At 25.2% G+C, this 144,179-nt stretch overlaps 27 non-coding genes across 27 annotated transcripts; 17 read left to right on the top strand and 10 right to left on the bottom strand.

The window, feature by feature from the left end:
- The first annotated feature begins 32,318 nt into the window (after positions 1 to 32,318).
- Trnag-ucc (transfer RNA glycine (anticodon UCC)) lies at positions 32,319 to 32,390 on the top strand. The gene has a single exon. It is a non-coding gene; the product is annotated as a tRNA-Gly (tRNA).
- A 2,222-nt stretch (positions 32,391 to 34,612) lies between these two features.
- Trnae-cuc (transfer RNA glutamic acid (anticodon CUC)) lies at positions 34,613 to 34,684 on the top strand. Its single transcript has one exon. It is a non-coding gene; the product is annotated as a tRNA-Glu (tRNA).
- A 2,031-nt stretch (positions 34,685 to 36,715) lies between these two features.
- Trnak-cuu (transfer RNA lysine (anticodon CUU)) lies at positions 36,716 to 36,788 on the bottom strand. Its single transcript has one exon. It is a non-coding gene; the product is annotated as a tRNA-Lys (tRNA).
- A 16,904-nt stretch (positions 36,789 to 53,692) lies between these two features.
- Positions 53,693 to 53,774, top strand: Trnas-cga (transfer RNA serine (anticodon CGA)). The gene has a single exon. It is a non-coding gene; the product is annotated as a tRNA-Ser (tRNA).
- A 3,997-nt stretch (positions 53,775 to 57,771) lies between these two features.
- Trnag-ucc (transfer RNA glycine (anticodon UCC)) lies at positions 57,772 to 57,843 on the top strand. The gene has a single exon. It is a non-coding gene; the product is annotated as a tRNA-Gly (tRNA).
- Positions 57,844 to 58,877: 1,034 nt separating this feature from the next.
- On the top strand, positions 58,878 to 58,949 carry Trnah-gug (transfer RNA histidin (anticodon GUG)). Its single transcript has one exon. It is a non-coding gene; the product is annotated as a tRNA-His (tRNA).
- Positions 58,950 to 59,889: 940 nt separating this feature from the next.
- Trnae-cuc (transfer RNA glutamic acid (anticodon CUC)) lies at positions 59,890 to 59,961 on the top strand. Its single transcript has one exon. It is a non-coding gene; the product is annotated as a tRNA-Glu (tRNA).
- A 3,730-nt stretch (positions 59,962 to 63,691) lies between these two features.
- Positions 63,692 to 63,765, top strand: Trnan-guu (transfer RNA asparagine (anticodon GUU)). Its single transcript has one exon. It is a non-coding gene; the product is annotated as a tRNA-Asn (tRNA).
- Positions 63,766 to 64,163: 398 nt separating this feature from the next.
- Trnae-cuc (transfer RNA glutamic acid (anticodon CUC)) lies at positions 64,164 to 64,235 on the bottom strand. The gene has a single exon. It is a non-coding gene; the product is annotated as a tRNA-Glu (tRNA).
- A 2,155-nt stretch (positions 64,236 to 66,390) lies between these two features.
- Trnal-uaa (transfer RNA leucine (anticodon UAA)) lies at positions 66,391 to 66,473 on the top strand. The gene has a single exon. It is a non-coding gene; the product is annotated as a tRNA-Leu (tRNA).
- Positions 66,474 to 83,287: 16,814 nt separating this feature from the next.
- Positions 83,288 to 83,359, top strand: Trnag-ucc (transfer RNA glycine (anticodon UCC)). Its single transcript has one exon. It is a non-coding gene; the product is annotated as a tRNA-Gly (tRNA).
- A 1,174-nt stretch (positions 83,360 to 84,533) lies between these two features.
- Trnam-cau (transfer RNA methionine (anticodon CAU)) lies at positions 84,534 to 84,605 on the top strand. Its single transcript has one exon. It is a non-coding gene; the product is annotated as a tRNA-Met (tRNA).
- A 1,020-nt stretch (positions 84,606 to 85,625) lies between these two features.
- Positions 85,626 to 85,697, top strand: Trnae-cuc (transfer RNA glutamic acid (anticodon CUC)). The gene has a single exon. It is a non-coding gene; the product is annotated as a tRNA-Glu (tRNA).
- A 3,487-nt stretch (positions 85,698 to 89,184) lies between these two features.
- Trnae-cuc (transfer RNA glutamic acid (anticodon CUC)) lies at positions 89,185 to 89,256 on the bottom strand. The gene has a single exon. It is a non-coding gene; the product is annotated as a tRNA-Glu (tRNA).
- Positions 89,257 to 91,521: 2,265 nt separating this feature from the next.
- On the bottom strand, positions 91,522 to 91,593 carry Trnag-ucc (transfer RNA glycine (anticodon UCC)). Its single transcript has one exon. It is a non-coding gene; the product is annotated as a tRNA-Gly (tRNA).
- Positions 91,594 to 95,130: 3,537 nt separating this feature from the next.
- Positions 95,131 to 95,203, top strand: Trnak-uuu (transfer RNA lysine (anticodon UUU)). Its single transcript has one exon. It is a non-coding gene; the product is annotated as a tRNA-Lys (tRNA).
- A 384-nt stretch (positions 95,204 to 95,587) lies between these two features.
- Positions 95,588 to 95,669, top strand: Trnas-cga (transfer RNA serine (anticodon CGA)). Its single transcript has one exon. It is a non-coding gene; the product is annotated as a tRNA-Ser (tRNA).
- A 6,040-nt stretch (positions 95,670 to 101,709) lies between these two features.
- On the bottom strand, positions 101,710 to 101,792 carry Trnal-uaa (transfer RNA leucine (anticodon UAA)). Its single transcript has one exon. It is a non-coding gene; the product is annotated as a tRNA-Leu (tRNA).
- An 8,362-nt stretch (positions 101,793 to 110,154) lies between these two features.
- Trnak-cuu (transfer RNA lysine (anticodon CUU)) lies at positions 110,155 to 110,227 on the top strand. Its single transcript has one exon. It is a non-coding gene; the product is annotated as a tRNA-Lys (tRNA).
- Positions 110,228 to 110,862: 635 nt separating this feature from the next.
- Trnar-ucu (transfer RNA arginine (anticodon UCU)) lies at positions 110,863 to 110,934 on the bottom strand. The gene has a single exon. It is a non-coding gene; the product is annotated as a tRNA-Arg (tRNA).
- Positions 110,935 to 114,263: 3,329 nt separating this feature from the next.
- Trnay-gua (transfer RNA tyrosine (anticodon GUA)) lies at positions 114,264 to 114,349 on the bottom strand. The gene is given in 2 exon segments: positions 114,264 to 114,299; positions 114,313 to 114,349. It is a non-coding gene; the product is annotated as a tRNA-Tyr (tRNA).
- A 2,458-nt stretch (positions 114,350 to 116,807) lies between these two features.
- Positions 116,808 to 116,880, top strand: Trnaf-gaa (transfer RNA phenylalanine (anticodon GAA)). The gene has a single exon. It is a non-coding gene; the product is annotated as a tRNA-Phe (tRNA).
- Positions 116,881 to 118,179: 1,299 nt separating this feature from the next.
- On the top strand, positions 118,180 to 118,251 carry Trnae-uuc (transfer RNA glutamic acid (anticodon UUC)). The gene has a single exon. It is a non-coding gene; the product is annotated as a tRNA-Glu (tRNA).
- Positions 118,252 to 119,580: 1,329 nt separating this feature from the next.
- Trnac-gca (transfer RNA cysteine (anticodon GCA)) lies at positions 119,581 to 119,652 on the bottom strand. The gene has a single exon. It is a non-coding gene; the product is annotated as a tRNA-Cys (tRNA).
- A 707-nt stretch (positions 119,653 to 120,359) lies between these two features.
- On the bottom strand, positions 120,360 to 120,431 carry Trnae-uuc (transfer RNA glutamic acid (anticodon UUC)). Its single transcript has one exon. It is a non-coding gene; the product is annotated as a tRNA-Glu (tRNA).
- Positions 120,432 to 121,440: 1,009 nt separating this feature from the next.
- On the bottom strand, positions 121,441 to 121,513 carry Trnaf-gaa (transfer RNA phenylalanine (anticodon GAA)). The gene has a single exon. It is a non-coding gene; the product is annotated as a tRNA-Phe (tRNA).
- Positions 121,514 to 127,196: 5,683 nt separating this feature from the next.
- Positions 127,197 to 127,282, top strand: Trnay-gua (transfer RNA tyrosine (anticodon GUA)). Its single transcript is given in 2 exon segments — positions 127,197 to 127,233; positions 127,247 to 127,282. It is a non-coding gene; the product is annotated as a tRNA-Tyr (tRNA).
- The last annotated feature ends 16,897 nt before the right edge of the window (positions 127,283 to 144,179 follow it).

The following is a 144,179-nucleotide window of genomic DNA, read 5'->3' as shown; positions in this document are numbered from 1 at the left end:
TCTTAAACAAAAGTATTAGGCTTTTTTTTCAACAAATTTTCGAAATTAATATACCGTATTCAATTATAATCTGTTAAAATAAATGTTTTAAAAATATGTTTAAAATTAGAAGGTTTTCTTCCAAACCGTTAGCAAATTTTATTTAATAAATTCCTGAATAAACTCCATTTTACAATATCAGTTGTTTTAAATTGTTTTTAATTTTCCTTAATTCAAAAGTTTCTATATATTTTATTAGATTTGGGAATAAAATAAAATCAAAATTCACAAAAGAAAAGGAATACACAACTGCAGACATTTATTCTATGCAGGCCATTTAAAATGAGAAGTTAGATGAAGAGAGCAAAGTAAATCAGAAAGGTTATTATAAAATGTAATAAAAAATCAATAATAAAAAAGTAAGATTTGTACTAGTTTTAATCTTTTAATTTCTTAGCTTTGGATGTGTATGTTTCTGATATGTAGTGTAATACAAATAGGATCAGTTTTTAATCCTTAAAGTTCTTAGACATAGACTAATTTATAATTAATAATTTTTGTTATGAATGTTAAACGATAAGCTTTTATCAAACTTTTTTAATGTTTTTTGACTAACCGTATTTTAGAAACTTTTTTGATATATTTGTTTTAGTATGTTTACTTTTTTTACAGACAGTTTCCGACCATCTGATCAAGTGACAAGTTTTGAATAAAAAAGATTAATTATTTTGTACATTTTATACTTATGACTATTTTTTTTAACATGAGTTGCACGTTTATTCTACCACAAATTCAAACAGTTTTAAAAAGTTTAAATTTATTAAATCAAATGTTTTACGGTATAAATCTAAATAAATCGCCGTAATATTTTATTAAATAAATAAACATGAGTAATGTTTTATCACATTCTAATACTAAATTAAGATTTTGATAAGTTTTTTTTTATCTATTTATGATAGTAAGTACGAAACAAAGCTTAAAATAGAATATTTTTTATAAAATGGAACTTAACTCAAGTCGTTTAAATTTTCTGATTATGTTTTATCCCTTTTAAATTTAATGAATTTATAAAATTTCTTAAGTTTTAAATAAATAAGTATCGACTACATTGTTACTTTAATTTTGTACTCATTATTTAGCGTTGTTTTTTATCACTAAATAAACTATATTTTATATGATTTTTTTAAATAAAACTATTGATTAAGTTTCTATAAAACTAAAATTTTACTTTTATTGAATTATTTTAACTACTTCTAAATTTAACAAAAGCATTTTAAGTCGTCTTAGACCCTAAATTGTACTGAAATAAGATTTTATTCTATAAAAAGTATACAAAAAAAGTTAATAAAAGGCGAAAGTTAACTCAGAAGATATAATGTATTGTATATTCAAATATATTAAGTTCATTTTATCAGACGCTTATGTAACTATGATTTAAACAGTTTTGTGATTTTAGTTGTTGTACTTTCAGCTTAAAACTTTATGTTAGTAAGTCTTAATATGTATATTGACTTAAAATTCTTATAACTTTTTTTGGATCACTTTTATTTGTAATTAAGTTAGCAACTTTTATCAGTTTATTTTTAAAATAAAACCAGTTAACATCTTCGTAAACTAAGCACTGACTACTGCTTAAATTTATGTAGTAAAGCTGCTAAGTATAAATTTAAGAAAGGTTTAAATAAAAAATAACATGGAAAAATGATTAAAATAGACTAATTAGTATAAGTCACAAATCTTTGCTAAAAATTATCATGATAATGTGCTACTTAAATCTAATAATAAACTTGATATTAAACAGATAGTTAAATGTATCTAAAGTAAAGTCAAAGTTTGTAACACCTGTCATTTACTTAAAATAAATATAGAGTAATTATTTGGTTAAGCAACTGAAAGTGCACTCAAAATTTTACTTAACATCAACCAATATTTATTTTTACTTTTAAGGCCATAACCTCTTCAACTAAGCCAAAAATACAGTTAATTGACAAATAATTAAAAACATAAAAGTATAATTTTTTATAAATTGAGCAAAACCAGTAGTGTTAATTTAAAGATAATTATTTGGTTAAGATTGTTATTTCTATCTGACTAAAAGTATCTCCTTGTTTAAAACTATCGCCTCGGAGTTTTCCGGAGTTTTTCCCATTATGTGTTGTAGTAAAAAGACACAATGTTGAAATTACTTTTCCAAATAAACCACAAAATGAGTTTATCAACATAAAAATTAAAACATAAATGATTGATGTTTGAAAAGTTTGACAAAGAAAACTAAGGTTGAATTTGAGATAATTTTAGATTTTGTCATTATTCAGTATAAAGTTATAAACTCCTATCTGAATAAAAGTGAAAGTATTTTTATTTTTCTGAACTTGTCACCATATCGTTTTCCCTTTCTCTTAGAGTAGATGTTTTTAAAGCATGTCTTTAAAACATTTAAAACTATAGAAGTTTTGTTTCATTGATGCATATAAACAAAATACAAATAGCATTTTAGTTATAAAGCTTAGTATTCTTAAACTTATTAACTTAAAACTCTTAAAACCCAGCAGATTGAAAAATAATAAACTTATCTTTCCATTCAAACAAGTTACCATGTAACGTGGTGTTTTACCTCTGAAAACATTAATTTCTATTTAAACCAAACTGTAAATAGCTCTAGAATTTTTTTATTACAACAAGGTAAGAAAAACTTGATTTTATTGATTAAGTAACTATACCGTTACTTTTGCTCAAAGTCCACGCTTTGAAAAACCTAAAATTAATTTTTTTAACTATTTAAAGTGAATATGAAAAAGAAATAAATAATCATATACTTCTAAAATTGAATTTTTATAAAATAAAAAAAAAGTTAATTTTAGACACAGAATTGTAATTATAGCAGTGATGATATTCTACATGCTCATTGGAACAATATCAGTGGTTGGAAATTTTATTGTGCTTTTTATTGTGTATTAATCTAAACAATTACGTCATACTCAGTATACTTATAATTTTTCTATTGCTAATTCTGATGTCATTTTGGGCTTTCCTGTATGTTCTTTTTTAAAAAGCACATCATTACGGTGTATTAACTTAAACCAAATTATTATGTTAGAAACTAAGTTTAACTAAGGAAACATTTTAACAAGTTTAGCATTTTGATAAGGGAATTTGGACATTCCGAAAGCGCTTAAGTTTTTAATAAAGTTTATAATGAAAAAATTTGTTTGTCTTGTAGTTAAATGGTACTTAATTATGTTAGAAACGTATGATTCGACTAAAATTCTCGAAATAACTAAAAACAACTCAACAACTTATAGCTATAAAATACAAAATAAAACATTTTTTGCAGAAAGTAGTTATGAAAGAAAGTTGTTTTGGAAGTTTCTGTTTTATGTTTAACCGTATGTAGCACCAATAACACTTTTTGTATCATTTATTCCCTAAGTTTTTGCATCGATTGTCAGGTATTTAGCTTTTGAAAATCAAAAACAATTATTTTTTTATTTGGCTACTTAGTACTTTTATTAATACTTTCATAGTTATTTCAGATAAAATAAACTATAATTAACCAACTAAGTTGTTTCAACCTTACAAAATTTATAAAAAAATACCATATACTTTAAACCAGAATATAGCTACAATATTGTTTACTTGCTTTTGTTTATTATGGCTTTTGACTTTTTTAACATTGTATAGCTTAAACAAAAGCTATGAAATATCATTCGCACTAAGTAGAAAGTTTAAAAGCAGGTTTTCTTTAGAAAAACAAATGTATTTAGTTCTTGTTTTTAAGGTTGTTGGATTAAATTTTAGTTTGGTTTCTACAGTTTACTTACACATTTGTTTATACTTGTACGACAATCGCTTTGAAAATGACTTTATGAAAAACAAATCTTTCTTGATATTTTTGCATTCTTGACAACCAATTCAGTTTGGAGTTTTATAATTTATAATATTTTAAACAAAAAGTTTTCGATGTGCTCTCATAAGCGTATTTTTTATATGTAAATAAATCGAAGACAGTAGTTAATGTATAAATGTGTGTTTGTGACTTAAAAAATAAAAAGTTTCCGTATAATAGAGACAAAAGTAATTTTATTTGGTTAAATTCGTTTAAAGTTTTTGTTTTGTTGTTATTAAATATTATTATTAGCATTGTATGAAACTTTAAATGCTTATTTCTTTTTATCGACTTTTTAATGTATTTATAAAGCTTTATATTTTTATTTTAGACTTTTGTTTAGTTTTTTATCGAAAATGTTTTTGATTTTTATCTTCTATTTCAAATTTAGTACTTCTGTGGCACTTTTTATGTAAAAAACATTTGACTTTTATTTGAGATAAATATTTTAATGTTTTTTTTGTAAACTACTTAATAGTATTTACCATTGAAGCATAACAACGTTGTGTTTGTAAAGTTTTTTTATATTTCTTGAGAAAATTATTTATCTAAAATGTATATGTCTACTTTTATTCGAATTAAACTACTGTAAATCGAGTGTCTGATGTTATACTAACTTTTTACATAAATTTTAAACGACACTCACAGTAAATAAAGATTTTTTTTTTAAGTTTTTAATAGTTGAAAAAATATAGAAGTATTTTTATACATCAATATTTGAAACTAAATTTAAGTTGACTATGTAAACATTAAATAATGGTATTACATCATTTATTCAGATAACTAATTATACTTAGTTATAATAACTAGCCATTAAGTATTTTAATATTGTAAAGATAAAAAAAACTGTAAACATCAACAAGACAATTGTTTTGGTAGTTTACAGTAGATTTTGTATATCCTGATTAGTTTTTTACACTAACCGCTCCTTTAAATAAATATTTTTCTGAGTCGTAATAATATAATTATCAATTAACAACTTCTTTTCTACTTTCAATTTCTTTTTTGGAATCCTAATTTTAGATTTTAAAAGGTCTTAATATAAGTTTTATATGGTCATGCTTACAATCTCTATAACTCTAAGTACAATCGTGTATTTGTTGTTACTTTCTTAAAAGTTATTATATTTTCTTTAAAGATGTTTTATATCGTAAGCACTTTACTTGTAAACATATTTTATATTAAAAGCACATGATTGTAGAAAACTAGCTACTGGAAGTTTCTTTTCTGTTTTTACTTTTAGCTTATCAATGAAAAGCAAGGTTTCGAAATGGGGCAATTTCGTCTCTTTTTGAGATTTTTCAGAATAACAGTTAAAATATGTTATATTCTTAGCCTAAGAGCATTTGAAATAAATATATTTATAAGGTTTGTAATGTTGAGAGGCGATAATGTTTTACTTTTCTGAAAAACAAGGAAAAAAGGAGTTAAGAATGTTGATAGCAGGAGTAGGTAAAGTCATCATCAGAATTCAGCTTATTTTTTAAGTACTAAAACATTTTTTATAAGTTTTATAAAATAGGTTAGAATAAAGTTTTATTTCAGCAGTTTAAAATACTTAAATTAAGGTTAAATTTCTAACGTTTATAAAAAAACACCTGTTTTAATAAAAAAAAATAAATTTTATTCAGCTACAACTCGATCTTAAGATTTCTTTTAAACTATAGTGCTTGATATTTGAAAAGTAAAAGATTATCTACAAATTTGCCTACGAAACACGGTTCCTGGGTTTTCTGGTACATTTTACATTTGTTTTAAAACTTTTTCATGTAAAAAAAATAATATGTAATAATTTTTACTTTATTAGTTTGTTGGTGAAAACTAAAAGTTATTTTGTACAAACCATATTAAAAATTGGAAAAATTCTTTTTTATAACTAATTTATATAAAAAATAGTTCTTTTTTTTATAACTAATAAAATATTTTTAAGTTTTTCTAGCAACACACTGGTGAATATAGTTTAAGCTTCATTTCAAATATCAGTGTAAACAAGAAACTATAAGTTAAGGCAAGAAAGTTATTTTATGACTTATGACTTCAACAAATGAATATATTGTTACTAATTAAAAGTAAAATATTATCAAATTTGTTTTTTTTTTCTTACAGATCCATAATTTATAAACAACTTGTTTAAAACAACTAAAACCTGTTACTATTATACGCTTTTTTAGGCTACATACAAACCATTCATTTAAGTTATAACTACCATTTCATTTAAATTAAACATTACTATATTTAATTACTTTACTTTGAATTTTTCAACTGTTTATTTTTTTAAATGGAACTTTTAACGAATAACTTATTTATAAGCTTTTAAAACTATAAGAATAGTTTCAGCAATGTTAAAGTGAACAATTTAACTATTCTTTAAAAGTTTAATCATAGATAAAATTTAAATTTAAAGTTTTACTAAAAGTGAAACGAGTTTATTACTTTTTACTAGAATAAAACAGTAGATTCTTTTAACTTTTACTACTTATCTTTTTTTTTGAACAATAGATCTAATATTTACGTTAATATTAAATAAATCTTATATATCTTGGTAGTTTAAACGATTAATAAAATGTTTATTAACTTTTTTCAATCTCATTATTTTTGCGTAAATTAAAAAATCAGTTTCAATTTATTAACATAGTCAATACTGAATTATTAGCCTACGTTAAAACATTCACAATATTAACTTTTAAACATAAGTGCTTTAAATAATTTTTTTTATTCAAAGATTAATATTTTATTTCTTGCAATTTATAAAACATTAATTTATTTTAATTTTATTACACAGTTAAAATTTTTAATAATAACTTAACTCATCGAAACTAATTAGCTCGTCAAACTTTATGTTTTATTATTAGTGAAATAGTTTTACATTAAAAATGTCATACTGAACTCATTAAATATACCTAATTTAATGGTTTAATTAAATATACCTTATGTTTCAACTTCTATTGTTGATCAAACATATTATTTTGATTAAATTTTAAGCTTTTCAACTTGAATTAAAGTTTTTACTGTTGCTGATACGGCTTCTGAAAGTTTTGCTTTTACCTTTAAAGCGTTAGGTTTAGCAGTAGCTTCATGTTCTTTATTAGTAACTGGATAAGTAGTATTCGAAGTTTTTAAATCTAAAGCATCTATTTTGTCTGTCTTATAACTTATACTTTTCAAAAATTATCTTTGCTGTATTAATTTTTACTTTTCATACTGTTTGAATTACTACTTTCTATTGAAAAACTTTTAAACTGTCTGTATTTCTATTTACTGTTGTAGTATTCAAATTGTTTGTATAACTGTTTGTTGTTGCGCTTTTCACAATTTTTATAGTACTTTTTTGTTTTGTAGTTTTTAAAGTGTTTGCATTTTTAAATGCTTTTGTCGTTCTCAAAATATTTGCATTACTATCCCTTGCTGTTATTTTTAAACTGATTGTATTGCTATTTGTTGTTGTAGTTTTAAACTATTTTCAGTACTGTTTGCTTTTGTTTTCATAACGTTTCTTGTAATGTCTGTTGCTCTTTGAGGTTAGACTATCTTAGGAAATTCAGTAGCATTTTGTTTAAACTTACTTGCAACTGAACTTTGATTTAGTTGTTATGTCATCAAAAGTAGCAGTATCAGAAGTTTTAAGTCATGTTTAGTATCTGTAATGTCATCATTACCTACATCTCTTTATGTTGCAGTTATTACATCACAAGTAGTACTTATACTCACTACAAGATATAGTAGTTATTAGGTCATCGAAAAGAGCAGTTTCAGAAGTGGTTATGTCATTAAAAAACAATAACTTTGGACGACTTGATAAAGTAGTTGTTACTTCACAGTACTAATAGTTACGTCATCACAATCAGTGTCAGAAATTTTTAGACGACTCGTAGGTTCAATTACTTCACCATCTTTAAAAACAGATGTTGTTACATCATCGGTTGTAATTACGTCATAAGGATTACTTGTTATGTCATCGTCGCAATCGTCACATTTGTCATCACTCAAAATGACGTCATCACCGCTAGCTGAACCTTCATCTCCATTTCGCACATTTGAAGTTGTGACGTCCTTGCTTATGCCATCTTGCAAAGTGAATTTTAAAGTCGTGATGTCAGCAGTTTTGTTTTCCAAGCAGTCAGCTTTACAGTCCCAATTAATTCCGCTTTGTCACGGCAACAAACACCTACACTCATAGTAAAAGTTAGACCATTTACAGTCGTGGTATTTAACATTGTCGTATACAAATAGGGTGAAAATTTTGTTTGTATCTTTAGAGCATTCTGTAAATTAATTAGTATGAAGCAATTATAATCTGTAAGTTATGGTATTATTAGGCTTTTTAAATTACTCAAAATTAAACTGTTTATAACTGTTTCATATGTTAATAAGCAATAATCTACATCAGGGGTCGGCAAACTGCGGCCCGCGGGCCAATTGCGGCCCTCGAAGGGTAAATCTGCGGCCCGCGAGCACGTTTTTTTTTTTTTAATGGAATGCGGCCCGCGAAAGAAATTTTTGTGGCCCGCGAGCATGTTAATGTGGCCCGCTGAGCAACAATATGTTTTAAGATAAATTTTTACTGGTAATTTGGTTTTGTTGTATTTTGTTTTAAGTTCATGTATAAGTTTTTTAAATATTAAAAAGACTTTACTGTATTAGCTTAAAAATGTGAAAAAAACAGATTAGCTTTCTAACAGGGTATTTTCTAATTTTCATAATAGCTTTCTTCTTACAACAGCAAGTAATTATTTGAAAAAAGAGTTTAAAGAGTGCTTAGATTTAGTAAGTCAGTTATATAATAGCTACTTAGTAAAAAAACCATATGCAAATGTTTTTCATTTTGCACAAAAGTAATGCACAGTAATTAAATTAAATAGCATTTATTTACAGTTTAGGTATTCATTTTAAATGTATTTTATACCTAAGTTTCTTTTATAGATGTATTATTACTACATATTAAATTGCAGTGTACACAAATACATTTAATATAACATAATAATAAGAAATAAGGTTTATTTGATTTTGGTTTTCACACGTTTCGATTTTTTAGTAGTTTTTTTCACTTAAAATTAATTCCAATGCACACAAGTGTACAACGATGCTCATATTTTAAACCACTTTTTATTTACTGCTTAAGTTAGATTAAATTTAGTTTATGCATAAATGTCTAACATTATTGTATCTAAATGTAATTTCTAAGTGTGTTCAGAAACATTAAAAATTATATATGACATAAATTTAAATAGTTTTTGTTACGTACACATTTTTTTTTTTCAAACAATGTTTTTAGGCAAATGAAATTAATTGTTATGCATTGCATACTAATATAAACAATTGCTGTTTTTTGAAACTACCAATTTAATACAAGCTAGATTCAAGGATGATAAATTTATTAAGTTTGTACATTGTGAATCAAATAAGTTCAAATTCGATTTTATAAATAACTAAACATTGCTACAAACTCAGACTATGACTATTTGAAGACTTTAAATCTCAGGCAAATTTAGTCTTTTTTTCAGTTATTTACTTGAATTGCTTTTTGTATACGAAAGTATCAGGCTAGTTTTTTGTCACTAAGGCTATCTTTTTTTCTTTAAAGAGTGGCAAATTAGATTTATGATGTATGTTTTGGTCAAAACACAATATTGGTTTGAATTATAATATATGTTAAATTCTAAATCTTGCAGCTGAAACAGTTTGAAATACTGTTTATACTACTGTATATAAGTGTGAGTAATCAGTGTTGCCAAAAAACTTGAGTCCCGGTAAAGCTTGGAATCTGAAAATTTATACTTAAATAATCTGAAAAAAGTTTGAATTTGAGAATTTTTGAAAAACCTGGATTTGAAAAACAACTTTGACATGTAAAGTTCTGAAATTTTGATTTGAAACAAAAATTTACCATATATATATTTTTAATAAAACCACATTTAAAGTAGCTTAAGAGCATCTTTTTAAAATTGTAATTATGTTTAAAAGATCTTTTTTACCTTTAGTTTAATTTTATACTGAAAACAGAAGAAAAAATTTGTACTTTCACAAATTTTATATTGGTGCATTTCACCTTTGCTTCTAAAATCTATTTACCTATTGATGTGCTTTGCATTGGAACTAAACCTAGAAATTCTTATAAAATTTCAAAGTTAGTAAAAACAACTCAAATAAAAACTCTTAAATAACAACATATGTTATATCAGTGCTCTAATCTTGACAGATTGATTAAAGTCCTAATTTGATTTATGCTACTTTATAATCTTCAGGCATTTCTTAAACACGACTTTTGTTTTCAGTAATGAAATAAACAAAAATCTTATACTACCGTCAACATAAAATCTTTAAGAAAATTAAAATTCTTAACGGTATCTTCTTTTTAGTAATTAGTTTTGTTACTTTTTAACTTGCCTTAACTTTTTCTTCAATCAGTATGTAGGTACTGTAGATAATCATGTGCCTTGTTGGAACTGACTCAAGCGATTTGCTTTTTTTTTCGTTTCTTACAATAACTCCAAAATAACGTTTTTCAATGCTTATAGCTCGTCTTATATTTCACATTTACTCTTTTCAAATGCAAGATTTTTATTGCAGATAAAGAACTGCTATAATTCTTAATAAAAATTTATTTATTCTTCGTCATTAAAGGCTTAATAAGCTTTTATACTTTTGTTGAAAGTGTTTGATAAACCGTAATTGTCCATTGAAACTGACTTATAATACTCTTTTTTGATTTATATTTAATTTACTTTTAGTAAACTTCTTTATTTCTTTATTTTGTGAACTTTATTTTAAACAGGGTTGCCAAACAAGCAGGCTAGTTTAAAAGTTTGAAGAATACAGACTAGGTTAAACCTGTTTAAGACATTTAATTAAGACTCAGGTGTGTGTGAAACTTTTATTTTAAACACTTTGAATTCTCAGAATAGTTTTTACAACCGTAATGTAGTTTACTAATTGTATTTTTCTTTCTTGTCTTCTTACATATTGTGTACTTTTTTATTATGATGATATTTCAATTAGGTATTTAAGCATGATTAACACTAAGTTTTATGCTTTTTCAACTTTTAATTAACTTGGCTGGTACAATTTAGACATTTTGCTGTTAAAGTGGCAACCATGTAAAATACTAATTAATTACTAATAAGGTATTTTATTAAAGTATTTGAGAGTTAATCATGTTAAAATTTGTTTTAGATTTTTACATAACAAATAGGTATTAGATTTATTTAGTTAATTAATTACTGAATTTTTTAAAGAGTTTAAACTAATTTAGACGCAAATTATTTTTTAAATAAATATTTTTAGAAACATGAAAAAAGGGTTAATAGTACAAACAAGGCATAATAGTGACCTCTAAAATATTTTTAAGCTCGAATTTTTATACAGAGTTAGTTTATAAGTAAAATTACAAAATATTAAGTTTAACCTATTAGTCTTTAAGAAAGTACATAATTTATTAAGACTTAAGTACATTAGTCAATGTAAATTTTATTCTATAAAGTATTTATAACTTAAATTGACATTCTCTGTATATCTAAAAGTAATTTGCAATATCAAAGTGAATAAAAGTAAAACTTTCTCTAGTAAGACTAAAAGCAAAAAATTATTCAAATGTCACTAAAACTAAAACTGCGGCCCGCGAAGACTTTAAAAACTTGAAATTTGGCCCGCGAGCACCAACTGACTGCCGACCCCTGATCTACATCTACAGTACAATCAAGTTGATAATTTGTATTTTTTTTTTAATTTGATAAAAGTTTATCTGAACACGAACTTATTTAAGTTACTTAGCATAACTAGGATTAAATTCTAAAAAGTAATTATTTTAGTTACTTTTTTTGAGATTTATAAAACTTGTATTAATATTTTATCAAATCTTCTTATTGTCATTTTTTAATTCTTGATCAAAATTTTATAAGTTGACGTACAAAAGTATAACCAGTTAATATTTAGGTAACTAAATTGTTTTATTAACATACTCTAATAAAGTAAAAGGATAAAGATAAATTAGTATGTAATGGCATCTAAAACTAACTTTTTACTCTTTGGCTCGTTGTTTCAATTGTATCAATGGTAAAACTTTTATGTGTAGTTTTCGGTTTCATGGTAGAAGAACTTATATTTGTCAGCATTTCAAACAAAATAAACTTTTTGGAGCTTTTATTTACATCATTATCGGAAGCAGTAATTGTAGTATCTATAAGGTTGTCTTTAACCGTATCACTTTCATCCACAGTATTAGTGTACAGTGTACCGTTTGTTACGTCAGACGTAACAGTCCAACAACTTTGTTAACAGTGCTGACGTGAATGCAAGCTATAGGAGTTTTCACGTAATCAGTACTAGCATTTGTTGATATGTCATCAAATTCAGTACTAGTGCTTACGTCATTAAAAGAAGTAGAACTCTTAACATCATCAACAGCTGCAGTTGTTCTTACACTTTTAGCTTTTTGAGTTCGAAATGAATCAAATGAACAAAATACATTACTTTGAATTCAAAAAAGCTAATAATTATACGGAAAAGAATATATGAAGCAGTTGTACTGTTATTTTTATTTTACAATTTGTAATTTACTATTTAAAAGTCCTTTAAATTGGCTCAGTGAAATTGATTTACTTAATCTAAATTTATTGTATACAAATATTTTTTTCTTTTATGTGTAGATTTTTATATAGTTATAAAACAAAACTAAAAAAGAATAATTATTTAAGTGAAAACCTTTAAAAAGTGTTAATTTGTGTAAACAAAAACAAGTATTTAATGTTTACATTACAACTGTAAAACCTTTACACTAAAAACACGAAAAAGCGTTAAAAACTTGTTTTAGTCTTTTTACTTAGATATGCTTTTTTTTTAACTTTAAGCTTTAACGAACGTGTATAAATTTTAAATTTTTTATGATTTAGCTTTTAAGTTTAAATTTGGTTTACAGTGCTCGATATAAAATATAAAAAAATTTGAATCTTAACATGGTTTAACTGTTAATAACTAAAAATTGAAACAGTGGTGAAATAGTTTATTTTAATTTCTTACATATATATATATATATATATATATATATATATATAGAACTAAAATACACAAAATAAACTTTTGCTTGGGATAGCTGTTTCTGCGTTTAATACGCGTCTTCAGCCAAGTTTTATTCAATGAAAAACAAACTTGTAAGTACAGCAATAAAATTATACAAAATTAGTTATTACGTAATAACAGAATAGATAGTTAATTTTTGACAAAATTATTAACAGAGTTTTTAGATAATAGTTAATTTTTGACAAAATTATTAACAGAGTTTTTAGATAAATATATTTAGATAAATATATTATATATATAAATATATATTTTAGATATATATATATATATATATATATTATATATATATATTTGACAGCTACTTATATATATATATGTAAGTACATATATAAGTAGCTGTCAAATTTGCACGAGCGTACAAAATTGCACGAGTGTACAAATTTGCAAGAAGATACTTTTGCACGGGGGCACAAAATTGCACGAAGATAAAATTGCACGAAAATACTTTTGCATGAAGGATCACTTTTGCACGAAGAACCTTTTGCACGAGCAGACAATTTTGCACGGAGACATTTTTGCACAGGTTATTTTTTTTAGCAATTTATTTTATTTATTTTTTACTATCATTGTTACCCCTTACCCTTGGTTGGTAGTTTTTTTTTCTTTTTGCTGTATTTTTGTACTCTCGTGCAAAAATGTAACTTGTGCAAAAGTGACCCTTAGTGCATAATCGTCTTCGTGCAATTTTGTTCCCTCGTACAAATTTGGCTACGTGCAAATTTGGATTCGTGCAATTATGCGTACTTGTGCAATTTTGTCTTCTTGCAATTTAGGCCCGTTCCCATATATATATATAAAGTTTTAAAAATTTATTTATGCCCAACAAATTTAAAAAAATCAAGGGCCCGTCCGGGATGTGAACCCGGGACCTCCCGCACCCTAAGCGGAAATCATACCCCTAGACCCTAGACCAGGGGTCGGCAAACTGCGGCCCGCGGGCCAATTGCGGCCCGCGAAGGGTAAATCTGCGGCCCGCGAGCACGTTATTTTTTTGAATGGAATGCGGCCCGCGAGAGAAAATTTTGTGGCCCGCGAGCATGTAATTGTGGCCCGCTGAGCAAAAATATATTTCAAGTTAATTTTTTTTCGGTAATTCGATTTAATATGATTAATTTGGTTTTAAGTCTCTGTATAACATTTAAAAATAATTAGAAGAAGATACTGCTTTAGTTAAGTAATTATCTGAAAAAAGAGTGTAAAGAGTGCTTGAATTTAATAAGTTAGTTAAATAATACCTATCTATTTAATAAACTAAATGCAAATGTTTTTCATTTTGTACAAAAGTAATGCACATTATTTTACTAAAGTGTCATTTCTTTATAGCTTAGATATTCTTTTTCAACATGTTTTAAAAAAAAGTTTCTATTATAGATTTATATTTGTAAATGTTATATTTTAGTGTAAAAGCATTTAAAATAACATAGTAATAAGAAATAAGGTTTGTTTAATTTTTGTTTTTACAAATTTTAATTATTTAGAAGTTTTCTTTGCACTTAAATTAATTTATATGCACAACAACTTAAAAAGATGCTCATATTTTAAACCACTTTTTATTTAATACTTTAGTTAATTTAAGTTTTTGCATAATTTTCTGACATTGTTGTTTCTACATGTAATATCTAAATTTGTACAGACACATTTAAAACAGTATATATGACATAAACTGAAAAACTTTTTTTAGTTATACATTTTCATTTTTCATACATTGTTTATGTCAAACTAAGTTAACTTTTATGCCTTGCATATCAATATACATGTTTGCTGTTTTTTGGAGCTACCTATTTAATATAAACTAGGTTTAGAGATGGTAAATTTATCAAGTTTGTACATTGTTAATCAAATTAGTTCAAATTTAAGCAAATAAACAACTAAAAATTGACACACACTCAGACTATCACTATTTGAAGACTTCAAATCTCAGGCAAATTAAGTCTTTTTATAATTTTTTTGCTAGAATTGTTTTTTGTATACAAAAATATCAGGAATGTTTTTGTTGACTCAGGTTGGCTTTTTTGCTTGAAAGAGTGGCAAATTAAACTTATGATGTAAGTTTTGCTCAATCCACAGTTTTAGTTTGAGTTATAATATATGTTAAATTTTAAGTCTTGCAGCTGATATAATTCAAAATATTATTTATATTATTGTGTACATTTAAGTGTGAACAATCAGTGTTGCCAAAAAAATTGAATTCCGGAAATGCTTTGAACTTGAAAATTTATGCTTAAATATTCAGGAAAAAAAATTGAATTTTTGAATTTTTGAAAAAACCTGGAATTTCAAACAACTTTTACATGTAAAGTAATGAAATTTCTATTTGACACAAAAAATTTAGCAAATAAAAATTTCTTTATTAAAAATATATTAAAGTAGCTTAACAGTGTTTTTTAATATTGATATCTTTTTTAAGACACTTTTTAAGCTTTAATTAAACTTTTTACTAAAAATAAAAGATGTAATTGTACTTCTAAAAACTTTGTATTTGTGCATTGCACCTTAACTTGTGAAATTTCACCGATTGGTGTGCTTCGTGTTGGAACTAAACCAAGAAATTCTACTAAAATGTCAAAGTTAGTAAAAACATCTCTAATAAAATTTCTCAGATAAGCAATAGTTTTTCTATCAGTGCTCTCATGTTAACATATTGATTAAAGTCCTAATTTGATTTATGCGACTTTATAACCTTAATGCAAATAAGGTTCTAAATATAACATTTTGATGTCGTTGAAGAAAAAAACAAAAGTTTTTCACTACTGCCAACATAAATTCTTTAAAAAAGTTTTCAATTATAAACGGTATCTCATTTTAAATAATAAATTTTGCTACTTTATAACTTGCTTTAACAATTTTTTCTGACAATTCTGTAGTTACTAAAGATAATCATGTGCTTTGTTTCAATTGACTTTGGTGATTTGTTTTTTATCGTTTTTCGCAATAAGTCCTAACTAACGTCTTTTTATTTTTGTAGCTCGTCTTATATTTTAGAATTAATATTTTTAAATGCAATATTCTTATTGCAGATAAAGAATTGCTTTAATGCTAAATAAAAATAAGTTTTTATATTTCGCTAATGACTCAATAAAGTTTTATACTTTTGTTAAAATTGTTTAAGAAACTTAATTGTCCATTCAAGCTGACTTTTACTTTTTTTGGCATGTAATTTATTTGCTTTTGTTATTTCTTTATGTTGTGAACTTTGTTTTAACTAGGTTGCTACACAAACAGGCTATTTTAAATGTTGGAAAACTCAGGTGTGTGTGAAAATTTTATTTCAAAAACTTTAAAGAAATCTTTTAATTCCCAGAATAGTTTTTATGACTGTAGTGTAGTTTACTAATTGTAGTTTTTTCTTGTTTTCTTACAGTTAGTGTACTTTTTTTGATGATGATATTTTTACTAGGTATTTAAGCTTGATTAAAACGATATATTAGCTTTTTTAAATTTTAATAAACTTAGACTGGTTTGATACAACTCAGACATTTTTGCTTTTTAACAAGGCAATCATGTAAAAGACTAGTTACTAATAAGATATTTTATTTAAGTATTCGAGAATTAATTATGTTAAAGAATTTGTTCTAGCTTTCTGGAATACACACAGGTATTAATCTTATTAAGTTAACTAAATTTTTAAATGAATGTAAACTATTTAACAGGCAAAAACTTTTTTTTGAAGTAAATACTCTTAAAAATATAAAAAAAGGGTTGATAATATAACAAATATATAAAATTAACCCATAAATTGTCTTTAAAGTTTGGTTTTTATAAAGAGTTAGGTTGTAAGTAAAATTACAAAAGTATTAAGTTTTACTTATTAAGTGCTTGTGAAGATACATAGTTTATTAACACTTAAGTATATTAGACATAGAAAATTTTATTCTAATAAATATTAATTTAAATAGACATTCTATGTAGAGCTAAAAGTCATTTAAAATGATAAGGTGAATAAAAGTAAAATTTTTTTCTAGTGTGACTAAAACTAAAAGTTTATTCAAATGTCACTAAAACTAAAACTGCGGCCCGCGAAGACTTTGTACACTTGAAATTTGGCCCGCGACCACCAACTGCCTGCCGACCCCTGCCCTAGACCAACGGGCCACTTGCTATTTAGCAAAGTTTTGCGTTTATAAACTTCACTTGCCTTGTGACGTAATAATTAGATTTTTCAATGCAACAATGATCAAAGCATTTTGCTATATAACGATTTTCAGCAACCCTACATAACTGTAAATGATAGATAAATACTCACTGCTTTAAGTATTGTAGAAAGTAGCTGATTAACACTTCTAACTTATAATTAAAACGCTATTGAAGGCTTTTAAAATTAAATACATCAGAAATTTTAAAAAAACCTGATATTTGACACATTAAATAATTATGGTTACTATATAAAGAAAAAAACAAACATTAACTTAAGTTAAATACAATTTTCTTTTAAACAAATTTTTGTTTTAATTTTGTCAAAAATGTCAGCTGAATTTTATTTTAGTAAATGTTTGAACTAAGTACTAAATGACTAAAAGTGTTTTCAATTTTTAATTTTTTTTTAATAGTAGCCTTGCAATACAACAAACATAACCAACACAGTCTGCAGAATAAAGTTAATAATTTTAACCACTTTTCTCAATTTTTTGTATTTAGTATACCAAGAAAACTATACAGAAAAAAAGGAGATATTTAGATTTTGTTTCATATGAAATACATAAAAATTGAAACTAATACTAATTTAAAGCAAAAAAGTACAAACTCAATCATAACTATGAACTGTCCTAGTCTTATATTAAATCTCTAATTAGCCTTGCAATAAATGTATGTGACAGTTATTGTTTTGATATGTCTTACAAACTTTTATGCACATTTAGTTTACAAACTATTTAATTATTTCAAAATTTACAAAAACAATACAAACTATTACTATTTCAACTCTATTTGCTGTTAAAAAACACAAAATAAAAGTATGTAAAAACAACTTGATTAAAAACATATCTTAACTTTAAAATATTATAGAAATGTCGGTGTCTTTTAATAAAGTACTTTCAATTGTAATTATTGTTAATTTTAGTAAAATGTGTAAATAGTTTTTAATGTGTAAACTACAAGATAACTTAAAAGATTAAATACAATTAATAATTAATACTTAAATAATCAATACTATACTTCAAAAATAAAATTAATTTAAACATTTGAAAAAGAAATTAATTAAAGCTAGTTTGCTTTAATTATTTTTCTAAACTTTAACTAAGTTTTTAAAACAAAAAAACAACTTTATAAATGGCTATGTACTAATTCTTTTTTTTTTGATGAATTAAAATAAAGCTTTGCTGTGCACTTCTAAAATACTAAAAGTTACCTTAAAAAAGTGTATATCAAATATTTCTTTTTAATTATATACATAGTTTATATAGAATTTAAGTAACCACTAGTAAGTAAATTGATATTACTTATTTAATTTATTCAAGTTTTTCTAATCTTAGGAAACTTTTTTAATCAAGTTGTTTTTACATACATGTTTTTTAACAGCAAATAGAGTTGAAATAGTTAAAGTTTGTATTGTTTTTGTAAATTTTGAAATGATAAAATAGTTTGTAAACTAAATGTGCATAAAAGTTTGTAAGTACATGTCCAAACAACAACTGTCAAATACATTTATTGCAAGGCTAATTAGAGATTTAATATAAGACTAAAACAGTTCATTATTATGATTGAGTTTGTACTTTTGGTTTTAGATTAGTTTTAGTTTCGGTTTTATTTATTTCAAAAGAATCTAAACTTCTCCTCTTTTCTGTACAGCTTTTAATTAAATACTACATACAACTTAATTGAATAAAAATTACTAATTTTATTCTGCAGACTGTGCTGTTTATGTTTGTTGTATTGCAAGGCTACTATTAAAATAAGTTTAAAATTGAAACTACTTTTAGTCATTTAGTACTAAGTTGAAACATTTACTAAAATCAAATTCAGCTGACATTTTTGACAAAATTAAAACAAAAATTTGTTTAAAGGAAAATTGTATTTAACTTAAGTTAATGTTTGTTTTTTTCTTTATATAGTAACCATAATTATCTAATGTGTCAAATATCAGGTTATTTGAAATTTCTGATGTATTTAATTTAAAAGCCTTCAATAGCGTTTTAATTATAAGTTAGAAGTGTTAATCAGTTACTTTCTACAATACTTAAAGCAGTGAGTATTTATCTATCATTTACAGTTATGTAGGGTTGCTGAAAATCGTTATATAGCAAAATGCTTTTATCATTGTTGCATTGAAAAATCTAATTATTACGTCACAAGGCAAGTGAAGTTTATATACGCAAAACTTTGCTCAGTAACAAATGGCCCGTTGGTCTAGGGCAGGGTTTCCCAAAGTGGGCGATATCGCCCCCCTGGGGGCGATTTTAGTATTTTGGGGGGCGATAATTAGTAAGGGGGCGAAAGGGTGGGCGATAACTAGTAAGGGGGCGAAAAGGGGGCGATTTTAAAATTTTGGGTTGTCATAAGATTTTTACTTTTTTTCTTGCTATTTTACTATTTTTAGCTTGCTATTAATTATTTGACCCTGAGGTAAAACTTAAACAAAAAAGTTTATTTTATTTATGAAAAAATAAGAAAAAACATCTAGTGCTTATGACTCCTACTTTCAAGTAAGTACTATATTTTCATTTATATATTTCCATATTTAACAATTACATATATCATAGTCAATTGGAATCCCTCTCACTATTTTATAACCTGACATATATGTTATTTGGGGTTATAAATGGTTTGTAAAAATCTATGTTATTTATTACTAACTATCACCTCATGATATTTCCAGTTGCTTTTTGAAAAGTCACTAAGTTAGACTAAGAAATAAAACTATACAGGGTTGCCAATTTACCTAGAAACCTGGAAAAACCTAGAATTTGACAATTTAAGCAAAAAAACCTGGAAAAAATCTGAAATTTTAACAATTTTAACATATTAAGTAGTAAAGTTTAGATTTGACACAAAAAAGCTATCATATAGATAAAAATATGGATCCCTTCCAGGCAAATACTTTTGAAGTAAAAGACTTACAGGAGACCTTCTCAGACTTACAAACTGACCTTAAACTTAAAGTAAATTCTTCTAAAGAACGATATGAAAGCTTTTGGACTCAACAAAAACTAAGGCAAAAGTATCCAATCATTTTAGAGGAATTTAGATTGTTGTTTATAGCTTTTCCTTCTGGCTATGTTGTTGAGAAAGCTTTCAGTTCAGTTATCAACATCTTGAGCAAAAGGTCTAATCTAGATATTTATAAAGGAGGTAACTTAAGGCTCTATTTTACTAATTAAGAATCAGATTAGAAAAACTTGCAATCAGTCATATTCCTCATCCTTCACATTGTATTAGATTTCAGTAGCAGACATTATTTTATGAAAGTTTTTTAATTTTATTTGATCTTTTGAAGTGTTTCTTATCTAACCTGTTTTGTATTTTATTTAAGTAGTCTTTTTATAATAACAACTTTATTAAGCTATTTATTTTACAACAGGTTTGCATAATGCCTAATAAATATTATTTACGGTAGACTTCCTCTTGAGTTCGCACTTTTTACCCAAAAAAAAGTGCAAATTTATATTTTCTTAAATTTAACTAAAGTAAAGTCTATTACTAACTAAATATTAATAAAACAAAAAATATATAATATTTAATAGCTTATATAGATCTATTTTTTTTATGAAAGTTTGTTTTTTGTTTTAGTGGATTTCATGTTTGTTCATAACATCATTGCATATAACATATTGAAACTTTTCAATTTTTAAAAAAAATATGGTAATAATTTTTTGAGTTTGCACTTTTTTATTTTTTACAAAGTGCGAACTTAAGCGGAAGTCTACTATATTTATTAAATGGTTTATGTTGTAAAGATTTTAATAATTTTTTTTTAACCTGGTTAATTTTGTAGTTGATATTCGTTCTTTTACATTACACTAAAAGTTTTTATAGCATAGTGATTAAAATATTTGTTTGAAAGACCTTTATTTGACAGGTAATTGTTATTACTAGTTTAATCTGTATACAACTTATATCACTATAAAACTATTATCTGATTGTAATATTTTGACAACCTTTGAAGTTTTTACTTCTAAAAAGATTTTTTTGGTTTCAAAAGAGTATAAATTTGAGGTCTCTATTTGAAATGACTTCTACTTTTTCATTTAAAAGTTTCTTAAGCACAATTTTATTTTCTAACTTTTTATTATTGTTCAAAAGTTTATTATAATATAAGGAGTTTTAAACTATTAATACAACTGTTTTTTGTTTTATCTTAATTCAATATATATTAGCAATTAGAATATACTTAGTTTATTTTAATACTTCAACACTAGCTTTTAGTTTTTCACTATTTTCCTCTGATAAATTATTGTAGGCTAATAGCTAGAAAAAAAAACTTTTTAAACAGAATTAAATAAGCCATCAAAAAGACTGCTACAGTTACAAAACATAATTTAAACCTAGTTAATTTTTTTTTTAAATTGATTACTTTCCGTTCACAGAATTAACTGTAAAACACTGGATTTTTTTTTTGAATTTAAATAAAGAAAAAAAATTGTTAGAATTAAGGTTTAGTTCCCTAAAGATTACTCTAAGTCAAATGCTATTTCATGGTATTCTACTACAAAACAAACAGTTTAAAAAGTTAAAAATTAAATTTTTAACTTTACAACTAACTTGCTTACAATATATCTTTTCATTGAAATTAGTAAATTTACTGAATTAACTGAAGCTGTTGATGAAACCACTTTTCATGTGAGATAATCAACCAGTCGGTTAAACTTCCTTTAACTAGATCAGAAATAAACTTTTAATATTTATTTCATTATGTGTAAAATAAACTCTTAATTCTTTTATAGTTTTTTAATCTCTGGTTTAGATACTTTAAAAAAGCCTATTTATAAAGTAATTTAAGTATTTTGTGCGGCTTAAATAAGTTACTTAGTATTAATTTCTAAATGTCCGAAATTTGTTATATGAGATATTATTAAAATGTCAGGTTTGAGTTAAGATTTCAGGTGGGTAACGTACGACTCAGATCCAATCGCAGATCCAGTCGAATTTCGACCCGCTAAGTAAATTGAAAACTACTTGTGCAAAATAAATAAAATTTAGTTTTTTGATATTTAGTATTTTGATATACGCTTTCATTTCGTTTTCAGTTCACAAAAGTATTTCCTAGATCACAATAATACTAAATCATTTTATTACAATTTTGCTCGAGTTTACTAGTTTTCATATTTGTAATTTTTCTAAATCATGCAGCGCGCAATTAAATTTTCTAATAAGTTGAAAATAGAAAATATTTTTTAGTAAATATGAATTGCTGACTACAAAAGTAGTCCACCACTGACCTAAGAGTTTCAATAGTTTCAAAACAGATCATATTTAAACAGGATTGATTACAGATTACTCAAGGCTTTTTAATAATTAAGTATTTTAATAAACTTTACTGGTCTTCTAAGAAAATAACTGTAAATTATTTTCTCAAGCCCTGTAAACTACTTTGAACACAAAAGTGCGTGCATAAGAAGTACAACACTAAATTACATTTCGAACACAACTTTTTTTAGCTCAAAAGTTTGTACTCAAAAAAAAAAAAACTACTTTGTAAAATCGTGGGGGGCGATTTTTTTTCTAGTTACTGAAAAGGGGGCGATTTAGTAAATGAGTTTGGGAAACCCTGGTCTAGGGGTATGATTTCCGCTTAGGGTGCGGGAAGTCTCGGGTACAAATCCCGGACGGGCCCTTGATTTTTTATATTTGTTTGACATAAAGAAATTTTCGAACCTTTATATATATAACAAAAATGAATTTTTAAAAGTAATTTACCATCGTTTTAAATTTTACTATTAATAGTCAAACCATGTTTAATTTTTTTTTCTTAATTTTATGTCGAGCAATGTAAACCAAATTTAAACTTTAAAACTAAATCATAAAAACTTTTAAATGTGTACACGTTCGTTAAAGCTTAAAGTTAAAAAAAGCATATCCAAGTAACAAGACTAAAACAAGTTTGTAACGCTTTTTCGTGTTTTTAGTTTAAAGGTTTTACAGTTGTCATGTAAACATTAAAAACTTGTTTTTATTTACACAAATTAGCATTTTTTAAAGGTTTTTACTTGAATATTTATTTTTGTTCTTGGTTTTGTTTTGAAACTATATAAAAATATATTTAGATAAAATAAATAATATATATACAATAAATTTAGATTAAGTAAATCATTTTCACTAAGCCAATTTAATGGACTTTTTAATAGTAAATTACAAATTGTAAAATAAAAATAACAGTACAACTGCTTCATATATTCTTTTCCGTATAATTATTAGCTTTTTGAATTCAAAGTAATGTATTTTGTTCATTTAATTCATTTCGAAATTCAAAAAGCTGAAAATTATACGCAAAAGCATATATGAAAAAGTTGTTTTGTTTTTTATTAATTTACAGTTTGTATCAAACTAATTGCTCCATTTACTTAAAAATTACATATGAGTACATAAGCATTCTAAACTTTAAAATTTAGACTTTTTTCGATCAATTTGTAGTTAATTTATTATACTCCATTTTAACTAATTTAAAAAGATTACAGTTTTATTATCAGCTGTTATTATAAACAATTTTAACAATCAACTTAAAAAAACAAAGTATATGTTACTGATTAATATGCAAATATACTATTAACATTCATAGCGTTTTTTTTTTACTTATGTATTGCTTATGCTTGCTTTAACCTGTTAATCTAATACTATAACTTTTATCCCATCCTTAATTAAATTTAAACTTGAACATAGAACTCAAAATTAAGCCTAAAGTCATGCCTTTCATCAAGTAAAAATATATATAACTCATGGTTTTAAAGTATTGTTTATGTGTTCAACTTTTTTGAATTTATTTTGAAATAACTACTTTTATTTTGAATACTTTAACTTCCTAGAAGTTAATTATGTTCCAAAAACAGATTTAAAACTATAAATTCTAAAAACAATTTTTTAGTTCTGCTTTATATTAAATCTAAACACACCGAAAGTTGTTTTTTACTTAAAAGAAAACAATTTAGAAGTCATTAGAAATGTTATTGATTTAAAAACAAAATTTTTCTTAAGTTTTTTGTTAGCTAAAACTTATTGATACGGTTCATTTTACATATGTGTCTATACAGACTATCTTAAAAAAAAACTTTTAAATCTTCAATATAGATTTTTTTTTTGGTTTTGAAAAATTATTCAACAATAAAACAGCCATACAGCAGTTGATTTAGGGTACATATAATTTCTTAGCAAGTAAACAGTTTTATCAAAAGTAAGTTAAGATTTGTCACCTAAGAGCTCTTTGATACGAAACTTTAAAACGAAGCTTTACAAGTAAATTACTTTTATTTGTAAAACTATAATTAGATTATATCCTACTCGGATATAATTGTAGATTATAAGTCTGTACAAAAAAAATTAAGTTTTTAAAAAATTATGTTAAATAATTAAAATTACGCAATTATAATAAAACTTAAAATTGATGTTGATAAAGAAAAAAAATTAGTGTTTAGTAAACATTTTAGTCATTAAATTAGCTTTAAACTTATACGATACCTTAAATAACAAATTTTAAAAGATCTTAAAACTTAAAAACCAGTATAGAGGTAATTGTTTTAGTCTTTTATAATTACAAATATTTTTTTTACCCTTTTAAGCACGGTATAACAAATATATAGTATAAACGTTTTATAATTTTGTTACATACAACAAACAAATATTATTTTTACTTTTTTTTTTTTATAACTAGTTCAAAGTATAAAATTGTTACATTAGTTTACTAAAAGTATATTTAAATAGGTTGCTAAAATGCTTTAAATATATTATCAAACGTTATTGTAACCTTTAAGTCTGTAATACTTGCTTTTAGTTTTATCTTCTATAAAACCCTTCGGTCAATTGAATGGTCATTTGTTGTCATTTATTAATGAGGAATACCTCTAGATTTTAGTACCCAAATAAGTAACTTACTTTTATAATTTTGTTTCCACAAGTTAAAAACTTATTTGCATAATTAGGTAAAAAAGTAGCTTCTTGGTTAATATTTGTAACCCTTTAGCTATGTATGAATTTTTATTTAAAGTAGGCCTTTAAGCTCAGAAACTAATATTTCGAACTCAACACAACTACTTTAAAATGATAACAAAAATTCCAGTTTTTAATTCGAATGTAATCAGTATATAATAAGTATCTGTGTATATGTGTAGTATTACTAATTATAAAATTGCAAATACAACTTAAAAATGATTTCCTTACAAAACAAAATTATCCTATCATATTCAGCCAAAACTATCAGAAAGTTATATAATTAAATAAACATAATCATATTTTATGCAATATAACTTGTCTAGTGATTAAACTTTTATTAAAGAATAATTTTTTTGAAAAAAAACAATAATATTGACTCTAAGTTATTAACCAATAAATATGATTATGTTTATTAAAACTATTTAAAACATAAAACTATTTAAATTTTAACTCGAGATTAAATAAGTATTTTAGATAAGATTTATGTAAAAACTTGAAAACATATTAATCTGTTTAAAATCGTAAACATTTATTTGGAAACTTGTTTTAAATAATAAGAGCAAGCATGTAGAAAAAGGATGATTTTGTAATTTGAACAGAACAAAAAAACTTTTTATAAGTTTTATAAAAGTAAAAGTCTTGTTATTGAGGTTGTTAACATACTTTAACTAATATATAAACTTAAGTTTTACCGAAGATTAATTGATTATATAAGCTTTGTACTGTTAGTAGTGTGTGAGAAATAGTAATTAATTGTTTATATACTTATATCATAAATTTTAAGTTTTATTGAAGTTTGATGATTTACTTAATAAAAGACAAACAACCACCATTGAAACAATAAAAATAAGTTTTATAGTCTTTTATATAAGTGTTGCATTTACTTTAAAGTACTGTTACTTATAACGATTAGCAGTGTCTAAAATCTACTGTTTTGCAGTATTGCTACTAGATTTAATACTTTAAGAAATGTCTTTCAAAAATAAACTTTTACCTATTTAAAAATATTGATAAAAACAATAAAGTTTTGAAATGTTTTTTGTAAACAAGAGTTTTAGCTTGAATAACTTTTATAACAAAGTTTTAGTTTATTTGCCGTTAATTTTTTTTTCAACTTTTTATATCTAAGTTGTTATTTTATACGTAAAACAAAGTATATAATCCTTAGCTATAAATCTATAGATCGTAGTTTTTGAAAAAAATAATAATTGTCTAAAAATTAAAAAAAGAAGCTTATTTAAAATAGCCTTTAGTTTTAGTATGGCAAACGTTATAAATAATTAAAACAAATAAAATGCATTACTTAGTGATAGCCTTACATCAATAAGCTTTTTAAGTTACTTTTACGATCAATATTTTAAAAACGGCTAAACTTTATTTTTTAAGGCGCTAATTTTAAAATCTTGCGCATCTGCTTGTATTTATGACGTTATAAAGTAGTTTGTTTAAAATAAAGTTGTAACAACAAAAACTATAAATTTCAATCCACAACTCTAATTCTAAAAACTAACAAATTAAATATTGTAAACAAAATGCTACAAACTGCATAGCCTATGTATGTTAAGTATGATATTATATAAGTATGATATAAATAGTATAAGTATGTATATTTAAAGTATTGAGATATTGTTTGTTTATGAAAAAAGTAGATGGTATGGTAAGTTTATTGTTACAAACTAAAAATAAAACGAAAAGGATCAAAAAAATTAATCTAAAGACCTAAAGTACAAAAATACCTCTTGGTCATCACTTGCTTAAACTATTATGAAATTTAAAGTATACAGTTAAAATTATAAATCTAAAGTAAAAATAAATCATAAGATTGATTACTTAAACTAAATACTTAAAATAAGTCTTCAAAGTATTTAATGAACTATAGTTTAAAAGATACCAGGTTTAGTTATAATAATAAAATCCTTAAACACATCTACATAACTATATTTTAAACTTCTAAGTCAAAACTTTTAAAATAAATTATACTTAAAAAATAGTACATTTAAAGCCATTTACAAACAATGTCTTTACAGTGTAAACAAACTTTATCATAAAGTACAAGCTGAAAAATTAATTAGTATAAGTAAGTTTATAAACGCTACATATTGTAATTTATACAAACCTTGTTAGTTCAGTGGTGGATCTTTCTCGGGCCACGCTGGAGGCCCGGGCTCGATTCTTGAATAATGCATTTTTGCTTGTTGTTTTTAAATTTAAGTAGAATATAAGCAATTTTTGTATAATTTATTTAAAACAAAGCTTTCAATTTACCAAAAAATATTTAATTAAAAGTTATTGATTGCTTAAAGTAACATTAAAACACAAGTCTGAGCTGTTTTATAAAAGTTTGATTTTAATTTTTATAGTGGGGTAATAATTTAGAATATTAGGCTATAAAAAATAAAATAACTTCCAAAAAGAATGGTTCTTTCGATTTTTACATTAATTTTCCGTTAGCAAAAATTTAAAAAAAAGTGTAATTTGTAATATTCTTGTTGCTACGCAAGAACAGAAATTGAAACTTGTAATATTCTTGCGTAGCAACAAGAATATTACAAGTTACAATTTCTGTTTTATACTTAAAAAATTTTTACACAATAGTTATGTTTCTAATTATTTTGTATAGTTTACAACATTTAATTAGTTGTTTAGCTTAAACTTTCATATTGATATCCTTAGTATCTTTAAACTATGATATATTGATTAGTGTGTTTACTAACTGCTACCTATAATACATGTAGTAAAAATGTAATACTTATTAAGCTTTAGTGCAGGGTTTCCCAAACTCATTTACTAAATCGCCCCCTTTTCAGTAATTTGAAAAAAAATCGCCCCCCCCCCCCTGATTTCACAAAGTAGTTTTTCTTTTGAGTACAAACTTTTCAGCCAAAAAAAGTTGTGTTCGAAATGTAATTTAGTCTGGTACTTCTTATGCACGCACTTTTGTGTTCAAAGTAGTTTACAGGGCTTGAGAAAATAATTTACAGTTATTTTCTTAGAAGCCCAGTAAAGTGTATTAAAATACTTAATTATTAAAAAGCCTTGTGTTATCTGTTATCAATCCTGTTTAAATATGAACTGTTTTGAAATTAATGAAACTTTTAGGTCAGTGGTGGACAATTTTTTTAGTCAGCAACTCATATTTACTTCTGTGAACAGAAAGTAATCAATTAAAAAAAAAACTTTTAACTAGGTTAAAATTTTGTTTTGTAACTGTAGCAGTCTTTTTGATGGCTTATTTAATTCTGTTTAAAAAGATTTTTTTTTTCTAGCTATTAGCCCATAATAATTTAACAGAGGAAAATAGTGAAAAACTAAAAGCTAGTGTTGAAGTATTAAAATAAACTAAGTATATTCTAGTTGCTAATATAATTAAATTAAGAAAAAACAAAAAACAGTTGTACTAATAGTCTAAAACTCCTTATACAATAATGATTTTTTTAACAATAATAAATCAAGTTAGAAAACAAAATTGAGTTTAAGAAACTTTTAAATGAAAGATTTGAAGTCATTTAAAATAGAGACTTCAAACTTATACTCTTTTAAAACCAAAAAATTCATTTTAGAATTTAAAACTTTAATGGTTATCAAAATTTTACAATCAGATAATAGTTATATAAGTTATATACGGATTAAACAAGTAATAACAAAAACCTGTCAAATAAAGGTCTTTCAAACAAATATTTTAATTTTATCACTATGCTATAAAAACTTTAATGTAAAACGACGAATATGAACTACAAAATTAACCAGGTCAAAAAAAAACTAAAAATAACTTTAAAACATAAACCATTTAATAAACATAGTAGACTTCCGCTTAAGTTCGCACTTTGAAAAAAATTAAAAAGAACAATTTAAATTAAAAATTTATTACCATATTTTTTTTTACAAAATGACAAATTTCAATATGTTATATGCAATAATGTTATGAATTAACATGAAATCCACTAAAACATAAAACAAATTTTCATTAAAATAAAACAGATCTATATAAGCTAACAAATACTATATACATTTTGTTTTATTAATATTTGGTTAGTAATAGACTTTACTTTAGTTATATATAAGAAAATATAAATTTGCCCTTTTTATTTGGGTAAAAAGTGCGAACTAAAGAGGAAGTCCACCGTAATTAATATTCATTAGGCATTATGCAAACCTGTTGTAGAATAAATAGCTTAATAAAGTTGTTATTATAAAAAGACTACTTAAATACAATACAAACCAGGTTAAATAAGAAGTTTTCAAAAGATCAAATCAAATTAAAAAACTTTCATAAAATAATGTCTGCTACTGAAGTCTAATATAATGTGAAGGATGAGGTTCATGACTGCTTGCAAGTTTTTCTAATCTGATTCTTAATCAGTAAAATAAAGCCTTAAGTCACCTCCTTTATAAATATCTAGATTAGATCTTTTGCTCAAGATGTTGATAACTGAACTGAAAGCTTTCTCAACAACATAGCTAGAAGGAAAAGCTATAAACAACAATCTAAATACCTCTTAAATGATTGGATACTTTTGCCTTAGTTTTTGTTGAGTCCAAAAGCTTTCATATCGTTCTTTAGAAGAATTTACTTTAAGTTTAAGGTCAGTTTGTAAGTCTGAGAAGGTCTCCTGTATGTCGTTTATTTCAAAATTATCTGCCTCGAAGGAATCCATATATTTATCTATATGATAGCTTTTTTGTGTCAAATCTAAATTTTACTACTTAATATGTTAAAATCGTTAAAAATTCCAGGTTTTTTTTTGCCGAACTTGTCAAGTTCCAGGTTTTTCCAGGTTTCTGGGTAAATTGGCAACCCTGTATAGTTTTATTTCTTAGTCTAACTTGGTGAATTTTCAAAAAACAACTGGAAATATCATGAGGTGATAGTTTATAAAAAATAACATAGATTTTTACAAACCGTTTATGATCCCAAATAACATATATATCAGGTTATAAAATAGTGAGAGGGATTTCAATCATCTATGATATATGTAATTGTTAAACAAGGAAAAAATATATGAATGAAAATATAGTATTTACTTGAAAGTAGGAGTCATAACCACTTCATTTTTTTCTATTTTTTACATAAATAAAATAAACTTTTTTGTTTAAGTTTTACCTAAGGGTCAAATAATCAATAGCAAGCTAAAATTAGTAAAATAGCAAGAAAAAAAGTAAAAATCTCATGACAGCCCAAAATTTTAAAATCGCCCCCTTTTCGCCCCCTTACTAGTTATCGCCCACCCTTTCGCCCCCTTACTAATTATCGCTCCCCCAAATTACTAAAATCGCCCCCAGGGAGGTGATATCGCCCACTTTGGGAAACCCTGCTTTAGTGCAAAGTAAGACTTGAATTACCATTTTATGTTTATATATTCAAAATACAGTAATCGATAACGTGCTGATCTTTAAATTTAGAGGTTCCGGGTTCGAATCCTGGCAGAGATGCATCTTTTAAGTGATAATTATTTTTGTTAGTTGTAACTTATACCTATATGTTTTACTTTTGACGAAAAACATCATTATATACGTAAAATTGATTTTAAAGAATAGTTAATTCAAGTTATACATTATAAATATATAAATTACTTATTATTAGCTTTAAAATCTACTAGCTTTACAGTAGTAAACGGATTATCAAACTACAAAGCAATGTAATTAAGTATTTAATAATACGTTTAACGATGCAGTTGCTAAAGTGTTAATATAATTTTTAAAACTTAACAGCATCAAATTGTTTGAGTAATATACATATAACTTTAAATCATCAAGTAATAAATTTTAAATTACATAAACGTGCTTTACTAGTTACGTCATAAGGCTTACTTATATGTTTATATATGCAAAGTAACGTCTGATAACATAGTTCTACATGGTCTAGTGGTTAGGATTCCTGGCTTTCACCCATGCGGCCCGGGTTCGATTTCTGGTGAAGCAACCTTTTTTTTAAATAGAAAATATTGGGTTTTAAACGGTATTGCATATTTCGTTTTTAAACTAAAAAATATATGAACACATTTATATAGTTGTTCGTACCTTAAATACATGAAATTAAATACAATAACAAATTAAAAAGCTGGGGTAAACCTTAAATTTAAACAGTTTCAAACTATTTTTTTTTAAATTTTATACAAGTTTATTCGAGCAGGGAAAATTCAAGCAGGAATAACTCGAACAGGGGCAACTCGAGCAGCAACAAATCGAGAGGGAACAAATCGAGCAGTAAAAACTCGAGCAGGGGCAAGCTCGTTTTTAAGTTACTTGCGTGTTTTTTTTTTTGTTTTTTATATTACTAGTTAGACAAGTCCTAAAATCAAGTTGGTAAATTAAATAATTAAGTTAGTAAATTTATGAATAGGTAAATACATAAACTTACAGGGACATAAATAAAAATAAAAGTAGCTACAGTTGTTAAGAAACGGTTATAATATACAAAGGTATGAGATATGTGTTTTTTTTTTGAATTAAAAAATTACTTAGTTAAACTAGCATATTCAACGTTTTTTTCTGAAAAATTTGCTATTTTTTGTATTACCTTTATAGTTTTAATATAAATGTTTCAAACTAGGGGATTTTTTAACTTGACAATGTCAATCTGCAGCACCACCTAACCAAAAGACCACGCGACGCCACTGGAACATAGCATACTAAGTAAATTTCATCAAATTAATTGCATTATTAATTATAACTAATTTAATTTAACTGAAAAAAAATCAAAAAAAGATTGTTAAACTTTTGTAAGACAGTTTTACAGTTTTGAAGTAATAAACATAAGTTTAATGTATGCGATATATATTGTCAACATAATTATGTCAACTATAGATTAAACAGGATTTGAAACTTTAATAACAAAGTTAGCTATAAACTGTGTTTTAACAATTACAAATAAACTGAAACTAATTTCAAATCGATAGTTTTTATAAACTTTAGCAAATTTAAAAGACCTGATACCAAGCTTAAATTTGTAAATTGTATTTTAAAATTAAAAAAAGTTAGATATTGAAATTTATTAAACTAAGTTAAAAGTACGCTTATTGTGTTAAAGTTTAATTTATAAAAATTTCTATACAAAAAACATTTCAGCAGTTTAAGTTTTTATCTTATGTTGCTGGTTTACATTTCAGTATGTAGTAACCTTAACTGCTTAAAAAAAACTCTTATAGTTGTTATGAAAATTAGGTAAATAAAAAGGCAACAAATTAGCTAAATTTTAAAAAACTGTTTAAATAGACCAATTCAAAAGATAAATACAAAACAATACTTTTGCATGTTCAGTTTACTAATAGTTACGCTTGCGTTTATAACCTTTTTATTCAACAATTTACAAGCGTCGATGGTGTAACGGTTAGCATTGGTGCCTTCCAAGCACTAGTTCCGGGTTCGACTCCCGGTCGACGCACTTTTGCTTTTGTTTTTAATGGACTATTTCAAATGATAACTACTTTATCTTTTTCTAATTAGTGAATACAACTTCGAAAAATTTCAAACATAAAACTTCAGTATTATTATTTTACTCCATTTTATAAAGATCTTGTTTTAGGCCTAAAAATTTTTCAATATAGTTTCTTATGGTTTAGATTTAGATAGTTTTAACTTAGTAATCAAAACATTTCTAACATCGAAAAGATATTTCAAAATATACAAACTAGAGATAAGCTTTAGTGGTTAATGTTTAAAGTTGTAACTTAGTTACTAAAGTTATAGATAGTTGCAATTTATTTTAGTAATCAAGTAAATTAACTGACAAAACGCTAATGTTGTTTTCAAAACTTATCAGAAAAAAGTTAATTTCTTTTACTGAAATTACAAGTTTAAATGTGTATTAGGCTAATACAGTAAGGTAAAGCTAAAAGTTTAAACTCAATTATGGTATAACAGTTGTAATTATCTTTTTTTTAAGCACATAATTATAAGGTTTTTAACCCTTAATAGCACTTTGCAATCAGTACTTATTATAACATATACATGAAAACATTTATTTGTATGAATTAAAACTAACAAAAAGTTTACAACACTTGAATTAGTTCAGTTGCTTAGCAAAGTTAAAAGCTTATTTATCATTTAGTAACAACATTAATTTTTATGATGTTTACTGCTGTTTAAAATTAGAAAAACCTCTCAGTTTCATAAAAAAAAGTTAAAGTTTTATTTAAGATTAATTTTTTTTTTGTATAACGTAAGGTAAAATATATTTTGGCTGTTTTCAAAGAGTAAAAAACAAAAATAAAAATAAAATAATATATAGATGTATGATATTAGATAGTTAAAAATCAACAAGTTTTAGTTTAGGAAACTAATAAATATTGAAACTAAAATAGCTTTTGGTCATAACATGTTGCAATTTAAGTTATTTTGAATTTTACCATAATAACAAAAAATTTAAGCTCAAACAGTTTTACAACATAAGTTAAAATAGCAAGGCAAATAAGTAAATTTTAAGTAGGTTTAATTGCATCAACAAAAGTATATAAGTAAGCATTAAGCTTAGAGCAAATTTTCAAGTATATATACGCTATATGCAGCAGTTACAAGCAGCAGAGTGGCGCAGCGGAAGCGTGCTGGGCCCATTACCCAGAGGTCGATGGATCGAAACCATCCTCTGCTACCTTCCCGCTGTAATCGTATAGTGGTTAGTACTTCACGTTGTGGCCGTGACAACCTAAGTTCGAATCCTGGTTACAGCATTTTTTGTTACTGCAATATAAAATTTTATTATTATTAGTTTATACGAATATATATATAATAAATTTGGTCAACATAAGAAAAAATAATAATAATAATATTTATTTACATAGTTATGAGACTTATTCAAAAAATTTCAATTTATCATAGTTTTATAAGTAATAAAAAGCTCTTGTCTTATAAAATAGTTTTAAATTAAAACTCTGCTTCACTTTATGTCCTTATATTATATTTGCTTAAACATATTTTGTTATAGAAAATGTTTTTGTATCTTTAAAACGCTTGTTCATAAATAACATACATAAGTTAGCTTAAAATAATAACAAAGAGCATAAAGGTTTACCACATACATGATTTAGTAGTTTTGATTACTAATATATGCACTAAAGTTTAAATGTAATCAACAGTAATATGTTATATTTTTTCGAATTGTATAAGGGTAGATCATGTTTTAGTTTAAATAGTTTTCTAGTTGAAGAGAGTGATTTTTTAAAGTAGATTAGTAATATATGTTTTACTCTAGCTAAATAAAATAAAACGTTACTATGCAAACAAACATTATTTGAAAAGCAAGTTTAAATGTTTCAGAAAAATTAAGTAATACACATAGTTTAAGACAATTCAAAACACAAACACAGTATTTCAATTATTGAGCATAATAGAGTAATAATGAAATAAAAACTTTTACACATTAAATATTTATTAGACAGTGAAAGTAATTAGAACTTCAAAAACTTTATCTTGATGTATTTGAGAAAAGTTTAATTATATTAAACAAAAGTTCTTTAGAAGCCATTTAAATAGAAATAATCTTTGCTAAAATGTTTTAATTAAAGCTTACTTTTTTCAGTTCAAAGTATCGTATAAAACAATTTACTTAAAACACTCTGCATGCAAAAAACATAGGTTTATAATGGTAAAAAAATGTTCATAGACACCTCCCAGGTGGTCTAGTGGTTAGTATTCGTGGCTCTCACCCACGCGGCCCGGGTTTGATTCCTGGTCTGGGAACATTTTTTAAAATGTTGAAATAGCCCAAGTTTAAAATTAATTTCTTTTATATTTTCTACCTTAGAATGAAAACTTGTAAACTTAATTATAAAAGTTGCGGATGCTTTCGTTAACATATTTCATTAAGAACTTTAATATAGCGGTTCATTAATTACTACGTGACTAATTGGACTTATGTGAACGCAAAAAATATATACTTAAACTGTTTTGAGCAGTATAGAATTTCAAAAAAGAAGACAGTAATACTTAAACAAATTAGACAATTTAAAATAGTGACTTATGTTTTACTATTTTAAGCACAAAGTTTAAGAAAATTAAAAAAAAACAGCTTTAGTGCTAGGTATTAATAAAACAAAAAGTCTTATTATCAAAAGTAAAGGAAAACACTCTTCATTAAAAGTTAATAACAAAAGTCGTCCTCGGGTGGGCTCGAACCACCAACCTTCCGAATTAACAGTCGAACGCGCTAACCGATTGCGCCACGAAGACTTGTTTGAATTACACTTATACTGTTTATATATTAAAGTTTTCTCGCTTAACATGCGCGTTAATTAATTGCAATTATGTACTCAGTTGCTGAATTTAAAACAAATCTGAATGCTTTAGTATGAAGGTTTTCGAGCATTTTTTGATTATTTCAGTAAACTAACCATTTTTTTTTAAATTAGTAATTTAAAAAAAAACTCTTTTTCAGTAAATAAAATAAGTATTTATTTTTTACAACTACAGTAAAATTACATAACTCTACTTGATATGAAATTAGATTTGAAAATTGTTTTTTAGACTCTCCTAAATGTTTAATCTAAATAAAAACTACTTTGAAATTTTTATATCAATATGTCAATTGCTATAAAACACGAGCTTAAACATTTTTTGAATACTGCAGTAATATTTCATATATTTACTGTTATTTATTATTTTTTTTAACCGTATAGCTTTAATTTATTTTTGCTTGTTTTTTAATAAGTTGGAATAAGTTGATAATAGAGTCTAAATTCTTAAGCATACTTTTAAAAAAGAGAAAAATTTCAAATTTTTTTTTTTTTTTTTCTCGTTTTTAAATCATATAAAAGCCTAAAATATTTGCTTGAACTATTGATGAATTTTAAAATTAAAATCATTTCAGATATAAAATCTACTTTTTGACGTAAAGTTTAAAATAAATTTAATATGTATATAATGTTAGATACATGTGTGTATATAAATTGTTTTTTTTCATATATTCTATTTTTTGAAAAATATTTAATGTTGTGAAGTTTAATATTCTTATTTTAGATAGAGATTTTCGTTTTAGAATTTAAACTTTGACACTAAAATTTTTTAATTTGTAGATTATTATAACTTTGATTAAGTTGGGTATGCAATCGATGACCGAGAGGTTTTTTTGCGTACCCAGGTGCTTGAACCAAAAAAATTTTCGCAATTTTTCGTTTTTTTTCAATAAACCAATAATTAAGACCATCTGGAAAATATTTTACATTTGCATGAACAACATTAAGAAAAAATTTAAAAGTATAACCATAAATACTTGACTACTGATGTAAATATACAATTTTTAATTGTACTTTATTTTGAAATTATAAAGTTTGAATCAAGTAGTAAGCAAGTAATTCAGTAATTATTTTCATGACTAGATACAAAATATTGAAAAAAAAATGAGTAGCTAGTTATTTGTTGGAATGTACTAATACTCTTGTTTTTAATTTTTACATAACTGTATTTTTTTCATGGTTTAGTAGTCAAGTCAAAAATCAAAAGTCAAGCTCACCTACTTAATTATGTACTACCATTTAAAGTTAACTAGTAGTTATATTTACTAAAAAATATCGTTAAAAAACAGGTCAAAAAATGTACCTATTTTCTTTTTAATATACATTCATAAATATTGTTCTGTTGACCCTGCTTAAACAATATGTTGTTTTATATTCTGTTTGATATTAAAAAAAATAAATAAAAAACACAAAATCAGCTGTAATAAAACAATGTTATTATCAAAAGATAGTTCATTCACCAAAAAACAAAAAGAAACCACGCCCAACGTGGGGCTCGAACCCACGACCGTTGGATTAAGAGTCCAACGCTCTACCGACTGAGCTAGCCGGGCGCTTGCAGTAAAGTCTTGTTACAGCTACATATTTGACAAATTTTAATTCAAACTCTCATTGATTTCTTTTATTGTGTATTACCAGTTAACAATTGTTATCAATTTATTTATAAATAATGCTTTTAAAGTTACGTTAAAGTAATATATTTTTTTAATTTATGTAAGTAGTTTTTAGATAGTTTCCTAAAAACAAAATTCATTTTTATTAACACATACTGGTCTACTAATAAAAATATATTTTATAGATACATTATTATGCATAAGTAACGGTATTAAATTTTAGTCATGAAGTAAAGTATATGAATTGTTTTTCTTTTTTATATACTTTTATATTGATAAGTTTTATTGGTAGTGTCATATTCTTTATAATTTTATTTTCCTAATATATTTATAAACATAACCAACTTATTTCTTGAAGCTTTGTATATAGCTAACAAGTACGTGAACGGGTCAAATATGCACGAAGACACTTTTGCAAGATTTTAATTAATTTTAATACTAAGATTTTAATTTTACTCCAATAAAACTTTTATAGTCAAAAAGAAGTTGCTTGTTTATTTAGAACTTCACATTTTTTTAACAATTTTTATTTTTATAAATTTTTTTGTAACGTTCAATTCATATGATATATAGTGAAATTATAAAAACTGTAATATTTTATAACTAGAGTGAATAACACAAAAAATAAATTAATATTTTATGATTAAGAAAAATTAAAGCAGCTAAAATTGTTTACTAAATAAATAGTTTAATGACGATTAAAAATAACAATTAATCATAATAATTAATTCATTTTGATAAAAAAATATATGGCCAGTACGGGGATCGAAACGCGTTATTAGCACACGCTCTAACCAACTGAGTTAACCGGCCACTCATGTAGACTATATTTTGTACGTATATAAAACATTGTGGTTTATAGTGATGTTGTTTTTAGTGACTTCCAAGAATGTATAATTCAAATTGTTTACTACACCAACTTATCTTTGGTTCATGTTTTATATAGTACTGATATGTTCTATGTACAACATACGATTTTTGAGTTTCTTACTTTTTTAAGAAAAGTAAAATAATACTTGTAAAATTCAATTTATATTTATACCTTAGAACTTAAGGCTCTGTTGATGTAATTATAAAATTTGAACGTTCGCTCAAAATATAACTCAGCGTAAGCCAAATATTTTTAACTAAAACAGAAAAAAAAAATCTTTCTTTTCAAATCTTAAGCTTATTTGTTTTAACCTGTTTGTTTAAATTTAAATTTGTTTAAATTAATGATTGTAATATTAACATTATGTTAACAGTTAAATTTTTCAGATGCTATATGGTTACTTATTCAAACATAGTATAAGTATCGAAAACTAGTTGTCAACTTCGGAAAATCAGTATATCGCAGGGGCGTCGCGTGGGGTGGCACACTGGAGCTGCAGTCCCACCTATTCAAAAAAAAAAGAAGAAAAAAGAAAATTTTCCTTAACTTCAGTTTCCCTGCTTTTTTTCGTAGAACTGAATGATAAATTTGTTAGTTTTTAAAATTTTACATTCAATTTTCAAAAATTCGTTAAATGGCTGGCGCTGCAAGCTAAAACTGTGGGTGCTGCATTTTAAACATATATCCAATATCCTATACAAAAAGTTGTTGAAAAGCTTATTTTTAGAGCTGCATTCAATGCAGCGCTATGTGAATTTAACTGAATATAAAGAATATAGTGAATATGAATATACTGTTAATTAGTTTTTGAACATTATACATTGAAAAAACTACTAAAGTAAACAACTTGAATACAGTGAAAGTAAATTTTAGTTTTTGAGGTAAAAGTTGCAACATCAAAACCCAGTGGTCAACACATATACAAAAAAACTATATAAGCCAAGTTTTTAAAGGATATTATTTAAAAAAATTCAAAACTCAATAAATTTGTGTGTGATTTATTGATAATTCTTTTAAAATGGTCATTAATTTTTTTTTATATATCATATTTTTTTATTCCAGATTACCTTAAAGCAAAAGAAAACAAAGACTACCTATCTTATTTACATAAAATAATAAATTTCTTTTAAATATAACTAACTTTGTTTTTTGATAATTTTTAGTATTAAAATGAGCAATATGTAGCTAACAAGTTACATGCAAGTTTTAAATGCCTTATATTGATAATGAAATTTCTGTGAAAAATAAAAATTTTCAAGTTGAGATCTACAACCTAAAGTTTTCTCAACTTAATGTAAAAATATTTAGAACAAGATTATGATGAAAGATATTAAAAAAAAAAAAAATTTAATCTAAAAAATACTCAAAAATTAAAAACTCTATTCTTAAAAAATTTAAAAAAATCTTAATTATTTTGCTAAAAAACTATGTTAAGAATTGCTGAAAATAAAGGAAAAGGTAAGATATAGTGAAATAGTTTTTTTTTCTATCAAATTCCTTACATAAAGAACCTGTTGTTGCCCTAGTTTTGTTGTAAGCATTTATTTGATTCTGATCAAAATAACAAAAATATTTCTTAAAGATCTCTGATACCACTCCATGATTTCTGTATGGTTTGACATGAAATTTAAATTGATATTAAAGCATTAATAAAATAAGTTAATACAGCTTGAGCTTACTTTGTAGACTTTTAAGTAAACTATAAATTGTTTAGAATTGCTCTTTGAATTGAATTTTGACATACAGTTAATTAAAGTTGGAGAGCACTAAAATTTTATAAAGAGAGGGAAGTACAAACTGAAATAACAAAAGACAAACTAATTGTTTATCTCCAATTTAATTTTTTAGGCAAATACATTAAAGTTTTTAGATAAACTTACTTACACAACAAAAGACAATTCTCATACTTAAACTTATATCAACGTGTATTAAAACTAACAAGTTTCATCTGTTTATTTTAAATGAAAAAGTTGTTTAACATAAAGGACATAGGGGGTCTATCATATTTTTATAACAAAAAATAGCATTAGAAATTGTATTAAAGCGTTACTTATATATTACAAGATACTTTTCACATTGAAAAAAAAATATTAGCCTTGAAATATCACTACCGTGTGAAAATTTTCACAAATAGTTCAGCACAAGCATAATTAATTTTTTAGGTTATTTTAAAAAATAACAACATGCAAACTACAAATTATAGTGAATGGACTATCAGCTTAAACGCCTTGATATAAATGCTTTGTCTGAGGTTTAAAAGCTCAAGTTAAAAAACAGCAGACCAACACCAGATATTTCAATACCCAAGAGTGTACATCAAGAGGATTGAAGTTTATTATATGACTAAGCTAAAAGTTTGAACTATATGAAAAAATGTAATTATATTTTATATATGTGTTTGTTACTTTAAAAAGAAAATATATTACGAGGAAAAAGTTATTATGTTTACAAAGATTATTGCAGTTTTAACTAAAATATTAGCTTAATAACTTAAAGTCTTTAGAGCTAAGGTATATTTGAAACATTGTTTCATCCTATTATATTTTTTAGCTGAGATTAATTAAGATTATTTTGTTTTGTGTTTTTGATAAATATTTATTGTTATAAGTATTAAAGTTTATATGTTACTTTCAAACTTTTAATTTTTATAGATTGCAAATAGTGAACTACTAAAAAAAAAATATTTTATTTTTAATTCTCTGTACTGAATGCTACTTTTGACTAAACTTTATATTTTATTTTTTGCAAATACATTGTATGTTTTTAGTTAGTATTCCATTAATTAAATGCTAATGCTTGTAGGTTATTTTACAACTTGTATTTATTTAATTTGCAAACAAAGTCCTTTTAAACAAATTTTGCTTTATTTGTTTATTATCTATATTGAAAGCTAATTCAGACTAAATTTTGCTTTTGATTTTTTTATAAGAGATATCAAAATTATATATGTTTCAAAACGTATGTAGAATTTTATTTAACTTTTTAATGTGTAAAACTATTTTAAGAATAAAGTCAATTTTTTTTTACTGCTGTAATATTTATAACTTTTTCAAGACCTTTGTGTTGTATTGTAAAAGTTTTAAAAGAAAATTCCTTCTCTGTGATTTTTTTTTTAATTATAATGTTATTTTTACTAATGAAAAATAAGTAAGTAACTCAAAAGAAACAAAGTTACTGTTTAAAGCAATTTGTTTTTAATTGCTTTAAAAGTTACTTTACTTTTTGAGTTAACTTTATAATCTACAAAAAAGTTATTGATGAAATTTTTCGATCCTTAATTTTAATATTTTAAACATGTTTTCTATTTTTTGTTTGTAAAAGCATTGATGCTTAAATACGTAGTTTTAAAATCTTTTTTATAGTTGTATTGTAAGAAGTTATATAAACATAAAAAATTAATAATTTTTTAATCTGTAAAAAAAAACTTATTTTGCTCTTATAATTAAGTTATGTTTATACATACAAACTTTTTATCAATGTATATGTAAATTTATGTACTGTATTATGATAACAATTTTTAGCAACATAGTAATCTATTTCCTTCATTAAGTACTTTTAAACAAATTTCTCGTATATTTGAAACTAAGTATAAAATATATATTTTTAAGTGTACCATGTTTTTTTATATTCATATAAAGAAGTATTTAAGCTAATATTTTAAAGACTTTTAGCTTAAAAATTTCCCTATTTCTCTGTAACTCCTTGAGTTTTTTTTTAGTGTTTCATATTAGGGGATTTTTTAAAGTTCTCAAACTCAATCTGCAGCACCCCCTAACAAAAATACCACGCGACGCCACTATATCGCCAGGTTAGTTTATGTCAAGGTTAGTAAAATGTAAGCTACTTAATAATAATATAATTTTAAAACATAAATAAAAAATATACTTACAATTAGCATGCTTATAAGATTCGTGAACAACAAGAAAAAAAACTCTTGTAACTAAAACACTAGGTTAATTACTGCTTTTAGTGTTTAAAATGCAATTATTGTATTGTGACGTAATTATAACTTAGGCATATAAAATCTTATAGCTCTATTAATATGAAGTTTTTAAATTAGTTACTTTTGTTGGTTTAAAAATTTGCTTGTATAAGTTAAAATAGTGGGGAAAGGGTCAAAATTATACGAAGACAAAATTGCACGATGGCACAAAACTGCTCGAAGATACTTTTGCAAGAACACACTTTTGCACCAAGGGTCAATTTTGGACGTAGGGTCATTTTTGCACGAGAGTAAAATAAAACAAAAGAAAACTATAAGATAAATTGATATAATAACAAAAAGGATAGAAAAATAATTTAAATAAAAAAAAAAAAAAATTAACCCGTACAAAAATTTCTTCGTGCAAAAGTAACCCTTCGTTCAAAAGTGTCTTAAGCCAAGTTTATTACGTGCAATTTTATCATCACGTGCAAAAGTGTCTTCGTGCAATTTTCTACGCTCGTTTAAACTTGAAAGCTACACTACATAGAAAATAGTGATGTATTTATCAAATTTTCTTAAGTTTAAAAATAAAGCATTTTAAAATAAAAACATGAACGTATTAACTCTTTCTTTTTATTTAATCAAGTTCCCCCATAAGCGTTCGCTATTTCCATCTTCTCATCAGTACAAGTCATCAGATTCTCTGCGGATTCCTTATTTCTCCGATGTGATGTAAAATTTTCCAGTTAATGATGTAATCAGTATTTTTGTTTTTAAACCGGTAGGACTTTTTATGGGTAGTTTTAAATATTGGGTACTTTTAATTGCAGCATATTTGCAAAAAAAGTACCCAATATTTTGATGACGTCATTAACTTTACTTTGGGTAGTTTTGAAGCTTAAACTTTGTAAACAAAGCAAAATTGCTGTCCAGGCCTATGACAAATTCACATTGTTGATTTTTTTAAATATGAAAATGCATAAATATGAATAAAAACAATGAAATAGTACAAATTATTTCCCTTTGTTATTAAAGTTATAGAAATATAATTTCTAACTCTGATATTTTTTGTGTAAGTTACAATTTCAAACTAAAAACAAATAAAGCTATTATTTTTTTAATTTTTCCTTTATAGTTTATTATTAATGATTTTAAGTCATTAAAAATTGAAACAAGTTATACATAAGTTTTGTAGTTCAATAAAACCTAGCTTTTTTTTAGTCTGAAATAAAGCTAAAGTGATGGTCATCAAACCTAGATGTTTATTGGAATCTTGGAATGTTGTATAAAATCCTAGAATAACTTAAAATTCTGATCTTTTTTTTTTATAGAAAAATAAATAAGACTTATAATTAAAAAAGTATGTTAAATTTGGAAAAAATTGAACAAAATTTCAATAAAAAACTTAGTGTAGTTACAGGAAGGGTGTAGATCAGCTTTATTACAACTTGATGCTATTTTACAGATTTTTAAGTAAACCACAAGTAGCCTTATACAGATTTTTAATACTAAAACAAATTTTTAAGATAAAAAACTATATTAGTGAGTACAATAGGTTTTTGTTGTCATCTTTTATTTTGTTTTCTTTCTTTTTATAAATATTCAAAGATATATTTCCTTAAGATTTGACAGGGTTGCCAAAACACCTTGAATCCAGGAACTTGACAGTTAAAACAAAAACTGGAAACACCTTGAGTCTGTGGAATTAAAAAAAAAGGAAAAATATGGTATTTCAAACAAAATCTCCAAAAAATATATGATTTTTAAACTATTTCTGCATGTAAAATAATAAAGTTTTAATTAGATATAATAAGTCTATCATGTATATGAGTTTTTATTTCTATCAATAAATTTATTTAACTATAAACACATTTTAAGTATTTTTACAATATCATTTTAGTGTTTTTATACTATTTAAGATAGTTATTTACCTTAAATTTATTAGTTTATGCTATAAATAGATCAATATACTTGTTGCCTTAAAAACATAAGAAGAAACTCTAAAAACATGAAGAAAGTTTAAAAAAATCTGTTTATGGTATTGATCTCAAAAACGTAGGAGTAGAAAGATTTTTAGTAGTAGTTAACCCCTATCATAAGCAACCTATTGTATTCTCCAACTTAAACAGGCTATTTCTCACAAAACTATTTTAATAAAAAAATTCTGTAAAAAGTAACTCAAAGCTTAGTTAAAATTCAACAAAGTAAGATCAAGTTATAAAAAAAAGACTAACCCCACCCTCCCCAAGCCCTAAGTATTTTTTTTTTATTAAACTAAATTTAATGTTTTACTAACAGATATATTTGTAGTGTTAAGTTACTAAAATGGCAAAAGAAGCATTTAATTTCATTCGAAAGTGGAAACACTTAGGTGAAAAAGAGTTTACAGAGATTTTTTTAAAAGAACTTTTTAAGTTTGGTTTAGGGCCACTTGACCCATATCGAGAAAATGTACACTTTGAACCACCTCAAAAGGTTGATGATGTTGCAGTCAAACTACAATTAGGGTTACCCACAGACTGCATACCAATCCAAAACTCAGGGGCTGGGGATTGTTTGTTTAAAGCTATTTCCCAGTCCCTGTATGGTATTGAAGACCACCATAAAGAAATTAGGTTAAAAGTATTTATTTGGATGGTTAAAAATAAAGATGCAGTTGTACAAATAAGAGAAAAGTACAAACACTTTACATTTGACTCTGTATTTTCTTTAACAATGCAAGTGGGAACACCACAAACGTGGATGGGAGTTGCCCACATTGCATGCAGTGCAATGGCACTTAATATACATATAAATACATTCTACCCATATGTAAATGGTCTAGAAAATACTATAGCCAAATTGCTTAACACAATTTTTAATTGTAAAGTTTATGGAAATGAAGTAAGTATAATAATTCAATGGTCTTCCATAACTTTTGATACTAGTAAATATTGGTAGCCAAACCATTTTGTTAGTTTGGTAAGTAAAGTTAAGCAAAACAGTAAATTTAAAATAAGTAAAAGAAGAATTATAATTGTTGACAGCGATGATAAAGACAGTGATGATTTTTCAAATGCTAGTGTTAATGTTGATTCAAGTTTAAGTGAGAATTTGTTTAAAACAGTTAAAAACAATAAACAAAATGAGCCTCAAAAAACTTATTCCAGTGATAGTTCAGATGATTTTGTAGATAATTTTAATGCTAAAAATACAAAAAATAAATTAACGATGGTTTAAAAATCTACCAGTTTATTGCACGTTTTCTTCAAATTAATTTCGGACAACCGTCCTTCATCAGTGAAAATTTAAAACTAGTAGAACTAAACACATTCATGCAACAAAAAAATAAATAAAAGTTAAAATATATATTATGACGTAGTAGTTCAAAACTGTGTATAAAACTAAAATTTTAAAAGCTAGGCGATTTTTACATTGTAATAGTATTTTTGTAAGTAAAAGTAAATCCAAATGAAATGAATATAAAAACAAACACTTTACCAATATAAACTTTAAACTAAATTAAAACTATCTTAGTAAGGAACTGTTTGATGTTAGTTATTGTTAATAAATAGTTACTGCTATCGGCGAAATACAAATAAGAATAAAAACTTTTCCCAAACAATACTTAAAGTAATTATAAAAACTTTTATTAATAACAAGCTGTATCTTACAAACTTTTTATCTTAAAAGAAATAGTTTAATCCCTGAATAAAAATAACTATTTTGAAACGAAACTTAAATCTAAATAAGATAATAATACAAAAATTATATAAAGAATTAAATTAACTTGTTTCAGCAGCAAATTATTTTTTCTAATATATTGTTTTTTAAGGTAAACATTTTATCAAATAAACAAACGGTTAAAAACTATTGTGAAACAAAAAAATATTCTTTGTGAAACTATCTTATTAAAAACCGATTACTGTAAAATTATTGATTTTATAAGTTTTCTATTATCTATAAAAAGGCAGTATTGTTTTGTTTATGTTTATACTTGCTTGTAATAAATTAACCCATTTACTCTCTAAATAATCTAAGTTCGTATGGTTGCTTGTTGAGTCTGTAAAAGTGATTGAATATGCTTCTTCAAAGGTTTTGTTCGATGTTGGATGCTTGTTGGCGTAGTGAAGTTTGAGTGCAGCTCGATCATTTGTCTCGCTGGTGGTCATGTTCTTCCAGTTATGTCTGTGAGAGCACCATCTTTGGGAAAAAGACGTAATTGTCTGTCCCACATAGTGCTCACCACAGATATTGCATTTTGCCGCATAAATCCCAAAATTTTTGCAATTCAAATTCTTTTTTAATTCAATTGTTTTACCACTTTTTGATTTTATTAAGTTAGTTTTTTTCACCATTCCGCCTACTCCCCCTCGGTTGCACAATAAGCATTTTCCACAAGGGTGAGATCCACCAATTGCTACACTATTTTCATAGGCTTGGATCTTATAGTTTGTTAATAGTGCCGCAATTGTTTGTGGACGTTTATATGCCACTAAAACATTCGGGTTTAGTTCTCTTTCTTTCTTAGTGAGTTTTAATAGTTTTGGAAAGTTTGTCGTCCAAACACTTATATTATCGTTAATTTCTCTTGCCTTCTTCATTGGAGGTCCAAACCGATCTTTCCATTCTACTGTGATATTAATCATATCCTCAACTAAAGCCTTACAGAAGCAAGATTTTAAACATTTATCTTTTAAAGACTTTATTGCTTCTAAGTAATCATTGTCACGTTCGCACAATCTTCTTAGTCTTATTGACTCACCGAATATAATTGATTTGTAAATGGAGCGTGGATGGTGTGATTTTCCATTTACAAATACACGATTTTTTGCTGTTGGTTTTATGTAGTTTTTTACATAAAACCCGCTTATTTCTGTCTTGTCAATGACATGATTAATATCCAAAAACATATCAAAAAATCGCCTAGCTTTTAAAATTTTAGTTTTATACACAGTTTTGAACTACTACGTCATAATATATATTTTAACTTTTATTTATTTTTTTGTTGCATGAATGTGTTTAGTTCTACTAGTTTTAAATTTTCACTGATGAAGGACGGTTGTCCGAAATTAATTTGAAGAAAACGTGCAATAAACTGGTAGATTTTTAAACCATCGTTAATTTATTTTTTGTATTTACTGATGCAGGGGAAAAAATCACCAATAAAAACAATTGACTTGTGTCCTGGACCGATTTGCGAATTATTTATAAATCTTTAATGCTAAAAATAAAAAAGGTGGTAATTTTTATAACACAAAACCTACTAAAAGAAAAAAACAAAAAAAATCTTGTTATGTTCAACAACCTTATTTAAAAAATAATACAGATAACAAAGATATTGTCAATAATATAGATGGTATATATGTCAAACCTTATACTGAAATTAAAAGGCATAAGGATATTTTCAAGGTTTTAGAAAAGTGTGACAAAGTTCTAGATGCTGTACCAAAGATTATAAAAAGTAATGTGCAATTTGTATTAAATATGGACAACTATTACTTTCCAGATAGTAAAAAAGCGTTCAGATTTTATGATGATTGTGGAGAATGGGACTACAAAAGCAAAAATTATAAGGTATCTTTTTATCAGAAGTCAGGTTTTACTAAAGTTTCTGCAACATGTTCTGTTGAGTCACTAATGAAACTCAAAGAGTGCAACTTGATAAAAATTATTTGGTATAAAATAAAACATTCTTTAGATAAAAATTTTATCAGGGTAGTCACTTTTGTTATTTCTAAAGAATTTAAAAGAGCTCTTTTTCAATACAAAGGTACCCAACCATTGTTTTGTAAAAAAATTAGAGTTGATCCAATGTCCATCAAAAAAGTAAAGGTTGATATTAATCTGAAAAGTAAAAAAATTAAGAATACAATTGATGATCCAAATTTAAGTACTAAGTCAATAAAAAATGTGAAGTAAAGAATTAACAACAAGCATAAGGACTTTAAAGAAAAAAATATAGCAAATGATCTAGAGAATTGCTTAAAGAAAGTAGGTGATGGATTCATTCAGTCTATCAAAATTTTTAATGATCCTATACTTACAAATGTCCATAAAAACTTACCTTCATTTATTCTTTTCACAGAGGATCAGTTTGTTGACATGGTCACATGTTCTGCTCAACTAGGTTCAGTTCTAAGTGTAGACAGAACTTTTAATCTGGGAACTTATTTCTTGACAGCTATTACTTCAAAAACAAAAAAGTAACTTTCAGAAATAATAGTTCTAATCCAGTATTTTTAGGTCCTTGTTTCTTACACAAAAAAGCCAGAGAAGAAGATTATAACTTTTTCTTCTCTTTTATAAAGTCGAAAATTTTAAATAATTTTCCTACATTCAATTTTTCAACCCTATCTTTCGTCTCAGATGGTGAACAAGCACTTATAAATTCAATATACAAAAGTTTTCCTGACAGCACAAAGTTTAGGTGTCATGTACATATTAATAAAAACATAATTTATAACTTGAGAAAATTTAATATGGACTATTCACAGAAAACAGACATGAAAAGAAAGTTTAATAACTTAATTAATTCTAAAGATATATTCTGTTTTGCAGAAACTAAAGGAGAAATGTTGAATTTTGTGATGGATAAAAAAACAGAAAGTTGTGTAAAAAAGCTCATTGAAGAAATTTTTATGTATGTAAGTCAACCTATGTGGGAAAAAAAATTATTAAATCCGTTGACAACAAATCAATCAGAATCAATTAATCATGTAATAAAGAATTATGTGAATTGGACAAAGACAAACATTGCAGAACTAATAGATAATTTAAAATCAATTGTAAAATTCCAGTATAATAACTTAAAGTATTCAATATCTGATCAAGGAGACTATAAGCTTCAAAACTTTTTTTCATATCATCAATTTCTATCATTCAGTGAAGCAGCCAAAAACAACCACTATAAAGATCTTATAAAAAATTCATTTAGATATTCAGTTTCCGATAGTGGTCACACCAAAATACCTAAACATTTACAAAGCACTGCTAAAAAACCTGGTAGTAGAAAAAGAGTTAGAGCAACTCGAACATTTTCAAAACCATAAACAAATATTTGCTATAATTTTCTCTTTAAAGCCACTATGCTTGATCTTAGTTTTGTACTTTGTTTAGTTGACTTACTCTTTGAATTTAGGTCATCAATATTTTTTTATTTTTGACATAAATTCAATTTTCAATTATTTTGATTTATATTAGATCAAACCTAATTTTCTTACAATACATTGGTTTTGTACATTTGTACTGAAACAGAGATCTTTTGATTCTTTAGATAAAGCAATATTGACCACCCTGATAAAGTTTTTATCTAAAGAATAAATGTTTTTATTAGTATGTATGTGACACCTAAGCTTTGGGTAGTAATAAAATTTGTAAGTTCTTGTTCACCATCTGTGACAAAGCATAGGGTTGAAAAATTGAAGGTAGGAAAAGTATTTAAAATTTTTGATTTTATATAAGAGAAAAGAAAGTTATGATCTTCTTCTCTGGCTTGTTTGTGTATAAAACAAGGACCTAAAAATACTGGATAAGAACTATTATTTCTGAAAGTTACTTTTTTGTTTTTGAAAGTAATAGCTGTCAAGAAATATGTACCCAGATTAAAAGTTCTGTCTACACTTAAAACTGAACCTAGTTGAGCATAACCTGTGACCACGTCAATAAACTGATCCTCTGTGAAAAGAATCAATGAAGGTAAGTTTTTATGGACGTTAGTAAGTATAGGATTATTAAAAATTTTAGTAGATTGAATGAATCACCTATTTTCTTCAAACTATTCTCTAGATCGTTTGCAATATTTTTATCCTTATGCTTGGTGTTAATTCTATACTTCACATTTTTAATTGACTTGGTATTTAAATTTGGATCATCAATTTTACTCTGATTTTTTTTTACTTTTAAGAGTATTAACTTTTACTTTTATGGTGGATTATGGATCAACTCTAATTTTCTTACAAAACATTGGTTGGGTACCTTTGTACTGAAACAGAAATCTTTTAAATTCTTTAGATAAAACAACATTGACCACCCTGATAAAGTTTTTATCTAAAGAATGTTTTATTGTATACCAAACTATTTTAATCGAATCATATTCTTTGAGTTGTTTAAATAGGTTTTTTAGTAACTCAACAGAACATGTTTTTGAAAAATAATCTTTTTTTCCAAATACAGCTTTTTGATAAAAAGTTACCTTATACAACAAAATAACAAAATAATTTGGCTGCCAATATTTGTTAGTATAAAAAGTTTTGAAGAACATTGAATTGTTATACTTACTTTGTTTCCAAGAGCTTTACAATTAAAAACTGTGTTTAGAAATTTGGCTGTAATTTCTTCTAGACCATTTACATGTGGATAGAATGTATTAATATATATATCAATTGTCAAATTTAGTGTCAACTGCGTGCATTCTGGTCTACTCCCATCCACATTTGTGGTGCTCACACTTACATTGTTTTAGAAAGTACTGAGTCTATTGTAAAGTATATGTATCTCTTATTTGTAAAACTGCATCTTTGTTCTTGACAATCCAAGCAAATACTTTTAGACAATTCACTTAGTTTAAGATTGGAATACTATCTATGGGTGATCCCAATTGTAATTTGACTGCAACTCTATCAACCTCATATGTGTCAAAGTGTACACTTTGTCAAGTGTTAAGTGGCCCTAAACAAACTTTGGAACTTCACTTAGATAAAATTCTTTGAACTCTTTTTCACATACTTTTATTGTGATTGAACTAAAGTACTAATTTTGCCTCTACAAATTATTAGTGCACAAGTAGTTACCTAGGACTAATGATACTTCATTTTTTTATTATACTAAAAATTGTATGTTTTAGTATTTCTTTTTAGTTTCTTTTTTTTTAGATTTAACTTTGTTTTTGTTAAGTGCTGTTTTAGTTCAATTGTAAAAATAAATTTTTATCTGAGTTAGTCTGTTTTAATTTTTGACCATGTAATTAAAAGTAAATCATGGTTACATACTTAACTGTTTATTTTATAAAATCAGAATTGTTGTTTTCAATGATCTATAACAGTCAGTAAAGATTAAAGTTAGATTTTTAAGTGTTTATTTTCTGTTTAAATATCAAGTAGTATTAATATTGATAACTAAAAATTGCTTTTTTAAACAGAATTACCTAGGACTAATGACATTTCATTTTTTTTTTGTTATACTAAAGAGTGTATGTTTCAGTATTTCGTTTTAGTTTCTTTATTTGATAGATTTAACTTTGTTTTTGTTAAGTGCTGTTTTAGTTCAGTTGTAAAAAGAAATTTTTATCTGAGTTAGTCTATTTTAATTGTTGACCATATAATTAAAAGTAAATCATGGTTACATACTCAACTGCTTGTTTTATAAAATCAGATTTGTGTTTTTTTATGATCTATAACTGTCAGTAAACATTTAAACTAGATTTTTTTGTGTTAATTTTCTGTAGTATTAATATTAATAACCGAAAATTGCTTATTTTAAACAATATTACCTAGGACTAATGATATTTCATTTTTTGTTATACTAAAGATTGTATGTTTTAGATTTATATACCTGTTTTTAATTTTTCAACACATTTAGTTTTAGTATTAAAGATAGATGTTTTGTTTTCTGCTTTTAAAAAACAATTTTTTCAAAATATGTTTGGATTATTTTGAATACTTAAGATAAGTAAATTTTTTATTGTGCTCTATAATAAAATATGAATCTTATACATTTGGGTAAATATAACGTTTTTTTTTAAGTTGTTGTGTGTGTGAAAAAATTAATATAGTTTAAAATAATAAATTTTTAACAAATGCGAAAATGTTTCATTTCTTTATTTATTAATTAAAATTACAGATGATACTTATTTTTGTATACAACTAAAGTTAACTTTGAATTCGATTTAAAGTTTATAGTATAATAAAATGTTATAGTTATAATTGAATAATTTTACAGTTTTAACTTAAGCTTTAACTAGAAATAAGAGCAAGCAATAAATTTTGTTAAAAATAAATTTTAGAACCCTTATGGCTTGTTTAAAGAATTATTTAAATAATTATGATAAACAGCTTACAATAAATTAAAACTTTACTAGGTTTTTGTTTCTAAACAAAATTAGAGTAGTCTCTTTAGATTTAATTAAAACTAAATTGGTTATTTATGCCTTATTTTAGTTTATCTATACACATCACATTACCGGCTTTAATCATTATATTAACTGGTCAAGTATGTTTTTTACGAAATCATAACATAGAAGAAGTCTTATTGTATCATTTTAAATAAGTTTCAAATGTATAATTTCAAAATTACTAGTAATTACAGTTTAATTAGTGTTCTTCTGTAGTTATAACTTAGTAAATAAGTTTAAAATTACACATGACTCAAAGAAAATTACACATAAATTAAAAACAACCCACTTTATAATTGTCATTACATTTCATTTAAACTTAGTAAATAATTGAAATAGTTTTTTTATTTTATATCTATAGACGTGGATGAATTTGTTTACAATTAAAAATTACATAGAAAGCGTATTTTTTATAAACAGAGACGCTTGTTCTTGTGTTTACAAAAACAAAGCTCCAAAAACTAGCAGTACGGCTTTTAATGAAGCCATTTATATAGAATTTTTAAATGTAAAATTGTTCAATTTACTTTTCAGCGCGACGTATTTTTACAACTTTTTTGTATAATTTTAAAATCAAAACTACCCAAAATATGCTATGACGTCATGAAAATATTGGAGCTTTTTTTTGCAAAATTGCTGCAATTATACTCATGAAAAGTACCCAATATTGCTCGAAAAAAAACTACCCATAAAAAGTCCTACCCTTTTTAAACTTTCAAATATATTTCGACAGTTCACCGCTTTCCTTGTGTACTTTAAAATTTCTAATATGGCTATACCACCTTGTTTTAAATGGCCCCCAGTGCTTCCTAGTTATTGCTGTATTTCTTTTTTTTTAGTGGTAACCGTAGCTTTATAAATTAAGTTTTTAGTGAGGCATTTGTTTTTGAGTGGGCATAAGTTTTTGTTTCTGCAATTGCAAAGTGATTTTTCTGTGCTAGTGCTTTCAGTTTTTTCTATATTATTTGAAGCCTTTTTAAAACGTTCTTGAATTAACATTTTTATATTACTCATGCAACAATACGACAACTTTCAATTAGAATTAAAAACTAACTTTAAAGTTAATTGAATTAAAAAATATTAACCCGTGCCTTCTAGCAGTATGTCTGTTATGTTTGTATTTAAATAATTGTTTGAAGCTTAGTTTAGCAGAACTTAGTTTTGAAACAATTTTTATAACTTTTGATTTTTTTGAACTCAGTGTAAGCCAAGTTTATGAGCACTAAAAGCTTAATTAAATTTTTTAAAGTTTAAACACTTTATCAACTGAATACTTACAAAAAAAACTACTATTATTAAAAGGTAATAGTAGTAGTACTACTACAATCCTTAATCTAAAGATTACTAACAATGTTGTATTACCAGTAATTTATAACAGCCTGAATACTAAAAGAAAAATTTGAAAAGTTTTTTCTATTTTGCAACATAAGTTGCAATAAATACGTCACAAAATTTGATTTATTACGTCACAATGTAAAACAGTTTTATTTATAAACACAACAATTTCATTACCGACGTGAGCCTGGTTAGCTCAGTCGGTAGAGCGTTGGAGTTTTAATCCAACGGTCAGGGGTTCAAGTCCCCTGTCAGGCTCCTTTTTGACTAAGTTTTTAGGAAATGATCCAATTTTATCATCATGTTTGCCTAAGCATTGTTTTTTTTTTTAAATAAATCATTTTTCTTCTACTTACGAAGTATATATTTTGTTGAACATATTTACGAGTGAGTTTATATTGATATAATTTTATTGGAACTTATTGTAGGATATAAGAATTAAATAACAAAACTAAAACATAACCAAATAACATTTAAATAACAAATTTTTTAAAAGTTTAGTATTTTGTAACTATAAACTATATATACTTAAAAAAATTTATATACTTAGTTTATCAATATGATTTGTTTTGTATTGAAAACTACTTAACTATATAAGCTAAAAAAGTATGTCTTAATGACGAGCTGCGATGGCCGAGTGGTTAAGGCGTTGGACTCGAAATCCAATGGGCATTGCCCGCGCAGATTTAAATCCTGCTCGCAGCGTATTATTTTATACTGGAACTGCTGTAGTATATAATTTATGTAAATATAAAAGTGGCTTTTTTAATTGATAAAAGGTGTATAGATTTTTTTCGTTTTACTTTTAGTATTTTAAAGTGGGATGACTTTTCACTTAGCTTAAATACAAACTTGCGTCTAAAATCATTTCAAAATTTTTTAGATATAGTTTTTAAATTCACGACGACCTACATAAATTTTTTTCTACAAAACTTGACTTTTCCTTTTAAATAGTTTCTTTATAAAAACTGCCGGTTTAAACAAATAAACTACTTGATGTTTATCAAAACAATCGGCTTTATAGTTATTTAATGTTTTAAAGTTATACGAAAACTACGTAACCAAAGTGTTGTTTATTCAAAGGTTTAATAAATTCTTACAGTATTCTAATAAAAACTAAATTTTAAGTTTTGGAATATTCTAATATCTTTAATTTTATATCTAATAAAAAAAATAACAATTTAAAAAAATTAAAAAGCTAAAAAAATTATAAATTTTTACAGTTGTTGTGGTCTAAAAGTTCTAAAATTTTAGAGAATAAAAAAATAGTTTTTTTATTTTTCCAAACTTTTATTGATAAATAGTGAATCAACCGGAAGTTGTTATGGAGTGACTAGAAAGCACTGATGCTCACCGTTACACCATCGACGCTTGTGAAAGTAAGTTACAACTCGAGCATATAAAATTAATTTTATGCATTATATCGGTATGTATTTCACTACAAAATTTTTAATATAAAGAAATACTTAAAGAAAAAACGCAATAAACACTTTTTAAAGTTTGCGATAATAAAACGTAATTTCTTAAACTTTTTCGTGTGTGTTGTGGTTAATTAAAATAATTAATATCAGTGACATTTTAAATACTTACAGTACTACGTTTTTACAATATAATACGTAAATAAAATTTATTGAAATTTAATACAAATAATTGATATTCATTTGAAAAATTGTTCTTTAAGCTTTGGTTTACCACTGGCTGTCAATAGATTTTATTCAAAAAACTTTAAACATAATTTTTAGTCGAGTATAATACTTTATTGATCATAAGTAAAGTACAAAATTCAAAATAATTCATTACAGTTAGCATATATTAGACAGGTATTAATGTTTTATACTACATTTAGCTCAATTTTGTTGTAATAATTTATCTTATTTGTTTTCATTAGTTGAAAACAAACGTTTTATTTCTTTCTTAGTTTTATGTTTTGTTTTTCTGAAAGGATTAAAAAAAAATTTTTCATGTTTCTTTTTTTTTGTAAGTTTTCAGTTGATAAAGTGTTTAAACTTTGAAATATTTAATTAAGCTTTCAGTGCTCATGAATTTGGCTTATACTGAGTTCAAACAAATTAAAAATTTGAAAAAATGATTCAATACTAAATTCTGCAAAACTATGTTTCAAACAATTATTTTTTATAGGAACATAACAGACATACTGCAAGTAAGCACGCGTTAATATTTTTTAGTTCAATTACTTTTCAAGTTAGTTTTTATCGGCTCTACATGTTGTCGTATTGTTGCATGAGTAATTTAAAAATTTTAAATTTTAATATGAAAATTTTACATCACATTGGAGAAATAAGGAATCCGTAGAGAATCTGATGACTTGTACTGATGAGAAGATTGAAATAGCGAACGCTTATGGGGGAGCTTGATCAAATAAAAAGAAAGAGTTAATACGTTTATGTTTTCATTTTAAAAAGCTTTATTTCTAACCTTAAGAAAATTTGATAAATACTTCACTATTTTCTATTTAGTGTAGCTTTCAAGTTTGCACGAAAGTACAAAATTGCACGAGGGTACAAAATTGCACGAAGATACTTTTGCACGAAGACACTTTTGCACGAGAGGATAAAATTTCACGTAATAAATTTGCACAAAGACACTTTTGAACGAAGGGTAACTTTTGCACGAAGAAATTTTTGCACTTAATACTTATTAAGCATTAATGCAAAGTAAGACTTGAATTACCATTTTAAATTATGTATTAAAAATACAGTAATCGTTAACGCGCTGATCTTTGAATCCAGAGGTTCCGGGTTCGAATCCTGGCAGAGATGCATGTTTTAAGTAATAATAATTCTTATTAGTTGTAACTTATATTTATATGTTCTACTTTAGATAAAAAACATCATTATTTACGTAAAAATGATTAAAAAAAAAATTAATTCAAATTAAGCATTATAAATATATAAATTATTTATCATTAGCTTTAAAATCTACTAGCTTTACAGTAGTAAACGGGTTATCAAAATACAAAGCAATATAGTTGTATTTGATAATATGTTTAACGGTGTAGCTGCTAAAGTGTTAAAATAATTTTAAAAACTTAACAGCATCAAATAGTTTAAAATATATATATATATAGCACTAAATCTTCAAGTAATAAATTTTAAATGACATAAACGTGCTTTAATAGTTACGTCATAACGCTTACTTATGAGTTTCTATATGAAAAGTAACGTTTGACAAAATAGTCCTACATGGTCTAATGGTTAGGATTCCTGGCTTTAACTCAGGCGGCCCGGGTTCGATTTCCGGTGAAGCAACCTTTTGTTTGAAAAGAAAATTAGAAATTGTTTTTTAAACAGTATTGTATATTTCGTTTTTAAACTAAAAAAATATATGAACACATATATATATAGTTGTTTGTACCTTAAATACATAAAATTAAATACTATAACAAATTAAAAATCCTGATTAAACGTTAAATTTAAACAAACTTCAATCTAAAAAAATTCTATACAAGTTTATGCGAGCAGGAGCAACTCGTGCAGGAACAATTCGAGCATGGACAACTAGAGAAGGAATAAACTCGAGCAGGAGCAACTCGAGCAGGAATAACTCGAACAGGGGCAACTCGAGCAGGAACAAATCGAGCAGGGAAAACTCGAGCAGGGGCAACGTCGTTTTTAAGTTACTTGCATTTTTTTTTGTTTTTTATCACTAGTTAGACAAGTCCTAAATTCAAGTTAGTAAATTAAATAATAAAGTTAGTTAATTTATGATTGTGCAAATACATAAACTTACATGAACATAAATAAAAATAAAAGTAGCTACAGTTGTAAAGAACAGTTATGATATACAAAAGTATGCGATATGTGGTTTTTTTTTTTATTTAATTACATTATTATTATTTAAACAAGCATATTCAACTTTTTTTCTGAAAAATTTGCTACTTTTACATATTGTATTTGTAATTTTAATCTAAATGTTTCAAATTACGGGTTTTTTTAATTTGACAATTTCAATCTGCAGCACCACCTAACCAAAAGACCACGCGACGCCACTAGAACATAGCATACTAAAGTAAATTTCATCAAATTAATTGCAATGTTAATTATAATTTAAATAATTTAACTAAAAAAAAATCAAAGAAGATTGTTAAACTTTTGTAACCAAGTGTTCTACAGTTTTGAAGTAATAAATATGAGTTTAACTTATGTGGTATTTAAAATAATTATGTCAACTATAGATAAAACAGGATTTAAAACTTTAATAACAAAGTTAGCTATAAACTGTGTTTTAACAATTACAAATAAACTGAAACTAACTTCAAATCGATAGTTTTTATAAACTTTAGCAAATTTAAAAGACCTGATACCAAGCTTAAATTTGTAAACTGTATTTTAAAATTAAAAAAAGTTAGGTTTTGAAATTTATTAAACTAAGTTAAAAGTACGCTTATTGTGTTAAAGTTTAATTTATAAAAATTTCTATACAAAAAAAATTTCAGCAGTTTATGTTTTTATCTTATGTAGCTGGTTTACATTTCAGTATGTAGTAACCTTAACTGCTTAAAAAAAACTCTTATAGTTGTTATGAAAATTAGGTAAATAAAAAGGCAACAAATTAGCTAGGTTTTAAAACACTGTTTAAATAGACCAATTCAAAAGATAAATACAAAACAATACTTTTGCATGTTCAGTTTACTAATAGTTACGCTTGCGTTTATAAACTTTTTATTCAACGAATTCTATAAGCGTCGATGGTGTAACGGTTAGCATTGGTGCCTTCCAAGCACTAGTTCCGGGTTCGACTCCCGGTCGACGCACTTTTGCTTTTGTTTTTAATGGACTATTTCAAATGATAACTACTTTATCTTTTTTTAATTAGTGAATACAACTTCGAAAAATTTCAAACATAAAACTTTAGTATTATTATTTTACTCCATTTTATAAAGATCTTGTTTTAGGCCTAAAACTTTTTCAATATAGTTTCTTATGGTTTAGATTTAGATAGTTTTAACTTATTAATCAAAAAATTTCTAACATCGAAAAGATATTTCAAAATATACAAACTAGAAATAAGCTTTAGTGGTTAATGTTTAAAGTTGTAACTTAGTTACTAAAGTTATAGATAGTTGCAATTTATTTTAGTAATCAAGTAAATTAACTGACAAAACGCTAATGTTGTTTTCAAAACTTATCAGAAAAAAGTTAATTTATTTTACTGAAATTACAAGTTTAAATGTGTATTAGGCTAATACAGTAAGGTAAAGCTAAAAGTTTAAACTCAATTATGGTATAACAGTTGTAATTATCCTTTTTTTAAGCACATAGTTATAAGGTTTTTAACCCTTAATAGCACTTTGCAATCAGTACTTATAATAACATATACACGAAAACATTTATTTGTATGAATTAAAACTAACAAAAAGTTTACAGCACTTGAATTAGTTCAGTTGCTTAGCAAAGTTAAAAGCTTATTTATCATTTAGTAACAACATTAATTTTTATGATGTTTACTGCTGTTTAAAATTAGAAAAACCTCTCAGTTTCATTAAAAAAAGTTAAAGTTTTATTTAAGATTAATTCTTTTTGTATAACGTAAGCTAAAATATATTTTGGCTGTTTTCAAAGAGTAAAAAACAAAAATAAAAATAAAATAATATATAGATGTATGATATTAGATAGTTAAAAATCAACAAGTTTTAGTTTAGGAAACTGATAAATATTGAAACTAAAATAGCTTTTGGTCATAACATGTTGCAATTTAAGTTATTTTAAATTTTACCATAAAAATAATAAATATAAAGCTTAAAAAGCCAGAGGTCGATGGATCGAAACCATCCTCTGCTACCTTCTTGCTGTAATCGTATAGTGGTTAGTACTTCACGTTGTGGCCGTGACAACCCAGGTTCGAATCCTGGTTACAGCACTTGTTTATTACTGCAATATAAAAATTTATTATTATTAGTTTTCACGAATATATATATGATAAATTTGGTCAACATAAGAAAAATTTATAATAATAATATTTATTTACATACTTATGAGACTTAGTCAAAAGATTTCAATTTATTATAGTTTTATAAGCAATAAAAAGCTCTTATCTTAAAAAATAGTTTTAGATTAAAACTCTGCTTCACTTTAACTCCTTATATAATATTTGCTTTAACATATTTTGTTATAGAAAATTTTTTTGTTTCTTTAAAACGCTTGTTCATAAATAACATACATAAGTTAGCTTAAAATAATAACAAAGAGCATAAAGGTTTACCACATACATGATTTAGTAGTTTTGATTACTAATATATGCACTAAAGTTTAAATGTAATCAACAGTAATATGTTATATTTTTTCGAATTGTATAAAGGTAGATCATGTTTTAGTTTAAATAGTTTTCTAGTTGAAGAGAGTGAATTCTAAAAGTAGATTAGTAGTATATGTTTTACTCTAGCTAAATAAAATAAAACGTTACTATGCAAACAAACATTATTTGAAAAGCAAGTTTAAATGTTTCAGAAAAATTAAGTAATACACAAAGTTTAAGACAATTCAAAACACAAATACAGTATTTCAATTATTGAGCATAATAGAGTAATAATGAAATAAAAACTTTTACACATTAAATATGTATTAGACAGTGAAAGTGGTTAGAACTTCAAAAACTTTATCTTGATGTATTTGAGAAAAGTTTAACTATATTAAACAAAATATCTTTAGAAGCCATTCATATAAAAATAATCTTTGCTAAAATGTTTTAATTAAAGCTTACTTTTTTCAGTTTAAAGTATCGTATAAAACAATTTACTTAAAACACTCTGCATGCAAAAAAACATAGGTTTATAATGGTAAAAAGTTGTTTGTAGACGTCCTCCCAGGTGGTCTAGTGGTTAGGATTCGTGGCTCTCACCCACGCGGCCCGGGTTCGATTCCCGGTCTGGGAAAATTTTTTAATATGTTGAAATAGCCTAAGTTTAAAATTAATTTCTTTAATATTTTCTACCTTATAATGAAAACTTGTAAACTTAATTAAAAAAGTTGCGGATGCTTTCGTTAACATATTTCATTAAGAACTTTAATATAGCGGTTCATTAATTACTACGTGACTAATTGGACTTATGTGAACGCAAAAAATATATACTTAAACTGTTTTGAGCAGTATAGAATTTTGAAAAAGAAGACAGTAATACTTAAACAAATTAGACAATTTAAAATAGTGACTTATGTTTTACTATTTTAAGCACAAAGTTTAAGAAAATTAATAAAAAAAACAGCTTTAGTGCTAAGTATTAATAAAACAAAAAGTCTTATTATCAAAAGTAAAGGAAACACTCTTCATTAAAAGTTAATAACAAAAGTCGTCCTCGGGTGGGCTGGAACCACCAACCTTTCGATTAACAGTCGAACGCGCTAACCGATTGCGCCACGAAGACTTGTTTGATTTACACTTATACAGTTTACATATTAAAGTTTTCTCGCTTAACATGTGCGTTATTTAATTACAATTATGTACTCAGTTGCTGAATTTAAAACAAATCTCAATGCTTTAGTATGAGGTTTTCGAGCATTTTTTTATTAACTCAGTAAACTAACCGTTTTTTTTTAAATTAGTAATTAAAAAAAAAATTCTTTTTCAATAAATAAAATAAGTATTTTTTTTTACAACTACAGTAAAATTACATAACTCTACTTGATATGAAATTTGATTTGAAAATTGTTTTTTAGACTATCTTAAATGTTTAATCTAAATAAAAACTACTTTGAAATTTTAATATCAATATGTCAATTGCTATAAAACACGAGCTTAAACATTTTTTGAATACTGCAGTAATATTTCATATATTTACTGTTATTTATTATTTTTTTTAACCGTATAGCTTTAATTTTGTGTACCCCTAAATTAGTTTTGTGTACCCTAAAAGTTTCGTGCACTCCAAAATAAATTTAGTGTACACCTTGAAGAACACTGTCTTAGACTATCATAAATTTTTTATCTAAATACCAATTACTTTGAAACTTTAATATCAATATGTCAATTACTATAAAAGATGAGCTTGTTCAGTTGTGTATAGAGTAATGTCTTTCAAATATATTTATGCAAATTGATATTTTATTCGCGACCGGTTTCGGTGGCAAGAGATTGCGACCTTTTAAAGCAAAAAATAAAATATTAAACTGCATATAACAATGTTAGTTATTTATACTGTTATTTAAAAACTTATTCATGCGTGAATAATATAAACATAACAAAATCTAAAATGTTGCATATTCGAAAATTCAAGTATGTCAGAGTATATTTAGGTAAAATTAGTACTAGTTTTTTTTTAAACGAATTGAATTAATATTAATATAATGAGTCAAAAAAAAAAAACTTAGTTCAAAGCTTTTTTTTTTTAATAATTATACCTTGAAATTTATCTAAATGAAATTAAGAATTGTCTAAAATTGTGATTTTAAGTCAATAGTCAACAAAACATTAATAAAACTCAAAGTCACTGAAGATTTCAAAATCTAATTTGTATTAAGTTAACATAACAGTAAAAATTTAAACGGATTTAAGAACTATCTAAAAAAAGTCTAAAAGTTTATCTTAGTTGCATTAAGAACTATCTAAAAAAACTTTTTTTTTGATTTAAGCCAATTGTCAACAAAAAATCAATAAAAAAATCAAGAAAAATAACCTATTTTGTACTATAATTATACTTTGGTTTAAGTTTTGTCTGCTTTCCAGTTTATTATTAAAAATTTATTTCTGTGTCTGCATGAGTTCATTAATTCCGTTCTTTTGTTGATGCAACTTGTACCATATTTTAGTATTAATAAAGCTTCTTTTTAGCACAATCTGCATGTCATAATTCCTAGTTTAGATTTTTTTTTTCCTTTGTAATATTTTCCAACTTATTTTGTATTTCTTGTTTTCACTTTTTATTTGATGGGTTAATTTTGAGAGTTCAGTTGCTTGTTTTTACTGGAGGTAGTTTTTGTCATTTAGATTGCTTATTATTGTTTTGTGTAGATATACGTTTTTTTAGTTGATTAGCACTTAGTCCAATGTATACTTTTGTTAAATTATCTGTTTCTATTGTTGCCTGGTAATTTACATTTTCTGCCCTACATTCTCTCCTTCTAGCGGGCAAGTTTCTTTCTTTCTGCAATTGCATGATTCATCTTTGTTTACTTTATTGTTGTTTATTGCTTTTTTGTTGTGGGTTTTTATTATTGTTTCAATGTTTGACATGCAGCTGTAGCTTAATTTTATATTGTTTTTGTTTAAATATTTTTTTAATTTACTATTAAATGAAAATTTAAATTAATCATTGAAGCACTTTATCTACGTTATAATGTGAATAATAAAAAAATAATTCAGATTATTTGTTAGTTGCGATCAAATAGGTCAAGAAAATTTCAATTAACAGCCTTATAAATAAATTGCTGAAACCTAAATTACTACGTAAATTGTTGCTACAAAACTTAAAAATTTGTCTGCAAGATGAGAAAAATAAATCATTTACATTGTCACGTAATAAAACTGTACGGTTTAAAAATACTAAAAAGTAGTTTTACTTGCAGCCGCCATAGCTCAGTGGCAGAGTGCTGGTCTTATAAACCAGCAGTCGACAGTTCAATCTTCTCTGGCGGAATGTTTAGTGCCTTGTATTTAACTATTATCATTTACTCATAATGTTTTTCAAACTTGCATTTTGTTTGTAAAGTTTTTTTTTTCTTCATTGATTTTATTTTTAAGTATTTATGGTTATACTTTTAAATTTTTTCTTAATGTTGTTCATGCAAGTGTAAAATATTTTCCAGATGGTCTTGATTATTGGTTTATTGAACAAAAACGAAAAATTGCTCAAATTTTTTTGGTTCAAGGACCTGGGTACGCAAAAAAACCTCTCGGTCATCGATTGCATACCCAACTTAATCAAAGTTATAATAATCTACAAATTAAAAAATTTTAGTGTCAAAATTTAAATTCTAAAACGAAAATCTTTATCTAAAATAAGAATATAAAACTTCACAACATTAAATATTTTTCAAAAAATAGAATATATCAAAAAAACAATTTATATACACACACGTATCTAACATTAAATACATATTAAATTTATTTTGAACTTTACGTCAAAAAGTAGATTTTATATCTGAAATGATTTTAATTTTAAAGTTCATCAATAGTTCAAGCAACTATTTTAGGCTTTTATATGATTTAAAAAAGAGTTATAAGCTATACGGTTAAAAAAAATAATAAATAACAATAAATATATGAAATATTACTGCAGTATTCAAAAAATGTTTAAGCTCGTGTTTTATAGCAATTGACATATTGATATTAAAATTTCAAAGTAGTTTTTATTTAGATTAAACATTTAAGATAGCCGAAAAAACAATTTTCAAATCTAATTTCATATCAAGTAGAGTTATGTAATTTTACTGTAGTTGTAAAAAATAAATACTTATTTTATTTATTGAAAAAGAAATTATTTTTAAATTACTAATTTAAAAAAAAATGGTTAGTTTACTGAGTTGATAAAAAAGTGCTCGAAAACCTTCATACTAAAGCATTCAGATTTGTTTTAAATTCAGCAACTGAGTACATAATTGTAATTAAATAACGCACATGTTAAGCGAGAAAACTTTAATATATGAACTGTATAAGTGTAAATCATACAAGTCTTCGTGGCGCAATCGGTTAGCGCGTTCGACTGTTAATCGTAAGGTTGGTGGTTCGAGCCCACCCGAGGACGACTTTTGTTATTAACTTTAAATGAAGAGTGTTTTCCTTTACTTTTGATAATAAGACTTTTTGTTTTATTAATGCTTAGCACTAAAGTTGTTTTTTTTAATTTTCTTAAACTTTGTGCTTAAAATAGTAATACATAAGTCACTATTTTAAATTGTCTAATTTGTTTAAGTATTACTGTCTTCTTTTTTGAAATTCTATACTGCTCAAAATAGTTTAAGTATATATTTTTTGCGTTCACATAAGTCCAATTAGTCACGTAGTAATTAATGAACCGCTATATTAAAGTTCTTAATGAAATATGTTAACGAAAGCATCCGCAACTTTTATAATTAAGTTTAGAAGTTTTCAAATTTTAAAAGTTAATTTTAAACTTAGGCTATTTCAACATAATAAAAAATGTTCCCAGACCGGGAATCGAACCCGGGCCGCGTGGGTGAGAGCCACGAATCCTAACCACTAGACCACCTGGGAGGACTTCTACAAACAACTTTTTACCATTATAAACCTATGTTTTTTTGCATGCAGAGTGTTTTAAGTAAATTGTTTTATACGATACTTTGAACTGAAAAAAGTAAGCTTTAATTAAAACATTTTAGCAAAGATTATTTTTTTTTAAATGGCTTCTAAAGAACTTTTGTTCAATATAGTTAAACTTTTCTCAAATACATCAAGATAAAGTTTTTGAAGTTCCAACCACTTTCACTGTCTAATACATATTTAATGTGTAAAAGTTTTTATTTCATTATTACTCTATTATGCTCAATAATTGAAATACTGTATTTGTGTTTTCAGTTGTCTTAAACTTTGTGTATTACTTAATTTTTCTGAAACATTTAAACTTGCTTTTCAAATAATGTTTGTTTGCATAGTAACGTTTTATTTTATTTAGCTAGAGTAAAACATATACTATTAATCTACTTTAAAAAATCACTCTCTTCAACTAGAAAACTATTTAAACTTAAACATGATCTACCTTTATACAATTCGAAAAAATATAACATATTACTGTTGATTACATTTAAACTTTAGTGCATATATTAGTAATCAAAACTACTAAATCATGTATGTGGTAAACCTTTATGCTCTTTGTTATTATTTTAAGCTAACTTATGTATGTTATTTATGAACAAGCGTTTTAAAGATACAAAAATTTTTTCTATAACAAAATATGTTAAAGCAAATTTTATATAAGGAGTTAAAGTGAAGCAGAGTTTTAATCTAAAACTCTGATTTTAAATCTGTACATTTTTTTCAATTTAACTATATACTATCAATTTTTTGTCGATTGTTGCATAGTTTGTAATTTCAATACGTTTTTTGCAGCAAAACAGTTTGAAAATCTGTTTTACGATAAAACTGAGTAGCTTTATATTTTTTAATAAATCTTAAAACTTTAAAATTAAAAGTTTTTTGAATTGTTTCTTGTCATAAATCAATTTTAACCAAGTATTTAATAATTACAAAAATTTACTCACTGGATGTTATGTTTCTATCAATTAACTATAATTTTTTTTGTTTATAATTGAGTTCTAAAGTTAAGCTTACAAATATTTAAGTAAATAAAATGAAAAAAGTGTAGTTTTTTTTATACAGTTTGTCGACGTTTGTATATATAATATAATGCTAATTATAACTTACACAGTCGTACGTTTTTGTATTTAGGTTGCAAATAGTTTTTTTTTTTTTACTTTAGCTGAAAGTAACAAAATAATTTAAACTATTTACTAGAAATTAAAGTACTGGACAGGAAAAGATGTTATCAAACTATTAGTAATAATTTGTACTAAAAATTTACTTTAATAAAAACAAAAAGGTGTCTAGTTTGGGCTATCTTCAATATATCTTAAAGTTCTAACTAATTTTTTTAAATGTGCTACTTATAAGTATAAACAAATTAAAGATTGATAAGTTATTTACTTAAACTTGAGAACACTTCTATAAACATGATTATAAGTAAGATAAATATTTTAAGTTTTTTAAGTTTAAGTTGGTTACATAAGACACTTAAAATGTAAAAAGGTTACTTTTTAAGTTAAAGAGTATTGCTAAGTTTCCAATTTTAGCGTATAGTAATCAAACGTTAATTTTAACATTGGACGTCAATCGTTTAAAATCACTTTTAAACGTAAACTCTATTTTTAATGTAAAGTATACTTTGAACAGTAAACTAGTTTTGTGTTATTTTATCACCAATCACATATAAACTAAAACTTACTTGCAACTTTATTTTGTTATACAAATTGCTATGATCACATATAAATTAAAATTTATTTTTAACATTGTACATACGTTCAAATGGTTTTATTTAATTGTAAGAAAAACTTTTTATTGGCTCTCCAAATATTTTTTTTTTAAGTTGATGTGACTTTTGTTTTATTTTTAATTGCAAAGAAAATAATTTAGTTTTTCGAATATTGAAAAACTAAGCATTCATGTTTTAATTAAAGTTTTGAAACAGTAAACAAATTAGTCAGTGATTAATATTTACTTATTAAAAATTCATTATAATGCTAGTACAGTTTACCAAAAAAATTGCTAGTTTCATCAATTTAAATCTACTTGTTATAATTCAAAAAAGCTACGTATAATGTAGTATATAATTTAAATACTCAGTTTATATTCGATTACTGGGTTGGCCGAGTGGTTAAGGCGTTGGACTTAAGTTCCAATGGACGATTGTCCGCGTGGGTTCGAACCCCACATCCAGTATTTTTTACGTGTAGTATTATTATTTTTCTTTTTATAACTGTAAGTTTTGAACTAAAAAAGATTTGGCTTAAAAGCCTTATAAATTTTATTTATTTAACTTAAGTGTTTACAATTTACTTTATAAGTTCATAGTTTTAGAAGCTTGTAGTTTTTATGTTTAGTTGAGAAAGTTTTTAAGTTTTTATCCTATTTTACGCATCATAACGTGTTTTATGCTATTAACTTACTATAAAGACGTTTCTAAAAGTAAACTAAAAAAGTTTAAGCTCGTTTTCTTTTGACTGTTACCTTAAGTTATAGTAATGATTTTAATTAACATTTTTAAAATTAAAACACCATATTTAGAGGGTTGAATACGTATGAAAGTTTAAAAAAAAAAACTTTTTTAATCATAGATAATTTTTATAGTATATTTAGTTTATAATGCATGGAATAACTTGATTGATTTTACAAAAAACTAAGCGTAGTAATACATAATTAAACTAAATGTAGTTTAAACAATAGATAAGTTTCAAAAATAAATAGAGTATAAATAAATATATTTTTCTAATTGAATCTACGGTTTTCTACATTTGTTGATAAATAGTTTTATTACATCTTGCTCTAGTTATTTGTTATTTAACCTACATTGGGCCCACAGGCTACAAAGTTTTACTTATATGAACGCGATAGTTGGATACCACATAACCGACTGCGTGGCCTAATGGATAAGGCGTCTGACTCCTAATCAGAAGATTACGGGTTCGTGTCCCGGCGTGGACTTCTTATCACAACTGCATTCGTTCTTATCATCAGAGGTAATTCGTTGGCTTGGAAATAACCTAATTGTAAAATTCAACCGAATAAATTGTTTCCTTATATTTTTTTTTGAAAAATAACTTCAACTCAAAATTTAAATTTAGTAATGTTTCACCTGTTTGAACTAAATCAAACGAGATCATCACTCGAAAAAAACTGTAATTTTTTTTCAATATAAACAAGTAAGAAGACATTAGGCTAAACTTTATTTAAAACTTGCGTTTATGTGTAAGAAAACAAAAACAAAATAAAACTTATAGCTTAAAGCTATCAACTTCGGAAAATTATTATATCGCCAGGTTAGTTTATGTTAAGGTTAGAAAAATGTAAGCTACTTAATAATAATATAATTTTAAAACATAAACAAAAAATATACTTACAATTAGCATGCTTATAAGATTCGTGAACAACAAGAAAAAACAACTCTTGTAACTAAAACACTAGGTTAATTACTGCTTTTAGTGTTTAAAATTCAATTATTGTATTGTGACGTAATTATAACTTAGGCATATAAAATCTTATAGCTCTATTAATTAGAAATTTTGAAATTAGTTACTTTTGTTGGTTTTAATATTTGCTTGTACTAGTTGAAATAGTGGGGAACAGGTCAAAATTACACGAAGACAAAATTGCACGAGGGCACAAAACTGCACGAAGATACTTTTGCACCAAGGGTCAGTTTTGGACGTAGGGTCATTTTTGCACGAGAGTAAAATAAAGCAAAAGAAAACTATAAGATAAATTAACATAATACCAAAAAAAAAATTTTATGCATAAAGTAATACTTATTTTATATATATAAGTATATAATTTAAAATATATATTATATTATAAACTATAAATATAATATATTATAAATTATATATTTGTAAGTATATAAGTACTTATACATAAATGTGTTGTAATAGCAAAAATTAAAATAAAAAAACAACTAATAAAAGTTGTTATAAAAATAAAAAACTAATAAATCAAAAAACATTAAGTAAAATAAAATAATAAAAAATTAAAAAAAGTCATTTTAATACAAAAAAAAAAAATTCAACCCGTGCAAAAATTTCTTCTTGCAAAAGTGACCCTTCGTTCAAAAGTGTCTTTTTGCAAGTTTATTACGTGCAATTTTATCCTCTCGTGCAAAAGTTTCTTCGTGCAAAAGTATCTTCGTGCAATTTTGTGCCCTCATGCAATTTTGTACGCTCGTGCAAACTTTGATGCTACACTAAATAGAAAATAGTGATGTATTTATCAAATTTTCTTAAGGTTAGAAATAAAGCATTTTAAATCAAAACATGAACGTATTAACTCGTTCCCTTTATTTATAGAAGTTCTCCCGTCAGCATTCGCTATATTCATCTTCTCATCATTACTCATGCAACAATACGACAACTTGCAATTATAAATAAAAACTAACTTTAAAGGTGATTGAATTAAAAAATATTAACGCGTTCTTACTCGCAGTATGTCTGTGATGTTCCTATTAAAAATAATTGTTTGAAGCATAGTTTATCAGAACTTAGTCTTGAAACATATTTTAAAATTTTTGATTTGTTTGAACTCAGTATAAGCCAAGTTTATCAGCACTGTAAGCTTAATTAAATATTTCAAAGTTTAAACACTTTATCAACTGAAAAATTATAAAAAAAAAAAACATGAAAAAACATTTTTAAATCCTTTTAACAAAACAAAACATAAAATTAAAAAAAAAAAAGTTTGTTCTCACGTAATGAAAACAAATAAGATAAATTATTACAACAAAATTGAGCGAAATATAGTATAAAACATTAATACCTGACTAATAAATGCTAGTTGTAATGAAATACTTTTATGATCAATAAAGTATTATACTCGACTAAGGTTTATGTTTAAAGTTTTTTGAATAAAATTTATTGACAGCCAGTGGTAAACCAAAACTTAAAGAACAATTTTTCAAATGAATATCAATTATTTCTATAAAATTTTAATAAACTTTATTCTGTTGTTTTTGTAAAAACGTAGTACTGTAAGTATATAAAATGTTACTGATTTTAATTGTTTTAAATAACCACAAAACAAACGTATATTAAGAAAAAGTTGAAGAAATTACGTTTTATAGTTGCAAAGTTTGAAAAGTGTTTATTACGTTTCTTTCTTTAAGTATTTGTTGATATTAAATCATTGTTAATAAATTACATACCGATATAATCCATGAAATTAATTTTATATGCTCGAGTTGTAAATTACTTTCACAAGCGTCGATGGTGTAACGGTTAGCATCAGTGCTTTCTAGTCACTCCATAACAACTTCCGGTTGATTCACCATTTATTAATAAAACTTTGGAAAAATACAAAAACTATTTTCTATTCTCTAAAATTTTAGAACATTTAGACTACAACAACTGATAGTGATAGAGGACCTGAAGGCTCATTATATAAACTAAGTATTACCATAAAAAGCCAACCTTGCTAATACATTCTAAATAGGACCTCTTTGTGATATTTACCTAAGTACTGTTCAATAAGTTTTACAATTTATTACACATTACAATATAAACAAATTAAACACACACTACAAAGAATACATAACATAATAGTCGATTAAATAATACTCAGCTTAAATAAGAGTTAACAGGTGGCTTTGGCTCACCATTCTACCAAAAGCAACGTTTATTCAAAGTTATCATATTTAAGCATTGAGAAATTGGGAACCGTTCAGTTCCAACCCGCGCATAATTCCCACCCGATCAATTCCAACCCAAATCAAATCCCTTCCGATCATTTCCCACCCGCACAACTCCCACCTGAATCAAATCCCACCCGATCAAATCCAACTTGAATCAAATCCCACCCGAATCAAATCCAACCCGATCATTTCCCACCCGATCATTTCCCACCAGAATCAAATCCCATCCGATCAAATCCAACCCAAATCTAATCCCACCCGAAACAAATCCCACACGATCATTTCCCACCCGCACAATTCCCACCCGAATCAAATCCCACTCGAATCAAATCCCACCCAATCAAATCCCACCCAAATCAAATCCCACCGGATCAATTCCTACCCAAATCAATTCCCACCCGATCATTTCCCAAACGAATCAATTCCCACCCGAATCAATTCCCATCCACATATTTCCTACCCGGTCAATTCCCACTATATTATTAAACCCGATTATATTTATTCTTGTACGAATTAAAAATTTTAATACGTTTGGAACTCACATTAAAATTTTATTTTTTGTATTTTTAAAAATCGTTTGAAATATGAAAATAGTAAGGTAAAAACGATTTTTTTATTTAAGCTAAAATTTTTACTGTTGCTTATTTTATCATGTTTTTAGTTTAATGTCATTTTTGTTTGTTGATAACTACGATAATTAAATAATTACGACTTGCGAGCAACAAAAAGTTGGTCTGTTACTTGTAAAATGCTATCATTGTTACTAAAGTTTAATCTAGATCAGGTTTGAATAATAATTAAGTTTTTAGTATCGGTACCATTTTCTATCATGCTAACTAATTTATGTCCAATTAGTTTTTTTTTTTGTACGAGTTGAAACAATTGACATTGACACTTAATTATATTTTAGTTTTTGTAACTACTTAAAACAACAAAATAATATAGTACTGTACAACATAGTTTTTTTCAATAAGAACTTTGAAATTTTAAAATTATTTTAATGCTTATTATATTAAACTCTAGACCTAAACTACTTTTGTTCGTTTATGACTAGATTTTTTTAAGTAATTACGGCCGGCAAGGAAAATTGGCCTATCTTTTGTAAATTTATCTTCATTAAGAATGTAGTATGATAATTAACCAAAGATTTATAATTACAAATTTTATTAACCAATTTCAGAAATAAAAGAGTTTAATTACGAACAAAAACGAATGCTGACACAGATACTACAATATTTAAGTTATTGGCTTAAATGCCTTATATATAAATTGATTCAACTAAATCAATCCCACTAAAGAACTTAGAACTTTTTTTTAACGTTGAGTTCTACATTTTTAAAATAACTAAAATATCAACATTATTGAAAATGGAGAGATGAAAAATTGAATATATAATAATAACCAGACAAATTATCAATAAACTTTGTAAACAAAAGAATTTCTGAACGAACAAAAACTTATACAGATACTAATAAGTTGAAGTTGTGGGCTTAAATGCCTCTTATAAAAATGGATACTTGATCATGGCATTAATAATCAAATATTTTTTTTACAAAGTTTTACATTTTTAATACAACTGAAATTCAACCTTAAAAAAAAAGAAAAATTTTTGGGTTAGATTTGATCGGGTGGGAATTAATCGGGTTGGATTTGATTCGGGTGGGATTTGATCGGGTTGGATTTGATCGGGTGGGAAATGGTCGGGTGGGATTTGATTCGGGTGGGAAATGATTGGGTGGGATTTGATTTGGGTGGTAATTGATCCGGGTGGAAATTGATCGGGTGGGAATTGATCGGGTGTGATTTGATTCTGGTGGGAATTGATCGGGTTGGAATTGATTCGAGTGTGATTTGATTCGGGCGGGATTTGATCGGGTTGGAGTCGTGTGGGTGGGAATTGAACGCGTGTTGGAAATGTTAGTATACCGAGAAATTAATCTTTTTTTTTGCAATCTCTTCTCTTATACAATTAAGAAAGCAGTGAAGCATGCATTACTGCTACACTCCCTTAACCTGTTTTTTTTTAAAGTTAAAATATGTTTATTAGATTTTAAAATTAAAACATAATTTATGAAATTTAGTTCATATTAGGTTCTTTCCCCTCTTAAAAAAACTAAAAAAATCATTTCACTGGTTAAGTTATTTTTATATTGCTATTTAAAACAATAAAATCTTTATAGAAAGTATCAAAAGACTTGAAAAAATACTAATATATACATAACATAAGTGCACATGCAAAGTTATAAGTGAATTATATATTAAAACTTTTTACAACAACTAAAACACTTAATATGTTTGTGTTAGTTCAAATTTTTATAAAGTCAGTCTACTGAAGTACACTTCTTTTCCTATCATCTTGTCGAAAAACTAACGTCTAATGTCCATACAACTTTTGTGTTTGGTACAAATAGGAAGGTAGTTGTCGCCGACTGAATGAGTCCGAACATCCGCTAAGTCAGACGATGACCTTTAGTAAAAGTTGAAGTTGGTGATGAATCAATTCATCTAATTACATCGAACTTGATGATCTTCATCAAACTTACGGCTGTGACGTCATAATAGGCTGACATGAACTAGATTGTTCGTTGTAGTTGTCCATTGATATTTTAAGATGTATTTAGTTTTATATTTTTAAAATAAATGTTATATTTAGTCACTGAAGATTAAAAGACATTTTAAATGCTTTAACTTTTAAAACTTTTTAATAATTAAAACAAGTGTTTTACTAATAATATTAAGAAAGAAACTTTGTTTTCGTAAAGTAACTTTTAATAAGTGTAATGTTTCGGAAACAATTAAATTGTAATAATATTATCACAAAACTATTAAGTTTTTAAATAAACCCCAAATGAAAGAAATAATTTAAATTCGTAAACAAATAGAGGAAGGAGATGTTTTGAAATATGTTTAAAATAATCAATTACTCCTTTTCGCTACACAATTTAAAAACAAATGGCTTGAAAAAGCTTTAAGGAAATAACAATCAGACTTCGTAAATAAATAACAATTTTGTTTTTAAAACAATTGTTAAAATTAACTATGAGAGTTACTCCTATAAACATTTTTAAAGTATTTATCAAATATCTGCATCGATAAAAATTATTTTAATTTCTAAGATAATATTTTAAAATCATCTTAAAATAGCCAAAACGAAATTAAGTGTTACTTTTAAGTGAATGAAAATAACGTCATAAGAAATGTGCAAAACTTAACTACCTTTACACAAGTACATTAAGTTTCAGTGAAAAATCAGCTGTAAATGTTTATTTGCTAAAACATACATTTGTTTAAAGACTACTTAAGTAGCTTTTTTTTAACAAAATAAACTTTTTATTTCAATCTTCACAATAACACACTGACGTTTAGTAGCTAGTTTTAAAAACTTTAACAGTTACGAGTTATTTTAATGTAAAAACAAATTGAACAGTTTTTCAACAAATATTTTTCTACTTTCCTGATTAAAATGCTTTTTTTTCGAAGCAATAAAAAGTCCTTAAATGATTTGCTAGTACATTAGCTGCTTCCTTAGACTATTCATTTATTCTTAACCTCTAGTATAGAGTATTTGCTAAAAATTTTAAGAAATATCACTTTCTTTTCGACTAAACTTAGTTTTTTAAATCGAAAGTTTGCGGTATCATTACACATAGCAACTTATTCGCAACATAAATTTAAAGAATTACTTGCTCATAACTTATAAGAAAGTATTTTGCTGTCTGCAGTTGTTTAAAATAATCTTTTTCATAAGATAGATTTTCATTTTGTTACACAAAGGCAAATATAACAATGGCTACAGATTCAGTATATCCACGATATAAACATTTGTAGCTTACTTTGAGCAAAATGCGAAACATTAGTTAGAAGCTTTTTGTAGATGTTGAGAATAAAAGTCAACAAGAATCCTATTCATCGGGCTCATTTTTTGCTGCTAAATGTTTTCGTGGTTTAAAAAGTTCCTCCCTATACTTTTATAAAAAAACAATTGCAATGTGCATTTATTGCGCTCGGTTGACGACTTTTTCGTGTGTTGGCGTCTTAGATAGACTGCATTTTTTGTTTAAAATTGTGCACTTTGGCACTTGAAAAAAATATAAAGAAGGTAAATCAGGGTTTCCCAAAGTGGGCGATATCGCCCCCCTGGGGGCGATTTTAGTAAGTCGGGGGGCGATAATTAGTAAGGGGGCGAAAGGGTGGGCGATAACTAGTAAGGGGGCGAAAAGGGGGCGATTTTAAAATTTTGGGCAATTAAAAATTTTTACTTTTTATCTTGCTTTTTTACTAGTTTTAGCTAGCTTACAAATATTTGACCCTGAGGTAAAACTTAAACAAAAAAGTTTATTTTGTTTATGCAAAATATAGAAAAAAAACCAATTGCTTATGATTCCTACTTTCAAGTAAATTACATATTTTCATTCATATATTTTTTTACTTAAAAATTACATAAATCATAGACGATCAGAATCCATCTCGACATTTTATAACCTGACATATATGTTATTTGTGATCATAAATGGTTTATAAAAATCTATGGTGTCTATTATTAAGTATCACCTCATGATATTTCCAATTGTTTTTTGAAAATTTACTAAGTTAGACTAAGAAATAAAACTATACAGGGTTGCCAATTTACCTAGAAACCTGGAAAAACCTGGAGTTTGACAATTTAGGCAAAAAAACCTGGAAAAATCTGGAATGTTTAACAATTTTGAATTATTAAAAAGTAAAATTTCGATTTGTCACAATAAAGCTATCAAATAGATAAAAATATGAATCCCTTTGAGGCAGATCTTTTTGAAGTAAACGACTTACAGGAAACGTTCTCAGACTTACAAACTGACCTTGAACTTAAAGTAAATTTTTCCAAAGAACGATCTGAAAGCTTTTAGACTCAACAAAAACTAAGACAAAAGCTTCCAATAATTTAAGAGAAATTTAGATTTTTCTTTATAGCTTTTCCTTCTAGCTATGGTATTAAAAAAACTTTCAGTTCAGTTATTAACATTTTGAGCAAAAGATCTAATCTAGATATTTGTAAAGGAGGTGACTTAAAGCTTTATTTTACTGATTTAGAATCAGATTAGAAAAACTTGCAAGAATTCATGAACTTCATCCTTCGCATTATATTTGAATTCAGTAGCAGACATTATTTTATGAAAGTTTTTTTATTTATTTGATCTTTTAAAATACTTCTTGTTTAACCTGGTTTGTATTGTATTTAAGTAGTCATTTTATATTAAAAATTCTTTTAAGTTATTTATTCTATAACAGGTTTGCATAATGCCTAATAAATATTAATTACGGTAGACTTTCTCTTGAGTTCGCACTTTTTACCTAAAAAAAGTGCAAATTTATATTTTCTTAAGTTTAAAATAAAAAAAGTCTATTACTAACTAAGTATCAATAAAACAAAAAAAAATATTTTATAGCTCAAATAGATCTATTTTTTAAAGGAATGTTTGTTTTATGTTTTAGTGGACTTCATGTTTATTCATAACATTATTGCATATAACATATTGAAATTTGTCATTTTGTAAAAATAAATGATAATGCATTTTTGAGTTTAAACTTTTTGATTTTTTTCAAAGTGCGAACTTAAGCGGAAGTCTACTGAAACTATTAGATGGTTTATGTTTTAAAAATGTTAATAGTTTTTTTTTGACCTGGTTAATTTTGTAGTTTATATTTGTCGTTTTACATTATACTAAAAGTTTTTAAAGCATAGTGGTTAAAATATTTGTTTGAAAAATATTTATTTAATCTTGTTTAATCTGTTTATTCAATGAATAAAAAAATCTTGATAACCATTAAAATTTTTATGTCAAAAAAGATTTTTTTGGTTTTAAAAGAGTATAGATTTAAGGTCTTTATTTGAGATGACTTAAAATATTTCATCAAAAAGATTTTTAAACTCATTTTTATTTTCTAACTTGATTTATTATTGTTAAGAAATTTATATATTGAGGATTTTCAAACTATTAATACAACTGTTTTTTATTTCATCTTAATTCAAAGTATCTTAGCAATTAGAATGTGTTGTTTATTTTAATATTTCAACACTAGCTTTTAGTTTTTACTATTTTTCTCTGATAAGTTATTATAGGCTAATAGCTAGAAAAAAAATAAACACAATTAAATAAGCCATCAAAAAGACTGCTACAGTTACAAAATAAAATTTTAACCTAATTAACAGTTTTTTTTTTAAATTGATTACTATCTGTTCACAGAATTAACTGTAAAACATTTGATTTTTTTTGAGTTTAAATTAAGATAAAAAATTTTGTTAGAATTAAGGTTTAGTTTCCTTAAGGTTATTCCAAGTCAAATACTATTTCATGGTATTCTACTACGCAACATATATTTTAAAATGTTTAAAATTAAAATTTTAACTTTACAGCTAACTTACTTATAATATATCTTCGCATTGAAATTTATAATTTTACTGCATTAACTGAAGCTGTTGATGAAACTACTTTTCATGTGAGATAATCAATCAGTCGGTCAAACTTCCTCAAACTAGATCAGAAATTATGTTTTAATATTTATTTCATTATGTGTAAAATAAACTGTTCATTCTTTTATAGTTTTTTAATCTCTGGTATAGTAATTTTAGAATATGCCTATTTATAAAAAAAAATTAAGTATTTTGTGCGGCTTAAATAAGTTACTTAGTATTAACTACTAAATGTCCAAAATTCGTTATATGAGAGATTATTACAATGCCAGGTTTAAGTAAAGATTTTAGATGGGTAACGTACGGTTCGGATTCAGTCAAATTTCGACCCGCTAATTAACTTGAAAACTACTTTCTGAAAAATAAATAAAATTAGTTTTTTGATACTTAATATTTTGAAATACGCTTTCAACTTGGGTATCAGTTCACAATAGTATTTCTTAGATCACAATAATACTAAACATTTTATTACAATTTCCCTCCAGTTTTTTTATTTTCTTATAAGTTATTTTTTTTAATTATGCAGCCCGCAATCTTATTTTTTAACGAGTTGAAACTAGAAAAGACTTTTTAGTAAATATGAATTGCTGACTACAAAAGTTGTCCACTACTAACCTAAAAGTTTTATTAGTTTTGAAACAATTCATATTTAAAAAGGGTTGATTACAAGTTACTAAAGGATTTTTAATAATTAAGTATTTTTATATACTTTACTGGGCTTATAAGAAAATAACTGTAGACGATTTTCTAAAGCCGTGTAAACTACTCTAAACATAGCCCAAAAGTGCGTGCATAAGAAGTACCGGACTGAATTAGATTTCAAACACAACTTTTTTGGCTTAAAATTTTGTGCTCAAGAGAAAAACTACTTTGTAAAATCGTGGGGGCGTTTTTTTTTTCAAATTTCTGAAAAGGGGGCGATTTAGTAAATAAGTTTGGGAAACCCTGAGGTAAATGATAATAACCACGAAAACAAGAAAAAATTAAGTATTTCTTAATCTTGAATAAACAACACTTTGGTTACGCAGTTTTTGTATACCTTTAACACATTAAATAATTTTAAAGCCGATTTTTTTAATAAACACTAAGTAGTTTTTACAAAGAAGATATTTAAAAGAAAAAGTCAAATTTTGTAGAAATAATTTTTTGTAGGTCGTCGTGACTTTTAAAACTTTATTTAAAAGATTTCTGAATTTTTTTTAGACTGAAGTTTGTACATAAGTTAAGTGAAAAGTCATCCCACTTTAAAATACTAAAATGAAAAATGAAAAAAATCTCTACATCTTCTATTAATTAAAAAGGTGACTTCTGTATTTATATAAATTATAAACTACAGCAATTCCAGAACAAAATAATTCGCTGCGAGCAGGATTTAAATCTGCGCGGGCAATGTCCATTAGATTTCGAGTCCAACGCCTTAAACATTCGGCCATCGCAGCTCCCGTTGGAAATATACTTTTCTAGTTTATATAGATAAGTAGTTGTCAATACAAAACAAATCATATTAAGAAACTAAGTAAATAAGTTTTTTTAAGTATATATAGTTTATAGTTACAAAAGACTAAACTTTTCAAAAATTTGCTATTTAAATGTTATTTAGTTATGTTATAGTTTTGTTATTTAGTTCTTATATCCAACAAAAACTACTAATAAATTTATATCAATACTAATTTACTCGTAATTATATTCAACAAAGTATATTCTTCGTAAGTAGATGAAAAATGATTAATTAAAAAAATAAACAATGCATAGGCAAACATAACTATTTTTTTTAAATTGAGATGATAAAATTAAATCATTTTCTAAAAAATAGTTCATAAAGGAGCCTGACAGGGGACTTGAACCCCTGACCGTTGGATTAAAAGTCCAAGCTCTACCGACAGAGCTAGCCAGGCTCACGTCGACATGGAAATTATAGCGTTTATAATTAAAATCGTTATACATTGTGACGTAGTAATTCAAACTTTGTGACGTAGTTATTGAAACTAATGTTGCAAAATACAAAATACATTTCAAATTTTTTATTTAGTATTTAGGCTGTAACAAATCAATGGTAATACAAAATTGTTAGTAATCTTTGAATTAGGAATTGTAGTAATACTACTGCTATTACTTTTTATTAATAGTACTATTACTAATTATCTTTATATTTTAATTTATATAAGTTAAGTTTAGTTCTGGTAGAATTTACTTATTATAAATTATTTAAAAATTGTACAATAGGTTATTTATCTGTTCAAGTGTGAAACTATTTCTGCTGTTCAAAAAAGAAAAATAACACTTTTAGCAGAAAATACTTTCCAGTTTTATTTAAATGTTTAATTCAAAGAAATCATTAAGTAAGTTCAAATAAAAATATTTCACACGGAAATCAATAATATAGTGAAAAAAAAAAAAACATTATTTTAAGTACCAAAACAAAATAAAGTTTCATTGCGAAATTATGTTCTACCGAGACTTGAACTCGGATCACAGAATTCAGAGTTCTGATAACTAACCATTACACCATAGGATCGCACGTTAATATTATATTTTTTGTGAATCTATAGCTACAAATACTATCAAATTTTTAGATAAAACACGACTTGTTTAAGTTTGTTTTACACTTAATTAAAGGGAATAAAAAATATAGCTTTAACTACAATTATACACGAATTTATAAAATAAGGCATGTAAAACTATTGATTTAAGGATTTGGGATTACTTTTTTAATTATACTTACAGGTTAGTTTAAAAAGTTTAGTTTTTAAAAAAAAAAAAACATCTTCGGAGGCTCACTTCGACACAGCGACAAAATAACACGGTGGTTAATAAGGGAGAGAACGATTTGTTGTGAAACTTCAATCTTCATTGGTATGGACAACGATCTTATTTTTCTAGGAAATTTTTCGGTTTTCTGTCTTCTAACCGGTTTTGTAGAAATAGCAACAATCACATTGATTAACTTTAAAAACAAAGACCGTAGGTTTTTTTTGATTGTGACTTCATAAAATAAAGTGAAACACGTAATGTTTATACGGGTAGGTCTTTTTATGGGTAGTATTTTATGGGCACTATTTTATGTGTAGAATTGCTGCAATTAATTCTGCCCATATTTTGATGTGATGTAATTAAAATTATGTGTAGTATTTAGTTAGATGTTGCTGCAATTAAGTTGGTGTAATTAAATGAAAAATAAAATACTGTCCAGGCCTTATATAGATATTATGAATAGTTTTTGTAGTTTCAAATTTATAAACAAACAAATAAAAAATAACTTAGATACACATAAACCAATAGTTTTATTTATTTGTACATTTATTTAAATTATATTTTGTAAACTAACAGAAGTATAGGCTATACTTATTAAAAGATTATGGATATTTTTTTCATTTAAGATTTAATAAAAAAAAACATTGAATACAGTTAAACCAATTGTTTGATTTAAAAGTGTGTTTATGTAATGTAATGGCTTGGCAAATTATATATTTTTTAAAGTTTTTTTTATTTAAGATTTTATAAACAAAATTGAAATTGAACACACATAAACCAGTTGTTTGATTTATAGTCTTATATATGTAATTTACATTTAGTAAACTTATAGAAGTAGTGGTTTGGTCTTATGTGTACTATCTTATGGGCACTGTTTTATGTGTAGAATTGCTTCAATCAATTATGCCCATAATTTTATATGATTTCATTTAAATTATGGGTAGTATTTAGATGTTGCTGAAATTAAGTAAAAATAAGATACTGTCTACTTTTAAATCAAACAATTGGTTTAAGTGTATACAAGTTTTTTTTGTCTTTTTTAAATATTACATAATAAAACTATCCATAATTTTTTAATAAGTCCAGCCACTACTTCTGTTAGTTTACAAAATACAATTTAAATAAATGTACAAATAAATCAAATAACTGGTTTAAGTGTGTTCAAGTTTTTTTTTTCTTTTTTTAATATTACATAAAGAACTATCCATAATCTTTTAATAAGTCTAGCCACTACTTCTGTTAGTTTACAAAATATAATTTAAATAAATGTACAAATAAATCAAACTATTGGTTTATGTGTATTCAAGTTTTTTTAATTGTTTGTTTATAAATTTAAAACTACAAAAACTATCCATAATATTTATATACGGCCTAAACAGTATTATATTTTTACTTAATCGCAGCAACATCTAAATACTACCCATAGTTTAAATGAAATCATATAAAATTATGGGCATAACTGATTGAAGCAATTCTACACATAAAACAGTGCCCATAAAATAGTACACATAAGACCAAACCACTACTTCTATAAGTTTACTAAATGTAAATTACATATATAAAACTATAAGTCAAACAATAGGTTTATGTGTGTTCAATTTTAATTTTTTTATTTTGTTCATAAAATCTTAAATAAAAAAAAATTCAAAATAATTATAATATGCCAAGCCATTACTTCTGTTAATATAAAAAATATAAATTACATAAATATACTTTTAAATCAAACAATTGGTTTAACTTTATTCAAGTTTTTTTTTTTAATAAATCTTAAATGAAAAAAATATCCATAATCTTTTAATAATTCTAGCCTATACTTCTGTTAATTTACAAAACATAATTTAAATAAATATATAAATAAATCAAAAAGTTGGTTAAAGTGTATTCAAGTTTTTTTTTCCTTTTTTAGATATTACATAAAAAACTATCCGTAATCTTTTAATAAGTCTAGCCACTACCTCTGTTAGTTTACAAAATATAATTCAAATAAATGTACAAATAAATCAAACTATTGGTTTATAAGTATTCAAGTTATTTTTTATTTGTTTATAAATTTGAAACTGCAAAAACTATCCATAATATTTATATAAGGCCTGGACAGTATTTTATTTTTCATTTAATTGCAGCAACATGTAAATACTACTTAATTTGTATGACATCACATCAATTTATGGGCAGAATTGATTGCAGCAATTCTACACATAAAATAGTGCCCATAAAATACTACCCATAAAAAGTCCTACCGTGTTTATACCTTCTATTGTCCATCGTCGTACTTATAAACAACATACTCATTTTTAAGCAGTAGCAAGGTGTTAGATGTGCTTAATAAACGAAAAATAGTTGTTTGTATCAAACAACGTTCACAAAAATGCAAAAGCAGCAACTTTTTTAACAAAATACGACTGCCAAAATTAAAGGGAATTTATTTTTGATTTCTTTCGAATGGAAAAACTTAAATACAGTTTAGTACTAGAACTTGAAACGAGTAATAAAAATTAGAAAATGACTTGCCATTTTACGACTAGAAAGATACAAACTCATATAAACATGTTTTTTAAACTTCAGCAATATTCTGATTTAAAAAATACAATCTACATTTTGGATCAATAATTCAGCACATCAATTCAATAAACTAGTAGATGTAAATACAGAGGAAAGTTTGTTTTATAAACTAAAACTCAGACGTTAGCGAAAACAACTTTTCTGCTGTTGTAATTCTAAATTCTAATGCGGTTTTTATTTTACGTTTTTATGCTTAAAAAAATTAATACTTGCGCTCTTTTGGCGACTTAATAGGTTGCAATTTTGAACTAAAATACTGCATTCCCTGACGACCTACGTTAGTAGCAACATCTTCAAAAAATTATTATGCACTTGACTTAAAATATCGAAATTTTGTGCCTCTATGCGACTTATGTTAGTTGCAACATATATTGTGCACTTACAAGTATAAACATAATGCTCTTTCGCAAATAAAATTGTGCACCTAAGCACCAAAAATGCATAGATAAAAGTATAAGTACAAATAACCGCAAATAAATTAGTTTTGTAGCAAAACATTCCCTACATCAAGCATCTCTTTAAATAAAACTCAATAAACCACTAATACACACTTGTAATACAATTGTAGACTTGCTTAAACAAAATACAATGTTTCTCACTTTTATATAAGTAAAACTTCGCAAAATAAAACATTATTGCAATTGACATTGTCAAGATTTTAAACTCGTTAAAAAGTTGATTAGTAATTATTTAAATTATTTTCTCGCTCCGTATTTTAACGGATTAGGCGTCTGATTCCTATTAGAATATTCCTAAAGCTCAGGCAACTCGTGGTCTCTAATTTCTCAATACAGATATTGGAGACCACGGGTTGCCCATGATAATTAGGTAAATAGAGCATCGCTTTCACCAATTACTTCCAATTGCCCCATACTTTCAAAATGTTGTCTATTTTATATCAAAATATTTTTTTTTTCATCAGAAAGAAATTAACTCTTAATTAATAAACAATATTGTTTTAAGATTTTAGAAATTTTTTTTTAGAAATCCTAGAAAATGTATTTATTTTTACAAAAAACTCCGTTTTTATTCGCAAGATTAAAAATAGAAAATTAAATATTTTTTTCATAACAGAGTTAAGACAAAACCAAGTTTTTTAAAACTTTGTAATAAAACTCAAGAATATAAAGTAAAAGAAAAGGTTAACTAGCAAATTAAAATCTGCTTTTACTGTATTATTTTGAAATTTACTTACTGATTTTGTATTAAATATAAATGCTAAAGCTTAAATTTGTAAATTGTATTTTAAAATTAAAAAAAGTTAGTTTTGAAATTTATTAAACTAAGTTAAAAGTACGCTTATTGTGTTAAAGTTTAATTTATAAAAATTTCTATATAAAAAACATTTCAGCTGTTTAAGTTTTTATCTTAAGTAGCTGGTTTACATTTCAGTATGTAGTAACCTTAACTGCTTAAAAAAAATCTTATAGTTGTTATGAAAATTAGGTAAATAAAAAGGCAACAAATTAGCTAAGTTTTAAAACACTGTTTAAATAGACCAATTCAAAAGATAAATACAAAACAATACTTTTGCATGTTCAGTTTACTAATAGTTACGCTTGCGTTTATAACCTTTTTATTCAACGATTTTTACAAGCGTCGATGGTGTAGCGGTTAGCATTGGTGCCTTCCAAGCACTAGTTCCGGGTTCGACTCCCGGTCGACGCACTTTTACTTTTGTTTTTAATGGACTATTTCAAATGATAACTACTTTATCTTTTTTTAATTAGTGAATACAACTTCGAAAAATTTCAAACATAAAACTTTAGTATTATTATTTTACTCCATTTTATAAAGATCTTGTTTTAGGCCTAAAACTTTTTCAATACAGTTTCTTATGGTTTAGATTTAGATAGTTTTAACTTATTAATCAAAAAATTTCTAACATTGAAAAGATATTTTAAATTATACAAACTAGAAATAAGCTTTAGTGGTTAATGTTTAAAGTTGTAACTTAGTTACTAAAGTTATAGATAGTTGCAATTTATTTAGTAATCAAGTAAATTAACTGACAAAATGCTAATGTTGTTTTCAAAACTTAGAAAAAAGTTAATTTAGTTTACTGAAATTACAAGTTTAAATGTGTATTAGGCTAATACAGTAAGATAAAGCTAAAAGTTTAAACTCAATTATAATATAAAAGTTGTAATTATCCTTTTTTTAAGCACATAATTATAAGTTTTTAAACCCTTAATAGTACTTTGCAATCAGTACTTATTATAACATATACATGAAAACATTTATTTGTATGAATTAAAACTAACAAAAAGTTTACAACACTTGAATTAGTTCAGTTGATTAGCAAAGTTAAAAGCTTATTTATCATTTAGTAAGAACATTAATTTTTATGATGTTTACTGCTGTTTAAAATTAGAAAAACCTCTCAGTTTCATTAAAAAAAGTTAAAGTTTTATTTAAGATTAATTTTTTTTTTGTATAACGTAAGCTTAAATATATTTCGGCTGTTTTCAAAGAGTAAAAAACAAGAATAAAAATAAAATAATATATAGATGTATGATATTAGATAGTTAAAAATCAACTTCAGTTTAGGAAACTGATAAATATATAAAACTAAAATAGCTTTTGGTCATAACATGTTGCAATTTAAGTTATTTTGAATTTTACCATAAAAATAATAAATATAAAGCTTAAAAAGCTTTATAACAAACAAAAAATTTAAGCTCAAACAGTTTTACAACATAAGTTTAAATTAAAGTTTAAATAGCAAGGCAAATGAGTAAATTTTAAGTAAGTTTAATTGCATCAACAAAAGTATATAAGTAAGCATTGAGCTTAGAGCAAATCTTCAAGTATAGATACGCTATATGCAGCAGCTACAAACAGCAGAGTGGCGCAGCGGAAGCGTGCTGGGCCCATAACCCAGAGGTCGATGGATCGAAACCATCCTCTGCTACCTTCTCGCTGTAATCGTATAGTGGTTAGTACTTCACGCTGTGGCCTTGACAACCCAGGTTCGAATCCTGGATACAGCATTTTTTGTTACTGCATTATAAAATTTTATTATTATTAGTTTATACGAATATATATATATAATAAATTTGGTCAACATAAGAAAAAATTATAATAATAATATTTATTTACATAGTTATGAGACTTACTCAAAAGATTTCAATTTATTATAGTTTTATAAGTAATAAAAAGCTCTTGTCTTAAAAAATAGTTTTAGATTAAAACTCTGCTTCACTTTAAGTCCTTATATTATATTTGCTTTAACATATTTTGTTATAGAAAATATTTTTGTATCTTTAAAACGCTTGTTCATAAATAACATACATAAGTTAGCTTAAAATAATAACAAAGAGCATAAAGGTTTACCACATACATGATTTAGTAGTTTTGATTACTAATATATGCACTAAAGTTTAAATGTAATCAACAGTAATATGTTATATTTTTTCGAATTGTATAAAGGTAGATCATGTTTTAGTTTAAATAGTTTTCTAGTTGAAGAGAGTGATTTTTTAAAGTAGATTAGTAATATATGTTTTACTCTAGCTAAATAAAATAAAACGTTACTATGCAAACAAACATTATTTGAAAAGCAAGTTTAAATGTTTCAGAAAAATTAAGTAATACACATAGTTTAAGACAATTCAAAACACAAACACAGTATTTCAATTATTGAGCATAATAGAGTAATAATGAAATAAAAACTTTTACACATTAAATATTTATTAGACAGTGAAAGTAATTAGAACTTCAAAAACTTTATCTTGATGTATTTGAGAAAAGTTTAATTATATTAAACAAAAGTTCTTTAGAAGCCATTTAAATAGAAATAATCTTTGCTAAAATGTTTTAATTAAAGCTTACTTTTTTCAGTTCAAAGTATCGTATAAAACAATTCACTTAAAACACTCTGCATGCAAAAAAACATAGGATTATAAACGTGAAAAGTTGTTTGTAGACTTCCTCTCAGGTGGTCTAGTGGTTAGGATTCGTGGCTCTCACCCACGCGGCCCGGGTTCGATTCCCGGTCTGGGAACATTTTTTAATATGTTGAAATAGCCTAAGTTTAAAATTAATTTCTTTAATATTTTCTACCTTATAATGAAAACTGTGAACTTAATTATAAAAGTTGCGGATGCTTTCGTTAACATATTTCATTAAGAACTTTAATATAGCGGTTCATTAATTACTACGTGACTAATTGGACTTATGTGAACGCAAAAAATACATACTTAAACTGTTTTGAGCAGTATAGAATTTTAAAAAAGAAGACAGTAATACTTAAACAAATTAGACAATTTAAAATAGTGACTTATGTTTTACTATTTTAAGCACAAAGTTTAAGAAAATTAAAAAAAACAGCTTTAATGCTAAGTATTAATAAAACAAAAAGTCTTATTATCAAAAGTAAAGGAAAACACACTTTATTAAAAGTTAATAACAAAAGTCGTCCTCGGGTGGGCTCGAACCACCAACCTTTCGATTAACAGTCGAACGCTCTAACCGATTGCGCCACGAAGACTTGTTTGATATACACTTATACTGTTTATAAATTAAAGTTTTCTCGCTTAACATGTGCGTTATTTAATTACAATTATGTACTCAGTTGCTGAATTTAAAACAAATCTGAATGCTTTAATATGAAGTTTTCGAGCATATTTTGAATAATTCAGTAAACTAACCATTTTGTTAAAATTAGTAATTTTGAAAAAAAAAAATTTTTAATATATAAAATAAGTATTTATTTTTTATAACTACAGTAAAATTACATAACTCTACTTGATATGAAATTAGATTTGAAAATTGTTTTATCTTACTACTTATCTACTACTTATCTTACTTAAGACTATCTTAAATGTTTAATCTAAATAAAAACTACTTTGAAATTTTAATATCAATATGTCAATTACTATAAAACACGAGCTTAAACATTTTGAATACTGCAGTATTATTTTATATATACACTGCTATTTATTAATTTTTTTAACGTTATAGCTTTAATTGATTTTTGCTTGTTTTATAATAAATTGAAATAAGTTGATAATAGAGTCTAAATTTTTAAGCATACTTTTAAAAAAGAGAAAAATTTCAAATTTATTAATTTTTTTTTCTCATTTTTTAATCATATAAAAGCTTAAAATATTTGCTTGAACTATTGATGAATTTTAAAATTAAAATCATTTCGGATATAAAATCTACCTTTTGACGTAAAGTTCAAAATAAATTTAATATGTCTATAATGTTAGATACATGTGTGTATATAAATTGTTTTTTTTGATATATATTTTTTTTTGAAAAATATTTAATTTTGTGAAGTTTAATATTCTTATTTTAGATAGAGAAATTCGTTTTAGAATTTAAATTTTGACACTAAAGTTTTTAAATTTGTAGATTATTATAACTTTGATTAAGTTGGGTATGCGACTCGATTACCGAGAGGTTTTTTTGCGTATCCAGGTCCTTGAACCAAAAAAATTTGAGCAATTTTTCGTTTTTGTTCAATAAACCAATAATTAAGACCATCTGGAAAATATTTTACACTTGCATGAACAACATTAAGAAAAAATTTAAAAGTATAACCATAAATACTTAAAAATAAAATCAATGAAGAAACAAAAAACTTTACAAACAAAATGCAAGTTTGAAAAACATTATGAGTAAATGATAATAGTTAAATACAAAGCACTAAACATTCCGCCAGAGAGGATAAGACCAGCACTCTGCCACTGAGCTATGGTGGCTGCAAATAGAACTACTTTTTATTATTTTTAACCGTACAGTTTTAAAGTCAAGCTAATCAAAGTCTGTGTACACCAAAATGCAAAAAATAAAATCGGTGAACCCCAAGACATGATTTTAATAAATGCTACTAGTGGTGTCACTACGTAAAAACTTTTACCAATGCATTTTTCCTTTAAAGTGTTAACTCAGCTTATATTTACATGCAAACCTTTTAACAACTAAAACGCTAATTTATCATTTAATCCTGTTTTTAATGAACCTTTCTATTTGGTTTACCTTGTTTGCACAATGATATTTTATTTATATGGTTATATCTTACATACTTATTAATTGAACACATCTCTGCAATTATTTAATAAATACCAGTACAGTACTCTTAAAATGTTTTATTTAATACTTTTATGACGCTTAAACTAAATAAATATTATAATAAAACCTGGATTTTTTTTTGTAGTCTAAAAATTTTGTGTATCCCTAAATTAGTTTTGTGTACCCTAAAAGTTTCGTGCACCCCAAAATAAATTTAGTGTACACCTTGACGACCACTGTTTTAGACTATCATAAATGTTTTATTTAAGTACCAATTACTTTGAAATTTTAATATCAATATGTCAATTACTATAAAACATGAGCTTGTTCACTTGTGTTTATAGTAATGTCTTTCAAATAGATTTATGCAAATTGTATATTTTAATCGCGACCGGTTTCGGTGGCAAAAGATTGCGACCTTTTCAAGCAAAAAAAATAAAAAATAAAATGCATATAACAATGTTAGTTATTTATACTGTTATTTAAAAACTTATTCATGCGTGAAGAATATAAACATAACAAAATCTAAAATGTTGCATATTTGAAAATTCAAGTATGTCAGAGTATATTTAGGTAAAATTAGTACTAGTTTTTCTTTAAACGAATTGAATTAATATTAATATAATGAGTCAAAGAAAAAAACTTAGTTCAGAGTTTTTTTAATTTTTTTATTTATTTAATATTTATACCTTGAAATTTATCTAAATGAAATTAAGAATTGTCTAAAATTGTGATTTTAAGTCAATAGTCAACAAAATATTAATAAAACTCAAAGTCTCTGAAGATTTCAAAATCTAATTTGTGTTAAGTTAACATAACAGTAAAAATTTAAACGGATTTAAGAACTATCTAAAAAAAGTCTAAAATTTTATCTTAGTTGAATTAAGAACTATCTAAAAAAACATTTTTTTTAATTTAAGCCAATTGTCAACAAAAATCAATAAAAAAATCAAGAAAAATAACCTATTTAGTACTATAATTATACTTTGGTTTAAGTTTTGTCTGCTTTCCAGTTTATTATTAAAAATTTGTTTCTGTGTCTGCATGAGTTCATTAATTCCGTTCTTTTGTTGATGCAATTTGTACCATATTTTAGTATTAATAAAGCTTCTTTTTAGCACAATCTGCATGTCATAATTCCTAGTTTAGATTTTTTTAATTTTCTTAAACTTTGTGCTTAAAATAGTAAAACATAAGTCACTATTTTAAATTGTCTAATTTGTTTAAGTATTACTGTCTTCTTTTTTAAAATTCTATACTGCTCAAAACAGTTTAAGTATGTATTTTTTGCGTTCACATAAGTCCAATTAGTCACGTAGTAATTAATGAACCGCTATATTAAAGTTCTTAATGAAATATGTTAACGAAAGCATCCGCAACTTTTATAATTAAGTTCACAGTTTTCATTATAAGGTAGAAAATATTAAAGAAATTAATTTTAAACTTAGGCTATTTCAACATATTAAAAAATGTTCCCAGACCGGGAATCGAACCCGGGCCGCGTGGGTGAGAGCCACGAATCCTAACCACTAGACCACCTGAGAGGAAGTCTACAAACAACTTTTCACGTTTATAATCCTATGTTTTTTTGCATGCAGAGTGTTTTAAGTGAATTGTTTTATACGATACTTTGAACTGAAAAAAGTAAGCTTTAATTAAAACATTTTAGCAAAGATTATTTCTATTTAAATGGCTTCTAAAGAACTTTTGTTTAATATAATTAAACTTTTCTCAAATACATCAAGATAAAGTTTTTGAAGTTCTAATTACTTTCACTGTCTAATAAATATTTAATGTGTAAAAGTTTTTATTTCATTATTACTCTATTATGCTCAATAATTGAAATACTGTGTTTGTGTTTTGAATTGTCTTAAACTATGTGTATTACTTAATTTTTCTGAAACATTTAAACTTGCTTTTCAAATAATGTTTGTTTGCATAGTAACGTTTTATTTTATTTAGCTAGAGTAAAACATATATTACTAATCTACTTTAAAAAATCACTCTCTTCAACTAGAAAACTATTTAAACTAAAACATGATCTACCTTTATACAATTCGAAAAAATATAACATATTACTGTTGATTACATTTAAACTTTAGTGCATATATTAGTAATCAAAACTACTAAATCATGTATGTGGTAAACCTTTATGCTCTTTGTTATTATTTTAAGCTAACTTATGTATGTTATTTATGAACAAGCGTTTTAAAGATACAAAAATATTTTCTATAACAAAATATGTTAAAGCAAATATAATATAAGGACTTAAAGTGAAGCAGAGTTTTAATCTAAAACTATTTTTTAAGACAAGAGCTTTTTATTACTTATAAAACTATAATAAATTGAAATCTTTTGAGTAAGTCTCATAACTATGTAAATAAATATTATTATTATAATTTTTTCTTATGTTGACCAAATTTATTATATATATATATTCGTATAAACTAATAATAATAAAATTTTATAATGCAGTAACAAAAAATGCTGTATCCAGGATTCGAACCTGGGTTGTCAAGGCCACAGCGTGAAGTACTAACCACTATACGATTACAGCGAGAAGGTAGCAGAGGATGGTTTCGATCCATCGACCTCTGGGTTATGGGCCCAGCACGCTTCCGCTGCGCCACTCTGCTGTTTGTAGCTGCTGCATATAGCGTATCTATACTTGAAGATTTGCTCTAAGCTCAATGCTTACTTATATACTTTTGTTGATGCAATTAAACTTACTTAAAATTTACTCATTTGCCTTGCTATTTAAACTTTAATTTAAACTTATGTTGTAAAACTGTTTGAGCTTAAATTTTTTGTTTGTTATAAAGCTTTTTAAGCTTTATATTTATTATTTTTATGGTAAAATTCAAAATAACTTAAATTGCAACATGTTATGACCAAAAGCTATTTTAGTTTTATATATTTATCAGTTTCCTAAACTGAAGTTGATTTTTAACTATCTAATAACATACATCTATATATTATTTTATTTTTATTCTTGTTTTTTACTCTTTGAAAACAGCCGAAATATATTTAAGCTTACGTTATACAAAAAAAAACTAATCTTAAATAAAACTTTAACTTTTTTTAATGAAACTGAGAGGTTTTTCTAATTTTAAACAGCAGTAAACATCATAAAAATTAATGTTCTTACTAAATGATAAATAAGCTTTTAACTTTGCTAATCAACTGAACTAATTCAAGTGTTGTAAACTTTTTGTTAGTTTTAATTCATACAAATAAATGTTTTCATGTATATGTTATAATAAGTACTGATTGCAAAGTACTATTAAGGGTTAAAAAACTTATAATTATGTGCTTAAAAAAAGGATAATTACAACTTTTATATTATAATTGAGTTTAAACTTTTAGCTTTATCTTACTGTATTAGCCTAATACACATTTAAACTTGTAATTTCAGTAAACTAAATTAACTTTTTTCTAAGTTTTGAAAACAACATTAGCATTTTGTCAGTTAATTTACTTGATTACTAAATAAATTGCAACTATCTATAACTTTAGTAACTAAGTTACAACTTTAAACATTAACCACTAAAGCTTATTTCTAGTTTGTATAATTTAAAATATCTTTTCAATGTTAGAAATTTTTTGATTAATAAGTTAAAACTATCTAAATCTAAACCATAAGAAACTGTATTGAAAAAGTTTTAGGCCTAAAACAAGATCTTTATAAAATGGAGTAAAATAATAATACTAAAGTTTTATGTTTGAAATTTTTCGAAGTTGTATTCACTAATTAAAAAAAGATAAAGTAGTTATCATTTGAAATAGTCCATTAAAAACAAAAGTAAAAGTGCGTCGACCGGGAGTCGAACCCGGAACTAGTGCTTGGAAGGCACCAATGCTAACCGTTACACCATCGACGCTTGTAAAAATCGTTGAATAAAAAGGTTATAAACGCAAGCGTAACTATTAGTAAACTGAACATGCAAAAGTATTGTTTTGTATTTATCTTTTGAATTGGTCTATTTAAACAGTGTTTTAAAACTTAGCTAATTTGTTGCCTTTTTATTTACCTAATTTTCATAACAACTATAAGATTTTTTTTAAGCAGTTAAGGTTACTACATACTGAAATGTAAACCAGCTACATAAGATAAAAACTTAAACAGCTGAAATGTTTTTTATATAGAAATTTTTATAAATTAAACTTTAACACAATAAGCGTACTTTTAACTTAGTTTAATAAATTTCAAAACTAACTTTTTTTAATTTTAAAATACAATTTACAAATTTAAGCTTTGGCATTTATATTTAATACAAAATCAGTAAGTAAATTTCAAAATAATACAGTAAAAGCAGATTTTAATTTGCTAGTTAACCTTTTCTTTTACTTTATATTCTTGAGTTTTATTACAAACTTTTAAAAAACTTGGTTTTGTCTTAACTCTGTTATGAAAAAAATATTTAATTTTCTATTTTTAATCTTGCGAATAAAAACGGAGTTTTTTGTAAAAATAAATACATTTTCTAGGATTTCTAAAAAAAAATTTCTAAAATCTTAAAACAATATTGTTTATTAATTAAGAGTTAATTTCTTTCTGATGAAAAAAAAAATATTTTGATATAAAATAGACAACATTTTGAAAGTATGGGGCAATTGGAAGTAATTGGTGAAAGCGACGCTCTATTTACCTAATTATCATGGGCAACCCGTGGTCTCCAATATCTGTATTGAGACATTAGAGACCACGAGTTGCCTGAGCTTTAGGAATAATCTAATAGGAATCAGACGCCTAATCCGTTAAAAAACGGAGCGAGAAAATAATTTAAATAATTACTAATCAACTTTTTAACGAGTTTAAAATCTTGACAATGTCAATTGCAATAATGTTTTATTTTGCGAAGTTTTACTTAAATAAAAGTGAGAAACATTGTATTTTGTTAAAGCAAGTCTACAATTGTATTACAAGTGTGTATTAGTGGTTTATTGAGTTTTATTTAAAGAGATGCTTGATGTAGGGAATGTTTTGCTAAAAAACTAATTTATTTGCGGTTATTTGTACTTATACTTTTATCTATGCATTTTTAGTGCTTAGGTGCACAATTTTATTTGCGAAAGAGCATTATGTTTATACTTGTAAGTGCACAATATATGTTGCAACTAATATAAGTCGCATAGAGGCGCAAAATTTCGATCTTTTAAGTCAAGTGCATAATGATTTTTTGAAGATGTTGCTTCTAACGTAGGTCGTCAGGGAATGCAGTATTTTAGTTCAAAATTGCAACCTATTAAGTCGCCAAAAGAGCGCAAGTATTATTTTTTTTAAGCATAAAAATGTAAAATAAAAACCGCATTAGAATTTAGAATTACAACAGCAGAAAAGTTGTTTTCGCTAACGTCTGAGTTTTAGTTGATAAAACAAACTTTCCTCTCTATTTACATCTACTAGTTTATTGAATTGATGTGCTGAATTATTGATCTAAAATGTAGATTGTACTTTTTAAAACAGAATATTGCTGAAGTTTAAAAAACATGTTTATATGAGTTTTTATCTTTCTAGTCGTAAAATGGCAAGTCATTTTCTAATTTTTATTACTCGTTTCAAGTTCTAGTACTAAACTGTATTTAAGTTTTTCCATTCGAAAGAAATCAAAAATAAATTCCCTTTAATTTTGGCAGTCGTATTTTGTTAAAAAAGTTGCTGTTTTTGCATCTTTGTGAACGTTGTTTGATACAAACAACTATTTTTTGTTTATTAAGCACATCTAACACCTTGCTACTGCTTAAAAATGAGTATGTTGTTTATAAGTACGACGATGGACAATAGAAGGTATAAACATTACGTGTTTCACTTTATTTTATGAAGTCACAATCAAAAAATTCAGACGGTCTTTGCTTTTAAAGTTAACCAATGTGATTGTTGCTATTTCTACAAAACCGGTTAGAAGACAGGAAACCGAAAAATTTCCTAGAAAAATAAGATCGTTGGCCATACCAATGAAGTTTCACAACAAATCGTTCTCTCCCTTATTAACCACCGTGTTATTTTGTCGCTGTGCTAAAGTGGCCCTCCGTGTCAAAGTGACGCACCGTGTCATTTTGTCGCTGTGCCAAAGTGACGCACCGTGCCAAGGTGACGCACTGTGTCATTTTGTCGCTGTGCCAAAGTGACGCACCGCGTCATTTTGTCGCTGTGCCAAAGTGACCCTCCGTGCCAAAGTGACGCACCGTGTCGTTTTGTCGCCGTGCCAAAGTGACCCTCCGTGCCAAAGTGACGCACCGTGCCAAGGTGACGCACCGTGTCATTTTGTCGCTGTGTCATTCTGACCCGCTCCCTAACTATACTAGCCTTAAACAAGTTTTAAGTAACCAAAACTAACTAGTAAAGTTTAGTTTAGTTTTTATGTTAACAAAAAAATTATCATTTTCATATTTAAATTGATTTTTTTATTACTAGTTTGTAATTTGCTTATTCGTTTTTTATTTTAAACGGTTCAAACTAAATAGAAAATCTGAATTAATTTTTTTAATATAAACTTATCTATACTTGTTTTTTTATTTTATTCTAAAAATTTCAAAAAGTAATAAAGCTTCATATTATATATATTTTACAATTATGTTTTTTTTTCTTTTAAAAAACTAAACTTTTTAAACTAACGTGTAAGTATAATTAAAAAAGTAATCCCAAATCGTTAAATCAATTGTTTTACATGCCTTATTTTATAAATTACATGTATAATTGTAGTTAAAGCTATACTTTTTATTCCCTTTAATTAAGTGTAAAACAAACTTAAACAAGTCGTGTCTTATCTAAAAGTTTGATAGTGTTTGTAGCTATAAATTCACAAAAAATATAATATTAACGTGCGATCCTATGGTGTAATGGTTAGTTATCAGAACTCTGAATTCTGTGATCCGAGTTCAAGTCTCGGTAGAACATAATTTCGCAATGAAACTTTATTTTGTTTTGGTACTTAAAATAATGTTTTTTTTTCACTATATTATTGATTTCCGTGTGAAATATTTTTATTTAAACTTATTTAATGATTTCTTTGAATTAAACATGTAAATAAAACTGGAAAGTATTTTCTGCTAAAAGTGTTATTTTTCTTTTTTGAACAGCAGAAATAGTTTCACACTTGAACAGATAAATAACCTATTGTACAATTTTCTACCAGAACTAAACTTAACTTATATAAATTAAAATATAAAGATAATTAGTAATAGTACTATTAATAAAAAGTAAAAGTAGTAGTATTACTACAATTCCTAATTCAAAGATTACTAACAATTTTGTATTACCATTAATTTGTAACAGCCTAAATACTGAATAAAAAATTTGAAATTTTTTTTCCATTTTGCAACATTAGTTTCAATAACTACGTCACAAAGTTTGAATTACTACGTCACAATGCATAACGATTTTAATTATAAACGCTATAATTTCAGTGTCGATGTGAGCCTGGCTAGCTCAGTCGGTAGAGCGTTGGACTTTTAATCCAACGGTCAGGGGTTCAAGTCCCCTGTCAGGCTTCTTTATAAACTATTTTTAGAAAATTATTTAATTTTATCATATCAATTTAAAAAAAAATTGTTATGTTTGCCTATGCATTGTTTATTTTTTAGATTAATCATTTTTCATCTACTTACGAAGAATATATTTTGTTGAATATAATTACGAGTAAATTAGTATTGATATAAATTTATTGGTAGTTATTGTTGGATATAAGAACTAAATAACAAAACTAAAACATAACTAAATAACATTTAAATAACAAATTTTTGAAAAGTTTAGTCTTTTGTAACTATAAACTATATATACTTAAAAAAGCTTATTTACTTAGTTTCTTAATATGATTTGTTTTGTATTGGCAACTACTTAACTATATAAACAAGAAAAGTATAATTCCAACGGGAGCTGCGATGGCCGAGTGGTTAAGGCGTTGGACTCGAAATCTAATGGGCATTGCCCGCTCAGATTTAAATCCTGCTCGCAGCGAATTATTTTGTTCTGGAATTGCTGTAGTTTATAATTTATACAAATACAGAAGTCACCTTTTTAATTAATAGAAGATGTAGAGATTTTTTTCATTTTTCATTTTAGTATTTTAAAGTGGGATGACTTTTCACTTAACTTATATACAAACTTGAGTCTAAAAAAAATTCAGAAATTTTTTAAATAAAGTTTTAAAAGTTTTGACGACCTACAAAAAATTATTTCTACAAAATTTGACTTTTTCTCTTAAATATCTTCTTTGTAAAAACTACTTAGTGTTTATTATAAAAATCGGCTTTAAAATTATTTAATGTGTTAAAGGTATACAAAAACTCCGTAACCAAAGTGTTGTTTATTCAAGATTAGGAAATACTTAACTTTTTCTTTTTTTCGTGGTTAATATCATTTACCTTCTTTATATTTTTTTCAAGTGCCAAAGTGCACAATTTTAAACAAAAAATGCAGTTTATCTAAGACCCCAACACACGAAAAAGTCGTCAACCGAGCGCAATAAATGCACATTGCAATTGTTTTTTTATAAAAGTATAGGGAGGAACTTTTTAAACCACGAAAACATTTAGCAGAAACAAATGAGCCCGATGAATAGGATTCTTGTTGACTTTTATTATCAACATATACAAAAAGCTTCTAACTAATGTTTCGCATTTTGCTCAAAGTAAGCTACAAATGTTTATATCGTGGATATACTAAATCTGTAGCCATTCTTATATTTACCTTTGTGTAACAAAATGAAAATCTATCTTATGAAAAAGATTATTTTAAACAACTGCAGACAGCAAAAAACTTTCTTATAAGCTATGAGCAAGTAATTCTTTAAATTTATGTTGCGAATAAGTTGCTATGTTTAATGATACCGCAAACTTTCGATTTAAAAAACTAAGTTTAGTCGAAAAGAAAGTGATATTTCTTAAAATTTTTAGCAAATACTCTATACTAGAGGTTAAGAATAAATGAATAGTCTAAGGAAGCAGCTAATGTACTAGCAAATCATTTAAGGACTTTTTATTGCTTTGAAAAAAAAAAGCATTTTAATAAGGAAAGTAGAAAAATGTTTGTTGAAAAACTGTTCAATTTGTTTTCACATTAAAATAACTCGTAATTGTTAAAGTTTTTAAAACTAGCTACTAAACGTCAGTGTGTTATTGTGAAGATTGAAATAAAAAAATTATTTTGTTAAAAAAAAGCTTCTTAAGTAGTCTTTAAACAAGTGTATGTTTTAGCAAATAAACATTTACAGCTGATTTTTCACTGAAACTTAATGTACTTGTGTAAAGGGAGTTAAGTTTTGCACATTTTTTATGACGTTATTTTCATTCACTTAAAGATATCACTTAATTTCGTTTTGGCTATTTTAAGATGATTTTAAAATATTATCTTAGAAATTAAAATAATTTTTATCGATGCAGATATTTGATAATAACTTTAAAAATGTTTATAGGAGTAACTCTCATAGTTAATTTTAACAATTGTTTTAAAAACAAAATTGTTTTTTATTTACGAAATGTGATTGTTATTTCCTTAAAGCTTTTTCAAGCCATTTGTTTTTAAATTGTGTAGCGAAAAGGAGTAATTGATTATTTTAAACATATTTCAAAACATCTCCTTCCTCTATTTGTTTACGAATTTAAATTATTTCTTTCATTTGGGGTTTATTTAAAAACTTAATAGTTTTGTGATAATATTATTACAATTTAATTGTTTCCGAAACATTACACTTATTAAAAGTTACTTTACGAAAACAAAGTTTCTTTCTTAATATTATTAGTAAAACACTTGTTTTGATTATTGAAAACTTTTAAAAGTTAAAGCATTTAAAATGTCTTTTAATCTTGAGTGACTAAATATAACATTTATTTTAAAAATATAAAATTAAATACATCTTAAAATATTAATGGACAACTACAACGAACAATCTAGTTCATGTCAGCCTATTATGACGTCACAGCCGTAAGTTTGATGAAGATCATCAAGTTCGATGTAATTAGATGAATCGATTCGTCACCAACTTAAACTTTTACTAAAGGTCATCGTCTAACTTAGCGGATGTTCGGACTCATTCAGTCGGCGACAACTATCTTCCTATTTGTAACAAACACAAAAGTTGCATGGACATTAGACGTTAGTTTTTCGACAAGATGATGGGAAAAGAAGTGGACTTCAGGAGACTGACTTTATAAAAATTTGAACTAACACAAACATATTAAGTGTTTTAGTTGTTGTAAAAAGTTTTAAAATATAATTCACTTATAACTTTGCATGTGCACTTATGTTATGTATATAAGTATTTTTTCAAGTCTTTTGATACTTTCTATAAAGTTTTTATTGTTTTAAATAGCAATATAAAAATAACTTAACTGGTGAAATGATTTTTTTATATTTTTTAGGAGGGGAAAGAACTTAATATAAACTAAATTTCATAAATTATGTTTTAATTTTAAAATCTAAGAAACATATTTTAACTTAAAAAAAAAACAGGTTAAGGGAGTGTAGCAGTAATGCATGCTTCACTGCTTTCTTAATTGTATAAGAGAAGAGATTGCAAAAAAAAAGAATAATTTCTCAATGCTTAAATATGATAACTTTGAATAAACGTTGCTTTTGGTAGAATGGTGAGCCAGCCAAAGCCACCTGTTAAGTCTTATTTAAGCTGATTATTATTTAATCGACTATTATGTTATGTATTCTTTATAGTGTGTGTTTACTTTGTTTATATTGTAATGTGTAATAAATTGTAAAATTTATAGAACAGTACTTAGGTAGATATCACATAGAGGTCCTATTTAGAATGTATTAGCAAGGTTAGCTTTTTATGGTAATACTTAGTTTATATGAGCCTTCAGGTCCTCTATCACTATACAGTTGTTGTAGTCTAAATGTTCTAAGATTTTAGAGAATAGAAAATAGTTTTTGGATTTTTCCAAAGTTTTATTGGTAAATGGTGAATCAACCGGAAGTTGTTATGGAGTGACTAGAAAGCACTGATGCTAACCGTTACACCATCGACGCTTGTGAAAGTAAGTTACAACTCGAGCATATGAAATTAATTTCATGGATTATATCGGTATGTATTTTATTAACAATGATTTAATATCAACAAATACTTAAAGAAAGAAACGTAATAAACACTTTTCAAACTTTGCAACTATAGAACGTAATCTCTTCAACTTTTTCTTAAAATACGTGTGTTTTGTGGTTATTTATAACAATTAAATCAGTAACATTTTATATACTTACAGACTACAGTACTACGTTTTTACAAAAACAACAGAATAAAATTTATTAAAGTTTTATAGAAATAATTGATATTCATTTGAAAAATTGTTCTTTAAGTTTTGGTTTACCACTGGCTGTCAATAAATTTTATTCAAAAAACTTTAAACATAAACCTTAGTCGAGTATAATACTTTAATGATCATAAATAAAGTACAAAATTCAAAGTATTTCATTACAACTAGCATTTATTAGTCAGGTATTAATGTTTTTTACTATATTTCGCTGAATTTCGTTGTAATAATTTATCTTATTTGTTTTCATTACGTGAGAACAAACTTTTTTTTCTTAATTTTATGTTCTGTTTTGTTAAAAGGATTTAAAAATGTTTTTTCATGTTTTTTTTTAAATAATTTCTCAGTTGATAAAGTGTTTAAACTTTGAAATATTCAATTAAGCTTTCAGTGCTGATAAACTTGGCTTATACTGAGTTCAAACAAATCAAAAATTCAAAAATATGTTTCAAGACTAAGTTCTGATAAACTATGCTTCAAACAATTATTTTTAATAGGAACATCACAGACATACTGCGAGTAAGAACGCGTTAATATTTTTAATTCAATCACCTTTAAAGTTAGTTTTTATTTATAATTGCAAGTTGTCGTATTGTTGCATGAGTAATGATGAGAAGATGAATATAGCGAATGCTGACGGGAGAACTTCTTTAAATAAAGGAAACGAGTTAATACGTTCATGTTTTCATTTTAAAATGCTTTATTTCTAACCTTAAGAAAATTTGATAAATACATCACTATTTTCTATTTAGTGTAGCGTTAAAGTTTGCACGAGCGTACAAAATTGCACGAGGGCACAAAATTGCACGAAGATATTTTTGCACGAAGACACTTTTGCACGAGAGGATAAAATTGCACGTAATAAACTTGCAAAAAAACACTTTTGGACGAAGGGTCACTTTTGCAAGAAGAAATTTTTGCACGGATTGAGTTTTTTTTTTTGTATTAAAATGATTTTTTTTTATTATTATTTTATTTTACTTAATTTATTTTGTTTTATTATTTTTTTATTTTTATAACAACTTTTATTAGTTGTTTTTTTATTTTTATTTTTGCTATTACTTATACATTTATGTATAAGTACTTATATACTTACAAATATATAATTTATAATATATTATATTTATAATTTATAATATAATATATATTTTAAATTATATACTTATACATATAAAATAAGTATTACTTTATGCATTAAATTTATGTTAATTTATCTTATAGTTTTCTTTTGCTTTATTTAACTCTCGTGCAAAAATGACCCTACGTCCAAAACTGACCCTTGGTGCAAAAGTATCTTCGTGCAGTTTTGTGCCCTCGTGCAATTTTGTCTTCGTGTAATTTTGACCTGTTCCCCACTATTTCAACTTTTACAAGCAAATATTAAAACCAACAAAAGTAACTAATTTCAAAATTTCTACTAAATAGAGCTATAAGATTTTATATGCCTAAGTAATAATTACGTCACAATACAATAATTGAATTTTAAACACTAAAAGCAGTAATTAACCTAGTGTTTTAGTTACAAGAGTTGTTTTTTCTTGTTGTTCACGAATCTTATAAGCATGCTAATTGTAAGTATATTTTTTGTTTATGTTTTAAAATTATATTATTATTAAGTAGCTTACATTTTTCTAACCTTAACATAAACTAACCTGGCGATATACTGATTTTCCGAAGTTGATAACTTTAAGCTATAAGTTTTATTTCGTTTTTGTTTTCTTACACATAAACGCAAGTTTTGAATAAAGTATAGCCTAATGTCTTCTTACATGTTTATATTGAAAAAAAATTACAGTTTTTTTCGAGTGATGATCTCGTTTGATTTAGTTCAAACAAGTGAAACATTACTAAATTTAAATTTTGAGTTGAAGTTATTTTTCAAAAAGAAATATTAGGAAACAATTTAATCGGTCGAATTTTACAAATAGATTATTTCAAAGCCAACGAATTACCTCTAATGCAGTTGTAATAAGAAGTCCACGCCGGGACACGAACCCGTAATCTTCTGATTAGGAGTCAGACGCCTTATCCGTTAGGCCACGCAGTCGGTTACGTGGTATCCAACTATCGCGTTCATATAAGTAAAACTTTGTAGCCTGTCGGCCCAATGTAGGTTAAATAACAAATAATTAGAGCAAGATGTAATAAAACTATTTATCAACAAATGTAGAAAACCGTAGATTCAATTAGCAAAAAATATTTTATTTATACTCTGTTTATTTTTTAAACTTATCTATTGTTTCAACTACATTTAGTTTAATTATGTATTACTACGCTTAGTTTTTTGTAAAATCACTCAAGTTATTCCATGCATTATAAACTAAATATACTATAAAAATTACCTATGATTAAAAAAGTTTTTTTTTTTAAACTTTCATACGTATTCAACCCTCTAAATATGATGTTTTAGTTTTTAAAATGTTAATTAAAATCACTACTATAACTTAAGGTAACAGTCAAAAGAAAACGAGCTTAAACTTTTTTAGTTTACTTTTAGAAACGTCTTTATAGTAAGTTAATAGCATAAAACACGTTATGATGCGTAAAGTAGGATAAAAACTTAAAAACTTTCTCAACTAAACATAAAAACTACAAGCTTCTAAAACTATGAACTTATAAAGTAAATTGTAAACACTTAAGTTAAATAAATAATATTTATAAGGCTTTTAAGCCAAATCTTTTTTTAGTTCAAAACTTACAGTTATAAAAAGAAAAATAATAATACTACACGTAAAAAATACTGGATGTGGGGTTCGAACCCACGCGGACAATCGTTTATTGGAACTTAAGTCCAACGCTTTAACCACTCGGCCAACCCAGTAGTCGAAAATAAACTGAGTATTTAAATTATATACTACATTATACGTAGCTTTTTTGAATTATAACAAGTAGATTTAAATTCAATTAGAATTCAAATAGAGTTCTGTAGATTATCTTGAAGTTTTTGATTTTACAAAACTGAATAAATACACTTTTTAAATATAGTAATTTTAATTCAGTTTATAATACTTAAATAAAAACAATCACTCTTTTGTGTATGTTTTAGGTTTATTGATTTATAACTTATTTTTTAATGAGTTTAACAACTAAACTATCGAACACTACTTAAAACACTTTTTTTTTCGTTGATCCTTACTTACTGTTTTATCTAATTAAGATTATATTATGTTGAATACATGTCCACCGGAAGTCAAAACCGTAACTAGTGCTTGGAAGGCACCAAAGCTAACCGTTACACCATCGATGCTTGTATTGAAATGGAGAAATTACTGTATATAATCTCAAATGAAAATGCAGCTAGCTCTGTACTGCAGTCAAATGCTAGCATATGTGCGTTCAAGCGTTAATTTTTTGCATTTAGCTCGACAAAATGATCTATAATAATGCGTTGCAAATTTTCAACGCGTTTTCGCTCGCTAGCAGAATTATACACAGTTTATCTGCTAGTTTAAGCGGTAAACTCTCACGTGGTTTAACGCTTATGGCTATAAACTTGATGTTTATTTGTAAAAAATGTTTATTTCAAGTCGTGCATTTTACTTTGTAATTGCTTTTGTTTTTATTTGTATGTATCCATACGTGTGACCAAAGAATATTAAGTTTATGATTTTATTAAAATTAATATTTTTAAATCTAAGTATGTTTTGATTAAATGATGACTGAGAAAATAAATTGAGGTGTTTATAAATGATAAAACTAACTGTAGAAATAAACTGCTAAATATATTATAAAATTTTCTAGCTAATGAAAATTTGTTATTTAAATTTATAAACTGATTTAAGTCGTGGATAAGTAATAAATTAACATATCACTATACTACAACTAAACAAAGTATGACAATAAATAAATAACTAAAACTCAATAGTCACTTTAAGCTTGTAAGCTTGTACTAAAAGTTAAACTAAAAAGTTTTACTGATTGTAATATAAATAAAGTTTCAAGTTTTATAAACTAAGTCATCTTTTGATTAAAATTAATACTAGTTTGAGTACTATTTGATGTTTACAACAACTTTCAATTAATTAAATATTTCTGTTTTGTCACATAGTTGTACATTTATGTTTTGCTAGATAGTAAAAAGTTGAAATATTTTGTCAAAGCTCATAAGTATATATTTTACACTAATACCAAAAATCTAAATTAATTAAACAGAGAACGTTTATTCTAACAAAGTTTGCACTCTTAAAAATACTACATGATTGAAAATTTAAAAACCTTTCAAATTATTTAAAAAATTTTTTCATTTCCTAGTTGTCAGCATAATAGTAAAACTTTTATATCTTTTGAAACAATATTGTTAAAAACGAAAAAATGTATATTTATAGCTAAGTGAGATTCAAATGTTAAAACATATAAATCTAGTTTTAACTATTTCTAAGGGTAGACCTTCAGCTAATTTAATTTAAATTAAAACCAATCTTGTAGCAACTACTTCTATATATCAATATAAGTTTTATTTAGGCTAATAATTTGCTAAGTATATTTAAAGTCAAATTTTTAACTTAAACAACACAATTGTATTGTACAGCATTTTTTACTTTGTACTATTGAATATGTTCATAAGCTTTCAAAGATCATCAGACCATATGCTTTCGGTAAACTGAAAACGGATTCGTCCTTATTAGGACTCATCAGTCAGTCACAACCGAAAAACCTATAGCCTTCTATCTACAAACGGTTTATCATGTTTTCACATGAAGCAACCATTTGATGGCATTGATCAGTAACTTCAGCATTGTCTTTTGCTGTACAACGTTCAATACATTGTCCACTAGGCAAGACATCTGGTACGCTCGTATCTATCAACAAAAACTGATGATCAGATGGAATGACTGAAGTCTGATGATCAACTCTTTTGTTAAACTTGAGCTTTTCTCACGGCACACGATAGTCCAGGCTTCTGCACTGCAGACTTTCGCCGATTTTTTCGTCGTTTGAAGCTTTCAAAGAGAGTCAATTCAAGGTACAACAAGTTTATATACGCAATATTACGGTTAATGGCAAGTGTTTCAGTAGTGTAGTGGTCACACGTACGCCTCACACGCAAAAGGTCCCCGGTTCGAGCACGGGCTGAAGCATTTTTACTTTCATTGTACAAAAAGGTTTCATTTTGGTCAAACTTTTTTATTAAGTATTTCGCTTATATTGCATGTAATTAATAAGTATATTTTTGTTTGTAAGCTGGAAGTTTAGTAAAATTTTCTATCTTTTTAGTTCTGGTTTTATTTGTTTTGAAATTTTTAAGTGATTTATTTATTGATTATTGTGAATTTAATTTTATCTAATTTTAGATCTTCTAGTTTTATTTAATAAGTGAACAGCTAATATTTTTGATACAAAAGGTATGTCAACTTTTATAGTTGAAAAATATAGTTAAAATAAAACATTGCATTTCTTTACATCGATGACAAAACAAATATTAATATCGAACAAGCAAGTTTTTTTTTATTACACATCAGTGGCGTAGCGTGGTATTTTGGTCAGGGGGTGCGCAAATTTTTTTCTCAAAAAATCCTCTAAATTAAAACTTTTGTAATAAGCTATAAATAGATCTTTTTATAAGTAACATAATTGAAATAAATTTATTAAGTAAAATAAGCTCGTTAACTGTTTTAAAAAATATTTATATATTACAAAATTAAACAATTAAAAAAAAGTATAAATTTCATTACAATTACTTATACTTGCAAAAATGTAAACTTACTAAATAAAAAATATTTTTATTACCTATAGTAAACTTAATATCTTTAAAAATTAATATATACAATAAAACGAAAGTATCTGTTTTATTTACGAAAAAAATATCAATCTCTTTAATATACAATACAACAGTGATAACAACACCTCATTGCACATAATTTTAATAAAGTTACACAGAAGTTAAAATAGACCAACTTTATAACTGTTATTACAGTTTATTACAACTTTGTAAAATAGTTAAAGGTATAGTTTTTAAATTTAATTCATTTGATTGTATTTGTTTAAAAAAAAAATCACAAACAAAGTTTATTTCTCATAAGCCGACACGCTTATCTTGTATTTTTACAAAAATAAAGTTCAGAAAACTAGCAGTAGTCTTAACAATGTAGCATAAAAAAAAATTTGTAAAATTGTTTAATTTTTCTTTAAGCGTGACGTATTTTTGTAAACTTTTTGTAGAAAAATAATCTGCCATAAGGTTATACTACAGCGGTGCGCTATATTAATTGCGTACTTTTTGAGTCTAAATTCTTATGAAGTTAATGAACTTATAAAATTTTTCCTTATGGAGTTTTTCATCAACATCGGTGCGCATTTGCAATTACGCACCGATTCAGTATATTGAGTAATAACATGTACTTTCCTAACTTGTCACTAATTGGTATTCAAAATTTCGTTTAACTTTTTGAACACTAGATAAACATAGTTGAAAAAAGACAAATTAAGCAGAAAAAATAAACTATAAAGGATAAAGATATTACATTCTTTTTTTTACATTTTTCTTTTTTTTTGGGTGGCACGCATGCGCCAGTGTCCCTCCCCACGCTACGCCCCTGTTACACATACTTATTTTTTTTGTTTATAGCTTCAGATAAACTATTTGCAGAGAAAAAGAAAAAAATCTACTAATATCAAAGATACCTTATGTTTAAAAATAAGTAGTCTAAAAATTGTGAAAAAATATTTTATTGTTAGGTTCGTAGAAGTCAATGTTTATAAACGAGAATATTAATTTGAAAAGTACAACTTTACTTAAGAAAACAATTTAGTAGATTAACATAAGTTTTTTTTTATAAACTTTGTGTTGTACTTAATTTTACACTACTTTTCGTTATTAAACTGACGGACGTTTCTCTGTTTAAAAAAAATTAAGACAGTTCTGCGGGTTTATCAAAGTTTTCCAAGTAACTTTGAAAACTGTTACTTGGAAGCTTTAGATAAATCCGTAAAAACTTTTTAACTTCATTAACACGGAGAAACGTGCGTCAGTTGAATAAAAAAAGTAGTGAGCAAATTGTTGTTTTTCTGCGAAATTATTTCGTTAGCAAGTGTATTTGAGTTGTTTTAATAAATAGTTAAGATTAATAAACTTGTCATAACAGCAATTCTAAAGCATTTTACGTAATCACAAAGTGTTTCATGTAGCTTTAGGTATTTAATTTTATATTTATCTTGGTTCTCTCACTATACATATTTTTATTTAAATAAAATTGGTTTTATAAATAAGTTACGACTCATGAAAGTCTAACAAAAAACTGTTACAAAAGATATTCGGTATTTAAAAATTTCAACATGAAAAAATGTACAGATAATTTTAAAAGCAATCTATTTTTATTAAAGATAGATTATAGCATTCTTATATGTCATTTATAAATTATAATTAACTAATTTAAGAAATAAATGATATTATGACTTTTTTATAAAAACACTGAGTCGTAATACTGTTTGGAATTTTTGTTTTTAAAACATTTATTGAGCTTTATTTATCAAATTAGTACGACACTGTCAAATTTTCACTAGTTTGTTGTTTAAGTTAGACCAATTAAAACTTAAAATTTTTGCTATTTTCTTGTATTGTAATACGAAAACCTATAACTTTCTTGATTAAACCATAAAGCGTTGTCTTTTATTTACTTATATTTTTACTACGTTAATTTAGTAGCGTACCGTTAAATTATATTTAGTAACTTGCTTAAACTAAAGTTTAAATAATTGTTAAAACAATGAAAAAATAAAAACCTTTCATTACATAAGTTACAAAGCAACTTTTAGTTTTAAATATTACTACATGAGCTTGTTTTATATTTATAACTGTTGCTTAATTTGTACATATTCTAAACTAACAAAAAAAATTTTTTGCTTAAAAACATTTTACTTTATACATTTTGTAAATGTTGTAATCACTTTAGAATTTCAAATATCTTAATATTTACTAAATATAAATTTAAAAAAAAATCTTTACTGAAGTTTAATTTTAACGTGAAGTTGAGTTTATTTTTATGTAATCAACGATGTATATTCAACTTTAAGTTTCCATTTTCTTTACTACTAAACAATTTTAGCTGTACTAGTTTAGTAAGGTTTAATTACAGTTTTAACCTAAAAATTTATAGTTATTTTTTGCTTCTACATTCTTGCATTTCGTAATTTGTATAAAACTTAAAACAAAACTGTTCAAATTGTTATGGTTTTACAAAAGGGTTTCACTCTAATCAAATAATACTTGAAATATAAATAACTAAGAGCTTATCATTATTGTTTAATATTGTTTTTATTTTCGAAAACTGTTTTGAGAAATTGAATTGATTTACAACATTCACAGATGATAAAAGACTTTAGTTGCACTGTTATTTAAATTTAGTTGAGAAATTTCTGTTATAAGACTTTTATTAATAACGTGTTATAAAATTAGTTTTAAAAATATAGATAAGTAAAATAAGACTTAAGCTGATAACTATTTAATGTTCTTACTAAAGTAAGAAGTAATACGCAGTAGTAAAAATAAGTAGAAGTTTACCTACTAACCAATACAATTTATACTATCAAAAAGTATAACCAGCCTGGGATTTGAATTCAGGACTTCCCTCACTCTGAAAAATCACAACTACAGATTAACGGGCCACTTGGTAAATGAGACTGTATTGCATTTATAATCTTGCCAACCAGTGGCGTAGCGAAGTATTTTGGTCAGGGGGTTCGCAATTGTTTTCTCAAAAAAAAATTAAATTAAAACTTTTGTAATAAGCTATAAATAGATCTTTTTATAAGTAAAAAAGTTGAAAAAAAAGTCAATAAGTAAAATAAGTTCGAAGTAACTGTTGTAAAAATTACTTATACATTACAAAATTAAACAATTAAAAAAAAGTATAAATTTCATTACAATTACTTATACTTGCACAAATGTAAACTTATTAAATAAAAATTGTTTTTACTACTGACAGTAAACTTTATATCTTTAAAAATGATTATATTCAATAAAACGAAAGTATCTGTTTTATTTACGAAAAACATATCAATCTCTTTAATATACAATAAAACAGTGATAAGAACACCTCATTGCACATAATTTAAATAAAAGTACACAGAAGTTAAAATAGATCAACTTTATAACTGTTATTACAGTTTATTACAACTTTGTAAAATAGTAAAAGATATGTTTTTTAAATTTAATTCATCTGATTGTACTTGTTTAAAATAATTATCACAAACAAAGTTTATTTCTCATAGGCCGACATGCTTTTTCTTGTATGTTTACAAAAATAAAGATCAGAAAACTAGCAGTAGTCTTAAACATTTATTGTAGCATAAAAAAAAACTTGTAAAATTGTTTAATTTTCCTTTAAGCGTGTCGTATTTTTGTAAATTTTTTGTAAAAAAATAAGCTGCCATAAGGTTATACTACAGCGGTGCACTAACTAGTTGCGTACTTTTTGAGTCTAAAATCTTATGAAGTTAATGAGGTTATAGAATTTTTCCTTATGGAGTTTTTCATCAACATCGGTGCGCATTTTCGTTTGCGCACCGAATCAGTATATTGGGTAATTTCTCTAACTTGTCACTAATGGGTATTCAAAATTTCGTTTAACTTTTCGAATACTGGATAAACATAGTTGAAAAAGGCAAATTAAGCAGAAATAAAAAACAATGAAGGATAAAGATATTACATTCTTTTTTTTACTTTTTTTCGTTTTTTGGGTGGCACGCATGCGCCAGTGTCCCTCCCCACGCTACGCCCCTGTTACCAACTATAAGTTAGAAAACTGCACTTCAAGATACCTTAAACTATTTTAATTATATTTTTTACAAGTAAGATAATCGCTTCACAGTCTTTAGAATACTTAAGAAGTATGAAAAATAAATGTAATTTTGCACTTATCTGAAAATATTAATTTAAGCGTTTTTTAAAAGCTTACTAAAAAGCTTTAAAATAGATAATTTATTTAAAATAACTATAAACACTATTACATTTTATACCACTTTAGTTTTGTAACTTAGGTAAGAAAATAATACATATATCAAATATAGGCATAACCTAATTAAAAAGGTTTTATTATTTATCAACATTTAAAAAACAACAAAGTTTTCAAAAATACTACACGTTGACTTCTTTAACCTACAGGTGATTTTAGTAAACAAGTTTACATGATTGTGTATTAACAACTTACATACTTAACTTAACTTTCATGTGTTTAAAGTGTTACAGCTTGAAAGCTTTACTTGAAGTCTGAAAAACATTTGTTATTTATATTAAATAAAAATTATTTTATACTTAAAATAGCATTTATTTATCAATTTAGTATACTAGTTTCATCATGCATTTAAATAATATACCATTTTATGAAACGCAATTTATTTTTATAAGATTACTCGAAAATCATTAAACTTTTGTGCTACTACTAGACTAAAAAATGTGTGTAATAAGCTTTAATAAAATTTTAACTGAACAATTTATAACAGAACAAAAATATGTGGAGGTATAAAAAAATTTGTAAAAGTTTTTGTTTTTGTAACTGACAACAAAAACAAAGTAATTCAAACAAGTAACTTATTTACTAGTTTAAATTAGACTGTTATTGTTGCTAGACTACACAGAAACTACTTTAAAACATAATTTAGAGATAATAAAAAAATTGCAGTATGTGTTGTTGCTTATTTAAGTAAAGCTAAGTACTTTTATAAAATAATCAATTAAGGTTAACTATTAAGTTTCTTAATTTTAATCACAACTAGTTTTCGATACTTATACTATGTTTGAATATGTAACCATATAGCATCTGAAAAATTTAACTGTTAACATAATGTTAATATTACAATCATTAATTTAAACAAATTTAAACTTAAACAAACAGATTAAAACAAATAAGCATAAGATTTGAAAAGAAAGTTTTTTTTTTCTGTTTTAGTTAAAAATATTTGGCTTACGCTGAGTTATATTTTGAGCGAACGTTCAAATTTTATAATTACATCAAAAAGCCTTAAGTTCTAAGGTATAAATATAAATTGAACTTTAAAGTATTATTTTACTTTTCTTAAAAAAGTAAGAAACTCAAAAATCGTATGTTGTACATAGAATATATCAGTATTATATAAAACATTAACCAAACCGTAAAATTGTTAACCGGTAATACACAATAAAAGAAATCAATGAGAGTTTGAATTAAAATTTATCATATATCTAGCTGTAACAAGACTTTACTGCAAGTGCCCGGCTAGCTCAGTCGGTAGAGCGTTGGACTCTTAATTCAACGGTCGTGGGTTCGAGCCCCACGTTGGGCGTGGGTTCTTATTGTTTTTTGGTGAATGAACTATCTTTTGATAATAACATAGTTTTATTACAGCTGATTTTGTGTTTTTTATTTATCTTTTTTTAATATCAAACAGAATCTAAAACAACATATTGTTTAAGCAGGGTCAACAGAACAATATTTATGAATGTATATTAAAAAGAAAATAGGTACAATTTATGACCTGTTTTTTAACGATATTTTCTAGTAAATATAACTACTAGTTAACTTTAAATGGTAGTACATAATTAAGTAGGTGAGCTTGACTTTTGATTTTTGACTTGACTACTAAACCATGAAAAAAATACAGTTATGTAAAAATTAAAAACAAGAGTATTAGTACATTCCAACAAATAACTAGCTACTCGAATTTTTTTTTCAATATCTTGTATCTAGTCATGAAAATAATTACTGAATTACTTGCTTACTACTTGATTCAAACTTTATAATTTCAAAATAAAGTACAGTTAAAAATTGTATATTTACATCAGCAGTCCTTCTACTATTTTTATTAAGTTTCATAAAGCTTGCTAAAATTAGTTTGAAATTATTCATTTCTACTTAAAACGTTTACATCATTCCATTCTTACATGCAAATATTTCACTACTGTACCAAAAATACAAAAGTGCGTCGACCGGGAGTCGAACCCGGAACTAGTGCTTAGAAGGCACCAATGCTAACCGATACACCATCGACGCTTGTCTAAGGCGAAAAATTACTGTTTATAAACCCAAATGTCAAGGCAAGTAAATCTGTAGCGCACTCGAATGCTAGCATATGTTCGTTCAAGCGTTAATTTTTTTGCCCTTAGCTCGACAGAATGTGCTATAATATTTCGCTGCAAATTTTAAACGTGTTTTTGCTCGATAGCTTTGACGCTCGTTGAAAATAATCACGTGGTTTAGTAAACTGCAAACTTATAGAGACATTTTGCTTGTCGGTCGTTGAATTTTAATTTACGTTGTTCGTTAGCTGTTGTTTAAAACTAATTATTGAATTTCTTGACGTCATATTTAAGTTTTAGCTACTTAGGTTTTTAAAAAAATTGTTTATAATATAGAACTAACGATGAATGGTGTTAATAGTCTAATCAAAAATTAAGTATTTTCCTACAGCTTTCTTTAGGTGAAAAAGAATACCTTAATAGCTTACGCTATCAAGAATAATTATTATATACTACATTTCAGATGAATCATAAACAAATAGTTGTTGAATTTTTTTTTTTCAAGTATAAATACCAAATTCTCATTAGCTACAAAAATTACTAATTTCATTAAGTTATGTTAATTTTAAAGCTATGGCTTAAATTTTCTTAATTTAGTAAAGTATAAATAAAATTCTCATTCTCATAGCCACTATTTAATTTATAATCTAATAAAATAGCTTTGTATAAATTAAATGTTAATTAAAGATTAATCGTACTTATGAAAGGATTCTATCAACTATTTTTTATTATACAATTTCAACTACCATAACCTTACGATTTTTAATGGGATCAGAAGATTAAACTAGGCTAAATATTTTTATCCCAGTATAGTCTTGAGCATTTTGTAGAATAGTTTACTGAACGACAAAAATAAAATACCAAAAGTGTTTGGTCCTAGGACCTGGTGCACGAAAAAACGTTTCTGTTATCGAGTCGTACACTACAAATAGAATACAATTAAGGACCTTTCCAAATAAATACATTTAATAAGAAAGAAATAGTTCCCTGGTTTTATTGGTCATCATCGTGCTTACACAAACGTAAAAAAAGGATATACCTATTAATGTTTCATTCACAAATTTTACTTACTGCTTATGGTATGTTTGAATGCAAACATTTTAATTGTCTAAATTGACACGTCTAAAAACATTATTAATTTTTAGTTTTGTTTTTTTAACAACCGGCTTCTAAAATGTTTGACAAAGTTAGATATCAAAGTGACAACTTGGTTTTAACAAAATTTAAGTAAATTTTGATATTTTTGCAAAATTTCTCAACTTTTTTCTACTAAGCTTAAGTAGTTGCAACTGTAAATTTGTTTCAGTTTTCAACCAAATAATGTCTGTTACTATTTAAATAAACGAAAATAAAATGGTAAATTAGTTTTATAAATAAATAAGCTAGTTTTAAATTGTGATATACAAATTTTGGTTAGTGTTACTATCAAAATTTTCTAGTTAGTACATGAATTGTTTTACTGTAATAAAGATAAAATAACATTTTTAAAATAAATATTCTATTTAAAAATGGTTATAATTTAAAAATGAACAAAGACTAAATATTTAGCCGCTAATAAAATAGTTAAAAAAAAGTAAATACTAAAATGCACTAATATTCAAGTCGCATAAGATCAATGCTAAATGAACACTTGATTGTTTATATCATCACAACAGTTGCTACTTTTGATAAGCAAATGCAGATACGCTGCATTTGATAACCACTTGACTCCACGCCTGCCACGCGGGAGGCCCGGGTTCGATTCCCGGACAATGCACTTTTGCTTATTTGATTGAATATTGTCTTAATTTAGTTTGTTTTATTTTTTCTTATCACATCCGAGAGACTGAATTATTTAAAAAAGATTTTTTTTTAATTTCTTTTCAACAAAAAAAAGAAAAATTTTATAATTTATTTTTTTAAATTTTTTAACGAGTTTCCCCCAAAAACTTAAAACTTATTATTTTGGTTTTTTATTAAAGATAACGAGTTGTTTTATACAACAATAATAACCAGCTTAACAGTTTTGTTTATTTTTCATTACTTACTGCTTAATTTTTCAAACTATAAACCAGAGAACAAATTATAATTGTATGCTTTTTGAGCTCGTACTTTAAACACAGCCAAAAAAGGGCAAATTTATCTAAGTTATTGTCCTTCATACTAAAGCTAAATCTAAGTTACTAGTTATTTAAAATATAAACCAGAGTCTCTGTAGTCTAATAAGTTTTTAAATGACTTTTGATTTGGTTTAGAAATTATTGAAAATCATGATTTTAGTTTTCTTCCTGGTCTTATTATAACACCTCTAATTGTAAACTATGCCATAAATACTTTTCTATGATAACTTTATATAAACTAAAATGTGATCCAAGTTTAAGTGTTTTTGAATCTAAATAAATCACAGTTTCACTGTTTTTTATTTTCTTTTAACAACTAAAACTTAGTCCGGCTTTTTTGAAATAATTTTTATTAATGTTTCAACTGTGTTGTACATGATTAAGAAAATCATGTTTTGTTTAATGCATTTGAATAACTTGCTTGGTGTGTTTATTAACTTTGTACTAATTCGTATTAGTTTTTATATATTTTAACTAAAAATTTTTAAAACTAAACTTCTTAACACTTATTTAAAGGAACAAGTTTTTCTTAAGAATAAGTTACACTTTCTACACAAACTTTTTACTTAATCAAAAAGTTCGAACTTAAGCGGCAGAATTTTTACATTTAAAATTAAGTATCAAGGTTATTTGTTATTCTTAGCATTGCCTTTTTGTTTTTGTAATCATAAAACAATGATAGATCAATCGGCTTTTGTTGGTTACCATTAATATATAAATGGTGCAAGTTTCAATATTAACGACAGAACTAACTTAAAAGTATAACAATTATTTTAATAAAGTCTTCTAGATATTTGTTTTTTGAAAATAAAAGATGACAACAATTAAATGAATTATTTTTATAATACTGCCTTTAAATACTTCATTAATAATTTTTAACAGTAGTGTCAGTTTTATCACTAAAAATTTATTTCATTAAAGAAAAAACTAATATAAAATAAGGAGTTTGCCTGTTTTGAAAAAAAATAAAAATAAACTACTAATTATTATTGTGTTTAAATATTTGATGTTTTGTATATTTATCTAGAAATTTAGTTGTTAACAAACTATTTAAATTATAACATGTTTTTTTAGTAAAATACTTCTTTATAAAATGATATTTAAAGAAAAAGTTAAATTTGTTGATTTTAAAAATAAAAATTGTCAAATAAAACATTATTTATATTAATCACGAAAAACATAAAGTTTGATGAAACTAAAATAATCCTTCGAGCCGGAGTCGAACAAGCGACCTATGGATTTCTAACAACTTGCTACAGTCCACCGCTCTACCAACTGAGCTATCGAAGGCGCTGGGGCGATGCACAAATTTGTCTTTATAAACGCTAGTGTTTGAAGCACTTGTGCACTTAACAATTGATTTTGTTTATTAAGTATATCAACACGGCATATTTTAACATAAGTATGCTTTTAAAGTTGAAAATTTTTTGATTGCTTTTATCAACTCACTAGTATGGCCTTATGCGCTTCTACTGTTAAGTTAATATATGCGTACCAACTGAAGTCTTTAAAGCTTAAAATTTCTAAATACCAATTTACAAACAATATTTTGGAAGTAGACTTTTATAATAGTTTTTAATGCGTACCAACTGAGCTACCGAAGGTTGTTATAGTAACCATGATTGTTTTTTCTATATACTTAAATAATAACTGCATACCTTTACAATTTTTTTTAAAGGAGCTTGTAAACACCGAGAATAATATAAAATTAAATTAGCTTGTTTACATGTGGTTTAAATTGTAATTGTAACCTATCATAGTTCTTAAATCTAAGTTTTTGCACAATTTTATTTGTAAACAAATAAATATGTTTTATATGCTTTTATAACTAAACAAAAATTAAATAAAAATTTTAAAATTGTAAAATAAATATTTTATAAATACATTCTAAACTTATGTAAAACAAGTATTACTTTTAATTTAGATTAAAAATATCAAATTTAATAAAAGCTACCATAAAATGTAGGAAATAGTGTTTACAATAAAATTGAAATTGTTTACACTTTTGAAATTTTTTTATAAAAAATGAACTAATAAATTTTTATAAGTTAATAAATAAATGTTGCAGTGTTAAAATTTACATAAATTACAATTAACAAGTCATATTTTTAAACGGTTTAAAAAAAAATTAAATTTAGATAAAACAGTAACTGATTTTATAAACAAAAAGTAAAATAAGACTTATTTTCGTAATAAACAAATACAAATAAAACTATATAAATGTATTAAAGTATTAGTAAATAAATTTACACTAAACCTTCAAAGTATAATACGACTTTTTGGAATTAATTTCAAAGAAAAATACGGAGATGGGTTAGAACCCACGCGTGCAGATCACAAACTGTTATGACTTAATTATAGAGTAGTTTTTTTTTAAAGAATTCCACACAATGAAAACTAGAAATTTTAAAATACAATTTAAATTATAAACATACCCTAAAGAGTTAGTATGTCACAAACTGCATATGTCACAACAGTTTTGTGACGTAATAATGGAAACGTTAATTAATGCATTATAAACGCTACGAATCGCTTGTAATCACATGGGGTCTGGCTCAGATTGTAGAGCGCTCGCTTAGCATGCGAGAGGTACCAGAACTATGCCCGGCTCCTACACATCTAAATAATGGTTACAATATATACTTTTATCTTATTTGATTTTTTTTTAACAATTTAGCTAAAATAAATGAGAGCACAACACTCTTTATTATTTTACTTGTTTATTTTTTTTGTTTAATATGTAAAAAATACTAATCATTAGTAATAAAACAAGACCTTACTTTTAATACACAGCTTATTGCAGATCTTATTAGAAAAAAATCAGCTCATTGTTTTAATTATACATAATTTTTAAGAACTTATATTTGTCTGAACAAGTTTAATAAAGTTTTTAATAACTTATGATTACTTAATTCATTTTTAATTTTGCAAAGTCAAACATGATTTAGTTAATAAAAAATGATTTAGTAAAAATAAATATGATTTAAGATATTCAAAGTGTAATAAAAACCGAAAGGTTTTTTCGTACACTAGGTCCTTTGATTAAATATTTTTGAGTGCTTTTTTTGCCGTTCCATAAACTATATAGTAAAACCAAACATGACTTAATTTAGTCCAGCATGATTTAGTAAAACTAAACGGATTTAATTGAGTCATACATGATTCAGTAAATTTATACATGACTTAGTTTAAAAAAAATTCTGATTTAGTTGATTAAAACATATTTTAGTTAGGTCAAACATGATTTAGTAAATCAAACAAGATTAAGTAAAGTATAAGTCATACAAAGGTTAGTGAAATCAAACATGATTTCGTAAAATAAAACTTGATTTAGTAAAATTTAACCTGATTTAGTTAAGTCAAATTTGATTTGATAAATTCAAACATGATTTAATAAAATTTAACCTGATTTAGTAAAGTCAAAAACTTTAGTAAAGTGAAAAATTATTTTTTAAAGTCTGACACGATTAAGTAAAGTCATACATTAATTAGTTTAAAACATTTGTTAGATTCTGATTTAGATAATTGAAATATTTTCTAGTATAGTTAAACACAGTTTAGTAAAGTCGAACAAAATTTGTTCCTTTTCTACTTATGTTTTTATAATAAACAAATTGTCTGAAAATAATTTAGTTTATGTAAAGCAAATACTTTTCATGGGTGAATTGAAATAGCGAAAATGTTGATGTAATTCAGTATTTGAATTTGTATGATGTATATAAACGTTACAAAATGTTATTTTACACAAGCCTCGATAGCTCAGTCGGGAGAGCGTCAGACTGAAGATCTGAAGGTCCCTGGTTCAATCCCGGGTCGAGGCATGCCTTTTACCTACTTAAAATACACTTATCTTTTGTTCATGTTAAAATCACTTTAGTTTATATAGTGATTTATTTAACATAGTTGTTTTGTTTCTTAACGTATATATTTTTTCAACGTTATGTAGTTGTGCTTTTTTTTATGATTTATGTTACAATGGTTGTGCTTTATGCATTACAATCCCCAAGGTCTGAGTTAGGAGATTACTTTTACTAATTAAATATAAATTAAATGCTAAATATAAGGAGTTGTAAACTTTTTAATACTATATATCTTATTTAAGTTAGAGTCCAGAACACCTTAGTAACAACTATCTTAAAAACTAAGTATGTATAAGTATCAGAGTGATTAGTTATTATGTACTGCTAAATATATATAATACAAGTAAAAACTGTGCTAACAAAGTTTATTCTAAGAAAAGCAATCAAATAAACTCACTAAAGAAGCAACTGAACAACATAAGAGTAACAAGAAAACAATAATACTCTCTGGCGCTAATGTGTGTGGCAAGAATATAGGCAAAAAATAACAAAAATAATTTTTTGTAGCATAAGTTACTTAAGTAAGTTTTAGTTATTTGTAAATTACATTTGTTTATTTTATCAAGTTAAGTTTTACTAAGTTTGAAATATGTTCACCATTAACTGTAAGTTTTAAGAGACTGAAATAAAATTTAAAAGTTGTTGAGTTAGAATTTAAAATGTTTAAGCGACTTTAAAAGTAGAAAAAGCTTAAATATTATAAAACTTTTTCTAAATGTAGTTTGAACAGATAAAAAAAAGCTTTATGATAATCTTTTCGAATAATCACTCAGTTTATAAACAGAAAGGTTGTAATTATTTTATCAAAAGTAAGAGGGACTTAACATTTATTTTCTTGAAAAGTATAAAGTAAAGTGTATAAGTATTTATACAAATAAACTGCAATGCGCTTTAGTAAGACTTTAAAACATATATGTATACATATATTGTTAGGAATGATTTTTTTAAATTTTTTAAACGAAAAATTTTGTCAAAACTTTTTATAAGTTTATGTTTCAATAATTTACAAAACTAAACTAAGTTAAGTTAACAACATATAATAAATAACTTACTGTTTATAAAAAAGAACATTTTGATTGTTATGAGTACTTAAGAATTTTTAAAACTTAACATACAAATAGTTTGAAATATAAAGATATAGCACAAAAGTTTCAAGTAATAAAGCTCACAGAAGTTTAAGTTACATAAACGTGCTTTAATTGACACGTCATAACGCTTACGTATACATATAAAAATGCAAAATATTTCTCTTCACCGTAATCCTACATGGTCTAGTGGTTAGGATTCCTGGCTTTCACCCAGGCGGCCCGGGTTCGATTCCCGGTGTAGGAACTTTTTATCTGACTAGAAAATTAGAAGTTAGTTTTTAAGCTGTGTAACAAATTTCTTTTATAAACTACACAAATCTATGAACACCTTTATGTAACTTTTTGTACTTAAAATACATGAAATTAAATAAATTAAGAAATTAATAAGTTGGATTAAACGTTAGCTTTAATCACATTTTAAATAAAATAGGTTCTTTAAAAAAATTCTATTTATGTTTTACATATATACATCATAAAATAAACTTAGTTAAACTAATTAGTAAGTAAGCATTCTTGAAAAAAATATTTAGTGCTAAAGAAGTGTTATGTTCGATACTTTAGATGTTTAAGTTCTTATAAAGTTAAATTATAATTCAATAAACCTAAAACGTATACAAAAGAGTGATTGTTTTTATTTAGTATTGTAAACTACATTAACGTTACTACCTTTTAAAATTTTATTCATTCATTGTTGTAAAATAAAAAAATTCGAAAAATTATTTTAAATATAGTGTTTAAATAACTGAAACTAAATAAAAGTTAACTTTTTTTTGTTAAATATTGATTTTTTAGTGAAAGGAAAAAGTTTTAAAGTGTTTTAGTAAGAGTTTGTCGTAAAGGTTTAAAAACTATTGCAAAAGGATTATTCAGCTACAAAAAAATAAGTCGAATTCAATCAGTTGTTAACAGTTTTGCTTTAGGCAACGCTGACAAACTGTTTATAATTTGTTCTGTATTAATATGGATGTGAGGGGATATAGCTCAGTGGTAAGTTGCATACACTAAAGCAATTGGTTTCAGTTTTTTTTTTTAACACTTATTTTTTTAAAATAAATCAAAACCTTGTTTACGTATTTTTTTTTTGACTAGTTAAGCAATCAGAAAGGTCTTTTATTTTATTTTTGTAATAACTTAATTATCTTTAAAAGTTTTAGATAACTTCGGAGTACATACTATAACATACTCGGAGTATTAAAAGCATAACATAAAAGTTTAAATACTAGAAGAAATGAATAGTTAATCGAAAAAAATTATTTAATATGTTAAAATACAAACACTTTAAAAGATCTTACTATTACAGTCTAGAGGCTATTCTGTAAGCCTAGTGCAAATGTTGTACGGCTGTTGATTAATATATTACTAATTTATAGTCGTATAGACACACCGCCTAACTGTTCAACATCAAGCAAAGTTTTCTTGCGTAAAGCATAAATTGTTAATTATCAACCAAAACTATTAAGCATCAAGCAAAATTATTCAACATCATAAAAAATATTAAGAATGAAGCAAAACTATTAGTCATCAAGCTTAATTATTCGACATCAAAAATACTATTTTGTTTTATTTGAGGAGGAGGGGACACTCGGATTTGAACCAAGGGCCTATCGATCTGCAGTCGATTGCTCTACCACTGAGCTATATCCCCTCACATCCATATTGATACAGAACAAATTATAAACAGTTTGTCAGCGTTGCCTAAAGCAAAACTGTTAACAACTGATTGAATTCGACTTATTTTTTTGTAGCTGAATAATCCTTTTACAATATTTTTTAAACTTACTCTTACTAAAACACTTTAAAACTTTTTCCTTTCACTAAAAAATCAATATTTAACAAAAAAAAGTTAACTTTTATTTAGTTTCAGTTATTTAAACACTATATTTGAAATAATTTTTCGAATTTTTTTATTTTACAACAATAAATGAATAACATTTTAAAAGGTAGTAACGTTAATGTAGTTTACAATACTAAATAAAAACAATCACTCTTTTGTATACGTTTTAGGTTTATTGAATTATAATTTAACTTTATAAGAACTTATACATCTAAAGTATCTAACATAACACTCCTTTAGCACTATATATTTTTTTCAAGAATGCTTACTTACTAATTAGTTTAATTAAGTTTATTTTATGATGTATATATGTAAAACATAAATAGAATTTTTTTAAAGAACCTATTTTATTTAAAATGTGATTAAAGCTAACGTTTAATCCAACTTATTAATTTCTTAATTTATTTAATTTCATGTATTTTAAGTACAAAAAGTTGTTCATAGATTTGTGTAGTTTATAAACGAAATTTGTTACACAGCTTAAAAACTAACTTCTAATTTTCTATTCAAATAAAAAGTTCCTACACCGGGAATCGAACCCGGGCCGCCTGGGTGAAAGCCAGGAATCTTAACCACTAGACCATATAAGACTTTGGTATACAGAAATATTTTGCATTTATATATGTATTTGTAAGCGTTATGACGTGTCAATTAAAGCACGTTTATGTAACTTAAACTTCTGTGAGCTTTATTACTTGAAACTTTTGTGCTATATCTTTATATTTCAAACTATTTGTATATTAAGTTTTAAATTTTTTTAACTATTTCTAAGTACTCATAACAATCAAAATGTTCTTTTTTATAAACAGTAAGTTATTTATTATATGTTGTTAACTTAACTTAGTTTAGTTTTGTAAATTATTGAAACATAAACTTATAAAAAGTTTTGACAAAATTTTTCGTTTAAAAATTTAAAAAAATCATTCCTAACAATATTTGTATACATATATGTTTTAAAGTCTTACTAAAGCGCATTGCAGTTTATTTGTATAAGTACTTATACACTTTACTTTATACTTTTCAAGAAAATAAATGTTAAGTCCCTCTTACTTTTAATAAAATAATTACAACCTTTCTGTTTATAAACTGAGTGATTATTCGAAAAGATTATCATAAAGCTTTTTTTTTATCTGTTCAAACTACATTTAGAAAAAGTTTTATAATATTTAAGCTTTTTCTACTTTTAAAGTCGCTTAAACATTTTAAATTCTAACTCAACAACTTTTAAATTTTATTTCAGTCTCTTAAAACTTACAGTTAATGGTGAACATATTTCAAACTTAGTAAAACTTAACTTGATAAAATAAACAAATTTAATTTCGAATAACTAAAACTTACTTAAGTAACTTATGCTACAAAAAAATATTTTTGTTATTTTTTGCCTATATTCTTGCCATACACACTAGCGCCAGAGAGTATTATTGTTTTCTTGTTACTCTTATGTTGTTCAGTTGCTTCTTTAGTGAGTTTATTTGATTGCTTTTCTTAGAATAAACTTTGTTAGCACAGTTTTTACTTGTATTATATATGTTTAGCAGTACATAATAACTAATCACTCTGATACTTATACATACATACATTTAAAGTAGGTAAAAGGCATGCCTCGACCCGGGATTGAACCAGGGACCTTCAGATCTTCAGTCTGACTCTCTCCCGACTGAGCTATCGAGGCTTGTGCACAAAACATTTTGTAACGTTTATATACATCATACAAATTCGAATACTGAATTACATCAACATTTTCGCTATTTCAATTCACCCCAGTGGCGTAGCGTGGTGTTTTTGTCAGGGGGTGCGCAATTTTTTTTCTCAAAAAATCCCCTAAGTTGCAACTTTTGTAATTAGCTATAAAAAGATCTTTTTATAAGTAATATAATTGAAAAAAATTCATTAAGTAAAATAAGTTCAAAGCAACTGTTTTAAAAAATAATTATTTATTACAAAATTAAATAATTAAAAAAAGTATTAACTTTATTAGAACTACTTATACTTATACAAATGTAAACTTACTAAAAAAAATGTTTTTACTACTTACAGTAAATTTTATATCTTTAAAAATGAATATATTCAAAAAAACGAAAGTATATGTTTTATTTAAGAAAAAATATCAATCTCATAAATTTACAATACAGCAGTGATAACAACACCTCATTGCATTTTATGTGTAACACAAAATTATGTTGTAGTAAAAGAAACTGAAATGTTATAAATAGAACATATTGCTTGCTTATTTAATGTAAGTTGGGTATTAATGCTAGAAAATTAAATCTGAATTATAAAAAAGTTAAAACAAGTTGAACTTAGCTTTTTTATTTTATTTTAATAAAATAGAAATCAAAACTTGTCATAAAAGAAACACTTAATGAAAATTGTAGAACACATTACATAACGAAAAAAAGTTTTATGGCAAGTTTTAAACGTAAGACTTAATGACAGTAAAACTGAATATCTATCTACAAAATGTATGAATATCTGAATTCCTACAATACAAATGTATGGACCGCAATTTTATCAGGGTCAATTTTCTGGAAAATTTTAAAGATTATTAAAAATCTATCTTCTTCTTCATTTTTCAAGCAATCTTTTTAAATTTTAGAAAATGATCCTTACTTTACAAAAAAAAAACGTAATTTATGAATTTTGATAATTAAAATAAATAAATACATTATAAAAAAACTTTAAAATTTATTTTTATTTTTCATAAAAAATACATTGTTACTACAATTTTTTTAAATTCACAAGTAATGTTATTTTATTATTGTATAAAGATTAAACTGTTAAAGTTTGAAGAAGATTGCTTGAAAAATGTAGGAGGAGGTAGATTTTAAACAAAATAGTCTTTCCCTTCCCATAGGGAACCTATTATGCGGCCTAACTTTGACTAGTCATATCTCAAAAAATAATTCGAATTTTTTATTAAAATAAAAAGCACCTTATTGCTTAGAAAAAAATTTATAAAATAAGATCAACTTCTAAAAAACTTGGCTTACCCCCCTATGACCTTAAACTACAAATAAATAGTCAACTAGATATAACAATTAATGCCTCTAAACATTTTCTCTTTGCATTTTCTAGATAATTTTCAATATTTATTTTATATCAACAAATAGAATTGAATTAAACTCAAAATAACTCATACTTTTAGTTTGTTGCAGCTTTTAATATATAATCTCTATCTTTTATATAAAAATTTTAAATCTTCAGTATTAAAATTAAAAGTCTTAAATTTTTAATTTTTTTTTAGAAAAAATCTAAAGAGCTAGTTTTTTTTTTGTTTTAACTTCTACATTTTTGGGTACATTACAATATAAAACTGTAAAAATATATCTTAACAAATGAAGAAAATCTGAAATATAAACAAAAATTAAAATTTCATACCACTTGAACTGCAGTCTTGAGTAATAGCAATATCTGGTGTTGGTCTGCTATTTTTCAATCCAAGTTTTTAAACTTCAGAAAGTTTTCCTATCTGACATATTTTTAGACTTGCAACATTCCATACAATACTACTTTGCATTTTTTTTTTAGATAATAATCTAAAATTAATGAAAATATATTTTTACTTTTTATTTAGTATTATAAAACAATTTTTTTAAAAACAACCTACTTTAAAGATATCAAGATTGCCTTGCCACTCTTTGAGTCAAAATAACTGTCCTGAGTTAGTTAAAAAATATCATGTGTCATCATAGCGTCTTAAATTATTTTAAAGATATTAACTAAGCTCTTAAAAAAAAGCTTTTAAAACCACTAAATCTACCCTGAGTTAACAAAAAAAAAATATATCCTTAGTCAGCCTGAGCTTAAAAATACTTAATTTTTAAGAAACTAAAAAAGTTATCCTAGTTTTAACTGAGTCATACTAAAGTTTTCCAAAACTTCATAGAATCTTGATTTATCCTTACTGTGAGGAAAAATTTTAATAAATGTTTCTGATACAAAACAAAAAGTTTAAAAGATAAATTTTTGAAGTTCAACCTTTTCCATGCTTTTAAAAATTCACAAGAAATATAGCTTTTCATTTATCTTGAAATCAGTTTTTCTATGATCTTTAGGGAATAGCATTTTTTAAATACTACAAACAGTGGGTAGAAAGAATTTTTTTTTAATACCATTTAAACTTGATTTAAAATTAAATAAATTTAAATTTAAAATTATTAATTAAGTCTTTAAGACTAAATATTGATTGTAAAAAATCTGTTTTACAAGTTGCTATAATATTATTCATGATGTGACTGAAGAAATTTTAAAATAACTAGCTACAAAAATTGATTAATTTTTAAACTTTTTTGATTTGTTTGTTATCTTAATAAAAAAAAAACTGCTTTTAATAAAAATTTTAAGTTTAGGGTAATTTAAAGAATACTTTTTGTACAATGAGATTAAAAATTGCAATCACAGTATGAACTGTTTATTTATTATTTGTTAATTTTTTTTTTTGTTAACTATCTTTTAAATTATGTTGTTAATATTTTTTGTTCTTCAATTTATTTTTATTTTATGAGCAGTTATTAATTGCTATTTTTACTACTATTTGTTTATTCTTGAATCATTATCACTTTAAAACAGGTTTAGCCTTATGGTTTACTAACAAAATGCTAGCATTTGTCCTTGTAGAAAATTCTCTCATAAGGTTATACTACTCCGGTGCACTAACTGGTTGCGTACTGTTTGAGTGTAAATTCTTATGAAGTTAATGAAGTTATAAAATTTTTCCTTATGGAGTTTTGCATCAACATTGGTGCACATTTGAAATCACGCACCGAATCGGTATACTGGGTAATTTCCCTAACTTGTCACTAATTGGTATTTTAAATTTCGTTTTACTTTTCAAATACTAGAAAAACTTAGTTGAAAAACGGCAAATTAATCAGAAAAAATAAACAATAAAGAATATAGATATTACATTTTTTTTACTACTTTTTTTTTTTTTTTTGGGTGGCACGCATGCGCCAGCGTCCCTCCCCACGCTACGCCCCTGATTCACCCATGAAAAGTATTTGCTCTACATAAACTAAATTATTTTCAGACAATTTGTTTATTATAAAAACATAAGTAGAAAAGGAACAAATTTTGTTCGACTTTACTAAACTGTGTTTAACTATACTAGAAAATATTTCAAATATCTAAATCAGAATCTAACAAATGTTTTAGACTAAATAATGTATGACTTTACTTAATCGTGTCAGACTTTAAAAAATAACTTTTAACTTTACTAAAGTTTTTGACTTTACTAAATCAGGTTAAATTTTATTAAATCATGTTTGAATTTATCAAATCAAATTTGACTTAACTAAATCAGGTTAAATTTTACTAAATCAAGTTTTATTTTACGAAATCATGTTTGATTTCACTAACCTTTGTATGACTTATACTTTACTTAATCTTGTTTGATTTACTAAATCATGTTTGACCTAACTAGAATATGTTTTAATCAACTAAATCAGAATTTTTTTAAACTAAGTCATGTATAAATTTACTGAATCATGTATGACTCAATTAAATCCGTTTAGTTTTACTAAATCATGCTGGACTAAATTAAGTCATGTTTGATTTTACTATATAGTTTATGGAACGGCAAAAAAGCACTCAAAAATATTTAATCAAAGGACCTAGTGTACGAAAAAACCTTTCGGTTTTTATTACACTTTGAATATCTTAAATCATATTTAATTTTACTAAATCATTTTTTATTAACTAAATCATGTTTGACTTTGCAAAATTAAAAATGAATTAAGTAATCATAAGTTATTAAAAACTTTATTAAACTTGTTCAGACAAATATAAGTTCTTAAAAATTATGTATAATTAAAACAATGAGCTGATTTTTTTCTAATAAGATCTGCAATAAGCTGTGTATTAAAAGTAAGGTCTTGTTTTATTACTAATGATTAGTATTTTTTACATATTAAACAAAAAAAATAAACAAGTAAAATAATAAAGAGTGTTGTGCTCTCATTTATTTTAGCTAAATTGTTAAAAAAAATCAAATAAGATAAAAGTTTATATTGTAACCATTATTAAATGTGTAGGAGCCGGGCATAGTTCTGGTACCTCTCGCATGCTAAGCGAGCGCTCTACAATCTGAGCCAGACCCCCATGTGATTACAAGCGATTCGTAGCGTTTATAATGCATTAATTAACGTTTCCATTATTACGTCACAAAACTGTTGTGACATATGCAGTTTGTGACATACTAACTCTTTAGGGTATGTTTATAATTTAAATTGTATTTTAAAATTTCTAGTTTTCATTGTGTGGAATTCTTTATAAAAAAAACTACTCTATAATTACGTCATAACAGTTTGTGGTCTGCACGCGTGGGTTCAAACCCATCTCCGTATTTTTCTTTGAAATTAATTCCAAAAAGTCGTATTATACTTTGAAAGTTTAGTGTAAATTTATTTACTAATACTTTAATACATTTATATAGTTTTATTTGTATTTGTTTATTACGAAAATAAGTCTTATTTTACTTTTTGTTTATAAAATCAGTTACTGTTTTATTTAAATTTAACTTTTTTTTAAACGGTTTAAAAATATGACTTGTTAATTGTAATTTATGTAAATTTTAACACTGCAACATTTATTTATTAACTTATAAACATTTATTAGTTCATTTTTTATAAAAAAATTTCAAAAGTGTAAACAATTTCAATTTTATTGTAAACACTATTTCCTACATTTTATGGTAGCTTTTATTAAATTTGATATTTTTAATCTAAATTAAAAGTAATACTTGTTTTACATAAGTTTAGAATGTATCTATAAAATATTTATTTTACAATTTTAAAATTTTTATTTAATTTTTGTTTAGTTATAAAAGCATATAAAACATATTTATCTGTTTACAAATAAAATTGTGCAAAAACTTAGATTTAAGAACTATGATAGGTTACAATTACAATTTAAACCACATGTAAACAAGCTAATTTAATTTTATATTATTATCGGTGTTTACAAGCTTCTTTAAAAAAAATTGTAAAGGTATGCATTTATTATTTAAGTATATAGAAAAAACAATCATGGTTACTATAACAACCTTCGGTAGCTCAGTTGGTACGCATTAAAAACTATTATAAAAGTCTACCTCCAAAATATTGTTTGTAAATTGGTATTTAGAAATTTTAAGCTTTAAAGACTTCAATTGGTACGCATATATTAACTTAACAGTAGAAGCGCATAAGGCCATACTAGTGAGTTGATAAAAGCAATCAAAAAAATGTCAACTTTAAAAGCATACTTATGTTAAAATATGCCGTGTTGATGTACTTAATAAACAAAATCAATTGTTAAGTGCACAAGTGCTTCAAACACTAACGTTTATAAACACAAATTTGTGCTTTATTCCAGCGCCTTCGATAGCTCAGTTGGTAGAGCGGTGGACTGTAGCAAGTTGTTAAAAATCCATAGGTCGCTGGTTCGCCTCCGGCTCGAAGGACTATTTTAGTTTCATCAAACTTTATGTTTTTCGTGATTAATATAAATAATGTTTTATTTGACATTTTTTATTTTCAAATTCAACAAATTTAACTATTTCTTGAAATATCATTTTATAAAGAAGTATTTTACTAAAAAACATGTTATAATTTAAATAGTTTGTTAACAACTAAATTTCTAGATAAATATACAAAACATCAAATATTTAAACACAATAATAATTAGTTGTTTAATTTTTTTTTTGTCAAAACAGGCAAACTCCTTATTTTATATTAGTTTTTTCTTTAACGAAATAAATTTTTAGTGATAAAACTTACATTACTGTTAAAAATTATTAATGAAGTATTTAAAGGCAGTATTATAAAAATAATTCATTTAATTGTTGTCATCTTTTATTTTCAAAAAACAAATATCTAGAAGACTTTATTGAAATAATTGTTATACTTTTAAGTTAGTTCTGTCGTTAATATTGAAACTTGCACCATTTATATATTAATGGTAACCAACAAAAGCCGATTGATCTATCATTGTTTTATGATTACGAAAACAAAAAGGCAATGCTAAAAATAACAAATAACCTTGATACTTAATTTTAAATGTAAAAATTCTGCCGCTTAAGTTCGAACTTTTTGATTAAGTAAAAAGTTTGTGTAGAAAGTGTAACTTATTCTTAAGAAAAACTTGTTCCTTTAAATAAGTGTTCAGAAGTTTAGTTTTAAACATTTTTAGTTAAAATATACAAAAACTAATACGAATTAGTACAAAGTTAATAAACACACCAAGCAAGTTATTCAAATGCATTAAACAACACATGATTTTCGTAATCATGTACAACACAGTTGAAACATTAATTAAAATAATTTCAAAAAAGCCGGACTAAATTTTAGTTGTTAAAAGAAAATAAAAAACAGTGAAACTGTGATTTATTTAGATTCAAAAACACTTAAACTTGGATCTCATTTTAGTTTATATGAAGTTATCATAGAAAAGCATTTATGGCATAATTTACAATTAGAGGTGATATAATAAGACCAAGCAAGAAAAACTAAAATCATGAATTTCAATAATTTCTAAACCAAATCGAAAGTCATTTAAAAACTTAATACACTATAGAGACTCTGGTTTATATATTAAATAACTAGTAATTTAGATTTAGCTTTAGTAAGAACGACAATAACTTAGATAAATTCGCACTTTTTGGCTGTGTTTAAAGTACGAGCTCCAAAAGCATACAATTATAATTTGTTCTCTGGTTTATAGTTTGAAAAATTAAGCAGTAAGTAATGAAAAATAAACAAAACTGTTAAGCTGGTTATTATTGTTGTATAAAACAACTCGTTATCTTTAATAAAAAACCAAAATAATAAGTTTTAAGTTTTAGGGGAAACTCGTTAAAAAATTTAAAAAAATGAATTATAAAATTTTTCTTATTTTTGTTGAAAAGAAATTAAAAATTTTTTTTTTGAATAAGTTAGTCTCTCGGATGTGATAAGAAAAAATATAACAAACTAAATTAAGACAATATTCAATCAAATAAGCAAAAGTGCATTGTCCGGGAATCGAACCCGAGCCTCCCGCGTGGCAGGCGAGAATTCTACCACTGAACAAAGCTTGTTGCAACTTCAAAATTTATAGTATATAAACCAAGTAGTTATCAAATGCAGCGTATCTGCATTTGCTTATCAAAAGTAGCAACTGTTGTGATGATATAAACAATCAAGTGTTCATTTAGCTTTGATTTTATGCGACTTGAACATTAGTACATTTTAGTATTTAATTTTTTTTAACTATTTTATTAGCGGCTAAATATTTAGTTTTTGTTCATTTTTAAATTATAACCATTTTTAAATAGAATATTTATTTTAAAAATGTTATTTAATCTTTATTACACTAAAACAACTCATGTACAAACTAGACAATTTTGATAGCAACACTAACCAAAATTTGTATATCACAATTTAAAACTAGCTTATTTATTTATAAAACTAATTTACTATTTTAATTTCGTTCATTTAAATAATAACAGACATTATTTGGTTGAAAACTAAAACAAATTTACAGTTACAACTACTTATTGTTAATACAAGTTATTTTAAAGGATTTGAATTTCTTTATCTATTTTTACAAATTGTATATCGAACTAGTGACAATCATTAGTATTACTAACAACCTAAATAATTTCAACAGAAATAAGTTTAAGTAAGACTTGTATTTAGTTAAGTTTAAACTTCCAGATGCCTAAAAAATTTCCTAGCTTTTGCATCTTTATGGTAAAGATGAACACTTTTTATTTTACTTCTTTTTTTTTAATATAAACTATTTGAACAAATAATTTTTTAGACAAAAACTTATGAGGCTTTAATATTGTCTATATTTCTTTTCAATTTATTTACAGTAGTAAACTCAAAATATAAAATTTTAAGCCTTTTTTAATCTCTAAGAAGTATTAACTCCTGTAGTAGCGACTCCTAACTAAAACCATTGATTTAATAAACTATAAAAGGACAGTAAACATTAATTTCATTATTAGTAGTAATTTTTTGTGATGTTAGACGTTGTATCTGTTTCAAGACTAAAATGCAACAAGTTTTGTTAAGTTACTAAAATTATTTAACTTTTTTTTAATGTTTTATTATATTATTGCTAAGCAGGAAACAATAAACTAGTTACTTATATCTTGAATGAATAATAATTTATAAACATATCTTTTCTATTTATTAGCTATCATTAAAACTTTAAAGTTTAAAATAAGTAGTTTTAAGAGAATTTTTAAGTAAAATTTTATAACATAAATGATAAAAAGTTAAATTAAAAAATTTACCTCAGAATTTTAATTTTACCAGAGTGGAAATTTTACCTTAAAACCTAGTAAAATCAAAAAAAGCAGGAGTTTTAAAAAAACTATACAGAAAAACAACTGGAAAAACTTGAAACTTGACGCTTAAATAAACGAAGAATTACCTAAAGTTTTGGTCAAAAACCATCATAAAACTTAGAAAGTGTAGAACTGACAACATTATTGTTTTTAAAAGAAAGAAAGTTTTTTTATGATAGGAAAAATTGATATTTAAAAAAATATATATGCAAAACTTTGTAGTTTATTTCAATGTTTAAAGTAAGATTGGAGTATACTTTAAGTAGTTTGAGAAATTTCAAAAAATTGTTATTTATTAATTTATTTTATAATACTTATTTGAATTGGATTTAGACATCAAACTTTTATTTTTAAAAACTTAAAAAAGTTAGATGCATTAAATTAAATTTGAAAATATTAGTGACCATATTCTTTTTTTTATTTAAAATATGTAGACAAAAATATTTTGTAAGGAGTGATTCCTATGTTTTGTTTAACTTTAGATTAAAATTATCTCTAAGGAGAAATGCAATGTGGTAGCAACTCCTAGACAAGTAAAACTAGTTAATCTGTTAATGATAAAAATTGGACAAAAATATTTTGTAAGGAGTGATTCCTATGTATTGTTTAAGTTTAGATTAAAATTATGTCTAAGGAGAAATGCAACGCGGTAGCAATTCCTAAACAAGTAAAACTGGTTAATCTGTTTTATATGATCATATTTTTAAAATCTATAGAGGCTTTAAGTAAAAGTATAGAAATATTAGTATATAAAGCAGTTTTACTTTGAATAAAATATAAAGGTTTTCTTATATGACCAGAGTTGTTGACATTAAACTTTTGTTAGTTCCAAATTGTATCACTTTTATATAAAAATAGAGATAAATCAGTTAAACTTAAACACTTTTTAAAAACAGTTGATTTAAAGTATTTTCTTGTGAGTAGCCGTATTTTGTTTGTTCTTAAAAAAGATTTATTATTATTTTAATTTAGTTTATAATTATTTAATTGTTACTAGTATGTTATTTTACTATTTTTTTTCTTTTTCAATATACAACAAAGTATACTATTTAATAGAAAATAATAACAAACTTAAGCAGTCACCAATGTTTACTTAACCATAAACGTAAAAATTAAGGTGTTTCAGAAATATCACTTATAAGTTTTAAGTTGTAAGTGAAAATAAAAGAACGTGAATAAATTTTTAGCATTCTATTAATTCACATCAATTACTTTTCAACTTAGACTTTTTCATTATTATAAATATAATTGCAAACTTTAAAAACCGTTTTGATACTTGTTCACTTGGAATATTTTATAATTAGAGTTGAAATTTTTTTATATAAGTATTTTTGTTATGTATAATACGGGTCAGCAAATTACAGCCTGTTAAACAAATTTTCTGAGCTGTTATAAGATTTTTTGTACGATAACAATTTTTACTTAAAAAAAGTTTAAGATACTAAATGTCAAACTTTTACAAATATACTTTGTTTTTCCTTATCAATTAACTATGCTGTTTTGTTTATGATTATTTTATTAGACACTCATTTTAAAAAAGATAGTTTTATACTTTTTAATAAATTTGTTCTACTTACTGAATAAACAATTATAATTTTTACAGATAAGTTTTATAAAATTTTAAAACAACGATTGAAAGATGAAAAACTTTAATAGTTAGTTTTTTTAAGTAAGTTATATAATAAACAAAATCAAATTCAAGCCTTGTGAATATTTAAAAAAATATCTTATCTCCCTAAATGTAAAAACATTAAAGATGTTTTTAAATATTTTATTTAAAATAAAGTTTAAGCATTAATATTTTTTCAGTTGTATTGATAGGTCATTGAGTGTGATAAACTTAAGTAATAATTTTACTCAAAACTCAACGTAAATAGAAAACAAATAACTTGAAGCAATTTTTTTTTAGCAATTTTTTTGTAAACTAAGTTTTAATTTTTATTAAAACCTATAAATAACTTTACATGTACGGTTAAGTTGTTATATGTGTTTATATAAAATCGATTTGACCAGTTATTTTCCGTTTTTTGACACTAATAAAAATTTTTATTTTAAAGTAAGTTTATTTATAGGTAGCAGTAAAGAAACTAGTATTCCTTCCTACAAAAATGGAGTAAATGATGCACATAACGACAAAAGTTTTTTTCATCTAACTGTTTTTGGACAATCTAATTACAACAACCAAATTTCATACTCCAACTTTGTCGATCGACAAAATAACCACGCCTTGAACCAAAATGTGAAAGGTCGGTCCAACCACAGCGATTCTATTATAAACCAAAATGTGGCAGGTCTGTCCAACTACAATAATCCTATTGTAGGTCAAGATATGGCAAGTCGGTCCAACTTCAATAACAATAATTTGAACCAAAATAATGCTGGTTTATCAAATTACAATGATATGATTCAAAATCCAAATGTTGTTGATCAATACGTATACAACACTACATTTCAAAACCAATACAGCTCTCCAAGTTACAATAACTTTATTTCAAACCAGAGTTTTGTTGGCACGCCTTTTAAAAGCCTAGATAGAACTTTTCTCAATACTTCACATGGTGTATATGGATATAATACTTTTGCACCACAACCACAAACAGGAGGAGTTAAGCATTTTTCCCACGATAATGCCAGTAAGTCTCAAAACAGCGGTTTGCTGGGAAATTTTCCAATACCTGTACATAGCTTACCGCAAGTAAACCCGCAAACGAAAGCTTGGAAACTACCAAGTAATAGATTACGAGAACAAGATATGACAAGTTATTGCGGAGCTTCATCAAACACATTCATGCAGAGTAACAACAAAACAACTATTTTTGGAAGTTTAACCGACAAGAATGTGTTGCAACAAAAACCAGCTGGTAAGTTTAAGTTTTTTTAGTTATCTACTTTTCATTAAACCTTTAACAGAATACTTAAATATTGAAGGTCTATAAAAAAAAATCTTTTACCATAGCTTTTATAAAACTTTTCATAAAAATAAAGCAAGTTGGATAATTCATGCATAATATTTTGAACAAAAAGACTATAGAATTTGTAACAGACTTTACTCCGAAAAAAATATCTTATCTCAATTGAAAAATATAGTAGATACAAAAAGTACAAAAATATTTACTTAAAATTATTAAATAAATCCTATGATGATAAAACAGATAACAATTTGAATCATATGGCAAACAACAATTCATATAACGACGAACCCAAAATTTTACACACACAAAACTCCACTCAATTTGTTCAGCCAAGGGAAAAGGTGAGTTTCATGGCAACCCAGAGAGGTAACAAAATAGCGGTTCATTGCGGGTACCAATACTACAATGTAAAACGCAAAACGAACAACAGTGGTATAAAACATTGGAACTGCAAAGAACTGTATTCGAAAAGTGGTCAGAAGTGCAATGCGCGGGTTTGTGTGATCTTAAAATGTTTTGTTTTTGTTTTTTAACTATAATCATTTGAACTTTAAGTCATATAATTTCTTGCCGAATTATTTTTTGCTAGAAAAAAAATCTAATTTAACTAACAATTTTCTAAGATTATCACATTGGGCAATGAAATCATTGAAAGCACAAATGAACACAATCATGAGCCACAGCTTAATGAAGAAAAAAGTCTAATGAACAAGGTAGTCTGTTTTTGAATTGTTCTCAAAAAAAAATTGTATGGATAAGTATCATAAACAAGCACACTGAATTGTTTCATTTTTTATGATAAATTGAAAATTTTATTATTTATGTATATTTATAAAGGCTAGCCCGGGTTTGCTTACAATGAGTACATTTTAGAAATGAAAATGGTGGTTTAATGTATTTAAAATATAGTAGTTTTTATTGTACATATTTTAATTTACTAAATATTATCCAAGGGCTCAGCTTTTTTTTATTAATTGTAGTACTTTTACATTTTTAAGTTAATTATTATTATAGTTTTCACTAAATATTTTAAAAATAACTTTTAATAGCATTGAAATGGATACATATATATTGGAAAATAAATTTACAGTGTATTGAGTCAAATAAAATAAATTAAAAGTTTTCTAACTAACAGACACCCTTGTGCGAGTTTTTATTTTAATTAATGCTTTAAATAAACCTGTAACAACTTTTTTCGCAGAAAAACTGAAAAGAAAACTCCCTGTAGAAATTTCTCCAAAGAAAAAACAAGAGTATGAAGTTCCTGTTAAACTACAAAATAGAATCTAGAAAACTGTAGTTTTTTATTTATCAAATTAAAAAACAAGAGTATGAAGTTCCTGTTAAACTGAGAAATAGAATCTAGAAAATTGTAGTTTTTTATCGAGTTTTTGTACTGATAATAAACTAGTTATTATTGTTATAGTTGTCATTTTATTATGTTTAAAAATGATAATTAGACCTTTTTAAACTATCGTAAGCTTTAGTTTATTATGTTTATAAGTACTTATAAATTTTTCCTATTCAAATATATTTTGAAAATTTTTCTTTTTATTTCTAAAAGTTTATAACTAAAGATACTAAACAGATAAAGTAATTTACTTAAAATTTAGATCTACAGTCATCTCTTGCAAACATACGCACATAATCTATAGGAGAGGTATTTAGTGCGTATCTATACGAGAGGTAGCAAATATACCTACTATACTCACTAATTTTTTATCATGCATTTGATTAAATACAGTACGGTATCTTTCTCACGTTTTTTGTTCACAAAAATAGTTTTCATTCAAGTTTTACAAGTATGCTACTTTTTCGATAAAAATGTTTATGTCTAAACAGTTTTATTTTTTACTTGGTTTCTTTCTATAGTATTAAAGAAAGATCTTAATCTAATGTTATGTATACAAGTTAAATTTTAGGTGGTTAATGAACAAACTAGCTTAAAATAAGAGATTTTTTAAGTTAAAATAAAACTTTATGCCATAAATATTGTAAACGTTTTAACATTGTACCTCGTTTGATTTTAAAGTGTTAAGGGGGCTAAGACACTTAACATATAAAGAGCAAAGCTAAAGAGTTAAAATGGTTAGTAATAAAAGGCACATAATAGGGTTGAGATAAAATGAAATATAACAAAAATCTAATTGATAACTACTATAAGAAGACTAAATTTTTATATTAAAAATTATTTTTATATAAATATGAACGACTCTGTAAACAAGTTATTTAATTAAAGTCTTGTTTTTTTGTACTGAATTTTCTATTCTTACTTTGATTTTCATTGTTTTTATTCTTTCAGGTCCGTATATCCATACTTAGTTATACGCTGTTAAAACGAAAAATTTTCAAAAAAGAGTCTAAAAACATTAAAACTTTTTAAAACATATTAACTGCTAACTATTAAGGGACTTTTTTTATTTCACTGGGAGTTTAAATAAAAAAACTTATACCATACTTTAAACTTAGCTTGAACTCCAATTTTTTAGATTACCACTTGCTGAAACAATTAAAAGAATAAAAATAAATAAGTTTAGAAAGCTTTAGTTTATAATTTTATTTTATTTTTTTCTTAATTTTAAGTATGAATAATTTAAAAGTTACATCGACTTTCTTTTAAACATAAAGAAACTAAAAGCCACACTAGAAGAAGAATTAATACATACATTCTACAACAAAAAACTTCTAAGTTGTACGGTTGAATGAACTTTAAAACATAAAGTCATTATAACAGAATAGTGTAAGATGTTTACGAACATATCTTGGTAAAACTTAAGAAACAAAATAGTAATTTATCTATTTTACTATTTAAAAGTTCAGTTACACACGATACGGAGTATAAAATAAAATAATTTAAACAAATTTTACTTTTTTGATGAAATTTATGTTTTTCACTAAAAGTTAGTTTTTGTTAACTATATACTTTTTAGCATTACTTAGGTACAACAATCACACTTTTCGTGAATATTCTCATTTAAAGCAATCCTTTTTTTAATTTAAAGATCAATTGTTGGTAGTTAAAAACTCAATATTCTACTCACAATCTAGTAAATTAATTAACCACACTTCAATTTCAAACTACATATATACAACACTTTATAGTAGTTTTGTACATATGTAATAAATAAAAAGAATCCTCACGTTTTAAAAGTTTTTTGATCTTGTTATATTGATTTAATATTGCTAGTAGTTTTTTCAATGTTGATTTAACTTTTTAGCTAGCTTTATATGCATTTAAACTTATAAAAAAAAAATTGTGAACTATCTTAATTGAACAAGCTAATTTAACAAACATACTAGTAAACAGATAAATATGTTTTTTACTTAAATATTGTTTTAGAAATCGTTTAAAATTTTAAAATTATTATAAATAAAACTAAAAAAAATAAATACAACTAAAGTTTAGATTTATAAAACGCCAAACGTATGGTTAACTACTTTAGTAAAAATGTGGAAAATTGTTATCACAAACATGATGATTTTCATTATAGAAATCATTTTTGCGAGAAAAAAAGACAACATAGATCAACTTTGACTAAATTTTTACTAACATTTTTACGATGACATCACAGTAGAATCAACAAAACAACTTTCACATCACAGTAAATCGCAACGATACAACTATTACATCACAGTAGATTTCAATAGTACAACTATCACATCACAGTAGATTTCAACAATACAACTATCACATCACAGTAGATTGCAACAATACAACTTTCACATCACAGTAGATTTCAACAATACAACTATCACATCACAGTAGATTGCAACGATACAACTATCACATCACAGTAGATTGCAACGATACAACTATCACATCACAGTAGATTGCAACATTACAACTATCACATCACAGTAGATTTCAGTAATACAACCAGCATTCTTATATAATTATAAAACTCTATTCATAAATTGTAATCTACGTAAAATGTCACTTAAATCATATTAGATAATAAAAAGCTTATTTAAAAGATTTACTTTTGTTTTTAGTATTAAAAAAGGTCGATACCCTTAATAATATGTAGATATTAGTTATAATAGTTAATGTAAAATAAAGTCAATGGTACTTGAGCTAAAATTATATTAAAGAAAACATCTAAAAACAACTAATAAATACTTAAGAAAATATTAATAAAAAACTAGTTATGAAAAATTATAACTGAATTTGAATATTGCATCTGTTTATAAAGCCAAATAATACGTCGCAGGCCAGAGACTTTTGTTTGTGATCAAAAGGTTTTGTTAATCCCTTTATTACAAAATTAGTTTAATATTGTTTGTGTTTATTCATTAACTTTTGGTTAAAATACATCTGCGAAGTAAAATCTTAAACTAGCGAAAGTCTTACATAAGTATTTGCTAAACCAAAATTTATTAACAACAAAAAAAATAATATTTCATATTTTTTGAAATAAATATAATTGTGAGTATTTAAATAAATCATCCTTTTTAATTACTCTAAATCAAATAGTTTTACTGCGTTTATAAAATTCCTCTTTTTCAACAACTTGTTACACTGATAGATTTCAAGAATCTCGTCGTTAAATTCAGGATCAAAATTTTTTAAGAGAATCACAAAACTAGTAGTCTTGTGTCTATGACTTGTTGGTTTTGATTTATGGTTTTCACTAAAACTTCATAGAAAAACTATGTAATATATACGATAACACGGTTATAAGACTAGTTGTAGGGTTGTAATCTACTGTGATGTGATAGTTGTAATGTTGCAATCTACTGTGATGTGATAGTTGTAGGGTTGTAATCTACTGTGATGTGATGGTTGTAATGTTGCAATCTACTGTGATGTGATAGTTGTATTGATGCGATCTACTGTGATGTTATAGTTGTATCGCTGCAAACTACTGTAATGTGATAGTTGTATTGTCGTAACTTACTGAGACATTATAGTTGTAGTTTTGTTATCAACTGTGATATAATAGTATTATTACTCTGACTACTGTAATGTGATAGTTTTGTTGCAATCTTTTGTGATGTAAAACTTGTATTTTTGCAAAATATTGTGATGCGTAAATTGTAGTTTTTATATCTACTGTGATGTGATATTTGTAGTATTATGATCAACTCTAATGTGTTAGTTGTGTCCACTGTTATGTCTTATTATTTATTTTCTGTTTGCTTTGATGTAGTAACTCAGTTGTTGTATTATACTGTGATGTGCTAATTGTATTCTTGCGATCTAATGTAATATGACATTTGTATTGTTGCGCTTAACTGTGATGTGCTAGTTGTATTTTGTGATCTACTATTATGCTGTAGTTGTATTGTTGTGATCTAATGTAATATAATGTTTGTATTGTTGGTATTAACTGTAATGTGATAGTTGTAGTGTTGCAGTGTACAGTATACTACCGCTTAAGTACGCACTTTTTTTGGTACGCATCACGCCTTAAGTACGCACTTATCCAGAAAGACAAAGTAAAGGATGTTATACTAGAACTTATAAGAAATTCCAGTTTTTTTGCCTAAATTTTCAATCATCAAGTTTTTCCAGATTATTTTATGTTTCCAGGTAGAATGGCCAACCTGCTGAGTTAGCCTGAGACTTTTACAACTTTTAAACTAGGGTGAGTAATCCTGAGTAGTCTAAAGTAACCTGAGATTGTGACAGTCCTGTTATTAAGTGTTAATTAACTAAATACTTATGTAGTGGTTGCAGAAAAGTAAAAAGAAGAATGATTTTTGAGCTGTAATGCTATAAAACAAATAAATATAGATGACAAAATTAAAAAAACCTACAAATACAAAATATTTAAGTCATAAGTTAATTTAAATGTACATACATTGATGTTTTGAAAATGTTTGGTAAACACAATGTAGTTTGGTACTTTTCCTCTAACAAAACAAAATATAGCTTAATTTTTTTTTTTTAATCATTGACTGACATTGACTTTCTATATTTAAAGTATTAATTATTTAGAAACTTTTTATAGAAAAAATAAATCATTTTAAAATTTATTAAAAAATTTTACAAATTAGAATTATGTATTAAGTGTTATTTTAAATAAAAAGACTTGTCTGTTTGGCTTAATTATTTGGTGGCTAGTTGTAAGAAAGAAAACAAACAACTAAATTTCATATTATACTATGTCTTCAAAAAGTACGCACTACCCGTGCTAAGTACGCACTTTTTGGTCGGGTTCAATTTGCGTACTTAAGCGGTAGTGTACTGTACTGTGATTTTTAAAATATTTTCAATATATGCTCAATAATAGTTCTAAATTATGTTTATAGTTATATATATTTCAAAATTTATTAATGCTTTTAACGTTATTTTTCGCTAATAGAGGCTTAGATTAATAATAGGTTGCGGTTTTCGATTCATTATTTTTTCCTTGGTTTGATGCTTACATCAAATGATTAATTGCTAATTTTATTTCGGAAAATACAAAACTACTTAAACGATCTCTAAACTTTAGCATAATGAACTTTTTTTTCACTTTACAGATGTGTAGGCTAAAATAATGCTTGAAATCTTATAATATATAAATATATAAATTGACGTCAACATATTAGTATTGTTTTTTATTTCGATTAATTTTAATGACATTATGGAACTATCTTTATACATAAAAAGTATTTTAAGACGGTTTTACAAGTTAAAAGAAATATAGTTTAGAAGTTGGAAATGTTTTTAATACTTTTAGCTTTAATATACTACTTTTTTAATATAAAAACTTAAAACTTATGTGACAGGTAAAAAATTAAATAAATACTTATATTTTCAATTTTAATAGGTACTTTTTTCTTTAATATGATCTCCCGAAATATTCTTCTATATAACAAAAGTTTTGTTTAATGTTAAACATCATAACTATTATAAAATACTATTACTTAAATTGAGACTATTGTAAAATTAATTTTTATTTCACATTAATCACCAGCATTTTAGGTTGTTTTAATCAGTAAATTAGTTTTAGTCTAAATTTTATAAAATTTTTGAAATTTTGTTATTTCATTGAAATTTTATTAGCTATATTTTGGTGTACACATTAAACCTTTTGTGAAAAGAAATCACATATTATGACAGTGTCATCATATAAAAGAGACAAAATGTATACGTCAACAATACGCATTTATCATACCTGTGTCATTACTCAAAAAATAATGGTAAGTTCACGCATTAAACTCCCGTGACACTACACAATTAAACTTCTCAATTCAACCAACTCTTATACAAACTTTATTTTCTTGATGAGATAAATTAAATATTACCAGTGAAAAAAGGACCCTGACAAGTATTTGAAAAGGTAATTTTATCTAATATTATAATTTGATAGGTTTTCAAATTACTTAGGTCTAAATACTAACACAATAACCAATTTAGTTAGTAAACAAAACTTTGAAGTAAATTTAAAACAATAATTCTAATAATCTAGCTTGCTGTCTGCTTAGTGTTAACTTTAGTTACATAATTATTTATAGTTTTTGTAAACAACAGGTAAAAACAGTACCTTTTTTTTTGCGTTTTTGAAATAATTTTGTTACTCGGAGGAATTAATGAGAGCGAAAAATTATATTAAAAAGTCTTTTAAAAAATTATTTAAAAAAATTATAATGAGCTCGTTAACATTTAAACAGATAATTTACTAAGCACTAAGACCTAATTTAATTTGAAAAAATATTGTAGAATTTTCATTTAAAACTCAAAATGAAAGAATAATAAAATAAACACTTTTTAGTGGAAACTATTTAAATTAAAATAGTTAATTGTAGATCATAAACAATTAGTGGCACTTCTGACAGTATTTAATATTTTTTTAAATACTTTGAATAGGTGTCATTCTTTGAATCTGAATCGAAATCCGAATATTATGATAATTTTTGTTAAGTTTATTTGATTTTGAATGCTAAGTGTCCCAGAGTATCATACACTTATAATCATTAAGGCTAGTTAGCCTGATTGCTTAAAGCTTTCTTTTCTTCGGAGGTTCAGATGCAATACAACTTCTATTTTTGTCTATTGATTCATTTTGAGACATTTCGTAACTCTCGCTGTGTTGAGTTTTCAAATGCTTGTGCATGGAAAAGATAGCATAAGACTTAGACTTGCTACTTTCTCTTTTTATCTTAACTCCGCAGACATTGCATACTGCGGTAGAGTTATTTTCCTAACTTTATTAAAATATTGTCAGACTATTGAAGACTTTACTAATACTGTAAAATAAAAAAAACTTCAGAATAATAATTTGATAGTATTAAAAAATTAAAATGCACTTAATCTTAATACTATGTTAATTAATTCATCTGCTGTAAAAACTATACTTTGATAAAGCTGTTAATATAGATCGTAATAATTTTTTCTTTAATTATGTTTTCATTTAAATAAAACATTTTATGGATAAAAAAAAAAGTATTTTAAACAACTATGCAAAACATGATACTCCAAAATACAAACCAATGTATCTTTAAATAATTATTAAGCTCACGCTTTTAAAAAGCTCAAGTTTTTTTTTATACTGACCTAGTAATTCAAACTTATTTTATGAAATTTACAACCTAATTACTTTGTGTTTTAGCATTTGTATGTATTTACATTCCTAACAGAACAAAAATAAAAATAAATATTAGCATAATAATACAGAGCTAAACGTATGCGGAAATCTGCTTCAAGACAATTATTTTTTAACGATTTTTTTTCTTAGTATGTATGTTTGACATTAAGTAAAAAACTTTAAATAAAATTAAAATATTTAATAATATTTAAATATACTAACAGAATTTACAAAATGGGAAAATAAACAAATTAGCATTTTCAAATTTTGAGAATATACAACAAAAAATAAATTATCATAAAAAAACTACCAACAACATTTACATTATTCAGGGTTATCACTTTTCAAGTGAAAAACGGTCCAGAGTGAGCTTAAACTGTCCTGAGTACCCTCAAGATTTTTAAAATTTTTCTAAAATTGTTTATAAAACAAAGTATTGAAACTAAATTAATTAAATTTCATTCAAAATCTATGAAAATCTTATAATCCTAAAATCTTAAAAGTCCAATAACTCCCCTGAGATGTTTATCAATAATTAAAACTGCCCTGAGTTTCCCTAAATCTTCAAAATATTTTCTAAAGTTTTAGAATACCCTATGTTTCCCTGAGTACCCTGAGTGGTTTGCAATTCTTGATTGTCATAATTAATAAAATATAACGAACAAATTAAATAGTATATGGTTTTTGTAAACTATACCTCTGCACTAAAACAGTATAAAAGTAGCAAAGTCATTTTCTATAAAGCTGTTGTTTTTAAGGTTATATAACAAGTAAGGGTCTCCACTTATTGCTAAAGATACAAATGCATTTTTTTTTGGCAATTTTTCTAAAGGTTTTCAAAAATTCTTCCAGGTTTTTAAAAGTACACGTTTATGGTTTTGTTTTTAGTTTTAAGTTTAGTTTAAGCTAAAAAACTGTGTCAAATTGTATAAAAACATCAAAAAGATACTGTTAAGATACTTAAAAAAAGTTTTTTAATAAAAAAATTTGTGATGATGACAAAAGTAATTTTTTATATGATAGATTGCATTAAATCAAACAAATATTTTACTTCTTAACGTGTAAAAATAGTTTAAATATTCAGGTTTTTTTAGTGATTTTTCATCAAAATTCCAGGTTTTGTTTCAAAATTTTTCAAGTTCAAGATATTACTAAGTTTTTTAGTCTAAGTTGTCTAATTCCAGGGTTTTAAGTCTTTTGGCAACCCTGTAAAGAGAATGATGTAACTTCAATGCAGTAGTTCTTTACAAAGTAATTAAGATTTCATTGTTAACAGATTTATTTTCTGTTAGAACATTGTATTTAAAATTAAATATTCAAATGTTTGAAGTTATAACAAGTATGTCATAAGTTAAAGTTATCAATTAACTGAAAATTAAATAAAATAATACAAAGTTATATAGCTAAAAATATTTAAGCATCTGCTTCAATGTTACATATATAAGTTTTTTTTTTGTTTAAATAATACAGCAGTTCATTACAACGAGCAAACATAAAATAAACTAAATGTATGATGAATAAATAAGAGTGGTTATCCAAAAAGCTGGAATTTAACGCCTTAATTACTTAGTACTTAATTTTTCTTGAGAGTCCATCAAAAATAACTTTCATAGTTTTTTCATTTTGTGCAAAACTCTTAATCAAAAATGATAAGGTTTTTATAAGTGTGAAATCGGCCGAATCTTAATTTCAAAATAAGACTCGGATTTGGCCAAATTCGAATCTTATTTTGAAATTAAGATCCGGTCGAATCCGAATCCAAGTCTTATTTTTAAATTTAGAATTCGGCCGAATCTGAGTCTTATTTTGAAATTAGGATTTGGCCAAATCCGAGTCTTATTTTGAAATTAAGATTCGGCCGAATCCGAGTCCGAATCACTACTCTAAAGATAAGTAAATAATTGGATCTAAAGTTTTGAACCTTTTAAAAAATTTATAAAAATGAAAACTAAGCTAAGTTAGCGCTCGTAACTAAAAAAATAAAATGGTTATAGTTTTAAAATTGTTACCTTTATTCAACCATCAACTTTTAGAAGCTATTTAAAAACTACAAAACTATTTAAAGTAGTATAAGGGAGTGGCAAGCTTTCAGTAAAACGTCTATATAGATTTATGTGTTTTAACATAACTCATACAATAAGTTTTGTTTTTAGTAAAACAATTTAATGACTGCAAGTTTTTTTTTTAAGTTTACTTGTTTGAATATTATTTAGCAAAAAAGTGTGTTTGTGCATTTATTGAAATCACACAAGCAGAAACTTAACCAGTTCTGTATAATGAATTATTTTACACCTTCGAGTTTATATATTATTTTATAGTTGCATTTGCATAAATATTCTTCTTATAGTATACCTTTGTAGAACTTTTTGTTTTTTCCACTATTATTGTGGTATGAGCTGTGGTTAATAAACTAAAATGTTTTTTTTATTCAAGGCAGTAAATTGTTGAAAAAATCAAATACAAATCATTTTATAATATTTACGTTTAACTTAACATTGAAAAATTTCCTGAAAAAAAAAATAAAAATATATTTTATAGAATATAACCAAAATAAATTTTAACTTTTAAGCCAAAAATTAAAAAAAAATAGTAACA

The sequence above is a fragment of the Thalia democratica genome, chromosome 2 (assembly GCF_965202585.1).
Source record: "Thalia democratica chromosome 2, ktThaDemo2.hap1.1, whole genome shotgun sequence".
Taxonomy (NCBI): Eukaryota; Metazoa; Chordata; class Thaliacea; order Salpida; family Salpidae; genus Thalia; species Thalia democratica.
Note: the sequence above shows the minus strand (reverse complement) of the source record. Positions and strands in the feature narration are given on the sequence as shown.